This window comes from Phalangium opilio, unplaced genomic scaffold, assembly GCF_054372755.1.
Source record: "Phalangium opilio isolate 3A_F unplaced genomic scaffold, DU_Popi_V2 ptg000043l_1, whole genome shotgun sequence".
NCBI classification, from domain to species: Eukaryota; Metazoa; Arthropoda; class Arachnida; order Opiliones; family Phalangiidae; genus Phalangium; species Phalangium opilio.
Window position 1 is genome coordinate 6,317,570 of NW_028324167.1, and position 144,179 is coordinate 6,461,748.

Genomic DNA, 144,179 nt, shown 5'->3' on the forward strand with positions numbered 1-144,179 from the left:
ATTAGAGGAAAGATAATAAGTACTTTCGTGATCGATGACACGCGACTTTTGTTGGAACTGGACATGTTCGTTGCTAAGGAACAATTTTTATCTGCATTAGTTTGACGCGTGCTAATAAACACTTACATACCAGTCTAGTTTTGAGATTGAGCTGATAAGAAGGCCACGCGTAGTGTCACGCTGTTTTTTTCACAAAGTAACTAGTAGCAATAGATAAACGATCGAAATGTTCTGTAAAATATAAAAGGGTCAGTATATTTCTTTATGTCGTTGTTTGTTATTCAAGTATGTGGTTGTTCTTACTATTAAAAGACGGTATTTCTAGGACTCTACGCGGGTATACTCTCATTGGATAGAAATCCCTTTCGGCAGAATTACCACTCGACAGAAATCTTACTAGGGCGAAATTTCCCAATGAACAGAAATCCAATAGGGAAAAGGCATATACGCTTATGCATACGTCACAATAATAATTTAGCGCCATCTGTGCCAGAAATTTGAACTTAATAATTGCAGCCGCCATTCTGGTATGCTTTTTCTAATCTGGTAGGTGTTTCATAAGCAATTAAGATGGTTCAAAGATGTTGTGTAAAGGGATGTGGGAGCAAAACCGGAAATTTAAATGAAAGCGGAGAAGCAATTACATTTCATAGAATACCACGAGTGATAGGTAATCAGTGCCAAAGGACTTAAACTTTATCAGAAAGGAGAAGTCTAGAAAGGCTTAAAAGCTAAGGCTTAAGAGGAATGGGATTGGGAAGCATCTCCAAGTATGCTCTAAGCATTTTATTTCAGGTATTTGGTTTTCTTGACATAATATTAAACAAATACATTTTATAAATTAATCTAAATGTTTTCAGGTTGTCCAGCTTATCTTTTAGACGAGTCTCATCCAGAATGGGTTCCTTCTTTTTCTATGTTAAAAGATTCAAAAGAGGAAGCAAAACTATTGTCACGATTTAACTGTTGTAAAAGAAAAATTGGTAGAGCCCAAGTTTCTGGAAGATCGCAAAGTACTGTTGCACAAAACTCTGATTCAAGAATCTTCACTGATGAGTCATTAGTTGATGGGGAATCTTTAATGGCTAATGATAAATCATTAACGAGTACTGAGGAAAGTTCAGTTATGGACTGTTCACTTCTTTCCTCGGAGTCCCTCATTTTAAACAGCACTAGCATAGAAGATTCGGGCGGTTTTTCAACCAAATTACATGAAGAATCTCTGGATTATCCTTCTCACAGTGAACATCTTGATAAGAAATCGAACCCTCGAAAGAAACATCCAGAAATGAAATTAGTGTATGTCCAGACAGATTATTATCTCATCGTACAAATAGGTACACAAACTGACAAACTCAGTGTAGAGCAGCAGAGCCAAACTTTTGGAAGAGTTTTTGACTTAGTTGACTTTGAAAATGCAATGATAGAATTGAAAAAAGCTGAATCACTAATTAGTGAATTAAGAAAAAACTAGAAACAAGTGAAAACCTAGTTTTCAGTTACCAGAATGAAATGAAAGAGAAAATTTCCAACTTAAGTAATATTCGCAATGAGTTGGAAATGAAGACATATTCAGAAAATTCCTTCGCTGGTAACAAAGAGAAAGTAAAATTCTACACAGGGCTAGAAACATTTGATTATCTAATGGAAGTTCTGGACGAAGTAAAACCACACTTGTTTCAAAATAATAATTCCGAACTGTCACCCTTTCAACAGCTTGTTCTAACTCTTATGAAGTTAAGACTGTCTTGCATTAATAGAGATTTAGCTTATCGGTTTAATGTGTCTGAAAGAACAGTTGGACGAATATTTTACAATACTATAGACGCTTTAGCTGCCCGACTCTCTAGATATATTTACTGGCCTGAAAAGCATATTTTGGTAGCGACAATGCCAATGAGTTTTCGTTAGGATTGTTCACGAGCTCGAGCTGGCTCGAGCTCGTGACGAGCGAGCCGAGCCGAGCCGCCACTTTTGCGGCTCGATTAATTAACGAGCGAGCTTTTTTATTGTCGAGCCGAGCCGAGCCGACAGGCGTCGAGCCTCTACGACTCGCGAGCCGCCTCGCGAGCTTAGTCACGGATATAGTGCTTTCCTTTTAGTCTTTATTCTCTCCAATAGCGTTCCGTTGTATTTTTAAATGAAATAAAGCGTGGGAAAAATCTCTCGTCTCGAACCTTGAGCATATTTTAAAGAGCGGGTTTTACTGAACCACTACATTCCTAAACATAGGATGGCATTTATAGTCATTCTGAAGTTTGACGTTGGTAGTAGCAGTTTTTTTAAACATGTATATATTAATCGAGCCAGCTCGGCTCGGCTCGAAAATGATCGAGCCGAGCCGAGCCAAGACCCAGCTCGGCTCGAGTCGAGCCGAGCCGCCGTTTTTTGACTCGAGCCGAGCCGAGCTTTTTAAAAGCTCGCTCAGCTCGACTCGTGAACAGTCCTAGTTTTCGTGAACATTTTGGCACGAAAGTGGCTGTCATAATTGATTCTTTTGAGATATTCACCGAAAAATCATCTAATGTAATGGGGCAGGCAGAAACATGGTCCAACTATAAACATCACAACACAGTAAAATTTCTTATTGGTATAACTCCACAAGGAACTGTCTGTTTTCTGTCGAAAGGGTGGGGCGGTCGCGTTAGCGATAAATATCTTACTGAAAACTGTAAATTTTGGGAAAATTTAGTTCCTGGAGATGTAGTTTTAGCTGATAGAGGGTTTAACATTCAAGATTCTGTTGGTCTATAATATGCTAGTGTTAAACTTCCAGCATTCACTTAAAATAAGAAGCAATTAGACCCTTATGCCGTTGAAGAGACGAGGAAAATTGCTAACGTGAGAATACACGTTGAAAGAGTCATAGGCCATCTTCGTCAAAAATATTCAATTTTGCATAATAAAGTACCAGTTGAGTTATTACATGGTACCACAGAGGATAATAAAGCTAGCATAGATAAAATAGCTTTGGTAGCTTGTGCACTTCTGAACCTATGCCCATCAGTCATCCCATTGGAATTAAATTTGAAAAGTTCGTGGCAATCGTGAAATTAAAAAGATCTTAATAATTGTGTAAATGGCTTTTTACTTTTGTATCTGTAATTAATACTGACTATTAAAAGAGATCAACAACACTTATTTTTTCATCACAAAATTAGAAATTGTAGGAAAATAGCAGGAACTTTCTATCACATTTTACGTTTTATCAGCTGTTGACGAACTTTTACGCAGTCTGGGCAATACCATTTTTGCTTTGCTCCATCTAGCGGATGGGGCAAAGGTTTAGTCCGACTATTTGATTACGGCTGGGCGCTCCTTTTTCCCCCCATTTTCCCTTTTTTTTCCCGTGCTGAATTACGGAAATTTATAAAAAGTACTCAGTATCACACTTAGGTGGCTCAGCAACGTGGAAGAATTTTATTTATTTATGAAATTATTTTCCTCCTCGACCGGGTTTCGATCCCGCACCCTCGCACAGAGCTTTCACTCCACGGATTGACGCCTTTACGCTCTCGGCCGTCTAGTCTTATTAACAAGCGAGAGTTATGTTGCTTAAACCTAGCATCTCTCTCACGTCGGCGGCCTGCGCGTTCCTCTCACGTGTTGCTTAGTTGGGGCAGGGAGGAGGGAAATTTGTTCGAGGCGGCGAGTCTCGCGTTTCCATGGTAGCGCGCCTATACAACTATACATGCAGAGAATTAAAATCTCTTGGCGGGAAATTTGCAAATGGTAGATAGGCAGTTTAAAACGGGTAGCGCTACAATTATAAAATACGTCGCGTTTTTAGAATTAGAAGGTTTACAAAATTATTTTAGGAATTGTACTCGTCGGAAAGTCTGAAATATAATAAAAACTAAACACATTTTTAAAGTAAGAGGTATTTGATTTGTAAACCCAAAGAAATTAATACCGTAGTCTCTGGAGAGTGTATCAGGGAAACCTCTGTAACTAAGCAAGTTTATGATATTACCATCTCTGTAAGTGCTCGAATTAAATAAATATATATTTATATTGTAATTTAATTAAATTATCTTGCAAGTGCTTCTAGACAGACACATTTTTGAGGTTAACTATACCTGTACATTTAATTTGGGAATTTAGGTTTTGGGATTAGATAAGCTAAAGTCTAAAAACTTTCTCTTTAAGCTTTACAATTTTGGATAAACAAAAATGACAATTTGACAAATGACCGGTGACAAAACGGAGTACGTGAGGAAGTGTGATACTTGCCAACAAAGGGCAAGAGCAAACACATCCCTGCCGCTGCATCCGCATCAAATACCACAACGGCCATGGGAAGTCGTTGGAACGGACATCTTCCACGTCGGCAATAAAACCATGATAATCCTAGTCGACTACTTTTCAAAGTTCGTGAAAGCCGCGGAACTGCAGTTCATGCACCCACACTTTGCCCGACATGGAGCCACAACAAAGCTGGTATCGGACAACGGTCCACCTTACAATTCAACAGAGTTCAGGAAATCGAATGGAATGGCTGAGCGCACGATTCAAACGATCAAAAACATGCTAATCAAGGCGCAGGCAGAAGGAGTGGACCTACAACGCGTATTGATGGAATACCGGACAACGCCGATCGGTGAACTACCCTCACCCACGGAGATGCTGATTTGTCGGCGGATTCGAACACCACTAACAAAATCCACAAAGACCCTGAATCCAACTTTCCCGACGCAAGAGATAAAAACCTCGTTACAGAGAAGACAGGAAACGATGACACAAAGTCAGAGACACACCAGGACGATGAAGCAACCGATACTCAAGATCGGTACAGAAGTCTGGCACGAATGGGGCCCCCGACAATGGGAGAGAGCCACGATAATAGCACTTGACCAAACACCACACTCATATCACATAAGGACGGAACAAGGACAAGTGCTATGACGAAACAGGCGACACCTCAGGATAAACTTCAATAAACAATCACGCGCCAAAACTCCGCCGGAACAAATCCACACGGAAAACCTCCCTAGCAACCGACACAAAGGAACCTCGCCGGCAGCTATAACACATCGGCATAAAACCAGAATCTTCAGAGGCAGAGAAGTTAGCGGGAGTCGAAGAGCAGCAGATCGACAAGCAACAGAGTTTTTTTTTGTTTTTTCAAATGGAACGTTTATTAACAAGTGAAGTAAAAAAGATTGTAAAATTTAAACGTTATTTACAAACAACTTTCACACACTAAGGGTGAAAGAAATTTGATAAAAATGATGGATAAGTATGTACAAAATCATCAAACAACGAAAATCAAAAGACAAAAGCGGCATCAAAAATATAAACAATTTCAAAGAAACAACAAAGGTATTAAAAAATATATCCTAGAGAAACAAAAATGGAGTCAAAAAATAAAACTAAAACCATAAATGGTATGAAAAATACAAAACAATTAACTAAAAACAGACAGACTAGAGAAACCATACTGGTTCCCTGCGAATCCCCCAGCGTTGAAAGAACCTTTCAAGGAGTGAGGGGTCCGTGGCTCGAGATCGCTCCACCCTAAAACGGGCAGCAACGCGGGTGACTATTAGTTTTGTGGTGGAAAATACATGGGCTTAACAAACCAGTAGCCATCAGAGACAAAGATTCAACGGATTTGTAAAGGTCTGTAAGGACAACCAAAAATAATGTAAAAGTAAAATTATGGTTCGGGTTTGGGGGCCAACAAGGCTCCAGGAATCGGCGTGGGAATGCGCGTGGCCAACCCACTTCTCAAGACTTTTGGCGAGCTGAAGGAAGACAGCGTCAACGAAAGGGCAATCGTAATAGCAGTGGGCAAAAGTCCCGACTGCCGGGAAAAACGGACAAGCTGGAGTGTTGAGGCTTTGGACGATGTGGAAAAGACGGGCGGGGGCTGGTAAGGAGCTATGGAGGCCGCGCCACCGGATGCAGAGCTCAGCGCGGGTGTTCAAGGGAGAGAGCTTCGAGAAGCACCACCACCAGTTGGAGGGAACTAAGTCTGCGGACGGGGGAACATAGGGAGGTGTTGGTGGGAATCGGCTGTGTATAACTGAATCGTAATAACGACACAAAGGCCACCACCGAAACTAAAGGAGAAAGCGGGATTAAGACCGCCGGCCGTAAAACAAGCAGAGAAAGATTGGATTATGGCATTAATTGTTATACAGAGTTGGGAGACAAGTAGTCGGGAAACAGGGCGATCGCGAAAGAAAGACTCTTGGGGAATTCAACGACCGCGACCATCTAGAAGGTGACTAATAGAGGTTATTCCGAGAGATTGAATTCCGCCGACGGTAATATGGGAAAGGGCAAGTCCTGTGACGGTGTGTAAAATGAGGGAGTTTAAAATCGGAAGGCCGAGGATCGCTTCTTTAGACGAGAAACCGGCCTCGATCTTCATGGGGAGATGGAACCAAGCATTTAACGAGTCGGAGTAGAAGGGTATTGCTTAATGTACACTGGATTTGTCGAGGAGGTGCTGGAGCACCGACGGGAAACGGGGAAGATGGTGTTTGAAAAGAGACTGGACATGGCTGGGCGGAGGTGTTGTCAAAAAACGGGATACGGTGCTAATTCGGAATGAGGCAGTTTTTGAGGATATGTTTGTGAGACCTAGACCTCCGAGGAGGCGATGGGGATACAGGGACGGAGCGGAGACCCAATGAATACCCGCCCACAAAAATTGAAGGAGCTGACTTTGCCAATCCTTGACAAATGAGGAAGGGGGAGTAAGCACTTTAAGCCGGTGCCAAAGGACGGATGCAGCGAGTTGATTAATTAACAGGACTCTGCCTGGTAGCGAGCAAAGGTGACGAAGGCGTAACCAACGCCCCAAGACCTTCGCCATGCGGGAAGACAGTTCCGGCCAGTTCTGTTGTTCAAAAAGGGTATGAAGGTGTTTGTCAAGGATAGAAAACTCAGTGGGGCAACGGATGAGGGCGGTAAGGTCGTCAGCAAAAGCGGCTATGATTGTGGCTTGGTGAGGTAAGCGAACTATACGGGGAACAGAGCGGCGTAAGGTAATGAGCAAGGGGTTCTAGAGCTAAAACAAAAAGTAAACCAGATATGGGACAACCTTGACGTATGCCTTTGGAAAAAGGAATACGACTTGTGAGGGAATTATTAACTTTAACCATAAAGGAAGAATCGGAGTAAATGATTGTTAGAAGATCAAGAAAACCTTTGGGGAATTTAAGAGAGGTGAGGGGTCGGATTAGGTATGAGTGGTCTACGTTATCAAAGGCTTTTCGGAAGTCTATATTAACAAGAGCTAGAGGTTCATTACAGGTATTAGCTAAATTAATGGTGTCTCGGAGGGTGGCTAAGGTGTCATAAATACAACGCCCTGGGATGGAATAGGTTTGAGATTCATGGATTAAGTCCCCTATAACAGTGTTGACGCGATTAGCAAGAATTCTAGCAAAAATTTTATAATCACTATTGGTGAGAGAGACCGGACGCCAGTTCGCTAAGTTGAATAAATTAAGGGGGTAGCTTCCATGGTTTCGTGTTCGACCTTCAAGTTGTAATCTTTTCCACTATTTTACGACCCCGCTCGCACGAGCTGATCGTGAGATAATATATACCCTTACCACGCTTGATTGGTAAAGTTTTTGTTGCGACGAAATGAAGCTTTTTAGCGTCTATTCGTAAAGTGGTAAAACTATGCGGCGGCGGGTTTTAAACGAAGGGTCAATGGGTCATAGCCATCATAAACGGTTGGGGGGTGATAGCCGGTCCGCGACAAAGATGGTGTATTAATCAAACTATCAGGTTTGGCTTAAGATTAATTTCTAAGAAAACTTGCGCTTTGAATATACACATAAGCTGTGTTTGGTCCGCTCGAGGGCATCGATAAATAAAAAATAGATATAGGCCTAGTAGCAAAATCACACTTTGAGCATGATACCATTTATTTACACCAGTAAAAAACGTTTTTAAATATCGCAGGCCTGATATCGAGTCACTAAGTCACTTTATGAAAATAAGTCAGTCATTTCCTGTCTTAAGATGTTACTTCCCTTCTCGACCATAACTTAAAACGCAGTATATTTTAATAACCTACCTAGATGAAGTTTAAAACCCAGTATTAACGATGTGACGTTCAGTATACGTGTACGCAACCGTAACTATACATAAATGTTTCTATAATAAGAAGTTTCGCTTTTCCCCAGTTATGCCGAACCATTTTAAAATCAAGAAACCAAATTTTCTCTTTAAGGGTTCATTTATTAATTTTATTCAAAAACTAATATATATTTTTAAAATCCAAATACTAATATATATTTTTTAAAATCCGAAAACTAATATATATTTTTTAAAATCCAAAAACTAATATTTTTTGGTTTTTTAATCCAAAAACTAATATTTTTTTGGTTTTTTAATTCAAAATTTTTTTCTCCTTAATCCAAAAAATAATTTTTTTTTCTTACTCCAAAAAGTAAGTTTTTTTCTTAATACAAAATTTAATTTTTTTTTCTTAATAAAAAAATTTTTATTTTTTCTTCTTAATATAAAAACAATTTTTTTCTTAATATAAAAAGTAATATTTTTTTAATACAAAAGCTACTAGGCCTACTTTTTTTATTCAAAACAAAATTTTGAAATAATTCATTTTCTACAAAATCGGCCCATTTTTGAGCCCCTTCCTCTTCCCCCTTCCTGTGGGCCGGGTGGTTCATCCACCTCTGTCATCATGTGTTCTCCCTGTGGACAAAAATATTTTAACATTATCTCTTGACGTGTGTCCCGTTCACGTTAGGTATTACACATTGACCCTAGTTATATCTTACACCCCGTAGTCATATCTTACACCCCGTAGTCGTATCTTACACCCCGTAGTCGTATCTTACACCCCGTAGTCATATCTTACACCCCGTAGTCATATCTTACACCCCGTAAATAGACGCCTTTACTAATTTCACTGAAAACACCTTATGCCCGGTAAATTATGAATAAAAAGCGTCCTTAAATAATAATAATAACAATTTTATTTCTTCTTAGTTATTTTTTACATTTATTAATTGTCGGCTAAGCCGTTATCGGCTTTTATGCCTGCGTTTGCTTAGAATGCAGTACCCAATAATTTAGATGGTTACTGCCGTTAGAACAAACTAGTATGAATATTTACATAATAAAAGATAGAACAATAATAAATAATGAAATGAAAAGTTTGTTTATTGTGCATAAAAAAAACTACTTACGTAGTTCACGAGATTACGCACATTGCGATAAGTATAGTACATAAAATCAAAGTAAATTTACAAATGGTTGGGGTCTAAACGATTAAGATTAAACAGATTGACATAGGAATATTCTATAAATTTAACGGAACTTAACGAATTTTTCCAATATGTTCACAAAATATATCAATTGTTGTGCAGTGACGATTATAATTTTGTTGCATTCGTATAATAGGATTTAAGTGTTTTATAGGTACATAAAATGTGGTAGTTTTTCTTATTGCATGTGGCACTAAGAAGTACAGCCTGCTTAATAAATCATTTACAGAAATTTCGTTGTGGATAAGTTTATGCAAAAATCTAATATCTATAATTTCCATTAAATAATGTAGACTACGGATGTTCAAGTGATCCAATAGTATTTCGTATTTGTATTCCACGTGTCTTAGGAAAAAGATATGAGCATAAAAAATGAACTTTCTCTCTATGCCTTCGATCCGTTTCTAAGATGCAGACTAAATTCACTCCAGGCCAGGCAACCATATAGAGCCTTAGAACGAACTAATGTGAGGTATAGTAACCGGAAGTGTTTTAAAGACCCTAAGGGTCGGCAGATTTTTAGAGCAACTCCTAGAGTTCGCCGACAGCGATTAACTGTGTTAGTTATGTGCTCTCGAAATAGAAGGGCACGGTCAAATGTTACACCAAGGTCTGTTACGAGTATTCGTTGGGGAATGGTTGATTGGGCAATGGAGTAGGTGGCGCGAACTTCTCTACAAACTCGTCGCGTAAAAGTCACATGGACCGATTTTGAAGGGTTTATTGGTAGATTATTATCAATGCACCAAGATGCAACGGCATTTAAATCATCCTGTAATTTTGTACAGTCTACCCTAGAGACAATATTTTTACAGATTTTGTGATCGTCGGCAAAAGCTATGAGTTTAGAGTGTTTTATCGAGTATTGCAAATCATAAATATAAATATTAAACAACAACGGCCCCAGAGAGGAGCCTTGCGGCACACCACAATGTACAGAATAAGAAACTGAAGAGACATCGCCATTGATTTTAATTATATTAACTCTATCAGAAAGATAGGAACGAAACCAACCCAGTAAGCTAGTGCTTACTCCTAAGAGTTGCATCTTTTCCAAGAGAAAGGAGTGGGAGACGCGGTCGAAGGCCTTGGCCAGATGAAGGTATACCACGTCGACCTGACCACGGTCTTCAACAACAGGGACCACAAAATCCATAAAGGCAGATAAATTTGTGTCCACACTTCTTCCCGGCAGAAAGCCGTGTTGGCAATCATTAGGGAAGAAACGGAACCATGCCTGCAATTTAGTGTGAACGACCATGTCGAACAATTTGGCCAACGTGCATAGGAGTGAGATGGGGCGATAGTTCTTGACATCGCAGGCAGAGCCAGACTTATAAACTGGAACAACGACCGCTTTCTTCCAGGTTGTTGGAAAATACCGATACTAATGGATAAATTGAAAATATGCTCAAGAGCGGACAGAAGAAGATCAATGCAACCCTTAATAATTAGTGCGGGGATTTTGTCAAACCCCGTGGAGGGCCTATTCGGGAGTTTCATTGTTGCCTGATAAATATCCAACTGATTTACATACATGGAAGAAAACGGGTTGTGCGGTAATTCAATACTGTCAGCTACGCAAGAATATTTAGTAGCAGTCCCGTCAACAAAAATGCGTGAAAAGTGATTTCTGAAAAGAGACGCAAGTTCTTCAGAATCAGAAATCACATTTTTATCAAGTTTTAGGGATATGCTATGAGATTTAGCCTTTATGTTTCCGTTAACGTAACTCCAGAATTTCTTAGGATGGTTTAACGCGTCCTGGCAAACGCGATCACCCTCTGCTAATTTATCACGCTTGATGTATTTTCTGACAAGCGCCCTTTGATGTTTGAAAGAAATAAGACTTGGGTACGCTTGTATTTATTGAAATAGTATTTTTTGCGCTTGATGGCGGTGCGCAATTGAGTGGAGTACCAGTTCGGGAAAGCAAAGGAGTTACCTACAACACGTATTGGAATGGCAGTGCTCATGGCACCTTGAATGTAAGCAGTCAAAGTTTCCACACAATGATTAACATCGCGGGAATCCAGTATTACAGACAAGTCCGAATCACGTAAACGGGCATAAAGAAGATTGTAATCTCCAAGCTTGAACTTATAGGTAGGTTTCGTCCCTTTCCTATGGTCGCTTAAAGAAATTGGGTACGTAACCAAAAATGGCGGATGGAACGTGTCAATAGTAACAAAAGGTTCGTCTAATTTCAAGATTTCTAACTCGTTAATGTTTGCTAAACAGAGGTCAAGTACATTACCACTGCAGTTAGGTAGTGCGTTAAATTGGCGCAGATTATAAAAATAACAAAGTTCAAAAATATGACTAGCTTTGGCCGCGGTCAAAGAGGTGCAACCCATAGTGCCATTAATTTGCCAATTAATTGCGGGTAGACTAAAATCTTTTAGGAGCAATAAATTGGTGTCCTGTTGAGGCAGTTCTTCAAGGAGGCGCAATTTGTACTGATTATAACACTCATCATTTGAGGCAGGAGGGAAATAAACAGAACCAATTAACAGATCCTCATCAGAGCCCAATTTAACTTGTATAAAAACACACTCAGCCACGCCCTCCAGATCGCGACGTCTAGTGCTAAAATAAGAATTTTTAACTGCAATAAGGGCACCACGGCCCCAAACATTTTTATAATCATGATCAGGACGATCACCCCTATAAACCGTGTAATTATCCGGAAAATAATTTTTAGTAAAATGTTCTTGGTTTAGCCAAGTTTCAGTTAGACAAATTATATCCACATCAAGTGAAATAGCATTGTTCAAAAATTCATCCGATTTAGTACGTAAACCACGTACGTTTTGGTAGGCAATACTTAAGGCCGTCATTGCAGTTCATTTGTAGAGTCCGATGTATTTTTCTCCAACTCGGAAGAGTGCTTATGTGCTTCACGTGGTACTCCATTAAAGTCAGCAATGATACTATGGACGGGCCAGATGGCAGGGTCGCGTAATTTGTCAAATTCAGATTGGTCGTCACAAGTAACGTAAAAGGATGAGTGGTCCGCATTCGGGTGTTTTTGGCGTAACCGATTACAAACGGCCGATTTAACACCAACCTCTTCATCTAAGGCCGTCTTCAACTCCGAGGAAGTCAAGTCATGGTCCAATCTGCTGATAAACAGCGCCTTTTTTACGCGAATTCTGCTAGAGGCAGCCTTAATCTTGGTATGCACCGCCGAACCGGACTGTACCGATTTGGGCTCCGTTACCCTCCGGGGAGGTCTATTTTCAGTTGAAATTGGCACGTCAAAGCATATGAAAGCAGAAGCATATGAACCACTAGCCCATGGTCGAGCCGATGGGATGCTAGAATCGTGTGCCGGTAACTGACGAAAAGACGGGCCTGGGTAAAATGACTTAGCTTGGACATTTACGCCACGGGAAGTAGTCGGCAGAGCATCTCTGCAAACAGTGAGTTTGGACGTCAAGGAGGCCTTTTCAGTTTCAATTGATTTGACCCGCTCTTCAAGTTCTTCAATCTTGGTTTGTAAGGTAACTACAATAGTTTCCGTAGATTCTAGTTTTTCGAGAATTTTGTCAAGAATGGAGTCCGGGTCACGAGTCAAGCTGTTGGTACGGAGCAGCTGGTTCAGGGCATCATGCACCTCGTTCATGGTAAGAGCCTGTGTATCGGACTCGACAATCATGCTCGAAGAGGAACCACGTCCTAAGTCGCTAGAACGGCTCGATTGCTTAGAAGCCTCTGCATTAGCCGAATGACACTTAGAGCAGGTTGTGGACGTGGTGCACTTCAGATGTGCGCGATTCTTGCAGGGATCAGAGCAGCAAGTAGATATTTTTTGCTTACCAAAAAAGAGGGCTTGACAAACCCAACAAAGGTCCTTAGCAGGAGCCATCTACTTTAAGCACAGCAAGGGTAGTCGATTTAAGCCTCGGCTTAATTAACACGGTAAAAATAAGTTTGAAAAAAAATAACTGCGCGAGTTTGAAAAAGAAAATTTGCACGAGCAATAAAAAACAAGTCTTATCAGCACGAGAACTGAATAATAATAATGTATATAGTATATAATATAGTATACAATACACTAATTATTAATTAACAATAAATAATAACAATATGTATAGTATATAATATAGTTCATAATACATAATAATATATTAAAAGATAGAACAATAATTAATGGTGTTACAGTATAATAAGTTAATTATTAAGTATCGAGGCTTTCGCTAAGGCTTTAAATTGCGCTAGACTAATAGAATTTGGAGGGTTTAGCATGTTATATAAGTTGGTACCTTTACAGAAGATTGAGTTCAATTTTATGGATGTTCCATACCCAATCAATTTCTTAAATCTTCTCCAATGAGCTTTACGGGGCACCAGGCCCATGAAATTACTTTGGTCAGACAACTAGTACTTACGAATTTCTTCGTCGCCTCTTCCAGGTAATTTAGTGTTTCTTGGAACTGGGCTCCAAAAAGGTATTCTTGATCGGTCCAATTTTCAATAGACTGTAGCGCAATAGTTGTTTTTTCCAAAAATCGTGGCCTAATATTTTCGATTGCATTTCTCCTTCTCAAATTTTGTAATTGAATTACTAGTTTTTTAAGTTCTTGCTCTTCTTCAGTCTTTTTTTCGAACCTTTTAGAATTATAAGTGGGTTGGGCTTAGAGATGCGAGTCGGTAATTTACCGTCCGTAAATTACCGGTAATTTACCATAAACCGCGTAAATTACCGATTTATATCTTACCGTAATTTTAAAACGGTAATTTACCGCTAAATTACGTTAATTAACGCGGTATTAAGCCTGTGAAAGTATAAATACCATAAATTACGGTAATTTTTGTTATTCCGAAATTTTATTCGGTAATTTACCCGGTAAATTACCATTTTTAAAAATTACGATAATTTCACATCTCTAGTTGGGCTTCTTTCATAATACGATATTCGTTATTAATATTTTTTCTAATAAATATCATTTCTTGGAGGTTAATTATATGATAATTAATTACATTTAAGTCGCGGAAACTATTTTAATAAATATTTTCACGACCATAAAAACCCGACCAGTTCCTTCTATGTAGCCACCGAATACCATAAACTATCTAAATATATGACATAACCCAACCTAAGCAAACCAAACCTGACCTAACCAAACCAAACCTGACCTAACCAAACCTGACCTAACCAAATCTGACCTAACCAAACCAAACCTGACCTAACCAAATCTGACCTAACCAAACCTGACCAAACCAAACCAAACCTTTAATATGAAGGGTAAAATATAAAAAAACATGGAAAATATATATTTTTATTAATTTTCGCACCTTAATTTTAACAGATTAACCTTGAATAAATGATATTTATTGAAAAAACTTTTAAATGCGCAAGCTAAAGTAAAGTTTAACCTTAACGTACCTCATTTTTTAATAATTTTATGCTTCTAATGCCGATTTCTTCCGCTTTAAACAAAGCCCGCTCCGTGATTAACCCTTCCGGGCTAAGTAACACTGCGACGAGATTGTCAATTTTTAACGCGTTCATTTTCTTACTGTTGTTGTCGTGTCCAAAGCTAAGCCGTTTGTGACGGCATCGCGCGAATCCCTCCAAATTTGTAGTAAACGACAAAAAAAAACGTTACCACTCTCTAGGGTGCCCCCAAGCGGACCTAAAAGGAAGCTGATGCCGTTTTCCAAGGAGCACTATTTAAGGAGACGTAGCTGTATTTTAATTCACTAATAAGGAAACTTTATTTTTTCAACCAATAATCAAACCGGATCTTTCCGTCGGGTGATTCGAAAAATTCTGTACTTTTTTTGGCCTATTGTAAGAAATTTAATTTAATAAAATTTAAATAACTAATCAGGATTAAAACGAATTATTAATTTTCTAGAATAATTATGAAACGTTTCCAAACACTATAGTAATCCCGACTCTAATGGTCATTAAAGTAATTAATTAAATAGACTATAATTTCTGTTCTCACCATTGAGTCACTTGTGTTTATTAGGGAGGAATACTTGAAAGGGGTTTACAGACATAAAAAGTGAAAGTGTTCTATCGGATGAAAACCTAGATGGCGCGAAGCGTCCACTCCCTTTATTTATTTTCTCTGCTCTACCACTCGCCGAAGAGCGGCAAAATTATTCCGGTCAGAATCTGTTTGGCGTCTGGGACCTCCGCACGTTGCTTTCGTATAGGTTGTCTTACAGCTTTTGAAAAGCATTTTTATCGTGATTCAGCCAAACACGATTCTTAATAGGAGGTCCAAAACACTTTAATTACAAGCGATAAAACCGTTAGCTGTTTTCAACAGTATTTTCGGTTAATTTTCTAATTGAATCAGATAGATTCGTAGAAAAATTGAGCCAAGTACAAATTTTGTACGTTTTTCTTGGCAAAATTATATAAGGAAAGCCAAGTGCCTCTAAACTGAGCCTTTCATTAAAGAGCCAGTTTTCACGGATTTGAATAAAAAATCCTGCCGAGTACAAATTTAGTACTTTCTATCGGTGAAAATAAAAGCTACGTTAAAAATGAGTTCTGAAAATTTTGATCAGAAAGAATTCCTTATGGATTTTTCAGCGTCAGCAAGCGAACTTTTAGAGTCGTTGAACAATGATACTGTCGATTGTGACAACATTTCTTTGCATAAACGTAATGATCAATCTAAAAGATTTGGTGATGGTGATGACTGTTCTGAAACAAGCTTAACTGCAAAGAATTCAGTTCGAGGGGTCGAGGAATTACCTATTGAGACCGATTGCATTAAAACCACGTCCATGGGAAGAGAATGGAACCCCTCTGGAAATGAATTGCATGACAGTAATTTATTAGAAGAAAACCACATTGTGGCTCAATTCCTTGACGGAAATTAAAATCCAAATTGTCCAGCAGAATCTGAGGGCGAAATTAAAAATTTCGCGCGTGATATTTTGGGTACTTCAAAAACCCTTGCTTTTAAAAGTGGTATTTCAAGAAGCCTCAAACCAGAAGAAGCTCGAAATATTTTAATGGATGTAGAGAATAGGGTTATAAAAAATAACGTTTTGAGATTTTTCCCAAAAAAATGAAATTAAAGGGGGCGATATTTTTTTAATTTGTACCGATGACATAATGAAGGAAAGAGATCTATATAATGACGGAATGCGATGGAGAAATTCTCACACTACCAAAACGTCCCAAGACATCATCAAATTGTACTGCGATATTAGACCTGGATTTGAAAAAGCAGGTAGTAGGGAGTTTCAAAGGCATGTTTACACTCTTAAAAATCGTTCGAATGGCCCATGTCCTGTATTAATTCACTACAAAGGTGATGAAACAGTATGGGTTGAAAGACCACATGGAAATTCAAAACAAAACAAAAAAGTTCCCTGGTATCATACTAATCGATCCACGTTAAATAACGTGAAATCTAAAGTTAAAGGTCAAAAGAATGACCCAAAAGAAACTTTTAGGGAAATAACAGCAGAGGTGAAAGTTGACCTAAAAAATCTTGAGAAAGAGGTCCAGCAACCGAAAGTTAGCGACATCGAACCAATGGCACTGCCGAGGAATACAAAACAGGCAGCGAACTTAAAATTTTTGGCACGTAGAGCAAATTCTACAGGGCCGGTAGGCCCTTGTAGATATGACTTGATACTCTTTTGTAACGTTAAAGCAAAATTCACATGCTTTTACCAATTTTCCTATGGAGATTAACATGGGGTTTTTCGTGATATTTAACCACCTCTAACTGAAAAACTAGAGCGAAGTTACTTTTCGGAATACTCTTAATTTAACAATTAAGCATTCAGGGTGTGCGATCGGCTAGTCTAATCAGAAACAATTAAGTCTAAGTATGTTAATTTTAGTAAATTACTGAAGTACGGCTTTTGAGTTAAACGTCAGGTTAACCTGTTAGCGCGCTGATACCCATTTCTTCAATTTTCAAGCATATTGAGAACAAGGGAGGGCCTAGCTTTGTGCCTAATAACAAGTTAAGTTGACATTTTCAGTTTGATTCATTCTGTGGAAGTTGAACCATGGAGCCTGAATCTTAAAAAGATAAAGGCTCCATGGTTGAACTTGTTTTGAGCAGTCGACGCTTGTTTAGTATTTTACCGGCTCAAAATATTTATTTCATTTTATAAATTTTCTGTAACACTCTTGCTAAGAGACACTTTGCTATCAGGTCGAAATTTTGTTTAATAAAGCAATCCAGGTATAAAACTAAAGGTAATTGATTTCATTATATTATAAGATATTGGTTTTTGGATGTTCTTTAAGACCAAGGCTTAGATTCCTTATGTATTGTATTTGTATATATTCTTGATTCTCGGGACTCGGAGAACCCAGTTACACTTACCCAGCTTCCGAGCCTCCAGTGTCGTCTAGTTTGGCTTACACTCTCGTGTTTTTAAGCTGAAGGTTATGTTGCAACGTTTTGGTTTACAGACTTTGATAATTTTAATAATAGTGATGCTTCTTCATCTTTACTCTTTAGGATAGTAACAGTATGTTGTAGAAAAAGAGCTGCTACTTGAATTACTTATCTTTATTTTATTTTAGAAGTATTATTAAAATTTGAGAAGCTCCGCAACCGTTACAATAACTGTTTCTATAGCAGTTAATTCAGCATTCCTTTGAGGTATACAGGGTTTTATTATTTGTTAATCTCACTAAAATGCTACTAATTGTGAAGGTGTGTGGTATAATTCCTGAAACTCAACCAATGTAGAGGACGACATCATTCGTTAAAACAATTTTTTCCTGTTGCAACATTCCGTATATGATATTTCGTTTTATAAATTATTTGTTACCAAGAGTGGTTTGTTTAATTCGGAAATATAAGTAACAGTGGTGCAGGTTAATCCACGAGAACATCGTCTTTACGTAATTTAATTAGTCAAATAAATTACATGTGGAGATTTTTTCAACGTAACCATGTGGGAAACAGAGGGTTACGTTTGCTATTTCCACAGTCCTCATTGCCATTTGTTTATTTGTCGGAATTGCTATGAATTGTTTAGGTATTTGATTTAATTACTGGTATTTAAGCGAAACTATGGAATCGCATCATTCATTAAAATTGTAAACTTTGTAGTGATCCCTTGTAACGGGCTCCCCGTTACAACATATTTTATTGTTAATCTTCACGTTACCGCAAATTTAGCACGGGGCTATGTGTTGGAACTAATTAAAAACTCATCTAAACAAGCTCAATTTATAAGCTAAATCAATATTGCCAAACCATAATCCTTCATTAATTTCAACTCAATTAAGCCTAAAACCTTTAAATTAAACTTAATCGAGATATACCTTTAAATTGAACTTAATCAAGATATACCTTTAAATTGAACTTAATCAAGATATACCTTTAAATTAAACTTAATCGAGATCGAGATATACCTTTAAATTTAACTTAATCGAGATCGAGATATACCTTTAAATTTAACTTAATCGAGATATACCTTTAAATTAAACTTAATCGAGAAATACCTTTAAATTTAACTTAATCGAGATATACCTTTAAATTAAGCTTAATCGAGATATACCTACAAATTAAACTTAATCGAGATATACCTACAAATTAAACTTAATCGAGATATACCTACAAATTAAACTTAATCGAGATATACCTTCAAATTAAACTTAATCGAGATATACCTTCAAATTAAACTTAATCGAGATATACCTTCAAATTAAACTTAATCGAGATATACCTTCAAATTAAACTTAATCGAGATATACCTTCAAATTAAACTTAATCGAGATATACCTTCAAATTAAACTTAATCGAGATATACCTTCAAATTAAACTTAATCGAGATATACCTTCAAATTAAACTTAATCGAGATATACCTTCAAATTAAACTTAATCGAGATAAACCTGTAAATTAAATTAAACTTAATCGAGATAAACCTTTAAACTAAACTTAATCGAGATAAACCTTTAAACTAAACTTAATCGAGATAAACCTTTAAACTAAACTTAATCGAGATAAACCTTTAAACTAAACTTAATCGAGATATACCTTTGAATTAAATTAAACTTTATCGAGATATACCTTTGAATTAAATTAAACTTTATCGAGATATACCTTTAAATTAAATTAAACTTAATCGAGATATACCTTTAAATTAAATTAAACTTAATCGAGATATACCTTTAAATTAAATTAAACTTAATCGAGATAAACCTTTAAACTTAAATAAAATTAAGGTGAAATTAACCCAAAACACGATTTTTTTGGTTCAATTCATGGATACCTTATTTAATTAAAATTAAAACTAAACTTATCTTTCACCCAGTCTCAATTTTCCTTTAATCTTTACAATTAAATGAGGATTCAAGTCGATATTTACACCCATTTCAAATCCATATTTACACCTATTTCAAATCCATATTTACACCCATTTCAAATCCATATTTACACCTATTTCAAATCCATATTTACACCCATTTCAAGTCGATATTTACACCCATTTCAAGTCGATATTTACACCCATTTCAAGTCCATATTTACACCCCATTTCAAGTCCATATTTACACCCCATTTCAAGTCCATATTTACCCCCATTTCAAGTCCATATTTACCCCCATTTCAAGTCCATATTTACCCCCATTTCAAGTCCATATTTACCCCCATTTCAAGTCCATATTTACCCCCATTTCAAGTCCATATTTACCCCCATTTCAAATCCATATTTACCCCCATTTCAAGTCCATATTTACCCCCATTTCAAGTCCATATTTACCCCCATTTCAAGTCCATATTTACCCCCATTTCAAGTCCATATTTACCCCCATTTCAAGTCCATATTTACCCCCATTTCAAGTCCATATTTACCCCCATTTCAAGTCCATATTTACCCCCATTTCAAGTCCATATTTACCCCCATTTCAAGTCCATATTTACCCCCATTTCAAGTCCATATTTACCCCCATTTCAAGTCCATATTTACCCCCATTTCAAGTCCATATTGACCCCCATTTCAAGTCCATATTGACCCCCATTTCAAGTCCATATTGACCCCCATTTCAAGTCCATATTGACCCCCATTTCAAGTCCATATTGACGCCCATTTCAAGTCCATATTGACGCCCATTTCAAGTCCATATTGACGCCCATTTCAAGTCCATATTGACGCCCATTTCAAGTCCATATTGACGCCCATTTCAAGTCCATATTTACCCCCATTTCAAGTCCATATTTACCCCCATTTCAAGTCCATATTTACCCCCATTTCAAGTCCATATTTACCCCCATTTCAAGTCCATATTTACCCCCATTTCAAGTCCATATTTACCCCCCATTTCAAGTCCATATTTACCCCCATTTCAAGTCCATATTTACCCCCATTTCAAGTCCATATTTACCCTATTTCAAGTCCATATTGACCCCCATTTCAAGTCCATATTGACCCCCATTTCAAGTCCATATTGACCCCCATTTCAAGTCCATATTGACACCCATTTCAAGTCCATATTGACGCCCATTTCAAGTCCATATTGACGCCCATTTCAAGTCCATATTGACGCCCATTTCAAGTCCATATTGACGCCCATTTCAAGTCCATATTGACGCCCATTTCAAGTCCATATTGACGCCCATTTCAAGTCGATATTTACACCCATTTCAAGTCCATATTTACACCCCATTTCAAGTCCATATTTACACCCCATTTCAAGTCCATATTTACACCCCATTTCAAGTCCATATTTACCCCCATTTCAAGTCCATATTTACCCCCATTTCAAGTCCATATTTACCCCCATTTCAAGTCCATATTTACCCCCATTTCAAGACCATATTTACCCCCATTTCAAATCCATATTTACCCCCATTTCAAGTCCATATTTACCCCCATTTCAAGTCCATATTTACCCCCATTTCAAGTCCATATTTACCCCCATTTCAAGTCCATATTTACCCCCATTTCAAGTCCATATTTACCCCCATTTCAAGTCCATATTTACCCCCATTTCAAGTCCATATTTACCCCCATTTCAAGTCCATATTTACCCCCATTTCAAGTCCATATTTATCCCCATTTCAAGTCCATATTTACCCCCATTTCAAGTCCATATTTACCCCCATTTCAAGTCCATATTTACCCCCATTTCAAGTCCATATTTACCCCCATTTCAAGTCCATATTTACCCCCATTTCAAGTCCATATTTACCCCCATTTCAAGTCCATATTTACCCCCATTTCAAGTCCACATTTACCCCCATTTCAAGTCCACATTTACCCCCATTTCAAGTCCATATTTACCCCCATTTCAAGTCCATATTTACCCCCATTTCAAGTCCATATTGACCCCCATTTCAAGTCCATATTGACCCCCATTTCAAGTCCATATTGACCCCCATTTCAAGTCCATATTGACGCCCATTTCAAGTCCATATTGACGCCCATTTCAAGTCCATATTGACGCCCATTTCAAGTCCATATTGACGCCCATTTCAAGTCCATATTGACGCCCATTTCAAGTCCATATTGACGCCCATTTCAAGTCCATATTGACGCCCATTTCAAGTCCATATTTACCCCCATTTCAAGTCCATATTTACCCCCATTTCAAGTCCATATTTACCCCCATTTCAAGTCCATATTTACCCCCATTTCAAGTCCATATTTACCCCCATTTCAAGTCCATATTTACCCCCATTTCAAGTCCATGTTTACCCCCCATTTCAAGTCCATATTTACCCCCATTTCAAGTCCATATTTACCCCCATTTCAAGTCCATATTTACCCTATTTCAAGTCCATATTGACCCCCATTTCAAGTCCATATTGACCCCCATTTCAAGTCCATATTGACCCCCATTTCAAGTCCATATTGACCCCCATTTCAAGTCCATATTGGCCCCATTTCAAGTCCATATTGACACCCATTTCAAGTCCATATTGACGCCCATTTCAAGTCCATATTGACGCCCATTTCAAGTCCATATTGACGCCCATTTCAAGTCCATATTGACGCCCATTTCAAGTCGATATTTACGCCCATTTCAAGTCGATATTTACACCCATTTCAAGTCCATATTTACACCCATTTCAAGTCCATATTTACACCCCATTTCAAGTCCATATTTACACCCCATTTCAAGTCCATATTTACCCCCCATTTCAAGTCCATATTTACCCCCATTTCAAGTCCATATTTACCCCCATTTCAAGTCCATATTTACCCCCATTTCAAATCCATATTTACCCCCATTTCAAGTCCATATTTACCCCCATTTCAAGTCCATATTTACCCCCATTTCAAGTCCATATTTACCCCCATTTCAAGTCCATATTTACCCCCATTTCAAGTCCATATTTACCCCCATTTCAAGTCCATATTTACCCCCATTTCAAGTCCATATTTACCCCCATTTCAAGTCCATATTTACCCCCATTTCAAGTCCATATTTACCCCCATTTCAAGTCCATATTTACCCCCATTTCAAGTCCATATTTACCCCCATTTCAAGTCCATATTTACCCCCATTTCAAGTCCATATTTACCCCCATTTCAAGTCCACATTTACCCCCATTTCAAGTCCACATTTACCCCCATTTCAAGTCCATATTTACCCCCATTTCAAGTCCATATTGACCCCCATTTCAAGTCCATATTGACCCCCATTTCAAGTCCATATTGACCCCCATTTCAAGTCCATATTGACCCCCATTTCAAGTCCATATTGACCCCCATTTCAAGTCCATATTGACGCCCATTTCAAGTCCATATTGACGCCCATTTCAAGTCCATATTGACGCCCATTTCAAGTCCATATTGACGCCCATTTCAAGTCCATATTTACCCCCATTTCAAGTCCATATTTACCCCCATTTCAAGTCCATATTTACCCCCATTTCAAGTCCATATTTACCCCCATTTCAAGTCCATATTTACCCCCATTTCAAGTCCATATTTACCCCCATTTCAAGTCCATATTTACCCCCATTTCAAGTCCATATTTACCCCCATTTCAAGTCCATATTTACCCTATTTCAAGTCCATATTGACCCCCATTTCAAGTCCATATTGACCCCCATTTCAAGTCCATATTGACCCCCATTTCAAGTCCATATTGACGCCCATTTCAAGTCCATATTGACGCCCATTTCAAGTCCATATTGACGCCCATTTCAAGTCCATATTGACGCCCATTTCAAGTCCATATTGACGCCCATTTCAAGTCCATATTTACCCCCATTTCAAGTCCATATTTACCCCCATTTCTAGTCCATATTTACCCCCATTTCAAGTCCATATTTACCCCCATTTCTAGTCCATATTTACCCCCATTTCAAGTCCATATTTACCCCCATTTCAAGTCCATATTTACCCCCATTTCAAGTCCATATTTACCCCCATTTCAAGTCCATATTGACCCCCATTTCAAGTCCATATTTACCCCCATTTCAAGTCCATATTTACCCCCATTTCAAGTCCATATTTACCCCCATTTCAAGTCCATATTGACCCCCATTTCAAGTCCATATTTACCCCCATTTCAAGTCCATATTTACCCCCATTTCAAGTCCATATTTACCCCCATTTCAAGTCCATATTTACCCCCATTTCAAGTCCATATTTACCCCCATTTCATGTCCCAAATTAAAACCCCTATTAATCTCATATCAAACCCATTTCAGGACCATACGCCTGATTTACAGGAATATTTATAGTCGTGTTCAGTGGGACTTCACTACCTTTCCTATTGTGTATGTACACGTTGAAGGCTTTCTTACTATATCAATCCTGAATGAACACGATTATAAGTTAATGCCGTTAAAATTATCCAAATGAACTCTTTTGGGCAACAACTAATGGAGTCAGATTGGTTTTAATAATGAGCATGTTTTACTTTTTAAAACATCACTTAAAAACCTTTCTGAGTTTTGTATGCACAATTTTTTAAAAATACATGCTTTCAATTATTGCTTATTGGAAATTATTTCATGGCATAAAAATTTTAATTTTATTATTTAATATTAGGTCATTACTAAACAACGCGGGCCTTTTCCAAAAAAATCGTTTATTTTTCAAGGTCCTTCAACTAAAAACGTTGAAAATATTGCTTGTTTTATAGGTCGGGTTAGGTAAGGCATATGTTAGTTAGGTTACGTTTCATTGAGACACAAATTTCAAGCATTGTGCCTCTTAATAGTAGAAGTATTTATCCTATAAATGCTACAAATTTAATAAAAAAATAGTTCAATAATAACAAACGTTTTATCGTTGACAGCGTTTAAAAATAAAAATATTTGCTTTTAATAATATGTAATAATATGTAATAATATAGGCACTATATTACGTTAGAAAATTATTTTTGGGAACTCATTCTATGTTCAAACTTCGTTTAAGTTCGTTACAGTGTTACGTAATTTGACTTAAAAATTAAAATAAGCGAATCGCTTTATAACGGTCCATTTCTGCGACTTAAAAATATTTCATTCTTCTAAACTATAAATTTTGCTTAATGTTTTACAAAATAGATGGGATTTTTGCTCATTTTATATAACCACTCAATCTTTATAAATTAATCAGACCTAAATGGGTCAATAGGGCCTTAAAACGGGGGAAATAGGGTCTTTAAATGGGTAAACAGGGACTTGAAATGGTGTATTAACGGGTTTGTTTTACACCATAAACGTGGTGCTAAATATGGAAAAAATAAATATTTAACAACTATTTCACAGTTTTTCACTTCACTTGGTTTGATAATGTGACATAGGTAGCGTACTTTTTCCCTACTTTTAACACCATTTAACTAAGTCAGAGATGTGCTAATTAGCTGACTACTAATTGAATTAGAATTAGCAATTAGGTAAATATTTATGAACTAATTAATTAGCCAATTAGCAATTAGACTGAGAAATTAATTAAATTCAATTAGAAATTAGCCATTTATTTATCAAACTAATTAATTAGAATTACTAATTTCTAATTAATTACTTGTCTAATTAAGGAAAAAATGAAACCATAGGTAAACATAAAAGTTTAAAAGTGCCCATGTATCTAGTATTTTGGTAATGCAAAGTTTAATGTTTAAATGGCATTGAAAAACGGGTACGGAAGCCGTGAATTATTCACGAAAAATGAGACAAGCCTCGAGCCTTCCGTCATGTTAAAATTTGTTTCATTTCTTCATTTTCTTGCCACAGTTCCTATAATGGACTCTGAGTAGTAAATCCATGGGCACTGCTATTAATTCGAGAAGGAAAAACAGTCGAAATTTCGAAATAGGACAGTTACGATTTAAGAAATTTCTACTATTATTCTCTCATGTTTTGAGGAGCTGAAATATTTAGAGTAGCACTAAGGTTTCCTCATCGATATAATAAGGCCGTTTTCATATTCAAATACATGAATCAAGAGTAAATTCCTCGATTTTTAGTTTCTACTAAATTAAAAGATTAATTGAGAATCCAATTGGCTAATTAGTTAATCCTAAATCGAATTAAATTTTAATTAGATAATTACCTTTCCTATTCATATTAATTAATCAGAATTACTTCTCCATTAGCACTAAGGTAATTAAAATTCAATTACCATTTTCAATTAGTAAATGTTGCTAATTAATTAGAAATTCAATTAGCTTACTAATTAATTAGCACAGCTCTGAACTAAGTAATATTAGAAGTTCAACAGATTGCCTAAAAAAGATGTTAAAACCACTGTAAATGGTGCATAAATGCCTAATATTTCCTTAATACTTGCAAATAATATTAGAAAATGGCGTCAATTGATCATAAAAATGGGGTTAAAGTACACCATAAATGATGTCTTTTTTGGCACCGGAAAAAACAGCATAAATGGTGTTTGAATGCACCGTTATATTTTAGAGTGCAATGGGATGACGGTAAAGCAAACATAATTATTCAAAATTTAATTACATTAAGACTGAAGTGACAGATATTATAAAAAAACGTCTTGGTTTGGACCAAGGCCGAAAAAACAAACGATATGTGTGAGGTTTATCAATTGACTGAAGTTTCAGATATTGAAATTTTTTTCTAGTTATTTCTATCCACTCAATCCTTAATCAGTATTTAATTCAATCAACTGATTTTACTGTTAATCGATCTAGTCCCTCTAAATTAATTGAAAAATTACATATCTACGCTTTTTCAAGAACAATTACATTTTCCGAAAACCTTTTATCATGAAATTAATTATTTTGAAGGGATTTCGTGTCGATGCTCACTAACTTGTAAGCACCTTGCCCGACATAGTTTTAATTGTTGCTGGCTTGACAAATTTTCAAGTTTGCACCAAAAGAAGTTTAAATCTGTTTTAAGTTGTTGATAACTGTCGTTTACAGTGAATGTCGTCTACTTAAGACAAAGCAACAAAGTTTATCCTGTGTGGTAAAGGGTAAAGATCACATAAACAGAAATACTTCTCAGTACCAATGACTTGTTATATTCATTTCCCGCGGAAATAATATGGTTAAACACATCATTCATTACTAGTTATGCCAAGAAGGTCACATTTAACTCCGACACCCCTTCCCTTCCTCTATTTTCCCAATATATGGCGTTTTATAATAACCAGTGGTTCCAGTGTATGGGTCATCTGAGCCGTCGCAACACACTCAGCCAATAGATCGAAACCTTTTCACATTAGTAAACGGTACATGACACTCCAGACTTGCCCACCAACCTTATTAACCCAACACTATAAAACATTCGTGTACATGAATGATTATGGTTATGGCTTGAAACTCGCTAGCGCCCGAACGACCGATCACTCAGTGTAATCGGTGTACATTTGTAAGTGAGTAGACCATTTTGGAAATTACATACAGAGAAACTAAAACACAGGTGTGATCCCGCCATTGGGGTGTTTTCTCTCATTCTCTCGCTCGCTTAGAAACACCGCTATAGGCAGTGCTAGTTGACTAGCCTCCTGCCCGTAGTGAACTTTGGCACCGTCTGGCGATGACCCTTGGTGCGAGGGAGAATACACCTCGCCCCTGATCTTTGCGCTTGCTAAAATGATTACGCGTAATACGTAACCGGTGTAAAAGTAGCGCCAACAATGTAGAAAGGGGTGGTGACGTTTCAAATGAAGACTGAGTTATGACCAAGAAATTCTAAAGTACGGAAATGGAAGTTCCAGTGCAACTTTACCTTCATAGAGGCGGCAATAGAAATGAAGAATTTCTATATACGAAATTAAATGTATAAATTCGCGCAACACCCTGGTTTGGCATCTATTAAATATTTACATTTTCCATTCGAGTTATACCTCTGGTTATACCAAAGTTCGCTTGCTCTTTTTAGACATCCAGTAGAACATTTCAAATATTCAATACTAATCCCTCAAAACGTACTCCCTTCAAAATAATTAATTTCATGATAAAAGGTTTTCGGAAAATGTAATTGTTCTTGAAAAAGCGTAGATATGTAATTTTTCAATTAATTTAGAGGGACTAGATCGATTAACAGTAAAATCAGTTGATTGAATTAAATACTGATTAAGGATTGAGTGGATAGAAATAACTAGAAAAAAATTTCAATATCTGAAACTTCAGTCAATTGATAAACCTCACACATATCGTTTGTTTTTTCGGCCTTGGTCCAAACCAAGACGTTTTTTTATAATAAGATTTGTCCTGATTCAGTGTACTCGATAATAGCCTTGAAGGAGACCGAATTTAAGGACATTATTAGAGAAATAAACTTGGACAACGACAGTTTGACAATAGTCTTTGGTGAACCGGAAGCGGTGACTTTAGGTAAGCGACTTTTGAGCCAAACTTTAAGAGATGGCACAAATATTGAACAGTGTATAACTTACGATACAACTTTCAATATGGGTAATTTTTACTTAAGTACAGTCGTAATGCGTAATACGGAACTAGTAAATGACCCTATTTTCCCTGTCTTATTCATGATACACCAAAATAAATTCGGAGCTATTCATAAGAGCTTTTTCACGTCTAGTGCTGGAACTGGATTTTGAAACCTTGGGTAAAAATGTTCCCGTGGTTATCGATAGAGAAAAGGGTATCATCAAAGCTGTTAAACAAAGCTGTTCCGTGGCGTCCGATAATTTATAGTTTTGTCACAACCACATGAAAAACGATGTAAAATATTGGTTGCGTAGAAATGGTGGTATTACTTAGACCTTAAAGGATATCGGCTTCATTAGGATGCCTTTTTACAACGTGAAAACGAGGAACAGTTTGAAGAACAGCACGAGAAATATCGTAGCATATGGTCGCAGCCTTTTTTGACATACGCCGATACGTTTTTGAGAGAAGACCTGAAAAATAATGCGATTGCGGCGCAATTCAAACGTTTTCCTGCGTTTCAATCAAAAACTCCACCAAACAATTTAAGCGAATCGTTGTTGAGGAGCTATCTCCAACTGGTGAAATTTCTCAAATAACTACTCACGCAGCAGAGGACGAAGCCACTAGTGAACCAGTTGTAAACATTTGTGCTAGTCAAGATGAAGAATGGTTCGAACAATCTGAATTCATCTTTGAAATCCCATCCGATGACGATTTAATTAAAAATTCCATTGCTTGTAAACAACTGAGGTTTACTAATGAAAACCTTTTCTCACTCTCTGGACAAGAAATGATTAACGAACCACCGCAATCTCTTCTGCGGTTGGGCGGTGGATGTATGAGAGAAATCGTAAACGTTTCTAAGCTTGCCAGGGAAAATAACCACCACCCCTAGATAGAAGAATTAAAGGGCGAAAACTTTACAAACTTGGCCTTGCATTAAGTCTACAGGGAGATGAAAAAGAAACTCTACCGGAAGAATTTAAAGATCGCGATAATGGACATATGTCATTCCCCAAGTTTTGCTTTTTAGAATTTTTGGGTAGGCTAAATAATGAAGCGAGAAAGTATGCCAGTGTTGATGGATTTAAGATGTTTGGAAAGAGCATGCTTAAGGAATGTCATAAAAATATTAATGAAAAATGCCAAAATTATGGTTCCTTTTTACCCAGTGCCTTCCAGTTGAGCATGATCAGAATGATGAAACTGTGATATCTTTCTTTAAACTATGGGTGAGAAAAATTGTTAACGCTAGGATTCAGGAATATATATCTAGTCATATGGATCGCTACTCTAAAGCAGCTCGGAAAATCGGCAAAGGAGGTCATACTTTAAGAGATGGCCTCTATGCTGCAGTTTCTACTAAAAAAATTACTAATAAATGTGAAAATAAAGTCACCAAAGTTAATTGTGATAGCCAAAGTCTTCATCGTGTGAGCGAATCTCTGATCCGGTTATAGATAAAATCATAAACTATGGATCAACTGATACAACTCCCAAAAAAGGCAAGCTCTAAAACAGACCAACCGACCGAAGAGAAAGAACCTCTCAACTATTTTTGAAAAAAGTAATACAACTCCCAAAAAAAGGCAAGCTCTAAAACAGGCCAACCGACCAAAAAGAAAGAACCTCTCAACTATTTTTGAAAAAAGTAATACTTCTAATGAGCAAAAGTTCACCAAGACAGTTAAGAGAAGAAAGCCCAATAAGGTTGTCGTGGAAGAATCAATAGATGCTAACTGTGATAAAACTGTTCAAAACATGCCCCTCAATCTAGTCAGCGGTATATCAAACACAATCCTGCCACCCACAGTGAGAAAAAGTACAAGAAAAACATAGATATAGAAATACACTATTATAGCCTAGATACACTACCTTTGATTCAACGCTCGAGACTCAATGAAGCCAAAAATCGAATTTTGCCCCTCGGCATGTATGATCGGTAGGGTGGGGAATAAAGCGACACTAGCCATCTAATGGCGGACGGGGAAACTAAAAATAAAAAATGTTCTGTTTTTTTTGTGTTTTTCATTTTTTCCCTATACAAATTATTGAAAAAAGGCGGGAAATTCAAGTTGCAACTTTCATATTTTTACCTCTCCGAGTGACGTATGTCACGGAGAGGTATTACACCGGCCGTGTCTGTGTGTCTGTCTGTGTGTCTGTCAGACCCCACGTGACCGCGTTCGCAGTTTGCGTATTGGAGCAAACAAATACCCGATTTCCGGAACGCGTTCGCGGTTCACGGAAATTTGGCCATTCATCTAATAAACACAAGTCTTTAATAACTGGCTTCTAAGGACCACAATCTGCTAGTCTTTGTCCATCCCACATGGACACTAGTCTGTACTTGCTAGCTTCTAAGCACCACCATCTTCTGTTCTTCGTCAATTTCACCTTGACACCAGCTTCTATGCACCACCATCTTCTGTTCTTCGTCAATTCCACATTGACACCAGCTTCAATGCACCAACATCTTCAGGTCTTTTGTCCATTCCGGCTTCTTTTCCTCCGTCATCGTTTGGTTCCAAGATATACGCGGCGATCGGCTAGGGTTACGAGAAACGTCTAGCCTCCCAATGGCAGGGCTTCCACCATCGGTTCACGCAAATGCGTTTTTATCTATTATTTGGTTTTAAGATATACGCGGCGATCGGCTAGGGTTACGAGAAACGTCTAGCCTCCCAATGGCAGGGCTTCCACCAAAGGTTCACGCGAATGCGTTTTTATCTATTATTATAATGGAAACGAAACGTATATATACCCCAAAATTTGAAAAAAGCGGGCAAGAGGGGTACCCTTCACTTTAAACGTCAATATTAGCAAAGTTTCGAAAGATAATAGGAACAACTTTATTTTAAACGATTTAACTATTTTTAAAGTTATTTACTGGCGATTAAAATAATTAAAAATAGTTATATTTATTTAAATATTAAAGATAAACCCAAGTACCGAAGTCGTTAAATCATTGCCTCCTATATCTATCAAGGCCCGTGCATTGCGTTATATTTCGTACATTGTCTCTTATATCTTTTTAGGCCCGTGCATTGCGTTATATTTCCTACATTGCCTCCTGTATCTATCTAGGCCCGTGCATTGCGATATATTTTTGAGAACAACAACCAAAATGGGAAGCTCCTCTCAGAACCATAATAATTTGTTTTCTCTGTTATATGAAATGAAAATATGGATAATATTTTCGGCAATTCGATTTGAATGGCTCTTTCTGATGTATCATTCTCTCAGCACTGTTCATAATGGACAGGAACTTAGAGATTCGAGACACTTGGAATTACGATAGTGTTTCAAATCCTCTGTAATGAGGGCTTAACGACTTGGAGTGACTGGAAAGATAGATACACATCCTATTTTTTAGTTGTACCATGCGTACCACAATGTTGCCAGGCGTTTATTGAAGGATGCTTGGGTACTTGGTACAGACTGTTCCGTCTACCAAGTTTCCTAGCATCCAAGAACAAATAGGATTCATAGAAGCCAGTGTTATGGGCATGTCATGGGTCAAGTCGTTAAATATATCGACGCAGTTAAATAGCTGATGGCATTATTTTATCCACTTTCTCATTGCGTTTCGAGTGGAAGTTCAACTTTGGCACGGACGACAGATGGCGCTCTTAACCTTCTACCCCCAAAAATCGCAGTTGTCTGCTCGTTTTCCCCTTCCGCGTTTTTTCGTTATAAACTTATGATTTAACGAACTGTTAAGATAAAATTTCATATTTCCTTAGACAGATAAGCTTCTACTCCTTTCATCTTACTCCCAGTTAGATTTAACCTTGTTAAAACATAATCAGATGAATTTGAGTTATAATGTCTAGGAGTGATAGAGACATTTTTACCGATGTCTAGAGATGTTAAGCTTAAGCGAAATTGTTTTACGTTTGAATAAAAATACCGCTTCCAGTAGTGGGTTTATAGTACTCCTTGTTTGTGTAAGATTAGTGTAGCTGTAGAGCGTTGTTGCTGTTTAGTTTATACGCCCCCTAGGCCTATTTGTGAAAGACTTTTTTTACGCACTTTTATCATTCTTTATTTGAAAAAGTGTTGGCAATGTATATTTTTTAAATATGACGGAATTGCTGTTGGTATGATAGCGCCCTATTCGCGAAAAAAACCTTTTTTAAACAGTTGATTCATTCTTTGATAGAATTTCGAAGGAAGAAGTTAAGTGTTAAATTTGCTCGATTAATTTTGTTCGGCAAATAATATAATTAAGCCTTACGTATTACTGAAGGAGATTGATTTTGCCAACCTGTGTGAGTATTTAACTGATTAATAAGTAAATGGAGGAAGATAATAATTTAAGTAAAGAGGAAATCAGAAAACAAAAGGCAAGGGAAAGAATGAGGGCAAAAAGGTCAGATCCTGAATTTAGGAAACGAGAAAATGAAAGGAGAAGAGCGTTAGCCGCGGAAAAAAGGCTGTTTCTGGAACAGGTTCTAGCACGCAAAATGTTGGTCCTACCACGAGGCCAGTTGGCCATGATCGTACCAAAGATAATGCATTAAATAAATGTTCTATTGAAAGTACTGTAGGCGTAGGCATATCTATTAATAAGGAACCCAATAATGTACAAAATGTTAATGCTAATATTAGTGAAATCATCGAAAGCGATGAACAAGTACGAGCCTAGCTTATGTGTGATTGGGTTGTGGCTTCCATGTTTTTGGGGACATTTGCTTTTTGTGTGGCGATGTATGATTCAGCTTTGATATGGACAAATGTTACAAATCATACTGGTAGACTAAGAATACGGTTGAGGTATAGCGAGAGAGTAGAGTTTCCCCAGCAATTGAGAGATATTGAAAAGGCTTGAACAATTGACTATTTTAAAATTGAATTCCTGCACTTGCAAAGAATTAAAAAAAGCGATAGATGCATATATTTAGGTTGTTTAAGGGGTAGTGATAGTCATCTCCACTCGGAGAGGTAATATTTTGGCTTTCCCAACTTGTTAAAACTTAAAAGCTTTTGGCGTTGTTAAAAAGGATAATCGGTAAGTGGAAAGTGAATTGAACTAACTAGTAAAACTGTTTAGAATGTCTTTTTGAACATTTTTAATGCAATAAAAACCTGAAATTGATTAAATATCTCATTTAATGAGTAGGCTTAGAAATGGTTAAAGTTTGTGCCGTTCCTGACTGCAAAAGCCTTTCAACAACAAATAAAATATCATTTCACAGGCATGTTGGTTGCACTTTTTCTAAATATGAAATAATTTATACTCGTTGCTTTCATGTAATTAAGATTTCCACAATTAATCAAACGGTTATGTCATAAATGGCTCGTGGCTATAAAACGGTTGGACCATTTTGTATACGGTAATCACTTTCAAGAAAGTGATTTTCGTGTAAGCGAAGACAGAAACCACAAAACTCTGAAATTACTAAAGGACGAGGCAATACCTTCTTTGTTTTGTTTAAGATTTAATGAAGCCGGTTCACAAGTATATATAACAATTGAATAACATATTAAGTTCGGAATGTCAGTACATAGTATGTAACATAATAGCGCACCTATGGCAAATCGGGCATGAGATATTCGCAGAAACCACACATTGACAGTGCATTGCTTAGTACAATACCCACCCAACATCGCGCAACAGAGTCTTCATCATCGATCCCAGATTTTCTGTTCTTTCCCCACGAAGTAGAAGTCTGTACATCAGCCGCCCTACACGTCGAAGTACATATCTTGAAAAGTAATAATATAATTAAAATAATAATAATTAAGACCCAGCTTGGCTAATAATATATTATTTGCAATGGGAAGTCTGCGGAGATTTTTGAGCACAATGCATTAATTGAGGCTGAATCAAGTGAAATGATCGATGATGTGGGAGAAGGTAATCCTACAATAGAGTAATATCGGTAGAGAGGGAGTGTGAACTGTGTATCCCCTTTGTTGAAGGCAACTTTGTATTAGAGAATACTATTTGCCTTCGGAACGGGGGATATCACTAAGGTAAGAGATAGAGGGTTATGACGTTGCCATATATGTGAAAGATATTACTCTATTGATGACCTAGGAAACGCCATGGATGTACAAGAACCTGATGGGTTTCATGATTACCAAGACATAATACAAATACAAAACAAATATGATCATGTAGGTGGCTGAGCTACGAGTAATAATTACGATATCAGTGCATACAGTAGGTTTTTTCCGCGGTTTTTAAGACATATTTCAGGAGGCACAGTACCTGTGATTCGCCATCAGTTCATAAAAAAAAGAAACACGCGAGGTTTGAAAAATCAGTTATCTAAAACATACTTAACAATATTAAATTCTTCGTCGTGAAAATTACTTTCCAATAAACAGAAATTCAGTGAAACATCCATGCATTTGATGGCGCTTCAATATGCACTACAAAAAGAACAAAACAAAAACAAAACTCTTCGAAAAAAGCTCAAGGTCGCTCACCAAACACGACGGCGAAAGAATTTAAAACTTTCTTGCCTCAATGAAGTGAGGAAGCAAAATCTTCTTTTAGAAGAAAATGCGGTGGATATTCAAGAGCGCTTTGCACCAACTGCGAAAGAAATGTTTAAACTTTTACGACATTCAGGAGTGAAAAATCCAACAAAACAAAAACACCCTCAGTTAATTCGAAGCTTTGCCTTGACGGTCCACTTTCATTCGCCCAAAGCGTATGAATATTTGAGGGAAACGCTTTGCTTGCCCCACCCAAACACTTTACGTGAATGGGTAAATAAAATTGATGGCCAACCTGGTTTCACTGTTGAAAGCTTTGCATACAACAAAAATGAGGTGCTAAAATCAAAACACCTGCTATTAATAGCGTTATCTATGGATGAAATGTCCATCAAAAAACATACAGAATGGACAGGGAAAGAGTTATCCGGTTACGTAAACTTGGGGTTAGGCCACAATGACCAAGATTCTGACGAGATTGCAACATCGGCCCTAGTTTTCATGGCTGTAGCAATAATTGGCCATTGGAAAGTGCCAGTCGGCGATTTCCTGCGGTTCACGGAACCCCTAGCTCTATGCTAAAAACTCTCGTAACTGAGTGTCTTTTCAATGTACACATAACAGGTGCCAAATGTAATGCTCTTGTGGGTGATGGACCAAAAAGCAATATCACGATGGCTCAGTTACTTGGGGGTTACCATCACAAAAGACGCCGTACAGAGCAGTTTCCCAAACCCAGGTACAATTGATATGGTCCTATTTTCTTTAGTTTTCGCTTCGGACATAAACTTTGCCCAACTATGTTATTTGTCCCCTTCCAGTGGATCCCAGTGAAAGAGTACACTTTCTTCTCGATGCATGCCACATGCGTAAACTGTTGAGAAATTTATGGGAGCATTATGGTGTTTTAATTGACCAACGCACGGCCGAAGTACACAAAACTAACACTTTCTAAATGGTTTTTCATTTTTGCTAATAATCTGCATAATTACTTAGCGAATTGACTGGGGTACGTAGCCACCCTACATGCCTACCAAGTATACTAGGGTTTAACCTTGGCAAACAAGCTTTGTAAAGCAGCGCAAACCAGAAGTAGCTCCGTAGCAAAGGGAATTGAGTTTCTGAAGGAGGGAGGGGATCCAGTATACCAAGGCAGTGCCCCAACATCAAGATTTATATCATCCATTGATAGGTACTACTTACACTTCATTGTCCAGTCTTGAAAACTTTGAGATGCAACTTCACTTTGTCTTGTATAGATTGTTTGATGTTTTAAATTCAAGAAACCCAATGGCTAAAGGTTTTAAGGCAGCAATCCGACCTTCCAACCTAGATATTACAAAAAGGGATCTATTAAAGACGAAGGAACTGTTGTTAAATTTGACAGATATAGAAGGCAACTTAATTCTAGAAAGTCCAAGAAAAACAGCCATTTTGGGATTCACACTCGTCATTCACAGTGTGTTGGATATTGCGGAGAAATATGTTGCTCCCAATGACGCACCACTGAAGTATAATGTTAAATAAACTAAAGCTCTCATGATCAATGTCAAACTATTTGTTAATTTTAAAAGTACCTTTTGACGTACAAACTGTCACAAGACCATCTAGAGTTGTATTTTAATACAATCCGTCAGAGAGGAGGCTGGAACAACAATCCAAGCTGTCGGCAATTCACCGCAGCGTACAAAAACACACTAGTGACAAAAATTGAAACGTCAAGAAGTGGAAATGTCATTGCTTTAGACAATACTCACGTCCCAAATCTATGCGAGGTCTTGGTTCCAATCACAGAAACCAACATAGCTGAAGCTCAGAAAGACTCTTTTGATTTAGATGACATTGACAACTTTATTACCTTTCTTAATAATGAAACGTCATCATCATCTAACATTTTCAGAGAAAATATAATTTTTTATATGAGTGGTTATGTGGTAAAAAAACTTCAAAAAGAACTAAAATGCCAGAAATGCGTAGCCGCTTTGCTCGAAACTGAAAGACATTCTAATTTTTCAAATGAAAACTATGAGAAAAACCCAAAGCAACTTTTCCTACATTTGAAAGAAAACGGAGGACTTCGCCATCCGTCCGACAGTGTAGTAAAGATTTGTGGTTTAACCGAGAAGGCTAAGATATTGTGGGCCGATAAACACCTCTGCCAAGAACATAGATTTGAGGATTGAGTGTTTGGTTTTAAGGCAGCTTCTCAATACTGATGTATTTCCATCTTTGGCTGAACATATGTTCGATGATGAACTAGGTTCGCAACATCATGTGAATGCTTTGTTTAAACGGATCGTCAAAATTTATTTGAAGATTCGTTTACACAAAATCAGCAAAGATATAAACAATGAACTCAAAAAAGACGCAGGCGTAGAGAGAAAAAATGTTCGCCAGGCTGAACTTTTTACGTCGGTCTCGCCGGCGTTGGTGGCGTACATCCAATCAGTGACGGGCGAATTCGCAAAATATACATTTAACAATATTTGCTTTTCGAAAAAAACATAATTTTAAATATGAGCAAAACAAACATTTCAGAATGTCTTACTTTTATAAAGACAAAACTATTATTATCTTCAGAAGGTTAAATAAATATGTACCCCTTTTGGGAAAGTAGTTTCTTAGTTGAAGATAGAATATTTGGAAAGATAATAACATTTATCTAACGAACCGTTTTAGTTTTTATGAAATTTACTGTTGAACTTCAACGAAACATAGAAAACGTTATGTACTTCATGTTTAGAGTGTGAATGAGGTAAAGTTTTTCGGTACATATCTTTACATTACGGAATCTCATCTGCACTCGCGGCGCGTTTGCTTCGAAGCAAGCGCGAAGCATTAATCTTTTCCTCTAAAATGCTTCGTGTATTTTATGTGAATGTTCAATGACGCAAATATCATATTCTTTTAGAAAAGGAAAGGGAAAACATTTCCATGGATTTTGCGGTTGAGAGATAACAATTTTAATATTCTTGACATTTTACAGAAATTCAATATTTCAAGTAATATTACCTTAAGTTCGTCAAATAAAAACAGAACAAAGGCAATTCGAGTTAATAGTATTTTACTTTAGTACCATATTAATTTAGTTAGACAAAATGTGTAAAATGACCGATTAATTTTAATACGTTAGGACGCTTCTATACTAAACCAACAATTGTCATTGAAATTCTTGACATGTTCATATTTGCAAGTCTGTCATGCATTTTATTTGCTCCGTTCGATATTCCGTATACGTCAAGATGTTTGCAACGTGTTTCAATGACAGATTTGCCCTTCTCGCTCTTTGATAATTTCCCGCCATACTAAATGATCTTTCAACATCAGCAGAACTAATTGGAATGGACAAGTAGCACCTGGCGAGATTGGAAAGGTGAGGAAATCTTTTTGCGTTATCGCGCCAGTAGTCAAGGATGGCCTGCGATTCTGGAATACCGTCGTCATCTTCATCGGCTGATGGATATCTAAGAAGATCTTCCGCGAGATAAATGTCAAGTTCTTTAGCTGGGCCATTGGGAGCCATGGGTGACGGAACACGTGTCAAGTAGCCTAGTTTCCCTGACCGCTTTTTGGAAACCTGCGCATCCACGGCTGTACGCACATTACTTTCCTTTAAAAGTAAGGTTGATACTATATCTTTGGCTTTGCTCTTCATTGGGCATTTTATTCGTTGATAACGCTCACCCCAGGAAGGGTTACTGAAGTATTCTGCAAACAAAGCAATATAGGATCAAGATTGCGTCGTTTTAATAAACTCAACAATTGCAGTTAGCTACGGTAATGTGCAACAGCGAAAATAAAAAGATTGCAATCTGCATTTTTTAGGATAGCTACCATCAAATGGTGCTAGCTTTTGCCTTGGATCTAGCAATGTGCTTGTCACAAAGTCCACGTCCAAAACAGTATTGCTGAACCTTGTTTCCATTTGATTGAGAATTTCGTCACGCATTAAGTTAAAGTGAATTGCTCGGCATTCATAGACCTTGTCGAAGGCCTGAAGTAGTTCCCCGATTATTTCAGGTGCTATTATACCGTTAGATTGGAGTCGATCTGTTGTGTCCTTTAGAGGTTTTAGTAAATGCAGCATCTCTTTAGCCTCTTCAACCATGCCAGTGTGAAGGGTGGGAAAATCAATCGAAAGGTCCTTTTCTTTCTTTGCCTTGATGATAACGGCTTTGACAGCAGCAATCATGTTTGGCTAATTAATTAAACGAGACTTACATGTTGCAACATCATACGTTCATTATATGATCATTAAGCAGCTTGGAAAAACACAATGTGCCATAGTTGCTGAGTTTGTGAGGCTATTCTGTTTTACGAAGCTACTCAAAACAAAAGAAGATAACGTTTCCTATTAAGATATACCTCAGATATGCGCTCAATGGCGTAAAACAGAACGTTCCATCTAGTTCCACCAAGAGGAATTAAGTCCCTACCGTCAGTTCGTTTCTTTAATTCTTCTGTCCAAATAAGTGATTTACGAAAAAAGCCAATAATATCATTAATGGTTTTAATAAAAGCAGTGGCATCAGCGTCCTTTTTAATACTGGCGTTGATTACTAGTTGTAGCGAATGAGCCACACAGCCTTTACGCTTCCAAGAAGGATCAGGTACAACATTTAACTCCTCTGACGTGTCGTCATCTGCAAATTCGGAATCCACGATATGCCCAACAGGCTCTACACCTAATATGGTATTCATGGAGCTCCAAAACTCTGTAAAAGAGGCACAATTATGCACAATGTTACGAATGAGGCATACACAGGGTGTTCCTAAAAGGTCTGGAAGAAATCAAGGAGGTTGATCGTTGGGTCAAACTGAGTGAAAAATGTCTATGGACCTTTAGTCTAACGTGCTTCGTTGCGACGTTATGGGCCCTTGAAAATAGGCCTTAGAACAACGTAAATCGTCCGAATAGTGGAGGTACAATTGCACCATTGACCAAATTGTTGTCCAATTTATGCATAAGCAAATGACCGAGATATAAGAGAAATAATAAGGTTGTTAACTACTAGCAAAGGTGCATAAACGTGTGCAACGGTCTTAAACTATGACCAGCTAAATGGAGAGCATTTCATTAAGAAGCGGTACGTAAACATTTCAAGTAAGACACTAAACTTTGGCCAGAACTACTTGACCTCAATGTATGGCTTTACTACGTTTTCGTTTTAGATGTTCACAGAGAAGATTAAATGTGACAAGAAACCATCAAGTACCATAATGTTAATTTCATAATTAAACGGAATCAGGAAGTAATTACAAAAAGGGTTCGAAATGCTTTCCGTCGGCGTTGATACAAACTTGGACGCGTCGAAAAAATGACTGTCTAACCCGTTCGAAAATCCCTGGAGTGTTGCGTATGGCTTCGCAGGCATCAATAATCCTTCGTAGGTCATCATCTGATGTACCATTGGCTATGCAACGAGACATGTGGTTTGCACCACCGCATTTTTTCCTCCTAGTTAGGGCCATCTTAATGAAACGTTCCCTTTGAGGTGGATAGGCCGTGGTGGAACGGTTGCGTGGCCTGCCAGATCTCCGGACCTAAACCCTTGGGATTTCTTTCTTTGGGGCTACCTTTAGGACTTAGTTTATGAACGTGAAGTGCGAGACGTGGATGACCTACGAAGAAGGATTATTGATGCCTGCGAAGCCATACGCAACACTCCAGGGATTTTCGACGGGTTAGACAGTCATTTATTCGACGCGATCAAGTTTGTATCAACGCCGACGGAAAGCATTTCGAACCCTTTTTGTAATTACTTTCTGATTCCGTTTAATTATGAAATTAACATTATGGTACTTGATGGTTTCTTGTCACATTTAATCCTCTCTGTGAACATCTAAAACGAAAACGTAGTAAAGCCATACTTTGAGGTCAAGTAGTTCTGGCCAAAGTTTAGTGTCTTACTTGAAATGTTTACGTACAGCTTCTTAATGAAAAGCTCAGCATTTAGCTGGTCATAGTTTAAGACCGTTGCACACGTTTATGCACCTTTGCTAGTAGTTAACAACCTTATTATTTCTCTTATATCTCGGTCATTAGCTTATGCATAAATTGGACAACAATTTGGTCAATGGTACAATTCTACCTCCATTATTTGGACGATTTACGTTGTTCTAAGGCCTATTTTCAAGGGCCCATAACGTCGCAAAGGAGCACGTTAGACTAAAAGTCCATAGACATTTTTCACTCAGTTTGACCCATCGAACCACCTCCTTGATTTCTTCCGGACCTTTTAGAAACACCCTGAATACTTTTAACTATATCTTAAGTGAGACACAGTAAGTGTTTATTGAAAAACTGAATCCAGAGAAGAACACTTTGACTTTCGGAGCCTTAACAAGTGTCACAATGTAATTTTATGGACCATATAGTAAGAAGCAATAAAACAATTAAATTCTACTTTAATTAAACAAAACTCTTGGTTCCAAAAAGAAAACGAAACAAAATGTAATTTTTCCAAGCGTGACGACTAGTTTCGTACCTCTACAGAGATATCATCAGGTCATGATGCCTCTGTATCGAGACAAAACTAGTCGTCAAGCGTAATAGAAATAAAACATTTCAAGTTCTGTTTTTGTAATTGAAGTAGTTATTAACTTTTAGTGTTGGATTGCAATTTTGAATATTTTTGGTCATAAAAAGTGCTAATCGTACTTAGAAATTAAGTAACAGCCCAATCTAGCTGCAAAAAGTCTAATAATCTAGTCGATTAAATTGTAAGCCAACATACATTCTATAATTTGAGCATTCCAAACGTTATAAGTTTCAAATAAATACGTTTACACCGTTTGAAAGATTATAACAAATCAATGTCAAGAAAGTAATCGAATTGATTTCCAATAGATCTCTGCAGCCTACTTAACATCTGCATTTGACAATGTCTCACATGAACGTTGTCAACAAAACGATCTTCTCAGTCTATGTGTCTAACTACAGATACTAGATGCTAAAACGTTTTATGAACTGTTAAAGAGTATTGACCGTAATCAAGATGTTCAGGTGTATCACCTTCCTCGTCTTCCTGCGCCTCCAAAGCAAAGATGGCTCCCGACTGAATGTGAAGCAACCATTCGTCTTCAAACAATGAATTGAGGTTGAACGCTTTGATCATGTTTGAGGCATTATCCGCGCATATGCACATGATCTGAGGATTTCCCAAGTGTTACTCAACTGGAATATTTAAACAAAGCTATATTTACCTGTCCGATGTTAATCCCAGCGCCTCTTAAGACACCCTTCACGTTCGCTAAAATACTTTCACCGGTATGTCTGCCTGAAAATCGTTCAAACCCTAACAAGACATTTTGAAAGGCCCACTCGTCGTTTATGAAATGCCCACGTACACACAACACTGATTCACGATTCCGGCTGCTCCACAAGTCTAGGGTCAAGTGTAAGGTCTTCGCTGGAACTGACTTCATTACCTCTTTAATGCGACCATTGATGCCATTCACTGCTTTCTCCAGGTCTCTCACCAGTGTCCTTCTCGACGGTAAATTGATTTGTGGCACATAATACTCAATCATACGGCGCATTGCCCAGCCTTCGGTGATACTAAAAGGAAGTCCATCCACAGTGACCAGATCCACCAGGAACTCTTTAAAATGACGTTGTTGTATCGAGGTTCTAGCTACTTTTGCGACCCTTTTTTTCTTAGCAATGCTGATAGGCAAGTTTAAAAACTCGTCTAGCGGTCTTTTCTTAAGCTTAGATTTTAATTTTTTGGTAGGGTGCATTTTCTTTGAGTGTACAGAAAAATAGCATTAAATGCTAATACTTTAAAACTCAATTCGCCTAATAAAATACTAACGTTGATGTGTCGATCAAAATTGCTCGAGTTATCTCCATATTTTGTGGCCCCACAGTGCTTACATTCGAGCACTACCTTCCTAGAGGGCAAATTTTCCCCGTTCGGAATACTACCCAAGTATGTAAAATGTTCATGTAAAATGCTGGTACCAAACTTCCCAGCCATGAACTTTTCCAGAAACTGTTCATGTCTTATAATGTGAGAAAATCTGGCATCATTAGTGATATTTAACCCACTGTTTCCCACTCGAGATACGTTATGACCGTCATTAGGTAGTCCCGCCGTTTTCTCTGTCCCTTTAAGCTCTTCTTCAGTATTTCCCCCAGAATGAGCCATGCTAGGAGGACAATTGATTTGTTTTACTAACAGAATTATTTTAATTTAAACATGTGATTGTCATTTGGTTCAGTGTATAATTGAATTCATGATAGCAGAAGCCGATTAGGATTTACACATGAAGTACGTAACATGTGCCTGCAAAAGGTGCCTGGGTGAGCTACACGATATTCTCTAATTGAGCTCCTAGGAAAGAGCCTCCCCTTACGCGGAGGAACAAAATTCGGTAACGCGGCTTTTTCGTATCCTTCCGCCTTAAGAACCAATTTACAAGGCACATAAATTAGGGAACTACTATAAAGACTGAGTATGGTGTCTAAAATATTCTTCAGATAAAACTATTTACAATACGAAAGATTATTTGGGAGTAAGGAACAAAGATCTTATCAATCTCGGTAGCTTTTGCTTGGACTATTTAAGACGCCGTGTGTTTCTGTTTTTTTACGCGTAATGTTTTCTATTCCCGCGGCTACGGCGAGCTCAGCCGCCGGCGGCTCGGGAATCGGGATACCGCTGATACCTAGGCAAGGCTTAGTGTAGTTTTCGAGTCTACTATTATTCGCAGAACTATTTTTCTGTTGAAATTAAAAATATCCTATTCTATTTAGTTGGACTTATTAAATGACTCGAAAATTTTCGAAACTTAGCTTTAAAACGTTGAATATAAACAATATATATAACAAAACTAACTCAATGCTCTATACACGAAACACGTTAATTAAGTACATTTGTATTTAAATATATCCTACAAAGCAAAGCGCGGGTCCAGTGGATCCCCTACAAGTTGACTTTCTTTTTGAACTCCGGTTTTAGCTTGGCGATGGCTAGTGGGCGCGATTTCAGCACTTCGAAATCTCGCTTACAAAAGCCTCCGGCTTACGCCAAGTAAAAACTGGAGTTCATAAAGTGACCTTGTAGGGGATCCACTGGCCCGGCGCTTTACTTTGTGCATATGGTGTTCCCATACTCTTTAAGATCGAAAGTGGACGATCATAAATATGTCTTCCAAATCTTAACATTTAACGTAGACATTCAGATATGCCACTTGAGTTTGTATGAATAAACAACACTGGCGCCATATAAATCGTATTACTATCGCAAAGCAGCTTGTCAAAGGCAAAATGGTATTTTGAAAAAGACGTGAGACCAGTCTTTTGACTCAGTGATCTCGATTATATAGCATGAAACGTTCAATTTGTAAAATAAGGCTTGGTTTTAAACGTTAAGTATATTTAAGGTAAAATATTTCAAATCATAAGTACCTGACGACGTCCGTGTAATGCCGTGGATAAGCGTTCACTGATCCCTTGCGGTTCTACTAAGGCGAAACGATATCACAGAACACTCGATACGAAAGTGTTAAAACGGTTCAAAATTTTCGAGAAATTGTCTACATTCTACAATTCAGAGCTTAAAAAATATCTTCATCAAAAGCAACAGGGTGATGTAATCGACTGTGTTGGCTTTATGATACTGAATTCAATAAAAAACAACCGCGTTATTAATTCTGTTTGAATTCCGTTTAAAACACATGGGTTGCTGGCTCAAGTTTTTTAGATTTCAAGTATAATGACGCATATATATTTTAAGGGCTAGCTAGCTTGCCTATTTCTGATTATGAAGTCACTTTAAATTGTTTTTAACAATGACTGTTGGGTAAACGAAAGCGTGGTTTTTTTATATCTATGTGAAACTCAGATTATTATGTTACACCTAGGGAATTGCCTAAGAAGGGCTCTATGCATTTTTGACCGTGAAGCACTGTACGTAGTTTCCAAAATGCTTCGATATTCGCCAGAAAGGACCCTATCACCTATGGCCTTGTGCTTTGGCTACTGAATGCTTCGTGAACCTTAAACCTGTTTTGTTCAAAGCAGCTAAAACTGGCGAAGCGTTGTTTGCTTTTAGTAAAATGTTTAGTGCTATTATGTAGGTTTAGTCTTGTGAAGAAGCTTGCAGCTTCGACGTATTTGTCTTCACACTTCGCATTTTAAAGTATTTTAAATGCTTTATGCTTATATATATATATGAAGTGCTTCGAGATTTGCCCATTACTGCATCCAATTAGCGAGCGTCTCTGGCTCACGTTTCCTGCCTTCGAAACAGTCGAAAAACGATACAGACCACCCTCCAATATGGCGGCTTGAAAGCCGCGAGATTTAAATTTAAAAGGAACGTTTCATGTCCCAAAAGATGGCGCTACATCTTCAATTGTCTACGTCACGTATTTCAACCCCCTTCCAAAAAGAAAGCTCTCTATAGTTGTTATTCCTGAATGATGTGTTATTATAAATTAACAAAGCGTATAATCATTAAGCCTTGGTTCTTTTCCTTTCCCATTGGAAAAGATGAGTAAGGGGATGAATATGGGCTTTTTATATCTCACTTTGAAAGACCTTTATTCCTGCCTAACTGTACGAATAACAATAATAAAACTAAGCTCCATGTTTAAAATAGTAACAAAATTATAACAGCGCTATTTAAAACCACAAAACCTACAGTTAAACTTAAGGAATATCATTTACAAGTCAAGTATTACGTTTACCCAGCTTCACCAGCCTTAACCCTTAACGGCAAATGGGGGAACAATATATTACCCCAAAATCCATAACTAACATATTCCCGAATTACCTCAAAATCTAAAATTGGAGTATTCATCCTATACGTCGTCTGCTAAAATATTCTAAATGACTTCGAGCTTCGGCTTTTCGGGGTAAAATAGTGTCAGAGCGGATAATAGAACCTTTACAGTTCTATGGCGATAACTGACTCACGGGTAGGGCCGGAAATAAGAAACATTTCTTATGGGACAAGTGTACAGTGACCCCCCGTTTGAATGGAAAATTTATAGGATTTTGTCCACTGAAGTATGCAAAAATTGAGTCGCTTCTCCATGGCCAAGATATCAAAACTTTGGAAAATTTATTGGTCAAACTGTCCAGTGACCCCCCCCCCTAAATTAAAAAAAATTATGGCACATATTAAAATTTTATTGGACAATGTCCAGTGTCCTGCGATTATTTCATGCCCTGCTCACGGGTTGTTATGGGGAAATTATTCGTGTGTAGTCGGATACGATATCTTCCCTGGCGTTTTCATATAAATTTATTGTAAAAGAATCAAAGAACTGAGAATTGTATAGAAACTATCATTTTTTTGAAACATGCATCGAAAACCGCCAAAATATGTCAGTAGCAATTTAAACCATAATCCAAAAGGCACGAGAGACGAGAACTGTAATGATTTCTAGGTAATGTGTCTTATCCCTTCTATAGTACCCCTGCTTTGGCAAGCACGCTGACAAATCGCCATTTTCCGATTCTCGCCTCTCTCTCTCTCTCTAGTCTCTACGTTACTCAGCAATAAGTTCTTCGTTTTCACTTCTTCGAGGACCGCGAAGCAAGGTGGTACTCGATAGTCACCGTGCCGTTGAAATTTGGTTATATTGTAATAAAGTGACGTTAAGTTGATTAAATTCAATTGAAGTAAAAGTATATGAAGTTCCGAGAGAAGTGCGGACTTCTCTGAGGAGCCTTAATGCGCTCTCGGAACGTAAATACGGCTTTCTTAGTTAGAACAGAGAAACCTTTGTCTCTCGAAGTTGCCGATGAAAGATTAAATATCTCAAAATTATGTGTAAAAACATTGACTACTGTAGAACGAATAGGAGGCTGTGAAACAAGGAAAGTTTTTTCGTAAGGATTTATGGCATTAATGCTTAATATTTTTTAAATATTTCAATATCGTGGTATGGAAGGTTTGGCTTTGTAAGCCACGTCAGACGAACTTCTCCCTTCCAATTTGATTGAAAAACATAAATTGCGATTTGAAATCTTTGTTTCAATGCAATGTTTTTATGAGTAGACATGTTTCAGATATAAGGATTAGAATAGTTTTTAATATTGCAAATACAGAGATATTTAATCTAGTTTAGATATATCTTGAATTGGAAATAATAGAAAAATCTTCGACTCGAAATCGGTTTTGAAAAAAGGAAATTTATGGGATTTGAAGCAAGTGTTCTGCATCTGGGAATATCTGGGCGTTAAGACCCATTTCTAGGTTGCAAATACCTGGAATTGAAACCTTGAGTTTCGGAAATGGGAATAGCTTTGTTTTTAAAACGTAGTGTTTGAAAACTAGGAACGTCTGGGTTTTTGAAACCTAGTGTTTGCGAACTGAGAATATCTGGGTTTTTGAAATCTAGTGTTTGGGAACTGAGAATATCTGGGTTTTTGAAATCTAGTGTTTGGGAACTGAGAATATCTGGGTTTTTGAAACCTAGTGTTTAGGGACTGAGAATATCTGGGTTTTTGAATCCTAGTGTTTGGGGATTGAGAATATCTGGGGTTTTGAAACCTAGTGTTTGGGGATTGAGAATATCTGGGTTTTTGAAACCTAGTGTTTGGGGACTGAGAATATCTGGGTTTTGAATCCTAGTGTTTGGGGATTGACAATATCTGGGTTTTTGAAACCTAGTGTTTGGGGATTGAGAATATCTGGGTTTTTGAAACCTAGTGTTTGGGGATTGAGAATATCTGGGGTTTTGAAACCTAGTGTTTGGGGATTGAGAATATCTGGGTTTTTGAAACCTAGTGTTTGGGGACTGAGAATATCTGGGTTTTGAATCCTAGTGTTTGGGGATTGACAATATCTGGGTTTTTGAAACCTAGTGTTTGGGGATTGAGAATATCTGGGTTTTTGAAACCTAGTGTTTGGGGACTGAGAATATCTGGGTTTTGAATCCTAGTGTTTGGGGATTGACAATATCTGGGTTTTTGAAACCTAGTGTTTGGGGATTGAGAATATCTGGGTTTTTGAAACCTAGTGTTTGGGGATTGAGAATATCTGGGGTTTTGAAACCTAGTGTTTGGGGATTGAGAATATCTGGGTTTTTGAAACCTAGTGTTTGGGGATTGAGAATATCTGGGTTTTGAATCCTAGTGTTTGGAGATTGAGAATATCTGGGTTTTTGAATCCTAGTGTTTGGGGATTGAGAATATCTGGGTTTTTGAAACCTAGTGTTTGCGAACTGAGAATATCTGGGTTTTTGAAATCTAGTGTTTGGGAACTGAGAATATCTGGGTTTTTGAAATCTAGTGTTTGGGAACTGAGAATATCTGGGTTTATGAAACCTAGTGTTTGGGGACTGAGAATATCTGGGTTTATGAAACCTAGTGTTTGGGAACTGAGAATATCTGGGTTTATGAAACCTAGTGTTTAGGGACTGAGAATATCTGGGTTTATGAAACCTAGTGTTTGGGGATTGAGAATATCTGGGTTTTTAAAGCCTAGTGTTTGGGAACTGAGAATATCTGGGTTTTTGAAACCTAGTGTTTGGGGACTGAGAATATCTGGGTTTTTGAAACCTAGTGTTTGGGGACTGAGAATATCTGGGTTTTTGAAACCTAGTATTTGGGAACTGAGAATATCTGGGTTTATGAAACCTAGTGTTTAGGGACTGAGAATATCTGGGTTTATGAAACCTAGTGTTTGGGGACTGAGAATATCTGGGTTTATGAAACCTAGTGTTTGGGGATTGAGAATATCTGGATTTTTGAAACCTAGTGTTTGGGGATTGAGAATATCTGGGTTTTTAAAGCCTAGTGTTTGGGAACTGAGAATATCTGGGTTTTTGAAACCTAGTGTTTGGGGACTGAGAATATCTGGGTTTTTGAAACCTAGTGTTTGGGGACTGAGAATATCTGGGTTTTTAAAGCCTAGTGTTTGGGAACTGAGAATATCTGGGTTTTTGAAACCTAGTGTTTGGGGATTGAGAATATCTGGGGTTTTGAAACCTAGTGTTTGGGGATTGAGAATATCTGGGTTTTTGAAACCTAGTGTTTGGGGACTGAGAATATCTGGGTTTTGAATCCTAGTGTTTGGGGATTGACAATATCTGGGTTTTTGAAACCTAGTGTTTGGGGATTGAGAATATCTGGGTTTTTGAAACCTAGTGTTTGGGGACTGAGAATATCTGGGTTTTGAATCCTAGTGTTTGGGGATTGACAATATCTGGGTTTTTGAAACCTAGTGTTTGGGGATTGAGAATATCTGGGTTTTTGAAACCTAGTGTTTGGGGATTGAGAATATCTGGGGTTTTGAAACCTAGTGTTTGGGGATTGAGAATATCTGGGTTTTTGAAACCTAGTGTTTGGGGATTGAGAATATCTGGGTTTTGAATCCTAGTGTTTGGAGATTGAGAATATCTGGGTTTTTGAATCCTAGTGTTTGGGGATTGAGAATATCTGGGTTTTTGAAACCTAGTGTTTGCGAACTGAGAATATCTGGGTTTTTGAAATCTAGTGTTTGGGAACTGAGAATATCTGGGTTTTTGAAATCTAGTGTTTGGGAACTGAGAATATCTGGGTTTATGAAACCTAGTGTTTGGGGACTGAGAATATCTGGGTTTATGAAACCTAGTGTTTGGGAACTGAGAATATCTGGGTTTATGAAACCTAGTGTTTAGGGACTGAGAATATCTGGGTTTATGAAACCTAGTGTTTGGGGATTGAGAATATCTGGGTTTTTAAAGCCTAGTGTTTGGGAACTGAGAATATCTGGGTTTTTGAAACCTAGTGTTTGGGGACTGAGAATATCTGGGTTTTTGAAACCTAGTGTTTGGGGACTGAGAATATCTGGGTTTTTGAAACCTAGTATTTGGGAACTGAGAATATCTGGGTTTATGAAACCTAGTGTTTAGGGACTGAGAATATCTGGGTTTATGAAACCTAGTGTTTGGGGACTGAGAATATCTGGGTTTATGAAACCTAGTGTTTGGGGATTGAGAATATCTGGATTTTTGAAACCTAGTGTTTGGGGATTGAGAATATCTGGGTTTTTAAAGCCTAGTGTTTGGGAACTGAGAATATCTGGGTTTTTGAAACCTAGTGTTTGGGGACTGAGAATATCTGGGTTTTTGAAACCTAGTGTTTGGGGACTGAGAATATCTGGGTTTTTAAAGCCTAGTGTTTGGGAACTGAGAATATCTGGGTTTTTGAAACCTAGTGTTTGGGGATTGAGAATATCTGGGTTTTTGAAACCTAGTGTTTGGGGATTGAGAATATCTGGGTTTTTGAAACCTAGTGTTTGGGGATTGAGAATATCTGGGTTTTTAAAGCCTAGTGTTTGGGGACTGAGAATATCTGGGTTTTTGAAACCTAGTGTTTGGGGATTGAGAATATCTGGGTTTTTGAAACCTAGTGTTTGGGGACTGAGAATATCTGGGTTTTTGAAACCTAGTGTTTGGGGACTGAGAATATCTGGGTTTTTGAAACCTAGTGTTTGGGGATTGAGAATATCTGGGTTTTTGAAACCTAGTGTTTGGGGATTGAGAATATCTGGGTTTTTGAAATCTAGTGTTTGGGAACTGAGAATATCTGGGTTTTTGAAATCTAGTGTTTGGGAACTGAGAATATCTGGGTTTATGAAACCTAGTGTTTGGGGACTGAGAATATCTGGGTTTATGAAACCTAGTGTTTGGGAACTGAGAATATCTGGGTTTATGAAACCTAGTGTTTAGGGACTGAGAATATCTGGGTTTATGAAACCTAGTGTTTGGGGATTGAGAATATCTGGATTTTTGAAACCTAGTGTTTGGGGATTGAGAATATCTGGGTTTTTAAAGCCTAGTGTTTGGGAACTGAGAATATCTGGGTTTTTGAAACCTAGTGTTTGGGGACTGAGAATATCTGGGTTTTTGAAACCTAGTGTTTGGGGACTGAGAATATCTGGGTTTTTAAAGCCTAGTGTTTGGGAACTGAGAATATCTGGGTTTTTGAAACCTAGTGTTTGGGGATTGAGAATATCTGGGGTTTTGAAACCTAGTGTTTGGGGATTGAGAATATCTGGGTTTTTGAAACCTAGTGTTTGGGGACTGAGAATATCTGGGTTTTGAATCCTAGTGTTTGGGGATTGACAATATCTGGGTTTTTGAAACCTAGTGTTTGGGGATTGAGAATATCTGGGTTTTTGAAACCTAGTGTTTGGGGACTGAGAATATCTGGGTTTTGAATCCTAGTGTTTGGGGATTGACAATATCTGGGTTTTTGAAACCTAGTGTTTGGGGATTGAGAATATCTGGGTTTTTGAAACCTAGTGTTTGGGGATTGAGAATATCTGGGGTTTTGAAACCTAGTGTTTGGGGATTGAGAATATCTGGGTTTTTGAAACCTAGTGTTTGGGGACTGAGAATATCTGGGTTTTGAATCCTAGTGTTTGGGGATTGACAATATCTGGGTTTTTGAAACCTAGTGTTTGGGGATTGAGAATATCTGGGTTTTTGAAACCTAGTGTTTGGGGATTGAGAATATCTGGGTTTTGAATCCTAGTGTTTGGAGATTGAGAATATCTGGGTTTTTGAATCCTAGTGTTTGGGGATTGAGAATATCTGGGTTTTTGAAACCTAGTGTTTGCGAACTGAGAATATCTGGGTTTTTGAAATCTAGTGTTTGGGAACTGAGAATATCTGGGTTTTTGAAATCTAGTGTTTGGGAACTGAGAATATCTGGGTTTATGAAACCTAGTGTTTGGGGACTGAGAATATCTGGGTTTATGAAACCTAGTGTTTGGGAACTGAGAATATCTGGGTTTATGAAACCTAGTGTTTAGGGACTGAGAATATCTGGGTTTATGAAACCTAGTGTTTGGGGATTGAGAATATCTGGGTTTTTAAAGCCTAGTGTTTGGGAACTGAGAATATCTGGGTTTTTGAAACCTAGTGTTTGGGGACTGAGAATATCTGGGTTTTTGAAACCTAGTGTTTGGGGACTGAGAATATCTGGGTTTTTGAAACCTAGTATTTGGGAACTGAGAATATCTGGGTTTATGAAACCTAGTGTTTAGGGACTGAGAATATCTGGGTTTATGAAACCTAGTGTTTGGGGACTGAGAATATCTGGGTTTATGAAACCTAGTGTTTGGGGATTGAGAATATCTGGATTTTTGAAACCTAGTGTTTGGGGATTGAGAATATCTGGGTTTTTAAAGCCTAGTGTTTGGGAACTGAGAATATCTGGGTTTTTGAAACCTAGTGTTTGGGGACTGAGAATATCTGGGTTTTTGAAACCTAGTGTTTGGGGACTGAGAATATCTGGGTTTTTAAAGCCTAGTGTTTGGGAACTGAGAATATCTGGGTTTTTGAAACCTAGTGTTTGGGGATTGAGAATATCTGGGTTTTTGAAACCTAGTGTTTGGGGATTGAGAATATCTGGGTTTTTGAAACCTAGTGTTTGGGGATTGAGAATATCTGGGTTTTTAAAGCCTAGTGTTTGGGGACTGAGAATATCTGGGTTTTTGAAACCTAGTGTTTGGGGATTGAGAATATCTGGGTTTTTGAAACCTAGTGTTTGGGGACTGAGAATATCTGGGTTTTTGAAACCTAGTGTTTGGGGACTGAGAATATCTGGGTTTTTGAAACCTAGTGTTTGGGGATTGAGAATATCTGGGTTTTTGAAACCTAGTGTTTGGGGATTGAGAATATCTGGGTTTTTGAAATCTAGTGTTTGGGAACTGAGAATATCTGGGTTTTTGAAATCTAGTGTTTGGGAACTGAGAATATCTGGGTTTATGAAACCTAGTGTTTGGGGACTGAGAATATCTGGGTTTATGAAACCTAGTGTTTGGGAACTGAGAATATCTGGGTTTATGAAACCTAGTGTTTAGGGACTGAGAATATCTGGGTTTATGAAACCTAGTGTTTGGGGATTGAGAATATCTGGGTTTTTAAAGCCTAGTGTTTGGGAACTGAGAATATCTGGGTTTTTGAAACCTAGTGTTTGGGGACTGAGAATATCTGGGTTTATGAAACCTAGTGTTTGGGGACTGAGAATATCTGGGTTTATGAAACCTAGTGTTTGGGGATTGAGAATATCTGGATTTTTGAAACCTAGTGTTTGGGGATTGAGAATATCTGGGTTTTTAAAGCCTAGTGTTTGGGAACTGAGAATATCTGGGTTTTTGAAACCTAGTGTTTGGGGACTGAGAATATCTGGGTTTTTGAAACCTAGTGTTTGGGGACTGAGAATATCTGGGTTTTTAAAGCCTAGTGTTTGGGAACTGAGAATATCTGGGTTTTTGAAACCTAGTGTTTGGGGATTGAGAATATCTGGGTTTTTGAAACCTAGTGTTTGGGGATTGAGAATATCTGGGTTTTTGAAACCTAGTGTTTGGGGATTGAGAATATCTGGGTTTTTAAAGCCTAGTGTTTGGGGACTGAGAATATCTGGGTTTTTGAAACCTAGTGTTTGGGGATTGAGAATATCTGGGTTTTTGAAACCTAGTGTTTGGGGACTGAGAATATCTGGGTTTTTGAAACCTAGTGTTTGGGGACTGAGAATATCTGGGTTTTTAAAGCCTAGTGTTTGGGAACTGAGAATATCTGGGTTTTTGAAACCTAGTGTTTGGGGATTGAGAATATCTGGGTTTTTGAAACCTAGTGTTTGGGGATTGAGAATATCTGGGTTTTTGAAACCTAGTGTTTGGGGATTGAGAATATCTGGATTTTTGAAACCTAGTGTTTGGGGATTGAGAATATCTGGGTTTATGAAACCTAGTGTTTGGGGATTGAGAATATCTGGGTTTTTGAAACCTAGTGTTTGGGGATTGAGAATATCTGGGTTTTTGAAACCTAGTGTTTGGGGATTGAGAATATCTGGGTTTTTGAAACCTAGTGTTTGGGGATTGAGAATATCTGGGTTTTTGAAACCTAGTGTTTGGGGATTGAGAATATCTGGGTTTTTGAAACCTAGTGTTTGGGGATTGAGAATATCTGGGTTTTTGAAACCTAGTGTTTGGGGATTGAGAATATCTGGGTTTTTGAAACCTAGTGTTTGGGGATTGAGAATATCTGGGTTTTTGAAACCTAGTGTTTGGGGATTGAGAATATCTGGATTTTTGAAACCTAGTGTTTGGGGATTGAGAATATCTGGGTTTTTGAAACCTAGTGTTTGGGGATTGAGAATATCTGGGTTTTTGAAACCTAGTGTTTGGGGATTGAGAATATCTGGGTTTTTGAAACCTAGTGTTTGGGGATTGAGAATATCTGGGTTTTTGAAACCTAGTGTTTGGGGATTGAGAATATCTGGGTTTTTGAAACCTAGTGTTTGGGGATTGAGAATATCTGGATTTTTGAAACCTAGTGTTTGGGGATTGAGAATATCTGGGTTTTTGAAACCTAGTGTTTGGGGATTGAGAATATCTGGGTTTTTGAAACCTAGTGTTTGGGGATTGAGAATATCTGGGTTTTTGAAACCTAGTGTCTGGGGACTGAGAATATCTGGGTTTTTAAAGCCTAGTGTTTGGGAACTGAGAATATCTGGGTTTTTAAAGCCTAGTGTTTGGGAACTGAGAATATCTGGGTTTTTAAAGCCTAGTGTTTGGGGCTGAGAATATCTGGGTTTTTGAAACCTAGTGTTTGGGGACTGAGAATATCTGGGTTTTTGAAACCTAGTGTTTGGGGACTGAGAATATCTGGGTTTTTGAAACCTAGTGTTTGGGGATTGAGAATATCTGGGTTTTTGAAACCTAGTGTTTGGGGATTGAGAATATCTGGGTTTTTGAAACCTAGTGTTTGGGGACTGAGAATATCTGGGTTTTTGAAACCTAGTGTTTGGGGACTGAGAATATCTGGGTTTTTGAAACCTAGTGTTTGGGGACTGAGAATATCTGGGTTTTTGAAACCTAGTGTTTGGGGACTGAGAATATCTGGGTTTTTGAAACCTAGTGTTTGGGGACTGAGAATATCTGGGTTTTTGAAACCTAGTGTTTGGGGACTGAGAATATCTGGGTTTTTGAAACCTAGTGTTTGGGGACTGAGAATATCTGGGTTTTTGAAACCTAGTGTTTGGGAACTGAGAATATCTGGGTTTTTAAAGCCTAGTGTTTGGGAACTGAGAATATCTGGGTTTTTGGATCCTAGTGTTTGGGGACTGAGAATATCTGGGTTTTTGAATCCTAGTGTTTGGGGACTGAGAATATCTGGGTTTATGAAACCTAGTGTTTGGGGATTGAGAATATCTGGGTTTTTGAAACCTAGTGTTTGGGGATTGAGAATATCTGGGTTTTTGAAACCTAGTGTTTGGGGACTGAGAATATCTGGGTTTTTGAAACCTAGTGTTTGGGGATTGAGAATATCTGGGTTTTTGAAACCTAGTGTTTGGGGATTAAGAATATCTGGGTTTTTGAAACCTAGTGTTTGGGGATTGAGAATATCTGGGTTTTTGAAACCTAGTGTTTGGGGATTAAGAATATCTGGGTTTTTGAAACCTAGTGTTTGGGGATTGAGAATATCTGGGTTTTTGAAACCTAGTGTTTGGGGATTGAGAATATCTGGGTTTTTGAAACCAAGTGTTTGGGGATTGAGAATATCTGGGTTTTTGAAACCTAGTGTTTGGGGACTGAGAATATCTGGGTTTTTGAAACCTAGTGTTTGGGGACTGAGAATATCTGGGTTTTTGAAACCTAGTGTTTGGGGATTGAGAATATCTGGGTTTTTAAAGCCTAGTGTTTGGGGACATAGAATATCTGGGTTTTTGAAACCTAGTGTTTGGGGACTGAGAATATCTGGGCTTTTGAAACCTAGTGTTGGGGGATTGACAATATCTGGGTTTTTGAAACCTAGTGTTTGGGGATTGAGAATATCTGGGTTTTTGAAACCTACTGTTTGGGGACTGAGAATTCTGGGTTTATGAAACCTAGTGTTTGGGGACTGAGAATATCTGGGTTTTTGAAACCTAGTGTTTGGGGCTGAGAATATCTGGGTTTTTGAAACCTAGTGTTTGGGGACTGAGAATATCTGAGTTTTTGAAACCTAGTGTTTGGGGATTGAGAATATCTGGGTTTTTGAAACCTACTGTTTGGGGACTGAGAATATCTGGGTTTTTAAAGCCTAGTGTTTGGGGACTGAGAATTCTGGGTTTATGAAACCTAGTGTTTGGGGACTGAGAATATTTGGGTTTTTGAAACCTAGTGTTTGGGGCTGAGAATATCTGGGTTTTTGAAACCTAGTGTTTGGGGACTGAGAATATCTGAGTTTTTGAAACCTAGTGTTTGGGGACTGAGAATATCTGGGTTTTTGAAAGCTAGTATTTGGGGACTGAGAATATCTGGGTTTTTGAAACCTAGTGTTTGGGGTTGGGCGACAAAGATTCTGGAGGCGCTGGGCGACAGGAATAGGGGGTATCGAATTTACATTTTTATTTTCTCTGCAAATTGTTAAAATTGGGACAACCATAAAACTATTATATTGAAAATCTATTCGAATATAGAACCAGAGACATGATTCAACAACATCCAAAACAGTGTTCATTTCTATAGCTTGCTGAAACAGACCCCATTATGGCTTTAGGTTTAATTTATGTTAATATTACAATCCAATTTCTGGTTCTCCATCATCAGAACATTTATTAGATGTCTTACATGACGTAAGAACTGTTGAACATTTATCTCATCACGAGCTAGCTGTTCAGTTACTATTGCTAGGCGACTATAAAATTCGGATTGATTTAAGTTTATCTTTACAAAGGTATTTACATTGTTTGTGTTATCGCGACTTACTTGTTATTTAGATGGGACGCGTTATGCCCTGTTCGAATGGACCTCCTCTCTTCTGATATTTCAATGTCTCAACGCTCTCTGTCTTCAATTGATCCCAGATTTTTTGTTTAATATACACAACGTTAGCTTAAGAATCGAAATTGAAATGTTTTTAACGTATTTACTTGTAAACAACCATTTGCGTGGAAAGACTCCACATCGTTGTTTGTTCGCCTTGTGGACGGAAATTACAAAAGGTGTCACAGTATCTATTCAATAATCTTGAACGTATGACCCAATGTATTGATACTATTTAGTACTACTAAATTCAATTAAAAAAATGAAACTTTTGTCAAAAAATGGCTATAAAGCTCGACCGAAAACGTTCTGTAAATTTTTAGCGCATGGTCACGAAAGGGTCTACCAATGCCATCCCATATTACGTCCATTCCCTCTTGAATTTGGACAGCTAGCAAAAGAGGCAACACCATCATCATTTTGATTAAATCGCGGATGTTGTTCTGTTCCCGTGGCTAGTCCCTCTCTGTCTTATAATGACGGTGAAGTTCAGGGCTCGCGGCGGCTCTGCGATAAATTGCCTGAAGAAATTTTCACGGGGTTGGCATTTTTCTATTTTTTTGAAATGGAATTTAAAAACGATAACCTGTGTGTAGTGGAACCAACACCCACGTAGCCTCGCCAAAGGGAAATGGTCATGCTAAGTCCTTTGCATTCCCATTTCAAAGTCAGTCATGATGTCAGTAGACTGAAAATCGAGGTATTCTCGGCATAAGAAATCAAGAACCTCATCATACGCCCCCGCTGTTTTTCTGGTCATAAAAGCGTACACAAAAGGGATTACGTATTTAAAAAATAATAAGAATAAAATCTTGCTATCGCGATCAAAGGGAAAAAATCGCTGACGTAATGCTTTAGTGGGCCGCCTTCAAAAAAAACTTCGAAAGTTCCATCTAAGAAGATTGACTTCATATCCGCCATAAAATGCTGCATCATATACCCTGATACGAAAAAGTATTCCACACAGGCAGAATGCCCTGCAAAAAAGATTACGATTAAGAATGTTCTTATCATACCTGTATTGTTCCGCTTTGGGATCCTTGTTTAGCGCTTGAACAAGGCCTTCAAAAGTACTGACACTGTTAGGTTCGTTCCTTTCCATGGCGCGGTGCATTGAACGACAACTTGGGAACGATACACCCATCACATTGTGGCTAAATTTGTATTAACGGGGTATATGGTCAGTAAAATACAGTATCGTTAATTATGAATATAATTAATACAAGAACGAAAAATTGCTAGGCTCCAATGTGCTAAGATAGTAAAGCTGGCTGAAGGTGCTAAGGCCTCTTTCTCTATTCCATATACAGGGTGATTCTAAAATGGTGGTATAACCGAACTACTGCGGGTTCTATGAGCGATTTTAAGTCGAAAATGTTCTATGGCATTTTGTCATCCAGGCCACCGTTTAAAAGTTCTGATAAGGATCATTTACGGATGACCCCTTAAAATGAATTAAATTCGAAAACAAAAGCCCAGCGGGTTGAATTCATTTTTTAAGGGGACTCACGTGTTTAGTAATCGCGCTCGCGATTTACTTCCCCGTGAACTCCATAAAGAAGTCCTCCACCAATGTAAGCTTGAAAATGGGTTCAAATGGGAAGATTCATGCCGAATTGAGAAAAACCTAACCCAATGGGGAAATGGATTGCAAATTAATAAAAAAGGACCAAATGGGAAGATTCTTGCCGGATTGAGAAAAACCTTACCAAAGGTTTAATGTTTTATTTCCACTCTCTTCTGAGAATTGCAAAATGAAGTGAAGCTTTTCAAGCAAAATTACACGTATTTTTGTTTAAAGCGGATCAAAACTTAATTTTAACAATTTGATCGTCAATGGAGTAAGAAGTTACGGAACACATGGGCTCTACTGCAATGTAACGTATAAATTGTAAAGTCAGAAGCCAAATTAAGAAATCAACTAAATGTCAGTTTTTGACGGTGTAGCGTGTTTTGCCTCATGGAATGAGAGTCTGTTCTCACATTCGATTCTCAAAACTTGATGCATCGCTGGCTTTTGTTTGCTTTCGTGGCCGGATTTAAAATACTAACTGTAAAGTCAGTTGGAATTTGGAAGGGTATTAAAGCTGCCAAACGCGCAAGAGTTCAAATTGTAGTGGTTTTCTGACATCTTTGGCGGTAATTTGGAAAGTTTATGAAGAGTGGACGTAATAACCCGCCAATTCTTTTCTGTGGTGAATCCAAGAGTTAAAGTAGCATCGCAACGACCTTGACGACAAGTGGCCATTATCAGTTTAGCTTTTGATTAAGCGCTGTAATTAGTGGAGGGCCATACCAGCGCCCTCGAATCGCTTTTTACTCTCTACCATCGGGCGCAATGTAACCGCAGCAATCAGAAGTAATGCAGGAAGCTAGGAATGAACCAAAGCATTTCCCAGGCGAGGGCGAAGTGAAGTGGTCGAGCATACCTCTCGCGGATTCTTATTATAGGAATTGCTGGAAATGTCCCCCTTCATGGTCTACGCATAGCCGTGACCGTCGGACTATGGAAAAGCATGCCCTCCTTGTCTCACCACTTTGTCTGATGATGTCAAACGCACCAAAGATCCTCGCGGGAAGGGTTTCTTCGTCAGGGACTTCCGTTGCGTAAACTAAATCCTTCACGCGGCCCCAAAGGAAGTAGTCGAGTGGTGTAAGGTCTGGCGATCTGGCAGGCCAAGGCGTGGGTCCCGCTCGGCCAATCCATCTTGGGCCAAACGTCTCGTCTAGATATGCCCGCACTTGACGGCCAATGTGCGGCGGTGCCCCATTGTGCTGAAACCATAGTTGCGCACGATCAGCCAATGGTAGTGTTCGTCCAACACATCTTGAACATCCGTTTGCAAAAACTCCAAATAACGTTCCGCGTTAAGACGAAACGGAAGGATAAATGGACCAATCAGGGTGTCGCCTAGCATACCGGCCCAAATGTTTATACGCCATTTTTCTTGAAAACTTGCGTTGCGAATGAGATGCGGATTTTCGTGAGCCCAATAGTGCAAGTTGTGTAAGTTTAGAATGCCCTTCCTTGTGAACTGTGCCTCATCCGACCAGAGAATACGGCCACGGAAATGGTCGTCCACATCATGATGTTCCAAGAGCCATTGGTAGAACAATTAACGCCTTGGAAAATCGAGGGGTCGCAATTGCTGCACTCTTTGGTAATGGTATGGGTGTTGATTATCATCGTGAATGGTTCGCCAAACGATCGGCTGGGGAATGTTGAGCATCCTACTGACACGTGTAGTGCTGAGAGTGGGGTCGTTTGACACCATATCCAAAACATTTTCCTCGACTGCCACTGCTCTTAATGCTGGACGTCCACGATCCACCGCTTGAATCAAAACGCTTCCAGTTGCCCGCAATCTTTCCTGTGTTCTTGATATCACGCGAGAATCTGGGTGACGCCTATTTGGAAACAATTCCGCGTAACGACGCGATGCGGCTTCGTAGTTTCCTTCACAATAGCCTAAATCTAGTATCATATCGGCGTATTCACCGGTTGGATAAACTGCCATCAGTCGTTCTAGGCTCAAAAAGCGGTTTACTAAAACTTGGTTTTTAAAAAAGCGGGTTGGTTTCGTTCACTGTCTGCGCTGTTTAAAATCTAATTTTAAATAGGCTTAAGAATTGTTGGGAAGATCCTAGTCACGAGACTTTAGCACAGTAAAAGGCTGCACGTGCCATTACAAAATTTTTATATGTTGGCGCGCGACGGCGAATATCAGTTTGAAATTCCAAGAAAACCAAGGCTTAGCTCAAAAACACAAGCAAGGAGCTTTAATACCCTTCCAAATTCCAACTGACTTTACAGTTAGTATTTTAAATCCGACCACGATATTCTATATGATTCTAGTTGGCGGAGGAAGGACACTGAACCAAAAAAATCAATGAAACTGAAATATCAATCAATCATCTACTGAAAGAGGTACCAACCTACTTTTTTAAAAAGAAGGTAAATAAGGATTAGATGGCTTGCTGCTTCAAACAAGATTTTTAATCATGAAGAGAATATTTTGTTAATTTAGGTCAAATTTAGAAATTAGGTAATCGAGTTGATATGAATAAAGAACTTTTTGCCCATGTCTATTTTAAACTTTAATCACAGATTTCGCTTACCATTTCACAAGCATAATAAACACTACTGAAGGGCGCAAATCTATCTGTGATCGGTAACAGTGAACAATATAGCAATTTGCCCAATTAATCAGTTTGAACTTCATTTGCACATTTCTATTCGTTAATTTGAAATGTTGCGAGAAATTTGAATTGAATATAAGTAGATATCTCTTTCAGTAGATAATTTTTGATGTTGATATTAAAGATTTATTGAGTTAAAAAAAATCGGTATTGGTATTTCAATTAAGCTTTGATATCAACATCGGTTAATTTAAGATATGGGCTTATGATGGTAGTCTGTTTATAAGATTAAATCGTTACTTTAAGTGTCACTAGACAGTATCTACCTACAAAATCGAAAGTTAACTTTATAACCATCTCCTCATCACAGGATATCCGAGGGTCAATTTCTTATATCATTGACATTTGATAATCTGACGAAGGCTCACTATAAAATGAAGAAACACAAAGATGGTTCAGTTAAACCAATCAGACTTTTTAAAAAAATTGGAAAACATTTGCTATGGCAGCATATAGTTGATGCTTATGAAATTGATTCAAAGTCCTTGCTAAGGTTAGCGCCTGAGTTGACATACAATCATGTGTATCCTAATGCACACAGTGGTATGAGAGTAAAGCTTTCAACCCAAATCCTGAGCAGTACTACCGCCAACGCTGTCGAGCAATTGGTTGGGAGATAAAGCGGAAGAGGCTGTCAAGTTTTTAAGACTCTTTGACGCTTTTTTGACATCTTGAATATTTCTAACACCTACGCATTCTTCACAAAGAAGAAACCTGAATTAGAACCATTGATGAACTTAACTGACTGGCGTTGTAAGGTATTAAAGTACAAAAACTAACAAAATGTATAATTCCAGAAATTTTAAGAACTTTAAATTATTTCTAGTGGCTAGAGGATGATTTTCTCGGTTACTTAGACGAATGGGAATCTGAAGTAAGCAAATTGAAGTTGAAGAAGATTTCGACAACAATAAAATGCTACTTGGTAGGGAAACTCTTGAAGGCATAAGAATAACAGGTAAAATAAACTAGAATAATCCCAAATTCTAACTCTCTTTAATTCTTTTAGTTTATTCAACTATAGAGATTGTAAAATTTTTGATAGAAAAGGAGCACCCTACATATTAACAGCGAATTTAAATCAGGATTTGGTTGAAAACTATTTTGGACGTCAGAGAGGATCTGGTGGTTCTAGGGAAAATCCCACCGTTAGTCAATATGGGAAAGGGGCTAAAAGACTTAAACTCATGAAATCCTTAATACCTAAAGTTAAAAATGGATATTGCACGCCAACCCAGAAAAAACGGTGTAACCGAAAAACAATTGCTCGTAAGGAACTTCATGAAGAGCCACAAGATGTTGCACAAACCCATAATAAATCAGAAAATTTATTGCAGAAATAAATACATCTATCAATCAATCAAGTTTTCTTTACTCTTAGTGAAAGGCTTATTTAAATTTCTATGGGTTAGAACTTTAAGCTCTTTCCTTATACCGCTGCTAGTTAAACTGTCCTTTTTTGCATTCTGGTATACATTTTTATGCTTCTCGTTAATCCCTTCAAGTGACAGTTAATAAGAATTCTAAAATATTTTCTCCTGGCCGATTTCAAATTTTTCTTCTCATCCCCCCATAGTTTTTCCCAATTTTCCATTATAAATATATCTTCCTCTAAAGTATCAATGATCTTAGCATTTCTATTTTCATTGTCTCTTAAAGGTGCATCACACTGCACAAAAGGAACTATCTTATCACAGATATATTTAAAAATCATATGCTAGTTTTGACAAATATAACAACCCTCCCCTATCTTGAGTTGCAGTCCACCGGTGATATGCTTCGGTTGCATCACTCTTCTTAACTAAGCACTTTCTTGAAAATTTTGGGCTTCCGTAGAGGCAAATTAATTGGTACACTGTGTACCAGCGAATTTTTCTTTTTCCAAATAATTAGAATAAAGTTCATTGAAAAGACGTTGAGCAAAAATTGAAGTCAATACACCCTGGTCCTTTGGTCCAAGCATCCTAATTGGCTCCATATGTAAAAAAGACTTTTTTAACTCCTCGGCAAATTCTCCGTTTGTAAAAATCCCGTGTCTTTTACTGTAAATTTTTCTTTATCTAAAAGCCCCGGTTTGTCATCCATAAAATCTGATAAAAAGTCGAATCCTTCTTCTAAAAGCTCTGTAATTTTACTTTTCTTGATTTCTTCTAAAGCGTCCTAACACGAGAGATGTTATTTTTAATTGGGGGCTAACCTTATAACATGACACTAAGAACTTACAACAATTGGCTTCGGCCTCCCAACAAAAGTCACCTTTTGTAAATCTGAAGAACTACAAAGAATCGCCCCTAGATTTTCTTTTAAGTACTTTTCATCAAGTTTAATGCCTGAAAAAATAAGAAAGTATTATATTAGCACGCGCTTTATACAAGTTTGTCAATAGATAGTTGGGTACTGGCAAGCTGGCTCCCAAGTTTTGTAAATATTCACTTACCTTCTTCAATCTTTTTTCGTTGGGCCTTTGTGGGTTTCTTTGAATTGTATTTTTTGATATAATTATGATCTACCGAAATATCCTTAATTACGCTTTTATTCTTGATTTTATAAAAGAGAAATCGCGTCTACATCTCCACTGGTAAGAAAAATGCACGTGTCACGGTCTCCTTGACAGACCAAGGGCCAAAATCGAACATTTTCCAACCGGTTTTAACATATGTTTTTTGTTATTATTTTTCTGGGGCGAGATGGCGCGAAGCAGTGTATCCAATGAATGACTTCATATTTTTTACCAGGATATTCCCCAGTTTTCGAGCGCCCCATAGCCATTACGGATAGGGAGAGGGAAAGGCTTTACAAAACGACTCCGTACCCAGGGACAGGCTCCAACGATCCCCCTTGGCTTCCAGCAGCCCCTTGTATCGGAATTGTATAATATAATTGTAAATTTTCACCTTTAAGCAATAAATGATTTATACCACGGACTCGTCTTCGTTCTCTTGTAGCAAGCCCGAGTGGCCGTACCGACATCCTCTACCACGGCCGATACCACGGCCTCGGGATGGCATGATATCCCCACGGTCTTGGGGTGGCATGATATCCCCACGGTCTTGGGGTGGCATGATATCCCTACGGTCTTGGGGTGTCATGATATCCCCACGTTCTTGGGGTGGCACGATACCACGGCCTCGAGGCCTTCCAATACCACGACCTCGGGGCCTTCCACATCGCATTCCAGGTGGAGGGTCGGCCCAGGGCCTTGGAGCCTTCCAGATCGTCGACCGATCGCCGCCCCACGGCCTCGGGCGGGTCGCCCTATGGCCCTATTATCACCTCGGCGGCTTCTTACGTGATTAGCTTCATCCCCATTAAAGAGTTGAACTCTTACCGTGCAATTTTCGGAAATTTAAAATAGGCGATCCATATTGTTAACTAGTTGATGGATTTGACTTATGGACCTTCGGCGACGCAGTTTGATTTTTTTTCGGCGCATGAGCAGCCGGTGTGTTCGTCCAACAGCCATTCACTGGCTTTCAATTTAAAGGACGATTTTCGACAAACTGTCGTCAGCAATTTGCGAATGCTTTTTTCCGCATGCGAATGAGATTTTAGTTCCTAATCGGGATAATTTACATTTAATAAATTATTATAAGATAGGCATGTTAGAAGGCACATTATAATTCAATTATCCGTTTTTAACAACTGCTCTTTGTTAAGATTATGGCCAAATGAATATTAATATAAAAGAAGTGTGATTTATTCCGTGTACACACCGTTAAGCGACTGATTTGCTCCTCGCATAAACATTTAAAGATAATTATTAAATCTTACTTCTTGGGCAGCTTGATTACCGAACCCAAATTCCATTACCTAAGCGTTACCCTCAACGCACATTTCACCAATTATCCTTAGAAGATGTTTTTCAATCTCGGTTAATTCTACGGGGCTTTTCTTCCCACCACCGGTCCCACAGGCTGAATTCTTAATTGCAGCTGCCTTCCCTTTGGTGTCCGATTTCCAATCAGCCCATGACTGAAGCAATAAACAATAGTCAAATGACTGTACTTAACACAAAACCACGTCAAAGGTGTACCAACCTTCTTCCATTTTTTCACGTCTTTCACTGCACAAAGTGCATCCGTATTTAACATCTCTGCCAATTGAGCCCACGATCTATCTTGCGCGAATTTTGTGTATTCCGCAGATAACCTCGCAGAAACTAATTCAAGGTGAGCCTCAAAATGGTCTAGTATCACTAGACGTTGTTTTTCCGATACTTTTATCGCACGTGGAGCCATTCTCAGCTTTAAATGTAGAAGAAAGTATACCATGAATTTATAAGATATATTCAAAATTCATGAAAATTTTATTTTCATGTAGCATTGTATTTTCGACTTCTTTGTCAGCCTATTTGAATTAGATAAGAAACAACTTGATTAATTACAAATGCAGACTATGTGGATAAACTAGGAATTGGATAGTTAACTACTATTTAATGTAATGTCATTTAGTAATATAACCAAAAAGCCTATTATATGTGAGAGTGGAAAATGCCATCACGTGAGATTATTTAACTTAGGTTTACCGTAAAAATAGCAACTTCTTCACCATTAACTCGGTAAAGTAATAATACTATTAACACAACATAACATATAAACACAATTTAAACATATTTTCATAGTTACCAATAAAATATTCAATTGTTACTTATAATTTTTGTTGATTTAATGGCCTAAGATGGGCGTCTTGAGGACGTTGGTTGCGATTCACTCGTCCTTTATTTCTTGGCAAATTTTGCCGACCACCTCTAGGTCGGCCAACAGGCCGCCGTATTCGCGGCTGTGCGGCGGGTTGTTTCCTAAAATTCTCTTGGTCCATTTCTTCTGGTTCTAGAGGCGGATCTTGGTCCTCTTCAACCTGGTCTTGTGGACGGTTGATATTATCATGGTGGTCTCGAACAATTGGGTGTCGCCCTTCATGACGTCTTTCTCCGCGGCCCATTTCAGGTCCTTCGTAAGCTCCTTCGTAATATACGTTCACAGTAATATTACAATTATCCGAGATAGATATCAGTCTATCCATGTTGTTGACTAGATTTTGAAATAAAGACATTTATTATTTTGGTATTAACCTTTGTTTTACTTAAAGGTAAGACTATGGTAAATTTCATCCTGTATTGCTTACAGACTAAGAGGATTCATACCATTTACAGAAGGAGGCCTGGTTTTAGACTCATTCAGTGAGTCAGACCTCCTTGCGTAACACCTTAAGCCTGGCGTACTGTGTAAATGGTAAGAATCGTCCTAGTCTGTAAACTATGTATAAACTGAGGCTGAACTATCCCTTTAAATTTTAGGCGGTGGAAAAATTGGAAAAATTAGGGTGCCATAGCCGAGGGAAGAGAATGGAATAGTCTAGACCGAGCATGGATAACTCATAAGTTCATAAGAAATGTTCAACATTAGTTTGTAACTGGAGCTTGTCATGAAGTGGCCAAAACTGGACAATAACAGTAAACACTGATTTAAATAGAGATTGAACTTACATGGTAGCAGCAACAGTAAAATGCAAAGAATTCTTTTACACCATAAAACTAGCTAAGCCTAATCCTTCCGTAAAGAATGCGCGTGCTGAAATACAATATCAGTTGTCAGCACGCGCAAAGCTATAGAGCTATTTCAGAGGGGGTAATGGCTACGTCACCAATGCTATTTGCCCATTGTAACAGATCCATAGAAATATCTGGGAACTGAACCCTTGGCCATTCTGATGCTTCACTGGTATAATTATCAAGTTTCTCCTCGTAAGGATCGAAACCAACAAACTTTAGGAACTTTTTTTCATAAATTAGTTTGTCTTCATCAAGAAGCGAATCGAAATAGCCTTTCAAAAATTGTTTTGGCGTTTTAGAACTCATTTTTAAACTAATGTTCCGTCATTCTATAGAAAGAATCAACGGTATACTGAAAAATCGTCTGCTAGGTTTGGCTCACAGAAAATCTGGCAGCCCGACACCGGGTAGAGAACGGTGGATGAATTCAGGGGTAAAAGGCGGTCTCCCCCTTTTATGAAAACTATGAAATTCATTGAATCTCCCCCAAACGAGTGAATGGGCTTCTGAAGCAATAGATATTCTCGGTGAAGACCAAGCTGTGTCAGAAGAAATATTAACTAATAGAGTTTCTGTAGAAGTGCAATACCTATTTCAAGGTCAATTGAGGTACAGACCGTTGGTAACTTGTGGGATGATGCCGAGAAAGTTAGCATTGGGACAGATACTTGTACGGAAGAAAGTATCCAAACAGAATTGGATGACTTCTATAAAAAATAGTCACTTTGGCTATGAAAGACCACACTTATGCCGAGAAAGTTAGCATTGGGACAGATACTGGTACGGAAGAAAGTATCCAAACAGAATTGGATGACTTCTATAAAAAATAGTCACTTTGGCTATGAAAGACCACCCTTATGCAGCTTCATCACTACAATCATTGAGCCCAATACGTAATGAACCAAGAACAGCGGCTTTAACTTCTACACCCAAGGCAAATTTGAAAGGGCCATAAACACTTTTATCACCTTGTTTGAGCCTGATTTCTGAGGAGTCTGACAATTTGGAGCAAGATACTTTTGTGTCAGCTAATGCCCCATTGTACGAGCCCAGTTACGACAGTACTTCCACTTCCCTCTTAGAATCAGAAATAACTGCGAAAGAGAGCTTAGTTCAAGAAAAAAATACATAATTTTCGAGAGTCAACTTGATCAACTGCTATGTCGAGTACGTTGCCATGAAAATAATTGTACCATCCCAATAGACGTTTCTGAATCGTTAATGAGTGTAAATGAAGGAACTCAATTAACAATTAAATTAATTTGTACAAATGGACATGAGGGTATTTGGAAATCACAGCCCTTGTTGGGTAAAGTGCCTGCCGGAAACTTGCTTTTAGTTTCTAGTATATTACTCTCTGGGGCTACTTTTCACCTAGTTGATTCAATTTTTAAATTTATGGGATTGGTGGGTATTGGAAAAACCACCTATTATGATATCCAGCGTAATTTTGTAGTTCCAGAAATAAAGAGAGCTTGGAGAAAAGAACAAACTGAAGTAATAGAGGAGTTAAAACAGTGTCCAGAAATAAAAGTCTCTACTGATGGCCGTTATGATTCACCAGGCCATAATTCAGAATATTGCACTGTAACCTTAATGGAGCAAAACACAAACAAATGCATTCATTTCGAAATAGTCAATAAGGCAGAAACCAATTATAAATCAACCAACATGGAACTGGAAGGCCTGAAAAGGTGTTTGAGAAAAATGTATGACTGTGGGGTGAAAATTGCTAACCAGTGATCGGCATATACAAATTGGAAAATTTCTTAGAGAAAATTACGAAGAAATAAATCATCAGTTTGACGTATGGCATCTGTCTAAGAATCTTCGAAGCAAAATTAAATTAGCTGCTCGTAAGAAAAAAACGAAGACTTAGATCCATGGGTTAAATCTTTGAGCCGGCACTTGTGGTATTGTTCGGAAATGTGCAACGGCGATGTTGATGTTTTAATAGACATGTGGAAATCTGTTTGCTTTCATGTGACAAATATACACACCTTTCCCAGCCTCCCACATTTTCAATCCTGTATCCACGAAAAGTTATCCCATGATGCTGAAAGAAGGAAAAAGTGGCTTGAAGCGGACACAGATCCTCACGATGCGCTTGTGAATATAGTCCACAATAAAAATCTTTTGAAAGATTTAAAGCAAGTAAATGCATTCTCGCACACTTCATCTTTGGAATCGTATCACAGTTTAATGCTGAAGTATTGCACTAAACAGCAAGAATTTGACAGTGAGGTAATGGAAGCTAGAACGATGCTGACTGCGCTGGATCTTAACTTCAACGTCACCAATACGTAGTTTTGGTGAGCCAATAAGATAATTTAATTTTTTGGTTACGTGTTGAAGGAAGGGACTATATATACTCGTCTATGAGTCGGACTGAAGTAAGGGCCAAACATTGTTTATTCCGTCTTAAAAAAAAGTATGTCTATCCCTGGTCATATTTTCCTCATTTATTACTATTTTGTTCTTATAATCCTTAGTTTTAAAATAATAATTTAGAAAATGTTTGGATCTAGTGTTCATTTTACGTAGGCCTTAAATTGTTTTAAGTTAATTTAATTTTCACTTTGAGTTCCCGGCATTTTTTTTTATTTAAATTCCACCAGGAAAACCCAAAGTGCGAGTTTTTCGGGGAAAGACTCGTAAATCCGCCAAAGTGCGGGTTTTTTAGGTCGAATGGGATTGAGTACGACATTTGGTACGGCAAAACATTGACTCACAACGGGTATTTTCCGAAACGCTGGAAGCGCTACGGGACAGTTTGAAAGGCTTAGAAGATCGGAAATATTCCCCATCTTCATCGAAAAGTTCCAGCGAACATTCAGATAATGAAAACTCCCCTTATCGTTTGAAACGTCAATAGGGTAGCAATCGGCAACAGTGACGCCTTTCAATAAGTTTTTTGTTACTCTATCCACCATCTGCGGTACACACAATTCAGCAACTACTTTACTGGCGTGGAGGACGTCTTTGTCGTTTGTGTCTAATTTTTGAAATTTTGTCTTGGTTTTAGCTTTGAATTTTTCGAAATCATGCTGATTTTCAATAAAATGATACAGGAGTTTGAGATCGATGTAGAACTCGTCTAGGGGTGCGTTTCTACGGCATACGCTTTGAATTTTATGATTAAGCGATTCCAGGCGGTTATTTGTAGTATCTCCTAAATTAAAGTGTTGTCTTCGGTAGCACAACACCCACATTTCCTTTATAGACAACCAGTTGTCTTGAAGATATTTGACGAACGCTGGTGCAGATACTAACCGTTCATCAAGGAGCATGCACTCAACGTTTTCTTTGTAAATACCTTCCGTCAAAAACGGATTTATGTAAGAAGAACGTTGAACGTAGCAAATCCACTACTCATCCTCGTATACTTTGAGAAACTTCGTCTGCTTATATTTTGACTCCACCCACAAATTCTGTGTATAGCGACTTCTAGAGATCGAAATGTCATTCTTATCTCTATTTTCATGGTTAAAAATTTTTTCCGAAATTGCGCCAGTGGTAAAAAAGCAAAGTGGACAACAATGCGATATAACTCCCGATTTAGTGGAATTAAATTTTAAAGTTAAGATAATAAATAATTGATATTTCTTTTTTAAGTATCAAGTTTTCTTTCTTTGTACTAATATTATTATTGTAGTACAACTATAAGTTATTATTATTTACCTGCTTATGAAGTATCCATTCTTTTGAGATTATAAGCCACTCACATCAAAACATGCAAAGTTGTCGAGGATGGGTAGTGAATTTGCTACAATAGTACAAAGAAAGAAAAGCTAGATACTTAAAAAAAGAAACATCAATTATTTATATTCTTAACTTTAAAACTTAATTCCATTAAATCGGGAGTTATATCGCATTGTTGTCCACTTTGCTTTTTAACACTGGCGCAATTTCGGAAAAATATTTAACCACGAAAATTGAGATAAGAATGACATTTTCGATCTCTAGAAGTCGCTATATACAGAATTTGTGGGTGGAGTCAAAATGTAAGCAGACGAAGTTGCTCAATAAAGTATGCGAGGATGGTACTAGAGGCTAAAGCTACGATCCGACGTTCTTAGTACATAAATCGGTTTTTTCTTCCGTGAGTGAATAGGCAATTTTTTGTGCATATTCCTTAGTTGCTAGTTCCACTACCTTTGGCAATTTTAACAAATTAATCTTGGCTTTAATTGCCTTTAAGACATGTAACAAACAAATTTCAACCAAGGCTCCAGGAAAGCAGTCCTTCAAAGCGTTAATTTCTGATAGGTCTTTATCAACCATAACACTTTTTATCTTTGACCAATTTTGATTATGGGTTTTGAACGTCTCGAAAACAGTTTTCACAGATTGTGACGTTTCCCTATACGATAGCCAGAGCCACAATTTCGTTCATTAGATTGCCATCCACAATCATGATTATGTACAAAGGCATTTTACAATAGTTCAGAGAATATGAGTAGTAGAAACTACTTAGATATGCAGGCATCCAAGTTGGCCGCCACCCCAAGATGGCGGCTATGACATCATCCACCCAAATATTGTGCCATTTTACTAAAAAAATCACGTGTTTCTTAAGATTGTCAATGGCTCGATGGGTAAAGGCAGGGTTTACTGTTGCGGTAACCAAAAGGAGACAAGTTCTAATCCTGAAAAAAGCCATCGAACCATTGACAATATTTTTAAATATAAAATAATGTAAGTCTAAGAAAGTAGTGTTAGTTTACCAACAAGCGTTAGTTATGAATGGCGACTTTTTTAACTTTAGCCTCTAATACATGTTTAGATATATATCCAAAAATACTTAGTCGAGTTTTAAAAATTATTTGCATCAACCGTTGAACTTGAGTGGTGAGTATGAAGTCGGCTTAGCGGAAATAATTTTTCCAAATCACTGGGTGAATATAAGCGAAGATTTTAACAAATTTGAAATTCAGGTGACACGTGATGCAAGTCGTGACAATCATGTGGCTGTTCGAGAGCCTCTTGAATATCATAAATTGGAGTTACCAGTCAATCGCTATTTTAAGGCTTATGAGTACGAACTTCATAAAAATATTGTCGATATGTTAAATGATGATATTAACAGCCATCCGTATTTAAAAAAATTACTTTTTAAATTAGTTAATAAAATATATTTTTATTAGTCTACTTATTATTGTTATTATTTATTAATTGCAAACCAAATACTGCGTTGTTCAGTAGTTTGAAGAGATCCTTCTCGATGTCGTCTGTAGCCAATTTCCTTTTTTCAGTGTTAAAATCGATGTACTCCTTTAGCCAAGCACCTTGCACAAACTTTAAGATGGATTTTGGTGATTTTTAACCCTTTCGATACGTAATACTTCGAATTACGATAATGCACCACGTATCTCTCCTTGTTGAATAGATTTGGGACTAATTTTGGCAAAGATTCCTTAATTTTTATATTCAAGGATGTCATCTGGTTCTTGGAATATTCTGAGAGCATCTGAGGTTTTATCGTCATCGATTCCGGAGCCAATGGATAGCAGTTATGTTCATTGTGGAGTGATTCGGGGTATTCTAAATCCACTTCTACTATATATCCCTCTGGTGCTGTATCCGTACACTCTAAAACGTCACGTTCGGAATCCTCCGTGGGATGAACCCATCGGAATTTTTTCATTGGTAATGCGTCTCACATGACCGTCCCGTAGAGGTTATTGCAATTTGCTGATATGGTACGTTAGTCGCTATCTCCAATATTAGTTTGATTAAAATACATACCCAGATAACATATGTATCCTTCTGGTTTCGATTTATCATATCCATCTAGATATGTATTATTGGCTTCTGCAAGTCGGTGACTTATCATTGAAACTCCCCCTCGAATTCCCTTTTCAATAAAGAGGTGCATATCTTCGTCCAAAAGTAGATCTAACCGCACTTTTGTCATGTGTAGAGCCGCTTGCCAAGCGTAACCGGGACCGGTATAGGAGTGAGCTGGATCAAGGTGGTAGTACGTCAAGCACATTTTCCTGAAGTTCTGGAAGACATCGGCCAAAAGTAGGGTGTCAGACAAGACGTACAAGTTGTGGTACTCCCCTGTAAAGATATGGTTTAGTTATTTTATGTAATCTTCTCTAACAAAATATATATCTACCTAAATTTTGAATATTGAATGCTCGCCACACGTTTTGTGCGTGAGTGTAGTCGTCTTGGCTCAGGGGTTCGTCTGTTAAATCGTTGTGGAAACAGTCTATTGTGGGTAGTTGTTTCTCAAGGAAGCGCTCCTCTGAATCCATGTACGAGTATGGATACACCCCCTTTCGAACCAGAAATGACTCCTCCGTTGGGTTGAAAACGGAGTTCAACAAGGGGAATTTAGTTTGCCCCCTTTCGCTACGTTGGAAACTAAGGTTTCGAGGGATGCGGGAAGGAAACGAATGCTGTCGATGAATCGAAGACTACCGAGGGAGAATGAAATATAGGTCTCGCTATTGGATGCGATACAGTCAATCTTCGTTTCTTTAATAATGGCGATATGTTGCATTATAAGATGCGCGTCATATCTATGGATGGAAATTGTTGTATATAGAGAAACCAATCACACAAATAACAACAGAGAATTAAAAAAAAATACCTGCTAAGATTGTGCATGACGACTGGGATAAATTTAGGCGCTTTTAACTTGAGGTTACATGCTTGACATGCGCTCCCCCTATATGCGCCTGTATAGTGGTCGTGATCACGTGTTTTCACAGATCGTTCTGTGAATGGTTCTTCGCAAACGTAGCAACAAGTGGATGCTTGAAACGCCGCCTCCTCATCTGGTGTTAGTTGCATCGGGATGTTCACTTTCAATTTTTCACCTATAACGTCTGATTCGTCCAAGAGCATTTTTAGAAATTTGATGGCTCCATCATCACCTCTATTTGTCTCATGTTTACGTGATTTCCTGAAAATAAATTATGTATTAGATAAACCGAAGTATGTTTATCGAATTTTCATCTAACCTGTTGGACCGATGATAACATATGAAAATCCCCATGTTTTATGCAAAGCCAAGGTCGTTGTCGATGATAGTGACGTGTCAGGCAAACATGTTGAGACTTTTGAAAGTAAGGACTCAAAGTACGCAACGATAATATATGGAACCTGTAAAGGAATAATAGTTGTACACACACACCATTAATTATATAAATAGCTAAACAAAGAAAAATAAATACCATTTGATTCCATCCGAAGTTTTTGAATCTTAAAATAGGTTCGTCGTGTGGCATAATCACACGTTGTGGATCATGAACATTACACTCACGCACGTGTTCTTCGTGGGTACGAATTGATGCGCTTCGTTTTAAACACCGACGACAGTAAAATGCCTGATGCGCGTGTTTGGTGAAACCACTGAGAAGGCGACTTAGGTTGCGAACCTATCTTTGGGAACTTGTCTTTAACTCACGTAACGTGGGAAGTACCCCTTTTCATTTGCGAAAATATTTATAGACAAATTGTTCGCCTCCTCAAAACGTTTAAGTTAAAACGAATCGAGTTCAAATGGGAATGTAATTCCACACAAGTTTAGTTCATTCTCGTACTGTTGATAATGGGCGATACGAGATGGGTTGCCTACAACTGGGTGGATTTTGGCAATAATCGACCATAAAAAACACTTATTGTCACGCATATCTTCCGGTTTAACGTTCACGGTAGCCCTTTTGTTTTCAATTACAGACGGTAATTGGAAATACGTTCCACCTACTAGCGGTAGGTATTGGATAATGTTAATTTGAATGTATAAAATACGGTCAATCTCCCAACCACTCCCCTTAGACTCGAATGCATTCAAAGTTTCGACTATTTTATCCCGACTGGCGTTGACCTGTCGCGGAATAACGTCTGGTGATATAGTGGCGTGTGTAAACCCACGAAAGTACGGACTAATTTCAGTCACAGCGCCCGTGTTCCGTAACTCACGCGTGTATCTCGCGTGTACAACAAGGTACCATTTAATACCTTTCTTCTCACTCAGTTTGTTTCTTACGTAACCCTATAGCTTTCCTCTATGTTCGTTTATGAACAAAATAGGGTCCGTTACGCTATATAAAAATTCTATGGGGTTTGCTTCTCCATTAAATTTGCTTGTAAAGGGAGGAATGGGTAAGGCTCTATGTCTAGAAGGTGGACTTTGATTGGGTCTAAAATGAGGGGTTCTGGTAAGATTTGTAAGATCTAGAGAGGGAAAGTTATTTATCTCTTGTTCTCTTTGGGTAAGGGGAAACAAAGGGATCTCAATTTTTCTTGAAAGGAAGTTTCTTGTTCATCGTTTTGTCGAAATGGAGGGAAAAGAGCGTCTTTCTCAAGTCTCGTTGTCCTCTCAATAGCGGGAGTGTGTAATTCTTTCGCTATAGTATTAGAAGGTTCTTGCGAAAGAGGGTCATCGTTTATTGGGGGAGGTAGAGTGACTTTCTTCATTCTTTCATGATTAATTGGGTCATAAGGGGTTGACGTTAATATAGGTCTTGGGGTAATTCTTTCCGTTGGGCAATTATAATATTCTTTTCTCTTGGAATGACGTTTCAAACGATAAGGGGAGTTTTCATTATCTGAATGTTCGCTGGAACTTTTCGATGAAGATGGGGAATATTTCCGATCTTCTAAGCCTTTCAAACTGTCCCGTAGCGCTTCCAGCGTTTCGGAAAATACCCGTTGTGAGTCAATGTTTTGCCGTACCAAATGTCGTACTTCATCGTCCTGGGTTTTGTCGGTAGGGGAACGTTGGGCGGAAACCACTAAGTTTTTAACACCATTTATCAAAATATTTAAAATCGTATCTCTGAATATTCATATCGATACCACACTTACGATAATGGATATATACAGGAATAGATCTGACGAGTCTAGGGTTATTTGCGTCATTGTGATTGCTCAAATTTCTTTTTATATATATTTTTTTTCAGTTGACCTATCTTAACACATTTAACATAATCAGACTTTGCTCTTTAACGATTAGAAATCCTTAAACTTGATAAGATTTCTCAGTTTCGAATCCTGCCGACTGCGCCAATTTATAAGCCTTTTTGTTCGAAGGTAATAAAGTTTAGATCTTTGGTAGGGGGAAAATCATAAAGATCCAACCTTCGTTACTTCACACCCTTGGTCCAACCTCGAGTATACTCATTAAGGGAATCATTGCAGTTAGTAGTGGCGAGTGAGTTATAAATATAAACGGGGTGGCTCATAAAATTTTTGGACCAAAAGCGTATCCGCGTTTTGTATGTCAAAAGAGTCAAATAAGATCAGTTGCAAAGAATCAATATTTATTAAGATAGAAAAAGATAACTTTGGACCTAAAAACTTATGTTTAAACCTATTCTGGTAGGGGATATTAATTTCATTAGTTTTACTTACATCTTAAATTTCTCTCGAATTTATAACCTTGATTAGCAATGACTGGAGTTCCCGGGGTCTTAATTTCTTTTAGGGTAATACCTCCTTCTGCCATTTACTTGAAAATATTTAAGTTAGGACCAAATGTAAATTTAGCGCATGCATTAAAATTAAATTTTCTTTAAAAAAATCTTTTGTAAGGGGTTATTAAGGGGATTATTTCTTAATTATTCATCAATGTCGAAATAATAAAATTGACAATTCTCAATTGCAAACAATTTTCCGTTAAAGTTTCTATTCAAAAAATTGATCTTAGATTGTTTCTTACGGTTTTTTGGAGTCCGATGAAGATATATAATATTTCTCTTTTTTTTTCTTTCGCGCACTTTCACGCACTAGGAATGTCCGTACTCCGGTAGGGGTAAAGAATTACGGTATGATAAAATTTAGTGTGATCCGAGGTTTAACCGCACAGGGCTTCGCCGTGATATTTTTATCTCGAATGTCGTGAAGAGCCCCCGGAATGGGCTTTTATCCTTTTTACCAATGGGTTCTGAGGCAGTAGATTCTGGACGAATCACGAGGCATCTTGATGACGTTATGAGTTTAAAACTAGAACTTTCTGGAAAACCCATGCACGTAGTTTACGTAGGCCAATGCTTGATTTGAAAATACTGCTCTGGTTTTGCACGTGTTAATGCTGTAGCCTGGTACGGGGATTTTGCAACTTTCTGGAGTTTACTGTCAATCGTGATATGTGACTTCTACTCTATTTAGTTTGGAAACTTGGAATTTCACGGGCTAGTGTAATAATTCAAGGTATAGTGTTAGGGATGTTATATTAATTATTACAAATTAAGCACAGGAGTAATTAATGTAATTTAAATATTATTGAGTCATGTAAAGGGAAAGCGATCCGTGTAATTTAGGTAGGTGGTATTAAATCAATGTTTATTTAGGATATTAAGGTTAGGTTTATTTAATTCTTCAATTTATTATGTGGAAGGAAACTCTTATCCAAATTTTAATATGAAAATCATAAACGAGAAAAACAATATTTAAACAATTAAATTTAATTAAATGAAAGATATTTCGTCTCAGATAGAGTCAAAGAATATTGGTTATTAATTAGGAGAAGGACTTTATTTATAACATAATTGTTCAATTGGCGATTGAATGAGAACAGAAATACAGACGTGGCTCTACATGGGATCTCAGAACTTTTAACGGCGGAGAGGGCACGAGGCGAGGCTAGGCCCATTTTTGTACATGTTAATATTTTTCATAGGATTTCTTTAAAAGTTGAAACGTTTTTTCGGTAAGCAATTTAAAACGGAAAAATGAGATAAAACCGCTAATTTTTCTAAACAAAAAAAAAGAAACACAGCTAGCCACTATGTTAAGCCTAGATGTATATTTCGCGTCTTTTGAAACTTCCCAAGTATTCCTCCGCGCATGCTCAATTTCTCATATGCTCGTTGGAATTTCGGAAATCCGAATGCTGCGAATTACGTGTGTGCAGTTGAAAAAAATTATCCGATGCGTAAGATCCGTGCGGTCCGTCCGATGATGTTAGATGTGCGCTTGCCTTTATAGTTACATCGAAATGGTCAATACAAATATTTTAGGTCGAAGCCAAAAGCTGATGATGCCTGTGATAAGTTTTTTATGCATTCAATATAATGAAGGTTAGTATCCACATGGTATTAAAAGTATTTTTTGAAGCTCCAAAATATTTCTGCAGTGAGTACTCAGGTTGAAATAGCGAGACGCATTAGCCGCAAAAAATGATCCACTGACAACTTTGACAGTCAAAGGTGATATTTCCTCGGGAGGTCGTCTCCATTGTGACATCTCATAAATAATTTGCTTGGCCCTTGGGTATTGATTTATACTGCGTAATCTTGTGCTCCATGATATTCAAGATTCTATGAATAATATAGAAATTCAATCCATATTTTTGGCTTTTAAAATAGACCTTATTCAAAAAGAAGGAGGCCACCTTATCGTCTGCTTGATATATGTTAAGACGGAAACTCCGGAATTTATGTGGATCCAAAGACGTTAGATAGAGCTTCAAAGTTACCAGTCCACCAAAGCCCATTGTTTGAAGCCATATTCAACGTCTTTTGATCCTTACGACATAGTCTTAAATGGGTAATGAAATGATCTAACAACCATTATTTTCGATTTAAAATGATAAAACAAAACGTAAACGAAACTTACCTAACACACCATGGATTAACTAACGCTAACTAGCCTTAACATCCTTTTGTTTAGTGGAGTCTAAATTTACGTTTACACTATATAACGTGGAAATTAGGGTGGCGAAGCGGTTAGCTCTTTCGCCTCGCATCAGGAGGATCCCGGGTTCGGTCCCGGATTGTGACACCGGGGAAAATCATGGAACAAATCCTTCTGCGTTGAGTTTTTAAGTTCTCTCCCCACTTGTTAAAAGGAGTTTTCCTTCGCGGTCTAACCCGATTTCTCCTTTCCATCAAAACTTGCAGAGGTTAACGGTAATAGTTAGTATAGGGCGCTGTGGGTTAGCTGTGGCATAGGGGCTAGACACCACCCTCCTATGCATTGTAAAAGGACCCACCTCTAAATAAGCCACACGCGTAGTGTGGAAATCCATTCAAAGACAAAAGCTTTGATTATTATTATATAAATGTAGTAAAGCTGAATTAAAAAGTAAACACCCAATTTGAAATAATAATATCAAAAGAGGTTTCTGGAATATTGAGATGAGACAGAGCTTTATAGCTACACAACTACAAAAAGAATCGTAATGCCGAAACATATTTAAAATATTTTCATTTAGAATTCTGCAAAAAGAAATTGTTATCATTATGTAAGAGATCTTTTCATCGTACTCAATTTAGATTAACTTTGATACGCTTATGGTGTTTGGATTCAGATGCAATGTTCATTACTCGTTCTATATTAACTTCGATATGCGTATAGTGTTTCAATTCAGATGAAATCTTCATTACTCGTTCTACATAAACTCCTACTTGTGTCACTTCAAAGAAAGAAGTTTATCTTAAATAATTAAATAAATATAATTGATAATAATTATTTTATTCGTCAGTATTTCACATTAACTATAGATAAATACTGCGTTGTTCAGTAGTTTGAAGAGATCCTTCTCGATGTCGTCTGTAGCCAATTTCCTTTTTTCAGTGTTAAAATCGATGTACTCCTTTAGCCAAGCACCTTGCACAAACTTTAAGATGGATTTTGGTGATTTTTAACCCTATCGATACGTAATACTTCGAATTACGATAATGCACCACGTATCTCTCCTTGTTGAATAGATTTGGGACTAATTTTGGCAAAGATTCCTTAATTTTTATATTCAAGGATGTCATCTGGTTCTTGGAATATTCCGAGAGCATCTGAGGTTTTATCGTCATCGATTCCGGAGCCAATGGATAGCAGTTATGTTCATTGTGGAGTGATTCGGGGTATTCTAAATCCACTTCTACTATATATCCCTCTGGTGCTGTATCCGTACACTCTAAAACGTCACGTTCGGAATCCTCCGTGGGATGAACCCATCGGAATTTTTTCATTGGTAATGCGTCTCACATGACCGTCCCGTAGAGGTTATTGCAATTTGCTGATATGGTACGTTAGTCGCTATCTCCAATATTAGTTTGATTAAAATACATACCCAGATAACATATGTATCCTTCTGGTTTCGATTTATCATATCCATCTAGATATGTATTATTGGCTTCTGCAAGTCGGTGACTTATCATTGAAACTCCCCCTCGAATTCCCTTTTCAATAAAGAGGTGCATATCTTCGTCCAAAAGTAGATCTAACCGCACTTTTGTCATGTGTAGAGCCGCTTGCCAAGCGTAACCGGGACCGGTATAGGAGTGAGCTGGATCAAGGTGGTAGTACGTCAAGCACATTTTCCTGAAGTTCTGGAAGACATCGGCCAAAAGTAGGGTGTCAGACAAGACGTACAAGTTGTGGTACTCCCCTGTAAAGATATGGTTTAGTTATTTTATGTAATCTTCTCTAACAAAATATATATCTACCTAAATTTTGAATATTGAATGCTCGCCACACGTTTTGTGCGTGAGTGTAGTCGTCTTGGCTCAGGGGTTCGTCTGTTAAATCGTTGTGGAAACAGTCTATTGTGGGTAGTTGTTTCTCAAGGAAGCGCTCCTCTGAATCCATGTACGAGTATGGATACACCCCCTTTCGAACCAGAAATGACTCCTCCGTTGGGTTGAAAACGGAGTTCAACAAGGAGAATTTAGTTTGCCCCCTTTCGCTACGTTGGAAACTAAGGTTTCGAGGGATGCGGGAAGGAAACGAATGCTGTCGATGAATCGAAGACTACCGAGGGAGAATGAAATATAGGTCTCGCTATTGGATGCGATACAGTCAATCTTCGTTTCTTTAATAATGGCGATATGTTGCATTATAAGATGCGCGTCATATCTATGGATGGAAATTGTTGTATATAGAGAAACCAATCACACAAATAACAACAGAGAATTAAAAAAAAATACCTGCTAAGATTGTGCATGACGACTGGGATAAATTTAGGCGCTTTTAACTTGAGGTTACATGCTTGACATGCGCTCCCCCTATATGCGCCTGTATAGTGGTCGTGATCACGTGTTTTCACAGATCGTTCTGTGAATGGTTCTTCGCAAACGTAGCAACAAGTGGATGCTTGAAACGCCGCCTCCTCATCTGGTGTTAGTTGCATCGGGATGTTCACTTTCAATTTTTCACCTATAACGTCTGATTCGTCCAAGAGCATTTTTAGAAATTTGATGGCTCCATCATCACCTCTATTTGTCTCATGTTTACGTGATTCCCTGAAAATAAATTATGTATTAGATAAACCGAAGTATGTTTATCGAATTTTCATCTAACCTGTTGGACCGATGATAACATATGAAAATCCCCATGTTTTATGCAAAGCCAAGGTCGTTGTCGATGATAGTGACGTGTCAGGCAAACATGTTGAGACTTTTGAAAGTAAGGACTCAAAGTACGCAACGATAATATATGGAACCTGTAAAGGAATAATAGTTACACACACACACCATTAATTATATAAATAGCTAAACAAAGAAAAATAAATACCATTTGATTCCATCCGAAGTTTTTGAATCTTAAAATAGGTTCGTCGTGTGGCATAATCACACGTTGTGGATCATGAACATTACACTCACGCACGTGTTCTTCGTGGGTACGAATTGATGCGCTTCGTTTTAAACACCGACGACAGTAAAATGCCTGATGCGCGTGTTTGGTGAAACCACTGAGAAGGCGACTTAGGTTGCGAACCTATCTTTGGGAACTTGTCTTTAACTCACGTAACGTGGGAAGTACCCCTTTTCATTTGCGAAAATATTTATAGACAAATTGTTCGCCTCCTCAAAACGTTTAAGTTTAAACGAATCGAGTTCAAATGGGAATGTAATTCCACACAAGTTTAGTTCATTCTCGTACTGTTGATAATGGGCGATACGAGATGGGTTGCCTACAACTGGGTGGATTTTGGCAATAATCGACCATAAAAAACACTTATTGTCACGCATATCTTCCGGTTTAACGTTCACGGTAGCCCTTTTGTTTTCAATTACAGACGGTAATTGGAAATACGTTCCACCTACTAGCGGTAGGTATTGGATAATGTTAATTTGAATGTATAAAATACGGTCAATCTCCCAACCACTCCCCTTAGACTCGAATGCATTCAAAGTTTCGACTATTTTATCCCGACTGGCGTTGACCTGTCGCGGAATAACGTCTGGTGATATAGTGGCGTGTGTAAACCCACGAAAGTACGGACTAATTCCAGTCACAGCGCCCGTGTTCCGTAACTCACGCGTGTATCTCGCGTGTACAACAAGGTACCATTTAATACCTTTCTTCTCACTCAGTTTGTTTCTTACGTAACCCTATAGCTTTCCTCTATGTTCGTTTATGAACAAAATAGGGTCCGTTACGCTATATAAAAATTCTATGGGGTTTGCTTCTCCATTAAATTTGCTTGTAAAGGGAGGAATGGGTAAGGCTCTATGTCTAGAAGGTGGACTTTGATTGGGTCTAAAATGAGGGGTTCTGGTAAGATTTGTAAGATCTAGAGAGGGAAAGTTATTTATCTCTTGTTCTCTTTGGGTAAGGGGAAACAAAGGGATCTCAATTTTTCTTGAAAGGAAGTTTCTTGTTCATCGTTTTGTCGAAATGGAGGGAAAAGAGCGTCTTTCTCAAGTCTCGTTGTCCTCTCAATAGCGGGAGTGTGTAATTCTTTCGCTATAGTATTAGAAGGTTCTTGCGAAAGAGGGTCATCGTTTATTGGGGGAGGTAGAGTGACTTTCTTCATTCTTTCATGATTAATTGGGTCATAAGGGGTTGACGTTAATATAGGTCTTGGGGTAATTCTTTCCGTTGGGCAATTATAATATTCTTTTCTCTTGGAATGACGTTTCAAACGATAAGGGGAGTTTTCATTATCTGAATGTTCGCTGGAACTTTTCGATGAAGATGGGGAATATTTCCGATCTTCTAAGCCTTTCAAACTGTCCCGTAGCGCTTCCAGCGTTTCGGAAAATACCCGTTGTGAGTCAATGTTTTGCCGTACCAAATGTCGTACTTCATCGTCCTGGGTTTTGTCGGTAGGGGAACGTTGGGCGGAAACCACTAAGTTTTTAACGCCATTTATCAAAATATTTAAAATCGTATCTCTGAATATTCATATCGATACCACACTTACGATAATGGATATATACAGGAATAGATCTGACGAGTCTAGGGTTATTTGCGTCATTGTGATTGCTCAAATTTCTTTTTATTTATATTTTTTTTCAGTTGACCTATCTTAACACATTTAACATAATCAGACTTTGCTCTTTAACGATTAGAAATCCTTAAACTTGATAAGATTTCTCAGTTTCGAATCCTGCCGACTGCGCCAATTTATAAGCCTTTTTGTTCGAAGGTAATAAAGTTTAGATCTTTGGTAGGGGGAAAATCATAAAGATCCAACCTTCGTTACTTCACACCCTTGGTCCAACCTCGAGTATACTCATTAAGGGAATCATTGCAGTTAGTAGTGGCGAGTGAGTTATAAATATAAACGGGGTGGCTCATAAAATTTTTGGACCAAAAGCGTATCCGCGTTTTGTATGTCAAAAGAGTCAAATAAGATCAGTTGCAAAGAATCAATATTTATTAAGATAGAAAAAGATAACTTTGGACCTAAAAACTTATGTTTAAACCTATTCTGGTAGGGGATATTAATTTCATTAGTTTTACTTACATCTTAAATTTCTCTCGAATTTATAACCTTGATTAGCAATGACTGGAGTTCCCGGGGTCTTAATTTCTTTTAGGGTAATACCTCCTTCTGCCATTTACTTGAAAATATTTAAGTTAGTACCAAATGTAAATTTAGCGCATGCATTAAAATTAAATTTTCTTTAAAAAAATCTTTTGTAAGGGGTTATTAAGGGGATTATTTCTTAATTATTCATCAATGTCGAAATAATAAAATTGACAATTCTCAATTGCAAACAATTTTCCGTTAAAGTTTCTATTCAAAAAATTGATCTTAGATTGTTTCTTACGGTTTTTTGGAGTCCGATGAAGATATATAATATTTCTCTTTTTTTTTCTTTCGCGCACTTTCACGCACTAGGAATGTCCGTACTCCGGTAGGGGTAAAGAATTACGGTATGATAAAATTTAGTGTGATCCGAGGTTTAACCGCACAGGGCTTCGCCGTGATATTTTTATCTCGAATGTCGTGAAGAGCCCCCGGAATGGGCTTTTATCCTTTTTACCAATGGGTTCTGAGGCAGTAGATTCTGGACGAATCACGAGGCATCTTGATGACGTTATGAGTTTAAAACTAGAACTTTCTGGAAAACCCATGCACGTAGTTTACGTAGGCCAATGCTTGATTTGAAAATACTGCTCTGGTTTTGCACGTGTTAATGCTGTAGCCTGGTACGGGGATTTTGCAACTTTCTGGAGTTTACTGTCAATCGTGGTATATGACTTCTACTCTATTTAGTTTGGAAACTTGGAATTTCACGGGCTAGTGTAATAATTCAAGGTATAGTGTTAGGGATGTTATATTAATTATTACAAATTAAGCACAGGAGTAATTAATGTAATTTAAATATTATTGAGTCATGTAAAGGGAAAGCGATCCGTGTAATTTAGGTAGGAGGTATTAAATCAATGTTTATTTAGGATATTAAGGTTAGGTTTATTTAATTCTTCAATTTATTATGTGGAAGGAAACTCTTATCCAAATTTTAATATGAAAATCATAAACGAGAAAAACAATATTTAAACAATTAAATTTAATTAAATGAAAGATATTTCGTCTCAGATAGAGTCAAAGAATATTGGTTATTAATTAGGAGAAGGACTTTATTTATAACATAATTGTTCAATTGGCGATTGAATGAGAACAGAAATACAGACGTGGCTCTACATGGGATCTCAGAACTTTTAACGGCGGAGAGGGCACGAGGCGAGGCTAGGCCCATTTTTGTACATGTTAATATTTTTCATAGGATTTCTTTAAAAGTTGAAACGTTTTTTCGGTAAGCAATTTAAAACGGAAAAATGAGATAAAACCGCTAATTTTTCTAAACAAAAAAAAAAGAAACACAGCTAGCCACTATGTTAAGCCTAGATGTATATTTCGCGTCTTTTGAAACTTCCCAAGTATTCCTCCGCGCATGCTCAATTGCTCATATGCTCGTTGGAATTTCGGAAATCCGAATGCTGCGAATTACGTGTGTGCAGTTGAAAAAAATTATCCGATGCGTAAGATCCGTGCGGTCCGTCCGATGATGTTAGATGTGCGCTTGCCTTTATAGTTACATCGAAATGGTCAATACAAATATTTTAGGTCGAAGCCAAAAGCTGATGATGCCTGTGATAAGTTTTTTATGCATTCAATATAATGAAGGTTAGTATCCACATGGTATTAAAAGTATTTTTTGAAGCTCCAAAATATTTCTGCAGTGAGTACGCAGGTTGAAATAGCGAGACGCATTAGCCGCAAAAAATGATCCACTGACAACTTTGACAGTCAAAGGTGATATTTCCTCGGGAGGTCGTCTCCATTGTGACATCTCATAAATAATTTGCTTGGCCCTTGGGTATTGATTTATACTGCGTAATCTTGTGCTCCATGATATTCAAGATTCTATGAATAATATAGAAATTCAATCCATATTTTTGGCTTTTAAAATAGACCTTATTCAAAAAGAAGGAGGCCACCTTATCGTCTGCTTGATATATGTTAAGACGGAAACTCCGGAATTTATGTGGATCCAAAGACGTTAGATAGAGCTTCAAAGTTACCAGTCCACCAAAGCCCATTGTTTGAAGCCATATTCAACGTCTTTCGATCCTTACGACATAGTCTTAAATGGGTAATGAAATGATCTAACAACCATTATTTTCGATTTAAAATGATAAAACAAAACGTAAACGAAACTTACCTAACACACCATGGATTAACTAACGCTAACTAGCCTTAACATCCTTTTGTTTAGTGGAGTCTAAATTTACGTTTACACTATATAACGTGGAAATTAGGGTGGCGAAGCGGTTAGCTCTTTCGCCTCGCATCAGGAGGATCCCGGGTTCGGTCCCGGATTGTGACACCGGGGAAAATCATGGAACAAATCCTTCTGCGTTGAGTTTTTAAGTTCTCTCCCCACTTGTTAAAAGGAGTTTTCCTTCGCGGTCTAACCCGATTTCTCCTTTCCATCAAAACTTGCAGAGGTTAACGGTAATAGTTAGTATAGGGCGCTGTGGGTTAGCTGTGGCATAGGGGCTAGCCACCACCCTCCTATGCATTGTAAAAGGACCCACCTCTAAATAAGCCACACGCGTAGTGTGGAAATCCATTCAAAGACAAAAGCTTTGATTATTACTATATAAATGTAGTAAAGCTGAATTAAAAAGTAAACACCCAATTTGAAATAATAATATCAAAAGATGTTTCTGGAATATTGAGATGAGACAGAGCTTTATAGCTACACAACTACAAAAAGAATCGTAATGCCGAAACATATTTAAAATATTTTCATTTAGAATTCTGCAAAAAGAAATTGTTATCATTATGTAAGAGATCTTTTCATCGTACTCAATTAAGATTAACTTTGATACGCTTATGGTGTTTGGATTCAGATGCAATGTTCATTACTCGTTCTATATTAACTTCGATATGCGTATAGTGTTTCAATTCAGATGAAATCTTCATTACTCGTTCTACATAAACTCCTACTTGTGTCACTTCAAAGAAAGAAGTTTATCTTAAATAATTAAATAAATATAATTGATAATAATTATTTTATTCGTCAGTATTTTACATTAACTATAGATAAATACTGCGTTGTTCAGTAGTTTGAAGAGATCCTTCTCGATGTCGTCTGTAGCCAATTTCCTTTTTTCAGTGTTAAAATCGATGTACTCCTTTAGCCAAGCACCTTGCACAAACTTTAAGATGGATTTTGGTGATTTTTAACCCTTTCGATACGTAATACTTCGAATTACGATAATGCACCACGTATCTCTCCTTGTTGAATAGATTTGGGACTAATTTTGGCAAAGATTCCTTAATTTTTATATTCAAGGATGTCATCTGGTTCTTGGAATATTCCGAGAGCATCTGAGGTTTTATCGTCATCGATTCCGGAGCCAATGGATAGCAGTTATGTTCATTGTGGAGTGATTCGGGGTATTCTAAATCCACTTCTACTATATATCCCTCTGGTGCTGTATCCGTACACTCTAAAACGTCACGTTCGGAATCCTCCGTGGGATGAACCCATCGGAATTTTTTCATTGGTAATGCGTCTCACATGACCGTCCCGTAGAGGTTATTGCAATTTGCTGATATGGTACGTTAGTCGCTATCTCCAATATTAGTTTGATTAAAATACATACCCAGATAACATATGTATCCTTCTGGTTTCGATTTATCATATCCATCTAGATATGTATTATTGGCTTCTGCAAGTCGGTGACTTATCATTGAAACTCCCCCTCGAATTCCCTTTTCAATAAAGAGGTGCATATCTTCGTCCAAAAGTAGATCTAACCGCACTTTTGTCATGTGTAGAGCCGCTTGCCAAGCGTAACCGGGACCGGTATAGGAGTGAGCTGGATCAAGGTGGTAGTACGTCAAGCACATTTTCCTGAAGTTCTGGAAGACATCGGCCAAAAGTAGGGTGTCAGACAAGACGTACAAGTTGTTGTACTCCCCTGTAAAGATATGGTTTAGTTATTTTATGTAATCTTCTCTAACAAAATATATATCTACCTAAATTTTGAATATTGAATGCTCGCCACACGTTTTGTGCGTGAGTGTAGTCGTCTTGGCTCAGGGGTTCGTCTGTTAAATCGTTGTGGAAACAGTCTATTGTGGGTAGTTGTTTCTCAAGGAAGCGCTCCTCTGAATCCATGTACGAGTATGGATACACCCCCTTTCGAACCAGAAATGACTCCTCCGTTGGGTTGAAAACGGAGTTCAACAAGGGGAATTTAGTTTGCCCCCCTTTCGCTACGTTGGAAACTAAGGTTTCGAGGGATGCGGGAAGGAAACGAATGCTGTCGATGAATCGAAGACTACCGAGGGAGAATGAAATATAGGTCTCGCTATTGGATGCGATACAGTCAATCTTCGTTTCTTTAATAATGGCGATATGTTGCATTATAAGATGCGCGTCATATCTATGGATGGAAATTGTTGTATATAGAGAAACCAATCACACAAATAACAACAGAGAATTAAAAAAAATACCTGCTAAGATTGTGCATGACGACTGGGATAAATTTAGGCGCTTTTAACTTTAGGTTACATGCTTGACATGCGCTCCCCCTATATGCGCCTGTATAGTGGTCGTGATCACGTGTTTTCACAGATCGTTCTGTGAATGGTTCTTCGCAAACGTAGCAACAAGTGGATGCTTGAAACGCCGCCTCCTCATCTGGTGTTAGTTGCATCGGGATGTTCACTTTCAATTTTTCACCTATAACGTCTGATTCGTCCAAGAGCATTTTTAGAAATTTGATGGCTCCATCATCACCTCTATTTGTCTCATGTTTACGTGATTCCCTGAAAATAAATTATGTATTAGATAAACCGAAGTATGTTTATCGAATTTTCATCTAACCTGTTGGACCGATGATAACATATGAAAATCCCCATGTTTTATGCAAAGCCAAGGTCGTTGTCGATGATAGTGACGTGTCAGGCAAACATGTTGAGACTTTTGAAAGTAAGGACTCAAAGTACGCAACGATAATATATGGAACCTGTAAAGGAATAATAGTTGTACACACACACCATTAATTATATAAATAGCTAAACAAAGAAAAATAAATACCATTTGATTCCATCCGAAGTTTTTGAATCTTAAAATAGGTTCGTCGTGTGGCATAATCACACGTTGTGGATCATGAACATTACACTCACGCACGTGTTCTTCGTGGGTACGAATTGATGCGCTTCGTTTTAAACACCGACGACAGTAAAATGCCTGATGCGCGTGTTTGGTGAAACCACTGAGAAGGCGACTTAGGTTGCGAACCTATCTTTGGGAACTTGTCTTTAACTCACGTAACGTGGGAAGTACCCCTTTTCATTTGCGAAAATATTTATAGACAAATTGTTCGCCTCCTCAAAACGTTTAAGTTTAAACGAATCGAGTTCAAATGGGAATGTAATTCCACACAAGTTTAGTTCATTCTCGTACTGTTGATAATGGGCGATACGAGATGGGTTGCCTACAACTGGGTGGATTTTGGCAATAATCGACCATAAAAAACACTTATTGTCACGCATATCTTCCGGTTTAACGTTCACGGTAGCCCTTTTGTTTTCAATTACAGACGGTAATTGGAAATACGTTCCACCTACTAGCGGTAGGTATTGGATAATGTTAATTTGAATGTATAAAATACGGTCAATCTCCCAACCACTCCCCTTAGACTCGAATGCATTCAAAGTTTCGACTATTTTATCCCGACTGGCGTTGACCTGTCGCGGAATAACGTCTGGTGATATAGTGGCGTGTGTAAACCCACGAAAGTACGGACTAATTTCAGTCACAGCGCCCGTGTTCCGTAACTCACGCGTGTATCTCGCGTGTACAACAAGGTACCATTTAATACCTTTCTTCTCACTCAGTTTGTTTCTTACGTAACCCTATAGCTTTCCTCTATGTTCGTTTATGAACAAAATAGGGTCCGTTACGCTATATAAAAATTCTATGGGGTTTGCTTCTCTATTAAATTTGCTTGTAAAGGGAGGAATGGGTAAGGCTCTATGTCTAGAAGGTGGACTTTGATTGGGTCTAAAATGAGGGGTTCTGGTAAGATTTGTAAGATCTAGAGAGGGAAAGTTATTTATCTCTTGTTCTCTTTGGGTAAGGGGAAACAAAGGGATCTCAATATGACTTGATACCCGTTTGTAATGCTAAACGAAAAAATCACCTTTTTAGGGTTAGCGTCCCATAGAAAAACCATTACATTTTACCCGGTTTTTTGGGGAAATTGTCATAGGCGATACGGAAAAACTACAGCGAAGTTAGTTTTCGGAATACTTTCAAATTAACAAGCATTTACTAAATGAGAAACTTACCTGCTTAGTTTTTAAATAAATGAAGTGTAATTTTTTGTAATTTAACTAATTAATTATGCCTCGAATTCCCTATTTCATAGCAGACGACAGTAAGAAAGTTTATTTCATAGCAGCATAGCCCACTCGATCCGCGCTCCCGGACGCAGCGCTGCTCGAGCGCGAGTAGCTTGCGTCGTGACACGCGTGATCGAGTGGGCTATGATAGCAGACGACAGTAAGGCAACGCTAATTATTTTTTTGATATTTCATACGAGCATTGCCTTCTCTAATACTAGGCCTTGCGATAGGAATAAAAGGGGGGTGGCAGTTAGGATTTCACAAATGGCGCTAGATGTCGCTTCTCTGAGGTTTTAATCTGGCGGCAAATTCAAAACTATGGGAAATTGTTAGTAACGACGAAGTGTAATCTGCTAAGTTCGGCAAAGAAAGAAAAAAAACCGGTCAATAAACTGGTTCATGATGCTGAACGGTTTCCGAGTTCGAAAAATACTAGTTTAAATTTGGTGTACGTTTTGACACGTGTCAATGGTGTCTGTATGGAAATTTCAAACTATCACAGCCCTTAAGTTTTTCCCTTAAACTGCCACTGCCAATGAAATGCCTTAAGTTTGATTTAAATTGGCCAATGAGCGAGCTTAGGAGAGGTAGGAGGAGATTTCTTTGGCAGCTGAATTCGGACACAGACATTATCTCCAATATTTTAATTATCCACTTCTCTATGCCATTGACTAGGTTATTTAGTCCAGTTTAAAAAATCCTTATTTCCCTTCCTGGTCCGCCAAAAGCGAAAGACGTGACGTCATACGAGACTGCGCAGTACAAATTTACTTTCGTCATCGCGAAAATTTGCCTCAGAAAAGAGCCATCTAACGGTTGCTAAGCGCAAATTCAAAATGTCACATAAAAAATGCTTCTGTCGTACATTTCAAGGCCTAGTATTAGAGTTGGCAGTGATCCGAGCTTTAACACCTTTATTTGGATTTTCTAATGAACTATATCGCCCTTAAAAACCAAAATTGTTTTTATCAGGTCCAATTTTCGTCTAAAAAAGTAATTCAGGTAAATAATTACAGTTAATAGAGGTTTTAATATCGTTTGAAGTAGTTTTTCGACGTTCGTTTTGGCCAAGGCTTAAGTTGAATTTTGGTAAGTCTGTAATATACTCTTTTTAGCGTCTTTCGTCCTTTAAGATTATAAAAAAAGCTGATTTCCAGCTCTGCTTTCGAATTTGATATAGTCTGCTTCGTTTCATGCTAGAAACATATCCCAAGTTCCTAACCCTAGGTTTTACACTTTAAAATACTACTGGAAAGATGACAAAAAGTGTTTTCGCTTGGCAGTTAAGACAGTGGTGTTTACGTAAGCGCAATTAAATCAACACTTCCATATGAGGTATACAGGGTTTCATAATTTTTTAATTATATATTAATTTTATTTTGGCTATTCTCAGTGAGCATTCATATGTTAGAACGCAATTTCGGATTTTTGTGGTCTCCCTAGTCTCCAAAACTGTAAGTTTAACATTTTAGGGCAAATTATTATAATAATCAAGAATATGTATAAATCATCAAGGGTATAAATAGGCAACCTAAGACCCATTCGATTTATGATGTAATAGATCATGTTAGGTTTAGATACAGGGTTAAGCTTATGTTAGGCTAGGTTGTTATGAGCGGCTAAATGTTCACCTGTTTTTGGAATTATCAAGTTTTATCAAATGAATATATTTCCCCTTTTCCAAAATTTTACTAAATTGGATTCGTTTTTACCCCTGATTGTTGCAAATTATCTTGTTTATTGCCACAAATTTTCTTAAAAAATGGTATTTTAGCTTCTTTCTACCCTAAAAAGAGGCGCGCTTTTAGCCATAACCAATGCACTTATTTAAAAAGTAAACAGTTCTACGAAATTAACTTTACGATTTTGAAAAGGCTATTAATTTTATTTAATACTCACTAATATCTCGTGCCATCATTATGATTAATGTATGACAAACCAAAGATGATTTCGATTTATATTTTATTCAAAACTGCTAATAGCATTTTCGGTTCCTTAGATAATAGGGACGGGAAATGACATTTTCAGCCTGTTAAGAGTTGACTACTGCCTTAAGACTGAAGTGACAGATATTATACAAAAACGTCTTTGTTTGGACCAAGACCGAAAAAACCAACGATATGAGTGAGGTTTATCAATTGACTGAAGTTCAGATATTGAAATTTTACTTTAAGTATTTTTAGTAGTTTAATCCTTAATCACTATTTAATTCAATCAACTGATTTTACTCTTAATCGATCTATTCCCTCTAAATTTATTCAAAAAATTGCATATCTCCGCTTTTTCAAGAACAATTCCATTTTCAGAAAACATTTTATCATAAAATTAATTATTTTGAAGGGATTTCATATCGATGTTCCTTAACTTGTAAGCACCTTGAGGGACATTGGTTTAAATGTTAGTGGCTTGAGAAATTTTCAAGTTTGCACCAAAAAATGTTTTTTCAACGGTTACAATTTGTTGAGAAGACTGATATTCGATAAAATATGATTAAGAGTAGTTTATTTTGCTCGGACTAATAAAATAATGTCGTTTATCAAAGGAAAAGGAACAACATTTGTCCATGTGGTACCTTTTAGTAGGTAGCTCTCCTTTCATGGACGGGAAAAATATTTTATAAGCATAAAAATAACCAAAAGTTAGTGTAAAGATTCCATAAAAAGAAAAATTTCTCATACTGTACAATGTCATTTTATATTCTTTTCAGCGGAATTAATACATAAATCACTTCACTCTAAACGAGTTATGATATAAAATTTTGCAGTCATCCGTGCTTGCAGTGTATGGGTGCTCTTCTTAGAAATGCAGTAGAATATTTCAAATATTAATTATTGAGCCCTCTAAACGTACTCCCTTCAAAATAATTAATTTCATGATAAAATGTTTTCGGAAAATGGAATTGTTCTTGAAAAAGCGGAGATATGCAATTTTTTGAATAAATTTAAAGGGAATGGATCGATTAAGAGTATAATAAGTTGATTGAATTAAATAGTGATTAAGGATTAAACTACTAAAAATACTTAAAGAAAAATTTCAATATCTGAACTTTAGTCAATTGATAAACCTCACTCATATCGTTGGTTTTTTCGGTCTTGGTCCAAACAAAGACGTTTATGTATAATATAACCTCTGATTTAAGAAGCATTCTCTCATAACCGGTTAGAGATGAATCAAGTACACTACCTATCGGAGAAGCAAAATAGAGAGCTGCAACTCCGTGGAAGAACTCCGAAACCCGCTGTGTTCCGCGTTTAAGCGATGGGAACTCCAGGAGTTGGAAATGCTTTTCTGAGATAAAATTGGAGTTGGGTGGCAGTGGAAGTTTTCGTGTGCGGAGTTGGGAGGCAATGGGAATAATTATAATTATAATTGCGGAGTTGGGAGGCAATGGAAAATTATCTTAAAACATGGAAATCTACGGAGTTGGAAAACTTGAGTCTGGTAAGTGGTAGGGCTCCAAATTAAAAGCGGACTTTGGCGAGTTTGTCTTCTGAAGCTTCGTACAAAATTCTTTTTCACCCGTAACCCCACGTGACGCGTCCCCTCAGTGAGTCTCTCACACAATGGGGCCGAGGGCGCTTTCCTTTTCTCTTAAACCCATTGACAAAAGTCTCCTTTCTAGCTTTGATGCATATTAAAGTTAGGCAGTAGGCATATTGGCAGGCACAACTAATAACAGAATGGACTGTAGTATTAGTATTTCTTGATTCGTGAAGTTCGTGGCCTTGTCCTTCAAAATAGCAGTTGCGAAGCGAATCAGTCCGATTTTAATTAAATAGCTAATTTAAGAAACTAAGCGTAAAATATGACCCAACGACAACGCGTAGCGCCTTTCCTCCCCAAATCTTAAGTTTTAATGTCCAGAATTATTTTATGAGTAAATATTATTTCTTATTTGAAAATGGTAATTTATAAGCACTCGTGATATCAATCTCAGGTCAAATTTGAAAGAAAACTAATGATCTACACGTTTTACTTGAACTTTCAATTTTTCCAATTCTAAAGAGTAAAGAAATCTTCCAAAGACTAGAAACTAGAAAGGTTTTAATGGACGAAGTTAGAAGGAGTTTAAGAAATTTTAATTTTCAGGGAAGGAGTTGGGAGAAGTTTAAGAAATTTTAATTTTCATGCAAGGAATTGGAAGGAGTTTAAGAAATTTTATTTTTCATGGAAGGAGTTGGGAGGAGTTTAAGAAATTTTATTTTTCATGGAAGGAGTTGGGAGGAGTTATACATTTCGCTTGGTGGAGTTCTGCGGAGTTGAAACTTTTGATTATGGCATTGGGAGGAATTGGAGTCATTGTTGTGTATTGCCTTGGAGTTGGAAGGAGTTGGAGGTTAATATTTTTATTTTGCGGCTCTCTAAAGCAAAACATTTACGTTGGAAGCGGAATTCTTCCCGTCTTCAATGTCAAACGAGTCGATACTAAAACCGAAGCGTCTTTCGACAGTTGTATTTGGAATAGTATATGGACTTTTGAAGCGGATATTGACGCTTTCTTAAACGGAATAACGGGACGATGTCTGACTTGGTTAGTTGACGGTACTTAGAGAGTTAAACTAGAATGCTTCGTATGTCAGAGAGGAAAAATAGTTGATATTCGTCAATATATTAGAGGGTCGAATAATAGATATAATATTCTATTCTCAACATCGAAAGGATTTTCATTAAATAAGGACAGTTGGTTAAGGTTAATTAGACCTATTCGCGACACTCCCTTTGAACGCTAACATTATAACTAGTAGCGACGAAAGTTATCAACCTTTAAGCTCCGTAACTGATAGTGGACCTTTGGAATTTTTTGTCCCTGGCAGTAGCGAACATTATATCGACCTTTCTAAAACTAGGTTAAGGCTGAAGGTCAGGGAGCTTCATTTGGACGGCACCGACGTACCAGCGGCTGAAAAAAAAGTAGCTCCGGTTAATCTTTTACACGCCGCCCTCTTTTCCCAAATAGACGTCTTTTTAGGAAACACGAGCGTTCAGTCCCCTAACCAAGGAGCCCCTTATATCGCTTATCTCGAGAATTTATTAAAATACGGTATAGATGCTAAAGAAAGCCAACTAAATCTAGGCTTATATTATAAGGATAATCCGATCGATCCCGATTCCGCCTGGGTGGCAGCCAATAATAATCTTACTACCAATGGGATATTAAGAAGAGCCGAGAGAGCCAAGATATCGAGTACGATAAATTTATACGCCCCGTTACACGTTGATATTTCTCGCTTAAATCGTTTCCTATTGAATAATGTAGACGTTAGATTTAGGCTTATTCGATCTAAACCAGAGTTTTGCGTAATATCGAAAGAAGCCGCTGATAAGAAATATAAAGTGGTTATCGATAATGCCTCATTGTACGTTAAAAGACTAAAAATAAATCCCGAAATAATGTTAGCCCACGCTACGGTATTATTTGGAATAGTATATGGACTTTTGAAGCGGATATTGACGCTTTCTTTAACGGAATAACGGGACGATTTCTGACTTGGTTATTTGACGGTACTCAGAGAGTTAAACTAGAATGCATCGTATGTCAGAGAGGAAAAATAGTTGATATTCGTCAATATATTAGAGATTGTATACCATAATCCCCCCAGCCAAAATCCCCCCGGCCAAAATCCCCCCATTTAACCCAATGCGACAAAATCTCCCCAATCTAGGACAAAATTCCCCCAAATCATTATAACAAGACAAAATCCCCCCAAGTCATTATAACAAGACAAAATCCCCCCAAATCATTATAACAAGACAAAATCCCCCAAATCATTATAACAAGACAAAATCCCCCAACGAAAATCCTCTGAGAAATATATGACCAGACATACTGTGTGGTTTTGCATTAAATATATTTTGAATTAATAGGAAAATCTTTTGGAAAAGGTGGCAGCTAATTAATAGGAGAATATTTTAGAAAAGATGGTAGCTAATTAAAAGGAGAATATTTTGGAAAAGGTGGCAGCTAATTAGTAGGAGAATGTTTTGGAAAAGGTTGCAGCTAATTAATAGGAGAATATTTTGGAAAAGGTGGCAGCTAATTAGTAGGAGAATGTTTTGGAAAAGGTTGCAGCTAATTAATAGGAGAATATTTTGGAAAAGGTGGCAGCTAATTAAAAGGAGAATGTTTTGGAAAAGGTTGGAGCTAATTAATAGGAGAATATTTTGGAAAATGTGGCAGCTAATTAGTAGGAGAATATTTTGGAAATGGTTGCAGCTAATTAATAGGAGAATATTTTGGAAAAGGTGGCAGCTAATTAATAGGAGAATGTTTTGGAAAAGGTGGTAGCTAATTAAATGGAGAATATTTTGGAAAAAGTGGTAGCTATTTAAAAGGAGAATATCTTGGAAAATGTGGCAGCTAATTAGTAGGAGAATGTTTTGGAAAAGGTTGCAGCTAATTAATAGGAGAATATTTTGGAAAAGGTGGCAGCTAATTAATAGGAGAATACTTTGGAAAAAGTTGCAGCTAATTAATAGGAGAATATTTTGGAAAAGGTTGCAGCTAATTAATAGGAGAATATTTTGGAAAAGGTGGCTGCTAATTAATAGGAGAATGTTTTGGAAAAGGTGGTAACTAATTAAAAGGAGAATATTCTGGAAAAGGTGGTAGCTATTTAAAAGGAGATTATTTTGGAAAATGTGGCAGCTAATTAGTAGGAGAATGTTTTGGAAAAGGTTGCAGCTAATTAATAGGAGAATATTTTGGAAACGGTGGCAGCTAATTAATAGGAAAATCTTTTGGAAAAGGTGGCAGCTAATTAATAGGAAAATCTTTTGGAAAAGGTGGCAGCTAATTAATAGGAGAATATTTTGGAAAAGGTTGCAGCTAATTAATAGGAAAATCTTTTGGAAAAGGTGGCAGCTAATTAATAGGAGAATATTTTGGAAAAGGTTGCAGCTAATTAATAGGAAAATCTTTTGGAAAAGGTGGCAGCTAATTAATAGGAGAATATTTTGGAAAAAGTGGCAGCTAATTAATAGGAGAATATTTTGGAAAAGGTGGCAGCAAATTAATAGGAGAATGTTTTGGAAAAGGTGGTAGCTAATTAAAAGGAGCATATTTGGAAAAGCTGTCAACGAATTATTGGAACCAAACCAAACCTGACCTAACCTAACCAAACCTGACCTAACCTAACCTAGCCAAACCTTACCGTTAAATATAATTTGGAGGGATTTTGTCGATTAAATATGATTTGGGGGGATTTTGTCCATTAAATATGATTTTGGGGGGATTTTGTCCATCAAGTAGGAATTTTGGGGGGATTTTGTCCATCAAGTAGGAGTTTTGGGGGGATTTTGTCTGGGGGGATTTTGGGTCACACCCATATTGATTGGTCGAATAATAGATATAATATTCTATTCTCAACATCGAAAGGATTTTCATTAAATAAAGACAGTTGGTTAAGGTTAAAGAACTTGAAAAATGTCATTGGTAGCGAATTAAAGCGAAAAGAAGAGGCCAGAGAAATAATGAAGAAGATTATCTTGGACAGTTTGACCAATATTTTATTTAATTTCACTGATTCGTGCGAAAATATCAGCTATCATAACAAAATCGCCCACGATATCACTTGTTTACCCACGGACACTAATTGGAGCGAGAGATTGGAGAAAAACCTAATTAGAGCTATTCCGTTGCTTAACTACGAAAGAATTCTAGAATCCTTTGTCGAGGAATACGGAGATTACGAAGACGACGTCTCAATTTTATTTAACGATATTCTCGGAAACTTTGTCGGTCTAAAAACTGAACTAATATACGGTTAAAAAATATATGTCACTCTTATCTCGCGTGTATTGGGTCATGGATTACTCTAAGACGTCTGAAAATATTCCGAGAGGATTTGAAATCGTTGGAATGCGTTACCTCGGAGAAGAGCAAAATGAATTTAATATCGAAATTACTCGATAAACGGTGCCAAGGGACCAGGAGATATTCGCCAGAGAACAACCACTACCGAAGCTAATGTCCTAAATGATCCAGTGTTTAATGACGTATCTCTTTAAAATATATTCTTGGAAATTTTGTCGGTCTAAAAACAATGTATTGTTAATTTTTAAGTAACCGAATAAAATATAAATTACTCTTATTGTTGCGTTTCCTATACCTACGTTATATATCAATTTTTTTCCTTATTTAGAAAATATTCCAGAAAATTGTATCTCTCCCTCTTATATAATACCCTACAACTACGTTATATTATCAGATATCATTTTCGATCTTGTTTAGAAAAAATGTCTCTCTCAAACGCGTACTACGACCCCGAAAATCCCTCCTCTTTTTCCGGATTGGATAAATTAATGAAAGGAGTTCCTCAGTCTTCGAGGAAAGAAGTTGAGAGTTTTCTATTAAAACAACCCACCTATACTATTCATCGTTATAGTCGATTAAAGTTTCCTCGCAACAAAATTACAGTGACATCTATGGATGAGACTCATCAGGCTGATTTAATAGTTTTAGATAAACTTTCCAGATACAACAAGGGTATGAAATATTTGTTAAGTAATGTAGATGTTTTGAGTAAATACGCCTACGTTATACCTATTAAAAACAAGACTTCCGCGGAAGTTATAAGAGCTTTCAAAATAATACATAGAGATGTTGTACCCACGAATATAAATACGGACGCAGGCTCTGAATTTTTAGCTAAACCAGTTCAGCAATATTTTAAAGAGAAAGGTATTCATCACTACGTAGCTTACGGGAATAAAAAAATTGCGATCTGCGAGAGATTTAACAGAACGGTTCAAGAGAAAATACACAAATTCATGACTAGCGCGGATACTCGTAGCTATCTGAGTGCGTTACCAAAAATAGTTAAGGCTTACAATTACTCGATACACCGCTCAACGGGTATCGCGCCAGTCAATGTTAACCTACAAAATGAGCATAAGGTGTGGTACCGTCTTTTCGGTACCATTAAACCTGGGACAAAACCAAAGCTAAAAGAAGGTGATTTAGTAAGGTTGAGTAAATTTGGAAAAACCTTTTCAAAGGGATATAAAGGCTACTTTACTAAAGAGATCTTTATTATTGATAAGGTTTTATACCGTAATCCTCCAGTATACGTCGTTAAAGACAAAAATAACGAGATAAGTAAAGGAACGTTTTACGAATACGAACTATCTAAAGTGTTATGAATACGTTACAAATAAATCAAATATTATCATGCGACCAGAGGACAAAACCATACTATCTAGGTACTTTTCCTAGAGACATGCTACCCAGGAAACCTAAAAAGAAGAAATTTTGTTTTGTTCTGAACACGGAGAGAGCCGAGGATCCTGGGCTTCATTGGGTAGGCATTTACGTTGAAAACGATGAAGGTAATTTTTTCTGCAGCTACGGGCAGAGCCCGGATACGTATAAAATTAACCTGGCCAAATACGCGTCCAGATGGATCTATAACGATAAATTAATTCAAGATATGTTCTCCCTTTGTTGCGGACCTCATTGTATATTCTTCCTTATTCAAAGATGTCTGGGAAATTCGTTTCAAAGAGTTCTGAAAATGTATGAAAATAAAACGGAAATTAACGACGCCATATCTTTATGGAATATCTGCCTTCACTTGTTAAGACATAGATATGAAAAATGTAATCAATAAAATATTAAAGTTGTAATGTTTAATAATCAGATACATTTGTACTGAATGCGAGAATAAATATATTTATTATTCGGATATACTTTTTATATAAATTGTAATTATCATGCTTTTATATAATCAGATACATGCTTTTATATAATCAGATACATGCTTTTATATAATCAGATACATGCTTTTATATAATCAGATACATGCTTTTATATAATCAGATACGTGCTTTTCAATATAATGAGTTATATGCTTTTATATAAAATGTAATAATCATTATTAAGGTTATTTTTTTTCCTTTCTATAAGTTACCCACTGGATCTTAGATTCGGGCTTTTGAAGCTCTTTCAAACTAGCTTCGCGATCTTTTTTTATTTTGGCTTGTGTAGGGTACGGTTTTGATTTCGTAGATGGAATTTTCGCGAGTCTTTTTTTCGGCGAAGTCTCATCGTTAGGGTTAAGTTTCCGGAACTTTGAACCAGAAGCGCCCTTCGTTGATAAGGCCTGTTGAATTTGAGACGCCACGGGCTGATTCGGTACCATGGGTGTTAAAACTGGCATACTAGGCGTTTGAGACGTCCCGGACTGTTTCGGTACCAAGGCTCCCATGGGTGTTAAAATTGGCATACTGGTCGTTCGAGAGAGTGACGCTGGCGTAGTAAATGATATCGCCGGTGTTTGACCCAATGCTGTACTACTCATTAAAGGCTGTGGGGTAGTCAGACTCGGGGAGATATTAAAAGGGATACTTTCGGGAGGGGTAGCGACATTAGTAGGGACATTTTGGGAGGGGGTAGAGATATTAATAGGTATATTCTGGATAGGGGTAGGCCACGATGGAGGAATCCAAGACGATGATGGAGGACTTAGAGGCTGTATTTTACTCGACACTCCGGGTGCTGGAAAAGACGAATTCGTTGTAGGTGGCAAGATAGTAACGCTTGGTGGCTCCGCTAAACTCTTTAAAGATAAATATTTTTGAAGAGTTAAAAGGTACTCCTTCAATTTTTCCTCGGCAGAACCAGGTTTTCTCAGTACCTCTTTAATGGCGTTGTCTAAACTGTTAACTTCCTTTTGATTGTCCGTCAGTAAAGCCGCTGGTACTAAAACGCACTTTTTCATTATCTAGTAAAGACCGAAGCTATTGTCGGTATTAACATTGAAAGCAACGCCGGCCAGAATCCTCCTACCTGTTTAATTAACACCTGTCGCCTCTTTTTGTCGCTTAAACCTCTCTTGGATAAATACCTTATAACGTTTTTGTAACGTTGAAGTCTTTTCTTTTTATGGCGATTCAATGGAATACCTCCGTTCTTCAAATTATAACAAATACTGCTTATACAATCCAATTGGGGTCGCGTACACTTTGATATTAAAAGTTTTCTTTGTTTCACACCGCTTTTACGCAAGAGATTTAAAAAGAGTAATTGATTCCTAACCGACACGGGTAAAGGCATGTCTCGAAATGAGGTTAAATAAATTGAGATTTATATTTTATGGATTATTATTTTCTAACGTAGATTACCATCGGTCCTTCATTGGGGAATATATTGGACCTAAGTCGTAAACTATTATCGGTACTTTGTTTTAGATCTATTAATACATAAGAATACGCTTTTTCGGTACACTCCTCGTACGCTTCTGTTAGGCGTTTGGTGTCTGTAGGAAAAAGCTGACGACTTAAATAGCGAACCTGGTTATTATCCCTAGGATTTTTAAACATAACGATATAAGAACAGTTCAATGATATATTTCTAGAATATTTACCTTTGTTAAAGACATTTTGAGACAGCAGCACGATGCTTAAAGATAAATGATGACTCCCGACACAAAAAAGATTACTTATAAACTCCTGTTTGGTACAGGTGTTAGCTAGATCGTCTAGGATTAAAAGATTATTTATTCTCTTATCAAAAAAATCAGGATCGTTAGGAATTAGTCCTTCGTGGAATTCAATAGGCAAAAAGAGTTTCAGTTCATCAAAAATGTCCTGATAAACACTATAGCAATAGACTATTCTATCAGGAGGTTTGTCCATGATAATGTCTTTATATTTGAGTAAATTTATTACCCACGTTGTTTTCCCCGAGCTGCTTGGGCCAGCCAGTAAAATGGTCATCGGTGTTTCTAAGCGGAGACGATATTCTAACCCGTTCTCCATTTTTAAAACGTTCTCTAATATCGTCTATGAACTCGTAGTTGACTCGATCTTCGTACGGTATCACTCTCACTTTAACAAGGTGGAAAAACATTTAAGCCCAAAAACTAGATAAGGAAGGTACCTGCCATTGGAACTTTACATTTTAGAAGAATAACATCAATTTTTAGGGTACCCTCAAGTATAAGATTACGCTTAGACTGCGCCACCTTTTCAATACTAGCTAGTAACCGATCAGAAGGTAATTCATTTATAGCCATGAATCTTAAATTGATAGGGTTCTCTAAAGCGTCAGAGCTCAGGGCGAATCTTATTAAATTATATTCTTCAGCATTTCGCGTAACATGAGTTATGAGAGAATTCAAAATTTGGGAAAGTTGATCGTGAATATTTATTAATTTAAGTTCTTCTAAGTTGCGGAATTTAACGTTATGTTCGGTTGTAACGCATCTATATTTCCTAGATACACGGTTTGATGTTTTATCTATCGTACAATATAGCTCTGGTCGAAATTTAGTAGATAAATCGACTGGTTTAACCTCATCGTCTGACCATGACGTGTCCGACGATGAAGTGTCCGACATTTTTTAGCGGGAAAGCACTTCAAATCTAACTATATTTCTTTCCGAAAGCAAATGAATACCAATTTTCCCAGAAATTTAATGATCCAATGATAAATATCTAGTACTCACCAATCTTAAAAACTATAGTTGATAGTTTCGTTATTTCGACACGAATGAATTTCATCCGTTAATGCCGCGCTTTTATATATTTTAACCGTTAGAACTCACCTTCTATTTAGATCTTGGAACACTGTTACGATTAATATCTTCCCCGATAAAACCGTTTTCGAAGAGATGATTATAGAACCATATGGGAGAAAGAGAAGGCGTGGGCGTTACTAACAATAATAAAACCCAGGCCTTTTCCTTCTCCTCAATGGAACCTTTTCTGGTTACGAGGCTCGAACCGTAAAAAAGAATCCATTGTTAAGATATTTAAATAGCACCATGTTGGAGCGGAGCCTGATTTTGATTAACTGTTAGAACGCATCTTCTATAGTTGTTAGTAAAGTATTTTTTCGGTACGAATGAATCTCGTCCTTTAAGTCTGATCTTTTATACTAAATGGGTGTTGTCTTTTCTAGCTTTAAGTCAAAGAGATCTATTCTTTAATGTAAGGGGTGTGAATAGCTCGTTACACTTAAACGGAGTCATTTTACTTATTATCGTTACTGTGGTATGGATTTATTAATTTTCATTCGTATATCTTTTATTTTTAAACCTTCAACCATATCTGCTTCTCTTTAGTTTTATCCAACTAGTTCGAGTGAAACCTTGGGTCAAGATTAAACTTAGTTATAAACAATTTATAAAATTTTCCCATCGCCGATGAACGCCTTTATTTTTCATCATTATATCTATACATATACAGTGATATTAAATTTCATCTTTTATTTTTCCAAGTCTTCAACCATATCTCTTTATTTTATCCAGTTACTCGTTCATTTATAACCATAGGGCTAAATTATGTTATCGACCATTTATAACTAACTTGTCCTATCGCCGATGAACGCCTTTATTTGCGTCATTAAGTCTGTATAGATACAATAATATTGAATTTCATCTTTCATTTTCTAAACCTTATTTGATATCTGTTTCTCTTAATTTTTTATCCAACTCGTTGTAAAGCTTAGGGATAAAATTAGTTATCGACAAGTTTATAACTAACTTGTCCTATCGCCGACAAAGGCCATTATTTACGTTATTTTATATATGAAAAATAGGGATTCTCTTCAACAAAGCGCTGTCAATACCATTAAACGTATTCGCGACATCTTGTTTGGTCAATTTTCTGATAGTAATATCTTTCTAGCGCAATGACCGAGTAACGGATAACATGTAAAGAAAATTGTCTCGAGTGAAATTCGAGACGTTAACAGATAATAAATAAGTTAACATACGTTACATAAGCGAACACTCTCTTATATAAGTCTGGCGATTACGTCACGACTAAAGACAAGTACAGACACGTCCTAAAAAACCCTAAACAATTAACAAAGCCCTAATCAATTGGCGTTTATAGAGAAGATTACATTAACGACTACCGGGAAATAAAAAGGATAAATATTCCTCGTAGATACTATCGAGAGTCCCTAATTTCCTCAATTCTTCCCGTAAACATTTTATAAAGTCATTTCCGTAAAATTCGGCTTTTTCTTCTAAACACAATGGCGCCGGTGAATCCGTTTCCGGGGCTTTAACTCTTGTTTGATTTATACCGTGACCCAGTCGGGTAAATAAAAAGTCCGTCATGTAAATCCTCCAAAATAATGTCACTATTTTCAAATATTAATCGCTTCAAAATTTCCACCTGATTCTGGTACTCGATATCTTGATGTTCAGGAGGTTTATCTTCATATATCGTGCATTTCTTAGTAACACGAGCGATTTTCCCACTTTCAGATACTCGGTGTTCGAAACATATTGTATACATAGTGCATTGATTTAAAAGATACGCGACCATATATTGGAAATCCTCGCGCCCTTTGAATCGTTGATACGTCACTATATAACGCATAGTGTGTAAGAAGATATCCATTAGAAGTCACTGCTCTCTTCAAGGCGAATAACCGAGATAAAGGGAGCACTCTCTTATCAGACAAACTCTATCTGGCGATTACGTCACGACTAAAGAAGTTCACGCCCTTAACCATTTAACAAAGACCTAATCAATTGGCGACCCCCACTCTTGACCAATAAACGAACTCAGAGAAACCCCCCCCCCCACCGGATAAAAAACCAGTGTTCCCCCGCGCTAGACTCACGCGAGTATACACGCGAGTATACACGCGCGAGTCTAGCGCGCTAGAAGGCTGGCGACCCAATTAAATGACCTAATTTCCACTCCATATTTTAGGTGGTTCACTACTAATGTATTAGTGGGAAATTAAATAATTACTAAAGGTTTTTGTGGGAAAATAAATAATTACTAAATGTATTTGTGGGAAAATAAATAATTACTTATTGTATATTCGTGGGAAATTAAATAATTACTAAATGCACTTGTGGGAAAGTAAACGATTGCACTATCCATGGAATTACATGCACTGCCTTTTATCGTGCATCTACTAAAGAATAAAGCGTGGATTTTACATGGCGTAAACCACGACCTTTCGCCAGACGTCAAGCGACAACCGAAAAAGAACATAGCTAAGTTGGACAGAAATTACGTTGAGTGTGGCGATATTTGCTTTCAATTTTTTTGGCCGAGTTGAACGTCAACGCTCTGCGCGAGCCAATCAGCAATAAGCTTGAGTCGTGAAGTCATTTTCGACCACCCATGTTCGGAAAAGAACATCCGCCATGTTTTTATTTAATCAGTTTTTAATCGAGTCAGTTAGTAGTAGTAGTACAAATCCCTGAGAATGCCGAAGTTCGATGCTGAAAGTATTTCATTGAAGAGTCTCGGAACCAACCATATACTTATGATATTAGACAACAAGATTACAAAATCCTAAATAAGAAGGACAATAGATGGACCACAATTGGTGAAATGTTCAGTTTATCTGTTAAACCTTGGTACCATTATTTGCTTAAAGCAAAGAGCGGCTTCAGTGGATCCCCTACAAGTTGACCTACCTTACGAACTCCAATTTTGGCTTGGCGAAGCTAGAGGCATTTGTGGGCGGGATTTATACGTGTAGAGAGCTGCAAAATGAAAATATTAACCTCCAACTCCTTCCAACTCCAAGGCAACAACAATGACTCCAATTCCTCCCAATGCCATAATCAAAAGTTTCAACTCCGCAGAACTCCACCAAGTGAAATGTAAAACTCCTCCCAACTCCTTCCATGAAAATTAAAATTTCTTAAACTCCTCCCAACTCCTTCCATGAAAATTAAAATTTCTTAAACTTCTTCCAATTCCTTCCATAAAAATCAAAATTTCTTAAACTCCTTCTAACTTCGTCCATTAAAACCTTTCTAGTTTCTAGTCTTTGGAAGATTTCTTTACTCTTTAGAATTGGAAAAATAGAAAGTTTAAAACCTTTCTAGTTTCTAGTCTTTGGAAGATTTCTTTACTCTTTAGAATTGGAAAAATAGAAAGTTCAAGTAAAACGTGTAGCTCATTAGTTTTCTTTCAAATTTGACCTGAGATTGATATCACGAGTGCTTATAAATTATCATTTTCAAATAAGAAATAATATATACTCATAAAATTCTCATAGACATTAAAACTTAAGATTTGGAGGGAAAAACTCGTTGTCGTTGGGTCTTATTTTACGCTTAGTTTCTTAAATTGGCTATTTAATTAAAATCGGACTGATTCGCTTCGCAACTGCTATTTTGAAGGACAAGGCCACGAACTTCACGAATCAAGAAATACTAACACTAGAGTCCATTCTGTTATTAGTTGTGCCTGGCAATATGCCTACTGTCTTACTTTAATATGCCTCAAAGCTAGAAAGGAGACTCTTGTCAATGGGTTTAAGAGAAAAGGAAAGCGCCCGCGGCCCCATTGTGTGAGAGATTCACTGAGGGGGCGTGTCACGTGGGGTTAAGGGTGAAAAAAGAATTTCATACGAAGCTTCAAAAGACAAACAACGCTAAAGTCCGCTTTTAAATTGGAGCCCTACCACTTACCAGACTCAAGTTTTCCAGCTCCGTAGATTTCCATGTTTTAAGATAATTTTCCAACTCCGTAGATTTCCATGTTTTAAGATAATTTTCCAACTCCGCAATTATAATTATCATTATTCCCATTGCCTCCCAACTCCGCAATTATAAATATCATTATTCCCAGTGCCTCCCAACTCCGCACACGAAAACTTCCACTGCCACCCAACTCCAATTTTATCTCAGAAAAGCATTTCCAACTCCTGGAGATCCCATCGCTTAAACGCGGAACCCAGCGGGTTTCGGAGTACTTTCACGGAGTTGCAGCTCTCTATATACGTGCATGTATAAATCCCGCCCACTAGCCTTTGCCAAGCCAAACCCGGAGCTCAGGAGGAATCGAACCCTTAATTACCGGTATGATAGCTATTTTATAATATTGATCCATCATTACCAAAGCCATTATTGCAGCTTTTCGCCTGTAAAATGAGATATTATTCCCGACTTTAAATTAAGGGTCATTTTCAATCAACGTTTTCCAAGAAAATGGCTTTCTTATTTTTATTATTATTATTATTATTATTCGAACTTTTGTCGCGCTTCCTAAGACAGAAAGAATATCCATAGCCGCAACTCGGGCCGTTTTCGAACAAGCATCAAATGAATAAAATTGACTATAGAAGGCGTATTAACACAATTGCTCTTACTTTGAGCCGCTAAAATTTAAAGAAAATGAGAAACAAATATCAAACTGTCGAAAGTTTAAAGCCTGAGAAGACGAAAAGTTGCATTTGAAACTTATTAGAAAACCATCCACGATTTGCGTTTCCGCCTTCGACTGAATAATACATTTTACGCAAAGGCTTATATTTTGTTCCAAAAAATCTTGATTGAAAATAGTCCCTTGGAAATGAAACATTTTACGGTTTTGATATCGCAAATGTGCGTGCAAAACTAAGTGGACTTTTAAATGACTTATGTAACACTCCGTGATTGCTTCTCGTATATGCCATCATTTCAAAAAGTAGTTATTCCAACTTGCCTTCGAGGGACCAGCCACTCAGCGTAATCAGTGAACAAGTCTGCGCCCTTGTTTGTTTTTACAAAAATGATTAAGCCTATTCTTATACACCCTACTCTTGACAGCGCTAGAAATATAACGCGCAATCCTACTTAGGTGGACCAGGAATCTGAGAGTGATGAGCTCCTCGTTTGGCGCTCTTAATTCAAGTCTGTTTTTTTCGTGATAAAAATGAACGTTTAACTAACTGGTGTCGAAGCACTATTAAGGATAATGATAACTGTAAAATGAGCAGTTTTAACTGGACTTTTCGGTCAATTCCGGCGGTAAAACTCGTTCTGACTACTAGTGTTGAGGACACGCTATAGTTTCGATCATTTTGTGACTCTAAATGGAACATAAATCTGCTGTTGGACAAGCGGCTTGTATTTGTTTAACATGGAAGAAGATGTCTATAACGTAAGCGTATTTAGTGGCTTTGAAAAGGTTAGTTATCAACATATGAAAACGTTTTAGTTGTTGTTTAATGTTCGTTGTGACGTTATTTTGACAATGTAAGATTGTCGAAATCGAGAGGTCGAATGTTTTTGAAAAGTGTACGGGATTTCGAAATCCAATTTGATTTCGACGGATTTCGTTTGATTTTGACGGATTACAAAATTTGATAAAATCCAATGGATTTTGTAGTATTTTTCGATTTTTCCCGTGATTTCGTGGGAATTCTCGATTTTTTTCCCTTGATTTCGACGGATTTTGAGATATTATCTTGATTTCGTTGGATTTTGAGATATTATCTTGATTTCGTTGGATTTTGAGATATTATCTTGATTTCGTTGGATTTTGAAATATTATCTTGATTTCGTTGGATTTTGAGATATTATCTTGATTTCGATGGATTTTGAGATATTATCTTGATTTCGTTTGATTTTGATGTTTTTCCCGTGATTTTCTCGGATTTTGAGACTTTTCTCGTGATTTCGTCGGATTTTGTCATTTCTTTTGATTTTGGATTTCGTGAGTTTTGTAACTTATTTCGCGATTTCTTCACTGATTTTATGATTTCGCTTCTGATTCTATGATTTCATTACTGATTTCGTGATTTCTTTACTGATTTTATGATTTCTATACTGATTTTATGATTTCTTTACTGATTTTGTGATTTAGTTGCTGATTTCGGATTTTTTATTTGATTTCGAAATCAGCCTTGATTTCGGATTTCTGAAGTTTGATTTTACGGGTAGCGTACGGGATTTCACGAATGACAGTGACCCCTCGGTCGAAATAGAGCTTTGGTCCCATTGAACCGAATTCCCATTCGACAGAAGGGGGTTTTTTGGGGTCCCATTCGACCGAACGTAGCCAAAGGTGCGGTTTTTGTTATAGTCCCATTGGACCGAAATTCTATTGAACTGGAAGAAGACATACTGTGTGGTTTTGCATTAAATATATTTTTAATTTCACAACTTATTATTGTTAAAATAAATGTGAGTTGAAAATGTATTACTGCACTTATTTTAACTACGTTTTAATTACGGCGAACCTCACCTTCCCTAGCCTAACCTAACCTAACCTAACCCAACCCAACCTTGTTTGGAGGTAAAAAGATTATTTATATGAGTATAAAAAGCCCGCCTCTTACCACGAACAATTTATTAGCAATAATAGAAATATTTTGGAAAAGATGTCAGATAATTGGAGAATATTTGGAAAAGGTGGCAGCTAATTAATAGGAGAATATTTTGGAAAAGGTGGCAGCTAATTAATAGGAAAATCTTTTGGGAAAGGTGGCAGCTAATTAATAGGAGAATATTTTAGAAAAGGTGGTAGCTAATTAAAAGGAGAATAATTTGGAAAATGTGGCAGCTAATTAGTAGGAGAATGTTTTGGAAAAGGTTGCAGCTAATTAATAGGAGAATATTTTGGAAAAGATGGCAGCTAATTAATAGGAAAATGTTTTGGAAAAGGTGGTAGCTAATTAAAAGGAGAATATTTTGGAAAAGGTGGTAGCTAGTTAAAAGGAGAATATTTTGGAAAATGTGGTAGCTAATTAGTAAGAGAATGTTTAGGAAAAGGTTGCAGCTAATTAATAGGAGAATATTTTGAAAAAGGTGGCAGCTAATTAATAGGAACATCTTTTGGAAAAGGTGGCAGCTAATTAATAGGAGAATGTTTTGGAAAAGGTGGTAGCTATTTAAAGGGATAATATTTTGGAAAAGGTGGCAGCAAATTAATAGGAGAATATTTTGGAAAAGGTGGCAGCTAATTAATAGGAAAATCTTTTGGAAAAGGTGGCACCTAATTAATAGGAGAATATTTTAGAAAAGGTGGTAGCTAATTAAAAGGAGAATATTTTGGAAAATGTGGCAGCTAATTAGTAGGAAAATGTTTTGGAAAAGGTTGCAGCTAATTAATAGGAGAATATTTTGGAAAAGGTGGCAGCTAATTAATAGGAAAATCTTTTGGAAAAGGTGGCAGCTAATTAATAGGGGAATGTTTTGGAAAAGGTGGTAGCTATTTGAAGGGATAATATTTTGGAAAAGGTGGCAGCTAATTAATAGGAGAATATTTTGGAAAAGGTGGCAGCTAATTAATAGGAAAATCTTTTGGAAAAGGTGGCAGCTAATTAATAGGAGAATATTTTAGAAAAGGTGGTAGCTAAGTAATAGGAGAATATTTTGGAAAAGGTGGCAGCTAATTAATAGGAAAATCTTTTGGAAAAGGTGGCAGCTAATTAATAGGAGAATGTTTTGGAAAAAGTGGTAGCTAGTTAAAAGGAGAATATTTTGGAAAATGTGGTAGCTAATTAGTAAGAGAATGTTTAGGAAAAGGTTGCAGCTAATTAATAGGAGAATATTTTGAAAAAGGTGGCAGCTAATTAATAGGAAAATCTTTTGGAAAAGGTGGCAGCTAGTTAATAGGAGAATGTTTTGGAAAAGGTGGTAGCTATTTAAAGGGATAATATTTTGGAAAAGGTGGCAGCTAATTAATAGGAGAATATTTTGGAAAAGGTGGCAGCTAATTAATAGGAAAATATTTTGGAAAAGGTGGCAGCTAATTAATAGGAAAATCTTTTGGAAAAGGTGGCACCTAATTAATAGGAGAATATTTTAGAAAAGGTGGTAGCTAATTAAAAGGAGAATATTTTGGAAAATGTGGCAGCTAATAAGTAGGAAAATGTTTTGGAAAAGGTTGCAGCTAATTAATAGGAGAATATTTTGGAAAAGGTGGCAGCTAATTAATAGGAAAATCTTTAGGAAAAGGTGGCAGCTAATTAATAGGGGAATGTTTTGGAAAAGGTGGTAGCTATTTGAAGGGATAATATTTTGGAAAAGGTGGCAGCTAATTAATAGGAGAATATTTTGGAAAAGGTGGCAGCTAATTAATAGGAAAATCTTTTGGAAAAGGTGGCAGCTAATTAATAGGAGAATATTTTAGAAAAGGTGGTAGCTAATTAAAAGGAGAATATTTTGGAAAATATGGCAGCTAATTAGTAGGAAAATGTTTTGGAAAAGGTTGCAGCTAAGTAATAGGAGAATATTTTGGAAAAGGTGGCAGCTAATTAATAGGAAAATCTTTTGGAAAAGGTGGCAGCTAATTAATAGGAGAATGTTTTGGAAAAAGTGGTAGCTATTTAAAGGGATAATATTTTGGAAAAGGAGGTAGCTAATTAAAAGGAGCATATTTTGGAAAAGGTGTCAACGAATTATTGGAACCAAACCAAACCTAAACTAACCTAAGCTAACCTAACCTAACCTAACCTATGCTAACCTAACTTAACCTAACCTAACCTAACCTAACCTAACCTAACCCAACCCACCCGAAACCAAAATATTAAAATTTTAATTTAAAATTTAAAGACTTTGAAGGAACTACCATTAAGACTGTACTTTCTTTTTAAGCACAATTTGTTTATTAATTATATATATCTCTTGCCTTGAAAGGAATGAAAGTGAGCGTTTTAATTAGTATCACGAAACATTTACTTTCAATATTATTAACATACCTTTCGGAGATTCGAACCAACAACCTATCGCTTCGCAGTCCAACATCGTATCCACTACACCACCGAATCGCTGACGGCTGCAGTGTTTCAAGTTATATTCATGTATTTTTTAGATGCATATTCGGACGATTGGGATTTCGGTCCATCGGGAATATAGCCATTGGGCTGGAAATCTAAAATCATTGCGGGATATTCGGTCGAATGGGATTTCGGTCCATTGGGAATTCGGTTGAAAGGAACGATACCGAAATAGAGCATCGGAGTTTTTTGAGTTTGAAGAAATTGCGCATTGAGATTCCGTGTTCCAGACTATAGTTGTGAACTTTATGATAAACATATTAAATTTAATCCTTTTAATTGAATGAAATTTAAATTTGTAAAATAAAATTTAATTGCGTAATAAATTTTACTTTCCTAGCCGCTTTGGGATTTATCTAAATACTCTATCCACAGAATGATTTATTACGTTTTTGAAAATAATAAACGTCTCTGGTAAAGTATGCTAGGTAACCCCTACCCAAGAGCAAATTTAGGAGGAGTACAATTCTCAGCTGTTAAAAATTCCCCTGATTACGCGTCTAAGCAAATACAAATTTAAGATTGTCCCTACACTTCTTAAACCACCCTTAGCAAACTTAAATTTCGATTAAATTTGTTTTAGGTTCATAGTTTGGTACTCCCGCTTGGTTTTGCTCTTGGTTTTGTAAAAGGCGCTTTCTTAATTGAGCTTATATTTTAAGGTACATACACGTGAATGATAGAAATCAAGATTCCATGAAGGTTTGTCACTATAAATAAAACATTTTAGCCCTAAGTTTGAAATAAATGCCCCACCCTCGGTTTCATTGTGTACCATTCAAGTTGCCAAGCAGATCTAATCCACACACGAGGGGAAAATTTGAAAATTGGCGCAACTCGTTCTGCGCAGTCTGTCTTTAACTTCTGGAAAATCTCGCTACGATAAAATGTAACCAGAGCGCGCTATTGATGTCGAGATTGCAACAAGCAACGCCTTGACTAAAAAACTTAGGGCTCAAATATTGCACTTACGCGTGAATTGCATAATTATATTCTCAATTCGCTGATCGATTAAGCTTTAAAAAGAGCTTGAAGGGTTGAAGAGTGAACTTAAAAGCAAGGTCCACCGACTGCACTAGAGAACTCTAAGTGCTTTCTGGGCGAGTTTTCGTCCGTCACTGGGAACAGGAGTGCAACACTCGGCCCAAAACACTGGCCCTAAAAACTGCCAGAGAATTGATCTTTTTGCCCTGAAAAACTCGACCGAGCGATTGTGCTCGAGTGTTTTAACGTTTTTATATACTTGTTAGGTTTCTTTGACTCTTAACTAGTTATAATGGCTAGCTCTGTTGAGAGTTCATTAAGAATGAGAAACAACAACCACGATGTTCGGGTGCCATATTGGTTCTAAGGTTTATTGTAGCCTGCTTTGACTAGTTCGTTAGCGACCCCTAGCGATGAGTAATACAAAACAATTTGACTTGCAAAGTTTCAATAAGTCAAATACATAACAAGTGTGACGTGGTAGCGTTTTAGATTGTGTTCCACTGACGAAACGGTGTCCGCCAAAACTCTAGTAGGTGAAATCTTCTCAACCTGAGAGCACTCTAGTTTTCATGACAATACCCTATTTAAAATGGATGGTCCAGCTTTGCTTTGAAATTTAGAGTAAAAAAGGTCGAGAATACATTTCAGGCAACATAAAAATCGGCTAAAAGCAAGGCGTTATTTTTCATTAATCTTTTTTCATTTCACTGTATAATTTTAAAGCGAATGAGTTCATCTTGCTTTAAGCCTTCAAGCTCCCATTAAGGGCCAACTACAAATAGTTTTTCTCATACGAATTTCCAGAAAGAGGACCTGACAGCATTGCCAATGAGTTACGAATTTGCAATGCTAGATAGTAAGTTGTCAACATTCACAGTGCCATTCATGTACGCCCATCAAAGACTACTGTCTGCAAAAAATCTGACGTTCAACGCGGCTCCAGTCGGAGCCTTCGACGATTTAAAAACTATTTCCATTGGTGTAAGTATAGAGTACCACGTAAATAACCGTAATTTTACAAAAATTACCGGTAATTTACCATGTTAATAAGCCTGTTATACCATAAATTACGGTTATTTTTGTTATTCCATAATATTAATCGCTAACTTACAGGTGATTTTGCTAAGTGTGGTTTTGTAAACGGACCTTGCTTTGCACTCATGATCTGTACGTGTGTGTTTGTTTGTGTGTGTGTGTCTGTCACACCCCACGTGACCGCGTTCGTAGTTTGCGTATCGGAGCAAACGTGTTCCCAATTTCCGGACTACATTGACAGTTCACGGAAATTTGGGTTTGTCTCTTCTGGCTATTCTTCTTTAGTTCCAATACCACCAGCTTTGGTTTTCGTCCACTCCACATGGACACTAATCTGTACTTGCTAGCTTCCAAGCACCATTATCTGCAGTTCTTCGTTTTTCGTCTATACCACATAGACACCAATCTGCAACATTGGCTTCTAACACCACCATCTACTGGACTTTCGTCTATACAACATAGACACCAATCTGCAACATTGGCTTCAACACCACCATCTACTGGTCTTTCGTCTATACAACATAGACACCAATCTGCAACATTGGCTTCAACACCACCATCTACTGGTCTTTCGTCTATACCACATAGACACCATTCTGTAACATTGGCTTCTACTCCATCATCGTCTTTAGGCTTAAGATGTACGCGGCGAGCGGCTAGGGTTACGAGAAACGTCTAGCCTCCCAATGGCAGGGCTTCCACCATCGGTTCACGTGAATGCGTTTTTATCTATTATTGGTTTCAAGATATACGAGGCGATCGGCTAGGGTTACGAGAAACGTCTAGCGTCCCAATGGCAGGGCTTCCACCATCGGTTCACGCGAATGCGTTTTTATCTATTATTATAATGGAAACGAATCGTATATATATCCCAAAATTTGAAAAAAGCGGGCAAGAGGGGTACCCTTCACTTTAAACGTCAATATTAGCAAAGTTTCGAAAGATAATAGGAACAACTTTATTTTAAACGATTTAACTATTTTTAAAGTTATTTACTGGCGATTAAAATAATTAAAAATAATTATATTTATTTAAATATTAAAGATAAACCCAAGTACCGAAGTCGTTAAATCAATGCCTCCTATATCTATCAAGGCCCGTGCATTGCGTTATATTTCCTACATTGTCTCTTATATCTATTTAGGCCCGTGCATTGCGTTATATTTCCTACATTGCCTCCTGTATCTATCAAGGCCCACGCATTGTGATATATTTCCTTCATTGTCTCCTATATCCAACAAGGCCAGTGCATTGCGATATATTTTTGAGAACAACAACCAAAATGGGAAGCTCCTCTCAGAACCATAATAATTTGTTTTCTCTGTTATATGAAATGAAAATATGGATAATATTTTCAATGTCGAAAATCCTGTGCATACAGTTACCTAGGAGTGATAGAGACATTTTTAACGATGCCAAGAGATGATTAACTTAAGCGAAATTGTTTTACGTTTGAATAAAAATACCGCTTCCAGTAGTGGGTTTATAGTACTCCTTGTTTGTGTAAGATTAGTGTAGCTGTAGAGCGTAATCATGGTAAACGCTTAAAAATATATATTTTCAATAAAAACACCGCTTCCTCTAGTGGATTTATACTCCTTGTTTGTGTAAGATTAGTGTAGGTGTAGAGAGTAATAATTATAAACGCTTAAAAATATATTTTCAAAAATGAAGAATATAGAACATTTATTTTGTATCAAAAAATATTTTGGTGCTAAGACTGCTTTAGTAAAATCAAAACGGCTAGGTATTGGTAAAAAAGACATGTGTAAGCTATTTGTAGATGAGATAATGTTTTACATGTTTTAAATGAGGCTAAAACTTCCACTATTGTGTCTAAAAAAGTGTTGGCAATGTATATTTTTTAAATATGACGGAATTGCGGTTGATATGATAGCGCCCTATTAGCGAATAAAACCTTTTTTTAAACAGTTGAATCACTCTTTGATGATAGAATTTCAAAGGCAGAAGTTAAACGTTAAATTTGCTCGATTAATTTTGTTCGGAAAATAATATATTTAAGCGCTACGTATTACTGAAGGAGATTGATTTTGCCAATCTTTGTGAGTATTTAACTGTTAAATAATTATTTTGGTTAAGTGGGAGCCTAGCTTATGTGTGATTGGGTTGTGGCTTCCATGTTTTGGGGACATTTGCTTTTTGTGTGGCGAGGTATGATTCAGCTTTGATATGGACAAATGTTACAAATCATACTGGTAGACTAAGAATACGGTTGAGGTATAGCGAGAGAGTAGAGTTTCCACAGCAATTGAGATGTATTGAAAAGGCGTGAACAATTGACTATTTTAAAATTGAATTCCAGCACTTGCAAAGAATTAAAAAAAGCGATAGATGCATATATTTAGGTTGTTTAAGGGGTAGTGATAGTCATCTCCACTCGGAGAGGTAATATTTTGGCTTTCCCAACTTGTATACCTGTACATATATTTTAAAGGGCACTGTGTGTCAACTGCTTAAAGCTTCAAAAATTGGCGCGCTTTCAGTTCATTACGGTTAAACATGGTAAATTAAATGCACTCTAACGGTATTTCGAATGAAATAATTACCAAGTTAGATCAAAGTAACCTACACTGTTATGTTTTTGTGGCGTAATTGTGTCGAATCTACATTTTAATTCAAGTGAGTCATGATACGGTGTTTGGAAGTATAGCTAAACCCAATATCACTCGGCCACATGCTAAATCAGCTAAAATTGGCATCACGTTTATGACTAAATCTGGGTACTGGGCTAATAATTCCCGTATCTTTATCTACGCTTACGGGACCAAAATTATTGGACAGGAAATGAATCAACGCTTCTTGTAAGGCCTTTTTTGTTGTCCATTAGTGAGTAAAACATTAGTTATGGATGTATAAAGATTGAGTAAATTTCCGTGTTTCGGGGTGTTCCATTTTAGGCAAATGATGACATATTTTCTATTAGAGTTTTCTCAATAATGTTTGAGCCTAACCTGGCGTTTAAAGGTTTTAATTTGAAGAGAAAGATCCGAGGTTTTCAATGAAATCGTTTTCGTAAGCCTCTGTTTTTCCCATTTGCCGTGAAAGCTTATTTCCCGAGACCCATGGGAGAACTTTCCCTTCATTTTGGAAAAAATAAATTATGCAAAATATGAGGTTGTCTAATTTCGCTCGTATCCTCTCTGGTATTTATGATAGAGACTTGCGGCCGTGTTTTATGGATAGAGAGATGTTCATTCTTCCAAATGAGCCTTTAAAATATCCATTTGAAGCTCTCAAACCTAAGTTATGACGATTTTAAGAAAAGTGTTCCAAATTAGGGCAGCTGACCCTAAAACATAATATTTCTGGAAACATCTTGGAACTGGTTCTAACCCCCTGCACGGAAACAGAGGTTCTAAAAGATAAAACACTACTCGTTGAAGTAGATTGCTTTCACCCACCATTGACGATTAACATTTTACTGAACAACGACCAACACACAAAACCAAATGAGAAGACGAAAAAACAGTTAAAACTTCAAAAAGGGTACCTACACTCTAAGAAATATTTGTTCTTATTTGAACAAATAATTGTGCAGAGCCTCAACACACTGGGGGGACACTTTTGCGTTCAGTTTTGACCAGTTATTACAGGGACCAAAATTGATCACTTAAACAGTGTGCTAGGTTGCGCACTTTCATGCTCATCAATGAACACTGTGTGTGGTAAGATTTCTTCTTAGAGATGCAAAATTGAACAGTATAGTTAATAATTTGACAAAGATAATGTGTCAATTTTGAATGGTGTAAATGACAATTTGGAAAGCTTACAGTGGTGGTTTTGACAGCCTTCAATGACAAATTCTCATAGTTTTGAATAGTTTAGTGGACCATTATATCTCCAATAATGCCGACCCTCGATATTTGTGTTGATTTCTTTCCAATGCACCGTATTCCCATTCGACCGTAACCTAAATGCTGAGATTCCATTTCTTTGACTTATAATAAAAAAATGGTCAAAGAAATTGAGCACCATACGCGAACATTCAGTAAAATATTAAACTCCAATTTTAGTTTAGAAGTACCAAATACTTTCAGATCCCCGAAAATTTATTTTTTAAAGGGAATTGTTGGTTTTTTACCTCTCCGAGTGACGATGGCCTCACGGAGAGGTATTACACTGGACGTGTCTGTCTGTCTGTGTGTCTGTCACACCCCACGTGACCGCGTTCGCAGTTTACAAATCGGAGCAAACAAAAACCCGATTTCCGGAAAGGGTTCGCGGTTCACGGAAATTTGGCCATTCATCTACCAACACCAGTCTTTACTAACTGGCTTCTAAGGACCACAATCTGCTAGTCTTTGTCCATCCCACATGGACACTAGCCTGTACTTGCTGGCTCGTAAGCACCACTTTCTTCGTCAATGCCCCATTGACACCAGCTTCTATGCACCACCATCTTCAGGTATTTGTCCATTCCGGCTTTTTCTCCATCGTTATCGTTTGGTTTTAAGATATACGCGGCGATCGGCTAGGGTTATGAGAAACGTCTAGCCTCCCAATGGCAGGGCTTCCACCATCGGTTCACGCGAATGCGTTTTTATCTATTATAATAATGGAAACGAATCGTATATATACCCCAAAATTTGAAGAAAGCGGGCAAGAGGGGTACCCTTTACTTTAAACGTCAATATTAGCAAAGTTTCGAAAGATAATAGGAACAACTTTATTTTAAACGATTTAACTATTTTTAAAGTTATTTACTGGCGATAAACTTATTTCTATGTAATGACTCAAGTGAGAGTTTATATAGAACGAGTAATGAAGATTGCATCCGAATCGAAACACTACACGCACATCAAAGTTAAAATAAAGCGAGTAGGACGATAAGATCTCTTACAAAGCGATAACATTTCCTTTTTGCAGAATATTAAATGGAAATATTCAAAATATGTTTCGGAAATACGATTCATTAAGTAGTTGTGTAGCTATAAAGCCTTGTTTCATCTTAATATTCCAAGAACATCTTTTGATATTACCGTTTCAAATTTGGTGTTTACTTTTTAATTCAGCTTTACTACATTTATATACCTATAGTGTTAACGCATTTTTTATATTCATTAGATAATATGGATGTTAATTCTTCATCTATTCACAAGTGTTGAAACGATTCGGTCTGTGAAATAAGATACTCTAGATTTAACCTAGAAATGACCTTGTTTCGCCTCCTTCTTATAGGAGGTGTTAACGTTTCAGAGTGTGCCGAAAGTTAAATACGCCCTTCAGTGATACATTTTAGGTCCTCATTAGAATTATTGAGGATACAAAGGAAATTGTTAAACGCTTAAGCCTTTGCTAAAGACCTTGTCAAAATTTCGCCAATTTGAACTATGTATTTCCGGTTTTTCTCATCGGCTGGTGGACCTGTGTTTAGAAAGTAAATTCGTCTCGGCTCGGAGAGGTTTATTTTGGTTTCCCAACTTGTATACTTTTTACTAGAGTCAAGACGTGTTCGAGAACAGACAAGTGAATTCGAGGTATTTAACATGTACGAGGGTAGAAAATTTTCGCGGGCAAAATTATCAGAAACCTTGCCATTGGACTATAGTTTCTCAGGTGACTTTTCTTTTTTTGGGGACATTTAGAGAAACCCCTTCAGCGTTTCTTGGATTGACCGTACGAGGGTCTTTGGTTTAACCGTATTTACCATCTCAAATAGTGACAGTACATGTTAAAAGCTTATAGAGGCTACTATAGTGAAAGGCAGCATGATGGCCTTACTTTTCAAAATTATTTCTACGTGTTCACGGTGGCCTACCCGCGTCAGCCGCTCTTCCCCCCTCCACCCGCGCGTGTCGTTTGGGCCCCTACCCCCACCCGTTTGGGGTTCGCGACCCGGGGTGCACGCGCGCGTTCGCGTATAAATTGAATACGTTTAAGTACGAATGATAGTTACAAATAAATTTCATTCGAGCATTAGCTATGATACCGTTCACTACACCTGGAAATTTGATTATTTTTGGTCTTTGGGATCTGGTAAAACAGTTTTATGTAAACTAATAATTGAAAATAAGGATAAAATGTATGAACCTAAAGTCGATTTAGTTGTTTGGCATCATAGTATATATCAGCCTTGCTACGATAAATTGAAAAAAATGGGCGTAATTATGCGTCAAGGTTTACCCGACGTCACTAACGAGAACAGCCTCCTTTAACGCGCATTACATGATTCTTATGAAAACTGTGAGAGATCTTATGCAATTAGTGGGTCCCTCTAAACAATTGGCACCCAACAACTCTAAATTTATTGTAGAATGTTATCTGGATGCGACTGAAAAACCACACGGGTATTTACTTTGCGATTTAACCCAGAAGTGTCATTCCGATTTAAGGTTTAGAACAAATATTTTACCTTGAGAACAAATAGTCATCTATACTCCCAAGAAGAATACGATATAATTAAACGACATAACTAAAGTTTAATCATTCTTTACGATGTCACCACCGTGAAAGGTCAAGAAAACATCGGGTAATAAAAAGAAAAGTTTAGCCTCTAAAAACATCAGTTTGATAGCAGCATTTTGGAAATTAATAAACCTAGATTAGCTATTCTTAAAAATTCTAATCGAGAAATTATTGATTCAATCAGCGAGTGCTGTCATAACGCCTTACAAGGAGCTGTAAATCTGAAACCAGACGTATATAATAAATTGTGTAAGCATAAGAAAAATATTCGCAAAATTTCTTGCAAAAACACTCATTGGAAAGCCAAATGAACCATATTATCTAAACAAACAGGAAGCGGTTTCTTTAGTGTCCTCTTTCCCGTAATATCAAGCCTTTTAGGTGGCTTATTCTCAAAATGAATAAAACACTAATTTACGCTAATAAAATGACATTAGTACCCTTGGGGCAACAACAACAACCTGAACAAAGTCATAGCCCATCAAATCAATTAATAACATCAAATAATAAGATTTCAAAAAACAATACAGTGTTATCGGAGTTGGATAAGGAGATGAGCACGATTATCTCAAATCAATCTTTAGATGAAAGAACTAAATGGGTTTTTTATGAAGGGGCGATGAAGCGCTACCAAAACATCTCGAAACCCCGCCCATCGAATAAACAAGGCAGCTGGATTAATATGTTTCCCCTGAAATATAGAGGAGCGGCGAAGAAAATATTCGACCACTTAGCAAGTAACGCTCCTAGTATACGTTGGGATGACTCGGGGGTTCTCTTCGTGAACGACCTTAAGATCCCAGATTCAGATATAGTTCAGCTATTTTATTTTATTATATAACCTACCTTCTTCAATAAGTACGGAGTAGCCTGTTCACTCGTAGGTAATCCACCGAGGGGTGGACAGAATTTCAACCCTTTGTGCAAAACTTTCTAGCGCCAAAAAGCAAATCAACGTCTCCATTAGCACCGCCCCCCTCAACCAAGGCATCGCCCAGTTCTGTACCGCTGAAGAATCGGCTTCGACCCCGAACGTATATAAGAGCGAAGAAGAGATTAACTTTTGAAAATAAAACGAGCCCTTTAATTTCGAAGAAACAACCTTTTAAAGCCAAGAATACATTATGGGAGGTTTATCGAAGCTGCAAAAAGTAGAAACTTTAAAGAATACTTATCTCAACAGCAAACACCGGTCAGGGTTCACTGGTTTAAACCCATTGTACAAGGCTGTCAAATCTCAAGGTATTTCGAGAAACCAAGTCAAAACCTTTATAGAAACCACTGACGTTTACACACTGCATAAAACAGCTATACATAAATTGAAAAGGCGTAAAATCCCCGTCTTTAAAATCTCGGATAGAGTCGAAGTAGATCTGGCTGATCTGGGGTCAATCGCTAAATACAATGACGACTACAGATATCTTATGGTGGGTATCGACTGCTTCTCCCGAAAAGCTTTTGTAGTACCCATGAAAAGAAAATACGCGACCGAGGCTACGAAAGCTCTCGAGGTTATCACCGAACAAAGCAAACCTAAAGCCATCTGGTCTGATTTAGGTAAAGAATTTATTAATTCACAGACGCAAAACCTTCTTAAGAAAAATAAAATCAAATACGGCTCTATGACGTCAGAAAAATTCCACCGTCCATTTGTAGAACGTTTAATTAAAACTTTGAAACATCTAATATTCAAAATGTTGACTCATTTCAATTCTCATAGATATATAGATCATTTGACAGACATAGTTAAAGGCTACAATGCCTCTTATCATTCCGTAATAAAAATGACACCCGACAGTGTTTCCCCCTCTAACGTTCTGGAAGTGTACAAAAACATTTACAAACCGGAAATGAGTAATAAGCCTACTAAAAAAGACGTCAAATTTCGTGTCGGAGATTACGTAAGAATAAACAATCTTAAACCAGCATTTTCTAAAGGTTATGAGCCAAATTTTTCAACGGAAATATTTGTCTTTCCTCTCTTTTGAACTTCAGAAAACCCGTATTATATCGTTTGAAAGATTTGGACAGGAAGCATATAACCGGGTTGTTTTACTCTGATCAGCTCATTCGAACAGTGGAGCCCAAACTGTTAAGATAGATACTATACACAAGAAACGTAAAGAGAAATTAGAATATTTTGTATCGTTTATCGGTCTACCTAAATCGCAGAACTCGTGGGTAACCGCCAAAAATGTCGAGAAAATCTGAATTCTATTTATTTCTACCTAGCGACGCTAGTATGGATATCTACCCTAATAACACTATGGGTAGTTACCTCACTAAACTACCCGATCTTATTAATTGACAAGGACAATGGGAAATTTCTTTAGTAGAAATAATATTTGCAAACAGTTTCTACAATGCTGTATACAAAACGAGTAAGAGGAAGGTGAGCAAGAGAAAAACACTTGAAGATTTAATCGAAGAAGGTAGCTCTAAAAAATTTAAAAACCCCAAGGAATGTGACGTTACCTACCAGGTTGAACGAAAAGAAGATGGCGATCATAGTAGAGTCGAAAGCTATCATCTACATAATATACCGGCCGGCCATTACAAATCACTTAACCACATTGTGGAAACTATCAATACTTCCAAAGTATGCGAAAAAACCACTTCTTTATTTCATTTTATTGAGACAACGGGGCATGTAAAACTAAAAACCGATGCCACTGGAGATACCAAAATTATCTTCAAAACACATGAATCATTAGCTGCGATTTTGGGGTACAGAAACCCTCTCAATATACAAGGATTGAGCAATAGACCAGCCAGGTTAAACTACCACGTACCATCTCAATTATATATTTGTTGCGATCTGGTCGAAGGACAAATTGTCGGTAACACCCACGCCCCTTTCTTACGTATTATACCCATCGAAGACAAGAAACACGGGTATACTTGTGCCTTACGTTTGTCTCCCCCATTACGTCCCTCTGTCAAAACATTATATTGGCGAGGTTGGCATCCATATAAAGGACCACATGGGTGAACCAGCTTTATTTCAGTTTGGACTGTTGCACTGTAAAGCTCATTTAAGATGCGCAAGTCCAACGCGTTAGATAACAAAAGATGTGTTTACACGGATTATTATACCCAACAAGCGCAGTCAGGATCAGGTCTGACTTTTTACGTCGGGAAACAAGGACAACAAGGTCATGGCCAAAACGGGGAAGGCATTGCCTCATTCTTGAAATCTTTCGGAAGATACGTATCACCTTTCTTAATTAAATGGGCAAAGTTCCTGGGTAAACAGTTTCTGGGTACAACTTCAAATATCATAAGCGACGTCGCCTCTGGAAAGGATCTGAAAACTTCGGCTAAAAGAAGGTTCACCGAAACTTTGGATGATGTGCAACAACAATACGGTAGAGGGGTTGCCAAACAAATGAAAAGACTAGCTAAAAAGAAAAAAAATCACCAAAGAGAAAGAAATCTATAAAACAAAACAACACAAACAAATTAAAATCAGATAAACGTAATATTTCATTCAAAACCGTTCGTGATATTTTCTCTCCCTAAAAATGACTGAGGCTTGCAGCACGGGTTTCGATATTTTCGCTCCCCCTCCCCTTCAAACATCCATGGAAAATTCCAAATGGGTTCCTTATCAACCTTTGACCTCATTGAAAGGCGACCAACCTATTGAATTAGAAGTAATGTCTAGCGGTAGCGAATACGTGGATACAGCCTTAACAATGCTGTACACCAGAACTAAAATTGTAAATGATTAATGGAACTGCTTTAACAGCTACTGACGAAGTTGGACCCGTAAATAATTTTCAGCATAGTCAATTTGAGCGTGTCGATTTGGAGTTGGGCGATTGCGCAACAACACCCGCTGCTAGTAACTACGCGTACACTGCTTTGCTTTCGGCCCTGACGTCATACGGTCCGGCAGCTAAAGAATCCCATTTGGGTGCCTCCTTGTTTTACAAGGATACAGGCGGAAGCATGGATTCGCTTACAGAAAATATGGGTTTTGTTAAACGCCAGAAACTCGCAGCATTATCCGAGGAAATTGAAATGTATTCCAGCCTTTACGTAGATATGTTCAATATCCCCCGATTACTGATAAACGGCGTTTCTATGAAATTAAAATAACATAGAAGCAAAGCTAGGTTTTGTCTTATGAGTAAACTTAACGCGTCAGGCAATGGTTATAAACCCGTAATCGTTGAAGCCGTATTATACGTCTTAAAGCTTCAATTAGCTTCTAAAATTCTATTTGCTCACGAACAAGCTTTAAGCATTAAAGTCGTCCAATATAGTTACACTAGAACGGAAACTAAAATATTCACAATTGCGCTAAATATCTTAAACACATCAATCGGAAACATCTACCTAGGTACCCAGCCTTCACGGGTTACAATCGCTATTGTAAAACACACCTCTTACAATGGAACCTTAGATAGTAACCCCTTTGACTTTGGGCATCATAATGTCAATCATCTAGCTCAGCGCTTCTCAAACTGTGGTACGTGGACCGGCACCGGTCCGCGAGACATGCGGCTGCTATGGTCCGTCATACATAGTTGAAAAAAACTGGTCCGCAAGGCTAAAAAGTTTGAGAAGCGCTGATCTAGCAGCATTCATCAATTCCGAACAATACCCATCCAAAGCCTTAAAACCCCACTACAGTAAAAAGCAATTTGTCCGAAGCTATTACACTTTATTTTCGGGGTCAAACAGTCACTACAACGACAAGGGAAACAATATCTCTATGTATGACTTTGCCTCGGGCTACGCCATATACAAATCATTCATGCGACAGTTTGGAAAAACCCACGCCCACTACACTAGTTTGGACGAGATTGCTTGAAAAATGACGTATTTTTACAAAAATGTTGAAATGCGCCCGTAAAGATTAACTTAATCCTTTTGTTAACAAATACTCATAGTAATCTCTTTTGTATTTTTGAAAACATAAATGTGTCACCTTTTTTTTAATACTGTTTTCTTTTATTTCGTATATTAAGGAAGGGGGAAAGTAAAAAGGGGGATAGTAAATTTAGTGGGGATATAACTCAGATAATCCTATCTTCATATTCATTCAGCATCATTAACTCTGAGCTGCAAAGATATCACTCTTTTTACTCCTGGCCTCAAGATGAAAACTATAAAAAAGCTTTAAGCAGAGCGGGGTTTTATTCGTTACATACCGATGATCTAGTACAATGTTTCAAATGCAACGGGATTTTGCTAGCCTGGAAACCGACCGATAAGCCTTACGAAGAACATTTAAAACATTTCCCTAAATGTAATTTTATCAGAGGTGGGCCTACTAAAAACATACCCTTTACCATTGATGAAACAGAAACGTACACCAAAAATATAAAAGTCAAGACTGAAGAAAAAATGCTTGAAAAACCTCAAGAAAACACGGAAGAAACTTATCATACCTTTAAAGTCAAAACTAAAGATCTCGAAAGATTAGTTTTGGAACTCTACATTAGAAAACAACTTAACGCGTTGTATATCAAAGAAAAACTAAATGACTTACGTAAGATTTAAAAATAATATTAAAATTTATCTTCTTCCTTACGAAGATAGAAGGAATTATTTTAGAATAAATCAAAAGCATTTTAAAATGAAAATTGAAAAAAAGTCTTTTTTATTAGAACCTATACTTTTAAAGAAAATAGTTTTTTACTTTATATTATGGTCTTTAATCCTACAAAACCTCCTTTTGTTATAAGCATATACAATCAATCAATCAAATATTGACAGGTAAAGTGACGAGATCGGGAAAACCCGACTCCTCCCCCTTGAGTGGCCGCCATCTTGAATTACCGTATACTGGCGCTCTATTCTGTTGCTCATCACCCTTGCTCAGATTCTTTAGTCCATCTCCATCACCTGTCCCAAAGGTTAAGCGTATCAATTCAATAGTAGGTCAGGCACGGCCATTGCAGGTATTGCCAATAATGCTCAATCCATAGCTATTCAACCAGCAGAAAAACATGTAAATATTTAAAGGAAAAGTTATTAGTCTTTTCAGTAGCTGTTACATGGATTTCTAAGTACCGATTTATTTAAGCTGTCCTTTACAATTGATAAAAGTCCCGTTACAAAAGATCAAGTGTGTTCGACAACGCAACAGTTAACTCCTGAAAATCGCGAATTTATCGAAGCTAAACATACTGCTTTGATAAAATTGTCAAAAGCCGATGACGAAATTTATAGGCTTATGGAACAACTTAAAGATTTCGAAAAATTGAAAGAAAAATTTGTGGTTTACGAAAAAGAAATGTTTGAAAAGTAACAAAAAACCAGGAGTTAAGAACTGAACTCCAGGAAAATCAGGCGTTTTTCAGTACGCTGAAAGAAAATTTCCAGGAACAAAATAATATCTTCGAGATTAGAGATTCCAAGTTGGATATTATTGTTAGTTAGCTAAGTGAAGAAATATGTACTCTGAACAAAATAAATATCGTTAAATATGAAAAGATTGAACAGTACAAAATGCAATTGGAACAGGAATTTCAAGAAAAAACGTCTTGGTTCAATACTTATCATTCGTTGAAAAAAATTCAGATTGCCTTACTGAAAGCGTTCAGAATGAAGAAGCCAAATTTAGGGAGGAAATTCATTCTTTAAGACCAATTGTTGCCGAAAATGTCGAAAATATTGCGCAGTTAAAAGCGCAAGCCATCGAGACTGAGGTGCAGCTTCGAACAAAGCAGTCTTCGCTTCGTGACTTTGATCGGCAAAATACCTCGCTCAAGGCACTAATTGTCAAACTGTATGAAGAAAATCATTCATTAAAAGAGGAACTTGATCTCGATAATGAAAAATTGAACAGTTGAAAACTAAGGTCGTCAAACATGATTTAGAACTTCGTGAAAAGCAGTCATCATTCGACGCGTTGAAAGAATCCTCGGATTGTCAAATTACTAAACTCCAGGAAGAAGTTTGCAAAATTATCGATGAAAAACATTTACTAAAACAATCCGTTGAGTTCAAGGACAAAAAAATTGAGCAATTGAAAAGTCGTGTCATCAATAATGAGATTGAACTTCGAGAAAAGCTGTCTTCCTTCGATACATTGAAACAATCTTTGGAATGCCAAATTTTAACGCTCGAGAACGAAGTTTCCCAAATCAATGATGAAAGACATTTACTAGAACAAACCGTTGAGCTCAAGGACAAAGAAATTGCGCAATTGAAAACTCGTGTCTTCGACAATGAGATTGAACTTCGGGAAAAGCTGTCTTCCTTCGATACGTTGAAACAATCTTTGGATTGCCAAATTTTAACCCTTGAAGAAGAAGTTACCAAAATTAACGATGAAAGAAATTTACTAAAACAAAGCGTTGAAATAAAGGACGAAAAAATTGAGCAGTTAAAAACTTGGACCATCAATACTGAAATTGATCTTCGAGAAAAGCAATCGTCTTTCGATGTGTTGAAAGAATCGATTAAAGAACAAATCGTCAAACTTAATGACACTGCATCTAGCCTGCATAACGAAATTCTTACTTTAAAGAGTAATATGTCGCAAAAGAATGAAAGTGAAGAACAATTGATGAGATAATATGTTGCGCTGAAAGAATCAATTGCCAAATGAAGATAGAACAAGAAGATAATGCTCAAAAAGCCAATTATGAAATTTAACTTTTTACAACCGAAATGGAAGAATATCGTAACCAACTTCGAGAAAAGATTGATTTAGAAGAGGAGTTGAAGCGTCAAATTTGGGAAGTGAAGAAACAGCTCGACGATGAGATGAACGTGATGAAATAAAATGAAACATTGGCTGAGGAAAAATACGCAATTTTGAAAGAGAAATTTGAAAACTCTTTGAATGATCGAAACCAAATTGAGGAGAAACTAAATCAAGAAGTTCATGTTTTGAACTGCCAATTATTGGAGCTCGAAAGACGCTGTTTAAATCTAAAGCTACAGGCTGAAACAACTCAACTGATTGAATACGAAAAACATTCATTAGAAGAACAATTTTCGATGGTGATCGATGAAGTCAATAAATTACAAGAAATTAAGGAACAATTATGCTTTGGTCTCATTGAACCGAATTCCCATTCGACAGAACGGCTTTTTTTGTGGTGTCCCATTCGACCGAACGTAGCCAAAAGGTGCGTTTTTATTATAGTCCCATTGGACCGAAATTCTACTGAACTTTGCATTAAATATATTTTTAATTAATAGGAAAATCTTTTGGAAAATGTGGCAGCTAATTAATAGGAGAATATTTTAGAAAATGTGGAAGCTAATTAGTAGGATAATGTTTTGGAAAAGGTTGCAGCTAATTAATAGGAGAATATTTTGGAAAAGGTGGCAGCTAATTAATAGGAGAATGTTTTGAAAAAGGTGGTAGCTAATTTAAAAGAGATTATTTTGGAAAAGGTGGTAGCTAATTAAAAGGAGAATATTTTGGAAAAGATTGCAGCTAATTAATAGGAGAATGTTTTGGAAAAGGTAGTAGCTAATTAAAAGGAGAATATTTTGGAAATGGCGGTAGCTAATTAAAAGGAGAATATTTTGGAAAATGTGGCAGCTAATTAGTAGGAGAATGTTTTGGAAAAGGTTGCAGCAAAATTAATAGTAGAAGATTTTTTAAAAGGTGGCAGCTAATTAATAGGAAAATCTTTTGGAAAAGGTGGCAGCTAATTAATAGAAGAATGTTTTGGAAAAGGTGGTAGCTATTTAAAGGGAGAATATTTTGGAAAAGGTGGTAGCTAATTAAAAGGAGCATATTTTGGAAAAGGTATCAACGAATTATTGAAACCAAACCTAACCTAACCTAACCTGACCTGACCTAACCTAACCTAAACTAACATAACCTAACCTGACCTGACCTGACCTGACCTGACCTGACCTAACCTAACCCAACCCAACCCACCCGAAACCAAAATATTAAAATTTTAATTTAAAACTTAAAGACATTGATGGAACTACCATTAAGACTGTACTTCATTTTAAGCACAATTTGTTTATTAATTATATATATCTCTTGCCTTGAAAGGAATGAAAGTGAGCGTTTTAGTTAGTATCACGAAACATATACTTTTAATACTATTAACATACCTTTCGGAGATTCGAACCAACAACCTATCGCTTCGCAGTCCAACATCGTATCCACTACACCACCGAATAGCTGACGGCTTCATTGTTTCAAGTTATATTCATGTATTTTTAGGGGCATATTCGGACGATTGGGATTTCGGTCCATCGGGAATATAGCCATTGGGCTGGAAATCTAAAATCATTGCGGGATATTCGGTCGAATTGGATTTAGGTCCATTGGGAATTCTGTTGAAAGGAACGATACCACAATTATCATGTGAAAACTACGAATTACAAAACGAAACAACAACTAAACATAACGATAATATAACATTGAAAACTGAGTTGGATAAACAAGGGGATGTTATTAAATAACAAGACGATTGTTTGACGAATTTAAAATTATCCCTAGAGGAGAAAGACCGTGAAATTGAAAGACTAGAAGGTGAAATTCAAGTTTCGGTTCATAAATATGATGAAGCCTTGAAACACTCCTCGAATTTGCAATCGACGATTGAAACCCTGCAAGAATCCCAGATTTGCCTGGCAACTGAAATTATCAACCTCCGTTTTGATCTACAAATATTAAGAGATGAAAACTCTGACCTTATTTTAGAGATAAGCAATCTTTAAGATGTAATATCTTGTGATTTCTTTGTGAAAAAACTAAAATTATAACAACATTGTAAAAACAGACTTCAAAATTAACTTTTTTTTGTAGTTTTTCTTCATATTAAATTAAAAACAGACTTGTAGTTTTTCTTCATATTAAAAAAGGCACTAGGAGTATTCTCATTTAGAGATACATTCGTCTTTTTGGCTTTGGATTTGGCAGTAGCAGTAGCACTAGATTTAGAGGGCTTATATTTTTGAATAATTAAGCTCTGTTTATAGTTCATGTCCTTCAATTTTACATTTTCCTGCAAAAAACCACGCCATGTTAAATTAATTATAGTTAAGAATTTTAGCTTAAAAATGGTAATATAATATAGCTCATAAAACTTTCAAAGATTCACTTTTGAAAGAAGTAGGTAGAAATGCATTAAACTTACGGTTCGTAGGTCTCGAATTTCGCTTTGCAATTGGCGAAGATATTTAATTTTCTGCTTATGATTACTATGTCCCATAGATTCTGAATATTTCTTTTGGAGTTCGTTCAATTTTTTAAGAGCCTGGTCTGTTTCATTGACTAACAAACTTCTTTCGTGAGTGTAAGCATCCAGCTGGTCCTGTAATCAAAAAGTATAGTAGTATAATATCCAATTATCAATTATACGGGTGACATTTTAAGTCCAATATTTGGCATTTCCCGTTATTTCCGTAATAACCAAGCCAGAAGTTACCTTAAATGGTTCCACTTTAACCAAGAGCTCTTCGTAAAGATTCTTCCACCTAAAAACAAATAACGAAATTTTAAGATCTAAAATATAATAACTTATAACACTATCTATTGACTTTCGTGTACATAAAAGTATCACTTATTTTTCAAAGTCACCGGTCTTTTCCTGGGCATTCTTCAACTCATCTTTCAACAATTCAATTTCGACACTCTTGTGTTTCACTTCAATATTTTTCTCAATTTGTCTCCTCCACGTATCATTAACCTTTTCCTCGTATTCATTCATTTGTTTTGCAAACTTATCAGTTTGCTTTTCAAGTTCATCTTCCAACACTTGATTTTCCACCATGAATCTTTAAAGGTCTTTCTCGTTTTGTCTTAAGGCGTCAATCTCTTCTGGTAAGCAATTCCCTAAGATATCTTTCTGCGATATAACATCTTAAAGATTGCTTATTTCTAAAATAAGGTCAGAGTTTTCATCTCTTAATATTTGTAGATCAAAACGGAGGATGATAATTTCAGTTGCCAGGCAAATCTCGGATTCTTGCAGGGTTTCATTCGTCGATTGCAAATTCGAGGAGTGTTTCAAGGCTTCATCATATTTATGAACCGAAATTTGAATTTCACCTTCTAGTCTTTCAATTTCACGGTCTTCCTCCTCTAGGGATAATTTTAAATTCGTCAAACAATCGTCTTGTTATTTAATATCATCCCCTTGTTTATCCAACTCAGTTTTTAATGTTATATTATCGTTATGTTTAGATGTTATTTCGTTTTGTAATTCGTAGTTTTCACGTGATAATTGTTCCTTAATTTCTTGTAATTTATTGACTTCATCGTTCACCATTGAAAATTGTTCTTCTAATGAATGTTTTTCGTATTCAATCTGTTGAGTTGTTTCAGCCTGTAGCTTCAGATTTAAACAGCGTCTTTCGAGATCCAATAATTGGCAGTTCAAAACATGAATTTCTTGATTTAGTTTCTCCTCAATTTGGTTTCGATCATTCAAAGAGTTTTAAAATTTCTCTTTCAAATTTGCGTATTTTTCCTCAGCCAATGTTTCATTTTGTTTCATCTCGTTTATCTCGTCGTCGAGCTGTTTCTTCACTTCCCAAATTTGACGCTTCAACTCCTCTTCTAAATCAATCTTTTCTCGAAGTTGGTTACGATATTCGTCCATTTCGGCTGTAAAAAGTTCAATTTCATAATTGGCTTTTTGAGCATTATCTTCTTGTTCTATCTTCATTTTGGCAATAGATTCTTTCAGCGCAACATATTTTATCATCAATTGTTCTTCACTTTCATTCTTTTGCGACATATTACTCTTTAAAGTAAGAATTTCGTTATGCAGGCTAGATGCAGTGTCATTGTGTTTGACGATTTGTTATTTAATCGATTCTTTCAAAACATAGAAAGAAGATTGCTTTTCTCGAAGATCAATTTCAGTGTTGATGATCCGAGTTTTTAACTGCTCAATTTTTTCGTCCTTTATTTCAACGCTTTGTTTTAGTAAATTTCTTTCATCGTTAATTTTGGTAACTTCTTCTTCAAGGGTTAAAATTTGGCAATCCAAAGATTGTTTCAACGTATCGAAGGAAGACAGCTTTTCCCGAAGTTCAATCTCATTGTCGAAGACACGAGTTTTCAATTGCGCAATTTCTTTGTCCTTGAGCTCAACGCTTTGTTCTAGTAAATGTCTTTCATCATTGATTTGGGAAACTTCGTTCTCGAGCGTTAAAATTTGGCATTCCAAAGATTGTTTCAATGTATCGAAGGAAGACAGCTTTTCTCGAAGTTCAATCTCATTATTGATGACACGACTTTTCAATTGCTCAATTTCTTTGTCCTTGAACTCAACGGATTGTTTTAGTAAATGTCTTTCATCGATAATTTGGCAAACTTCTTCCTGGAGTTTAGTAATTTGACAATCCGAGGATTCTTTCAACGCGACGAATGATGACTGCTTTTCACGAAGTTCTAAATAATGTTTGACGACCTTAGTTTTAAACTGTTCAAATTTTCATTATCGAGATCAAGTTCCTCTTTTAATGAATGATTTTCTTCATACAGTTTGACAATTAATGCCTTGAGCGAGGTATTTTGCCGATCAAAGTCACGAAGCGAAGACCGCTTTGTTCGAAGCTGCACCTCAGTCTCGATGGCTTGCGCTTTTAACTGCGCAATATTTTCGACATTTTCGGCAACAATTGGTCTTAAAGAATGAATTTCGTCCCTAAATTTGGCTTCTTCATTCTGAACGCTTTCAGTAAGGCAATCTGAAGTTTTTTTTCAACGAATGATAAGTATTGAACCAAGACGTTTTTTCTTGAACTTCCTGTTCCAATTGCATTTTGTACTGTTCAATCTTTTCATCTTTAACGATATTTATTTTGTTCAGAGTACATATTTCTTCACTTAGCTAACTAACAATTTTATCCAACTTGGAATCTTTAATCTCGAAGATATTATTTTGATCCTGGAAATATTCTTTCAGCGTACTGAAAAACGCCTGATTTTCCTGGAGTTCAGTTCTTAACTCCTGGTTTTTTTGTTCCTTTTCAAACATTTCTTTTTCGTAAACCACAAATTTTTCTTTCAATTGTTCGAAATCTTTAAGTTGTTCCATAAGCCTAAAATTTCGTCATCGGCTTTTGACAATTTTATCAAAGCAGTATGTTTAGCTTCGATAAATTCGCGATTTTCAGGAGTTAACTGTTGCGTTGTCGAACACACTTGATCTTTTGTAACGGGAATTTTATCAATTGTAAAGGACACCTTAAATAAATCGGTACTTAGAAATCCATGTAACAGCTACTGAAAAGACTAATAACTTTTCCTTTAAATATTTACATGTTTTTCTGCTGGTTGAATAGCTATGGATTGAGCATTATTGGCAATACCTGCAATGGCCGTGCCTGACCTACTATTGAATTGATACGCTTGACCTTTGGGACAGGTGATGGAGATGGACTAAAGAATCTGAGCAAGGGTGATGAGCAACAGAATAGAGCGCCAGTATACGGTAATTCAAGATGGCGGCCACTCAAGGGGGAGGAGTCGGGTTTTCCCGATCTCCTCACTTTACCTGTCAATATTTGATTGATTGATTGTATATGCTTATAACTAAAGGAGATTTTGTATGAATAAAGACCATAATATAAAGTAAAAAACTATTTTTTTTCTTTAAAAGTATAGGTTCTAATAAAAAAGACTTTTTTCAATTTTCATTTTAAAATGCATTTGATTTATTCTAAAATAATTCTTTCTATCTTCGTAAGGAAGAAGATAAATTTTAATATTATTTTTAAATCTTACGTAAGTCAAAGTTTTTCTTTGATATACAAAGCGTTAAGTTGTTTTCTAATGTAGAGTTCCAAAACTAATCTTTCGAGATCTTTAGTTTTGACTTTAAAGGTATGATAAGTTTCTTCCGTGGTTTCTTGAGGTTTTTCAAGCATTTTTTCTTCAGTCTTGACTTTTATATTTTTGGTGTACGTTTCTGTTTCATCAATGGTAAAGGGTATGTTTATAGTAGGCCCACCTCTGATAAAATTACATTTAGGGAAATGTTTAAATGTTCTTCGTAAGGATTATCGGTCGGTTTCCAGGCTAGCAAAATCCCGTTGCATTTGAAACATTGTACTAGATCATCGGTATGTAACGAATAAAACCCCGCTCTGCTTAAAGCTTTTTTATAGTTTTCATCTTGAGGCCAGGAGTAAAAAGAGTGATATCTTTGCAGCTCAGAGTTCATGATGCTGAATGAATATGAAGATAGGATTATCTGAGTTATATCCCCACTAAATTTACTATCCCCCCTTTTTACTTTCCCCCTTCCTTAATATACGAAATAAAAGAAAACAGTATTAAAAAAATGGTGACATTTATTTTTTCAAAAATACAAAAGAGATTACAATGAGTATTTGTTAACAAAAGGATTAAGTTAATCTTTACGGGCGCATTTCAACATGTTTGTAACAATGACGTCATTTTTCAAGCAATCTCGTCCAAACTGTCGCATGAATGATTTGTGGCTCTTTCTTTTTGTTCTTTGTATTATATACATAATACAATATAGTCCGCATGTCGAACTTGACAAGTTTTGAAGTCTTCTTTTGTTAAAGGACCATTTTCTTGAATTTCTTTTAACAAATTATTTAATCGAGGGGAGAAAGTTCCCCAAAAGCCAAGGAGTCAAAGTAATAACCCCTTCTGTTACCATCAAAGTAAACGGATACCCAGTGGGATCCGTCTTTATAGTGATTGTCTAAATTTATTATAATGGTTAAAGGAAACTTGTCAATTTTTTCGGGTAATAAATGACTTGGGTAAACACCTAGGAAATGTGGAGTGAATCGTAGAAATCGTGTTATCTGATCGGCGTTCATTATATCTCTTAATAAACGATTGACACGTTTCTATTTTTATCTATTTGTAACAAAGCCTGGAATTCGGATAGTACGATGCAGCTTAGTGTAGTGGGCGTGGGTTTTTCAAAACCCAATTCTAATCTTAACTGTCCCTGCTTCGTAGGACTCCAATGATCGGAATGACTAGCGCTACCGTCAGGTGTCAAGTCTAAACAGTATATGGCGTAGCCCGAGGCAAAGTCATACATAGAGATATTGTTCCCCTTGTCGTTGTAGTGACTGTTTGACCCCGAAAATAAAGTGTAATAGCTTCGGACAAATTGCTTTTTACTGTAGTGGTGTTTTAAGGCTTTGGATGGGTATTGTTCGGAATTGATGAATGCTGCTAGATGATTGACATTATGATGCCCAAAAACAAAGGGGTTACTATCTAAGTTTCCATTGTAAGAGGTGTGTTTTACAATAGCGGTTGTAATCCGTGAAGGCTGGGTACCTAGGTAGATGTTTCCGCTTGATGTGTTTAAGATATTTGGCGCAATTGTGAATATTTTAGTTTCCGTTCTAGTGTAACTATATTGGGCGGCTTTAATGCTTAAAGCTTGTTCGTGAGCAAATAGAATTTTAGGAGCTAATTGAAGCTTTAAGACGTATAATACGGCTTTAACGATTACGGGTTTATAACCATTGCCTGACGCGTTAAGTTTACCCATAAGACAAAAACTAGCTTTGCTTCTATGTAATTTTAATTTCATAGAAACGCCGTTTATCAGGTATCGGGGGATATTGAACATATCTACGTAAAGGCTGGAATACATTTCAATTTCCTCGGATAATGCTTCGAGTTTCTGGCGTTTAACAAAACCCATATTTTCTGTAAGCGAATCCATGCTTCCGCCTGTATCCTTGTAAAACAAGGAGGCACCCAAATGGGATTCTTTAGCTGCCGGACCGTATGACGTCAGGGCCGAAAGCAAAGCAGTGTACGCGTAGTTACTAGCAGCGGGTGATGTTGCGCAATCGCCCAACTCCAAATCGACACGCTCAAATTGACTATGCTGAAAATTATTTACGGGTCCAACTTCGTCAGTAGCTGTTAAAGCAGTTCCATCTTCCTTTACAATTTTAGTTCTGGTGTACAGCATTGTTAAGGCTGTATCCACGTATTCGCTACCGCTAGACATTACTTCTAATTCAATAGGTTGGTCGCCTTTCAATGACGTCAAAGGTTGATAAGGAACCCATTTGGAATTTTCGCTTGTTGGGTATTATAATCCGTGTAAACACATCTTTTGTTATCTAACGCGTTGGACTTGCGCATCTTAAATGAACTTTACAGTGCAACAGTCCAAACTGAAATAAAGCCGGTTCACCCATGTGGTCCTTTATATGGATGCCAACCTCGCCAATATAATGTTTGGTTTTTTCGCATTCTTTGGAAGTATTGATAGTTTCCACAATGTGGTTAAGTGATTTGTAATGGCCGGTCGGTATATTATGTAGATGATAGCTTTCGACTCTACTAAGATCGCCATCTTCTTTTCGTTCAACCTGGTAGGTAACGTCACATTCCTTGGGGTTTTTAAATTTTTTAGATCTACTTTCTTCGATTAAATCTTCAAGTGTTTTTCTCTTGCTCACCTTCCTCTTACTCGTTTTGTATATAGCATTGCAGAATCTGCTTGCATATATTATTTCTACTAAAGAAATTTCCCATTGTCCTTGTAAATTAATAGAATCGGGTAGTTTAGTGATGTAACTACCCATAGTGTTATTAGGGTAGACATCCATACTAGCGTCGCTAGGTACAAATAAATAGAATTCAGATTTTCTCGACATTTTTGGCGGTTACCCACGAGTTCTGCGATTTAGGTAGACCGATAAACGATACAAAATATTCTAATTTCCCTTTACGTTTACGTTTCTTGAGTATAGTATCTATCTTAAACAGTTTGGGCTCCACTGTTCGAATGAGCTGATCAGAGTAAAACAACCCGGTTATATGCTTGCTGTCCAAATCTTTCAAACGATATAATACGGGTTTTCTGAAGTTCAAAATAGAGGAAATGACAAATACTTCCGTTGAAAAATTTGGCTCATAACCTTTAGAAAATGCTGGTTTAAGTTTGCTTATTCTTACGTAATCTCCGACACGAAATTTTACGTCTTTTTTAGTAGGCTTATTACTCATTTCCGGTTTGTAAATGTTTTTGTACACTTCCAGAACGTTAGAGGGGGAAACATTGCCGGGTGTCATTTTTATTACGGAATGATAAGAGGCATTGTAGCCTTTAACTATGTGTGTCAAATGATCTATATATCTATGAGAATTGAAATGAGTCAACATTTTGAATATTCGATGTTTCAAAGTTTTAATTAAACGTTCTACAAATGGACAGTGGAATTTTTCTGACGTCATAAAGCCGTATTTGATTTTATTTTTTTTTAAGAAGGTTTTGCGTCTGTGAATTAATAAATTCTTTACCTAAATCAGACCAGATGGCTTTAGGTTTGCTTTGTTCGATGATAACCTCGAGAGCTTTCGTAGCCTCTGTCGCGTATTTTCTTTTCCTGGGTACTACAAAAGCTTTTCGGGAGAAGCAGTCGATACCCACCATAAGATATCTGTAGTCGTCATTGTATTTAGCGATTGACCCCAGATCAGCCAGATCTACTTCGACTCTATCCGAGATGTTAAAGACGGGGATTTTACGCCTTTTCAATTTATGTATAGCTGTTTTATGCAGTGTGTAAACGTCAGTGGTTTCTAGAAAGGTTTTGACTTTGTTTCTCGAAATACCTTGAGATTTGACAGCCTTGTACAATGGGTTTAAACCAGTGAACCCTGACCGGTGTTTGTTGTTGAGATAAGTATTCTTTAAAGTTTCTACTTTTTGCAGCTTCGATAAACCTCCCATAATGTATTCTTGGCTTTAAAAGGTTGTTTCTTCGAAATTAAAGGGCTCGTTTTATTTTGAAAAGTTAATCTCTTCTTCGCTCTTATATACGTTCGGGGTCGAAGCCGATTCTTCAGCGGTACAGAAATGGGCGATGCCTTGGTTGAGGGGGGCGGTGCTAATGGAGACGTTGATTTGCTTTTTGGCGCTAGAAAGTTTTGCACAAAGGGTTGAAATTCTGTCCAACCCTCGGTGGATTACCTACGAGTGAACATGCTACTCCGTACTTATTGAAGAAGGTAGGTTATATAGTAAAATAAAATAGCTGAACTATATCTGAATCTGGTATCTTAAGGTCGTTCACGAAGAGAACCCCCGAGTCATCCCAACGTATACTAGGAGCGTTACTTGCTAAGTGGTCGAATATTTTTTTCGCCGCCGCTCTATATTTCAGGGGAAACATATTAATCCAGCTGTCTTGTTTATTCGATGGGAGGGGTTTCGAGATGTTTTGGTAGCGCTTCATCGCCTCTTCATAAAAAATCCATTTAGTTCTTTCATCTAAAGATTGATTTGAGATAATCGTGCTCATCTCCTTATCCAACTCCGATAACACTGTATTGTTTCTTGAAATCTTATTATTTGATTTTATTAATTGATTTGATGGGCTATGACTTTGTTCAGGTTGTTGTTGCTCCAAGGGTACCAATGTCATTTTATTAGCGTAAACTAGTGTTTTATTCATTTTGAGAATAAGCCACCTAAAAGGCTTGAAATTACGGGAAAGAGGACTCTAAAGAAACCGCTTCCTGTTTGTTTAGATAATATGGTTCTTTTGGCTTTCCAATGAGTGTTTTAAAATTTTAGTAATGTCGTTTAATTATATCGTTTTCTTCTTGGGAGTATAGATGTCTATTTGTTCTCCCGGTAAGATATTTGTTCTAAACCTTAAATCGGAATGACACTTCTGGGTTAAATCGCAAAGTAAATACCCGTGTGGTTTTTCAGTCGCATCCAGATAACATTCTACAATAAATTTAGAGTTGTTGGGTGCCAATTGTTTAGAGGGAGCCACTAATTGCATAAGATCTCTCACAGTTTCATAAGAATCATGTAATGCGCGTTTAAGGAGGCTGTTCTCAGGTTTTTTTCAAATATATTTTGTAAAAGGGTGATGACGAATAATTTCCTATGGTGCGATTGCTTAGTAAATATTTCTGATAAAATATTATTTTTATTTTCTAACATGAGATCGTCTAAGACGATTAATATTGTTTTATAGCCATCGTATATAGTGACGTCGGGTAAACCTTGACGCATAATTACGCCCATTTTTTAAATTTATCGTAGCAAGGCTGATATATACTATAATGCCAAACAACTAAATCGACTTTAGGTTAAAACATTTTATCCTTATTTTCAATTATTAGTTTACATAAAACTGTTTTACCAGATCCCAAAGACCAAAAATAAACAAATTTCCAGGTGTAGTGAACGGTATCATAGCTAATGCTCGAATGAAAATTATTTGTAACTATCATTCGTACTTAAACGTATTCAATTAATACGCGAACGCGCGCGTGCACCCCGGGTCGCGAACCCAAAACGCGTGGGGGGGGGTAGGGGGCCCACCGTGAACACGTTGAAATAATTTTGAAAGGTAAGGACATCATGCTGCCTTTCACTATAGTAGCCTCTATAAGCTTTTAACATGTACTGTCACTATTTGAGATGGTAAATACGTTTAAACCAAAGACCCTCGTACGGTCAATCCAAGAAACGCTGAAGGGGTTTCTCTTAATGTCCCCAAAAAAAGAAAAGTTACCTGAGAAACTATAGTCCAATTTCAAGGTTTCTGATAATTTTGCCCGCGAAAATTTTCTACCCTCGTACATGTTAAATACCTCGAATTCACTTGTCTGTTCTCGAACACGCCTTGACTCTAGTAAAAAGTATACTAGTTGGGAAACCAAAATAAACCTCTCCGAGCCGAGACAAATTTACTTTCTAAACACATGTCCACCAGCCAATGAGAAAAACCGGAAATACATAGTTCAAATTGGCGAAATATTGCCAAGGTCTTTAGCAAAGGCTTAAGCGTTTAACAATTTCCTTTGTATCCTCAATAATTCTAATGAGGACCTAAAATGTATCACTGAAGGGCGTATTTAACTTTCGGCTCACTCTGAAACGTTAACACCTCCTATAAGAGGAGGCGAAACAAGGTCATTTCTAGTTTAAATCTAGAGTATCTTATTTCACAGACCCAATCGTTTCAACACTTGTGAAAAGAAAAGAATTAACATCCATATTATCGAATGAATATAAAAAATGCGTTTACACTATATGTATATAAATGTAGTAAAGCTGAATTAAAAAGTAAACACCAAATTTGAAATGGTAATATCAAAAGATGTTCTTGGAATATGAAGATGAAACAGGGCTTTATAGCTACACAACTACTTAAAGAATCGTATTTCCGAAACATATTTTGAATATTTCCATTTAATATTCTGCAAAAAGGAAATGTTATCGTTTTGTAAGAGATCTTATCATCCTACTCGCTTTATTTTAACTTTGATGTGCCTGTAGTGTTTCGATTCGTATGGAATCTTCATTACTCGTTCTATATAAACCCTCACTTGAGTCATTACATAGAAATAAGTTTATAGCCAGTAAATAACTGTAAAAATAGTTAAATCGTTTAAAATAAAGTTGTCCCTATTATCTTTCGAAACTTTGCTAATATTGACGTTTAAAGTAAAGGGTACCCCTCTTGCCCGCTTTCTTCAAATTTTGGGGTATATATACGTTTCGTTTCCATTATTATAATAGATAAAAACGCATTCGCGTGAACCGATGGTGGATGCCCTGCCATTGGGAGGCTAGACGTTTCTCATAACCCTAGCCGATCGCCGCGTATATCTTAAAACCAAACGATAACGATGGAGAAAAAGCCGGAATGGACAAAGACCTGAAGATGGTGGTGCAGAGAAGCTGGTGTCAATGTGGCATTGACGAAGATGGTGGTGCTTACGAGCCAGCAAGTACAGGCTAGTGTCCATGTGGGATGGACAAAGACTAGCAGATTGTGGTGCTTAGAAGCCAGTTAGTAAAGACTGGTGTTGGTAGATGAATGGCCTAATTTCCATGAACCGCGAACGCGTTCCGGAAATCGGGTTTTTGTTTGCTCCAATTTGTAAACTGCGAACGCGGTCACGTGGGGTGTGACAGACAGACACGTCCAGTGTAATACCTCTCCGTGACGTCATCGTCACTCGGAGAGGTAAAAAACCTACAATTCCCTTTAAAAAGTAAATTTTCGGGGATCTGAAAGTATTTGGTACTTCTAAACTAAAATAGGCGTTTAATATTTTACAGAATGTTCGCGTATGGTGCTCAATTTCTTTGACCATTATTTTATTATAAGTCAAAGAAATTCTTTGCTTGCAAAGATGCAATCTTAGCGCTCCCGGGAATTAAATTCATTTTAGTTCCATCGGGTGTATATGCGCATGCATTCTTGTCCCAATGGATCGAATTCAAAACCCGGAGAAGTGCGGGTTTTCGCTCCAATGGGACTGTCCCATTGGACCGAATCCGCCAAAAGTGCGGGTTTTCGGTTGATTGGGACTGGTTTCGGCCGAATGCGATTCGGTCCAATGGGGCAGAGCCAATGTCTCAACCATTTACTGTAACATGCTTATTTACCCTAAATAAAATCTAAATTGGTCTTTACAATCATCATTTTACAATAATATCAAATGAATTGCGTATTTCACCTTTCCCTTATATTTACATAAGACTTCAAATCGTTGCTACGCAATTATTATCGGAAAAACATGAATATGGTCACATTCGTCAAGTCCCTGGTGGCTATATACCACTTATTGTAAACCGCCCAAGGCGCGGGAGTTTGATCTAATGGAATCTCAGCATTTAGGTTACGGTCGAATGGGGATACGGTGCATTGGAAAGAAATCAACACAAATATCGAGGGTCGGAATTATTGGAGATATAATGGTCCACTAAACTATTCAAAACTATGAGAATTTGTCATTTAAGGCTGTCAAAACTACCACTGTAAGCTTTCCAAATTGTCATTTACACCATTCAAAATTGACACATTATCTTTGTCAAATTATTAAATATACTGTTCAATTTTGCATCTCTAAGAAGAAATCTTACCACACACACAGTGTTCATTAATGAGCATGAATGTGCGCAACCTAGCACACTGTTTAAGTGTTCAATTTTGGTCCCCGTAATAACTGGTCAAAACTGAACGCAAAAGTGTCCCCCCAGTGTGTTGAGGCTCTGCACAATTATTTGTTCAAATTAGAACAAATATTTCTTAGAGTGTAGGTACCCTTTTTGTAGTTTTAACTGTTTTTTCGTCTTCTCATTAGGTTTTGTGTGTTGGTCGTTGTTCAGTAAAATGTTAATCGTCAATGGTGGGTGAGAGCAATCTACTTCAACGAGTAGTGTTTATCTTTTAGAACCTCTGTTTCCGTGCAGGGGGTTAGAACCAGATCCAAGATGTTTCCCGAAATATTATGTATTTGGGTCAGCTGCCCTAATTTGGAACACCTTTCTTAAAATCGTCATAACTTACGTTTGAGAGATTCAACTGAATATTTTAAGGGCTCATTTGGAAGAATGAACATCTTTCTACCCATAAAACACGGCCTCAAGACTCTATAATAAATTTCAGAGACGATACGAGCGAAATTAGGCAACCTCATATTTTCCATAATTTATTTTTTCCAAAATGAAGGGAAAGTTCTACCATGGGTCTCGGGAAATAAGCTTTCACGGCCAATGGGAAAAACATAGGCTTACGAAAACGATTCCATTGAAAACCTCGGATCTTTCTCTTCAAAAAAAAACCTTAAAACGCCAGGTTAGGCCCAAAAAATATTGAGAAAACTCCAATAGAAAATATGTCATCATTTGCCTAAAATGGAACACCCCGAAACACGGAAATTTACTCAATCTTTTTACATCCATAACTAATGTTTTACTCAATAATGGACAACAAAAAAGACCTAACAAGAAGCGTTGATTCATTACCTGTCCAATAATTTTGGTCCCGTAAGCGTAGATGTAGATACGGGAATTATTAGCCCAGTACCCAGATTTAGTCATAAACGTGATGCCAATTTTAGCTGATTTAGCATGTGGCCGAGTGATATTGGGTTTAGCTTTACTTCCAAACACCGTAGTAAACACTTGAAGTAAAATGTAGATTCGACACAATTACGCCACAAAAACATAACAGTGTAGGTTACTTTGATCTAACTAAGTAATTATTTCATTCGAAATACCGTTATTGTGCATTTAATTTACAATGTTTAACCGTAATGAACTTAAAGCGCGCCAATTTTTGAAGCTTTAAGCAGATGACACTCAGTGCCCTTTAAAATAAATGTACAGGTATAAAATGGCTAGCGTTGGTCGCTAGAAGGTCGTAGCATCGCTAACAAATTATATTTGCTTATTATTAGTTACAAAAACTCAGATATTTTCGTATTTAAATTATGGTGTTCCAAATTAGGACGGGGTGTTCCATTTAGGACGGGGGCATTCCAATTTAGGACGGACCGTTCCAAGTTAGGGCTGAAATCGACCTTTCTTAAAACCCATTTTGCAGGAAAAGTACGCGTCTTAGCAATCTGAAAATGGGTGCAATCGATCGGCAATAGTTCATACTTATTTTATTGGTCTGCTTTTTAACTTCACTAACTTATTTGGTACTGAAAAATCTGACTTTCCAAAGAGCTTGACAAAGAGTTCCAAGATAGGGCTACTGACCATACATTACGTTGATTGAGGTTTAAACAAAATGAAGGACAGTTTCTGCCTTTGGTTTAACCCAGGAATTACATGCTGTCGTCAACCCTAGTTCCCAGTTGACTCAAGGAATATTTAAATCTCCAACGATTATATTGGACATGAAATTCATCGAAATATTGGATATATATTGTTCCTTTGCTATCTGAGGTGCGAGGTAGTGATTTCGGATCAAGGTGTTCGATCCATTTCGCCCGTCTATTTGAACCAATACGCACTCGAGTCTGTACTCTAGATCAGTTCTTCTCTTAACGGAAAGATACTACTTTGCCATAATCAAGATGCTTCCCCTCTTTTGTCCTTGATATAAGTTTGTACCCGATCGGCTCTAAAAACATTCATATCCGGCGGAAAAAAGTCATTGTCAAAATGTGTGTGGTTTAAGCAAAGAATTGTTTCGGTCAGGCATACTACGTCGTCATCGTTGTTAAATAGGTTGGCCTTTACGATATCTAGTTTAGGCCTCTGATATTTTTATAAGCGACTCGCAGCTGTCGATTAAAGCAAGGCAATATATTTCTAGTGCTTCCTCTCTTCATAATTTCGCTACTCGGTCCTGTCACTGCACAATAATTTGTCCGGATATTGTAGTCCTCATTAATTTGTTATTTCAATGTCAGGACGGGTGTCAGTGTCTTTATCAAGGCTCTCAGCTGAAGACTTGTCATTTTTGTCTAGTAACTCATCATTGTTCGTGCCGAATGATTTGTTCCTTGGTCTAGCTTCTTGGCCTTCGGGTTAATTTGGTTGTTGTATAAACTCGCGAAATTGTTTGACATGTACGTTCTTTGGCCAAATATTGGGGTCCTATAGTCTTTCATATTAATCCTGTAAGGCGGATATGTAGAATGTGGAGAATTTAAGGTGTGTTATTTAAATTTTAGACATTTGATTGTTGTAAAGCCATGTCTATCCAAAAGCCAATCTCTCAAGTCGACGGTAGTCAGTCCAAATTCAAAACGTGTTGCAAATACGGCCTTTTTTCGCAGCACAGTTGTATGCTCTTTTTCTGCAGCTTTGAATAGGGCCCCTGATAAGCTTCCGACTACGATTTCCTTTCGCTTATTCAACCCTAGAACACTTGCCATTTTTCGTTGTGTTTGACTTTGGTTTGTTTGATTTTCTTCTCGTCACTCTAACCGATGCTTGACCAGTAGTATTGTTGGGCACGTTCTGGTCCTCAGTCATGTTCTTGTCCTCAGTTCCATCAGGTATACGGGTCATGAGCGAAGTGTCATCTTTTTTGTTTAATTCAGAGACCTCTCTCGAAGGGTGTCCATTGATCCTCGATTGTTCAAGTTTCAGGGTTTGAATTTCAGAGGTCAGGTTTTCCAGCTTAATAGTGCCCTCCGATCGTGCGGAGAGGTTGTCTGCCAATAGAATTGTCCACGTTTTATTTTCGCATTTTAAGTACTGTATTTCCACTAGCAGATTGTCCAGCTTAGAAGTGTCCATCATAATTGTCGATAATCTGATGTTTTCAGCACTCACAGCCTGCAGCTGTTTTCTCAAAGCGTTCACCATTACCCCTAGCGACTAGATTTCCCTCGCTTGCGTTTCAGTTACTGATTTTTTAAGTACTGTATTTCCACTAGCAGATTGTCCAGCTTTGAAATGTCCATCATGATTGTCGATAATCTGATGTTTTCAGCACTCACAGCCTGCAGCTGTTTTCTCAAAGCGTTCAACATTACCCCTAGCGACTA

At 37.2% G+C, this 144,179-nt stretch overlaps 8 protein-coding genes and 3 long non-coding RNA genes across 13 annotated transcripts; 1 reads left to right on the forward strand and 10 right to left on the reverse strand.

Moving 5' to 3' along the window:
* Positions 1-9,645: 9,645 nt before the first annotated feature.
* Positions 9,646-12,100, reverse strand: LOC149677947 (uncharacterized). Its single transcript, XM_089837422.1, has 3 exons — positions 11,181-12,100; positions 10,770-11,085; positions 9,646-10,647 (listed from the first exon to the last, which is right to left on the reverse strand). Exons 1-3 carry the CDS (start codon positions 12,098-12,100, stop codon positions 9,646-9,648), a joined length of 2,238 nt encoding a protein of 745 aa, XP_089693548.1.
* Positions 12,101-17,259: 5,159 nt separating this feature from the next.
* On the forward strand, positions 17,260-19,500 carry LOC149677948 (uncharacterized). 2 transcript variants are annotated; one of them, XR_016366449.1, is made up of 3 exons: positions 17,260-17,454; positions 17,568-17,866; positions 17,921-19,500. It is a non-coding gene; the product is annotated as an uncharacterized LOC149677948 (long non-coding RNA). The 2 variants fall into 2 exon arrangements; XR_016366450.1 differs by lacking the exon at positions 17,260-17,454 and having other exon boundaries at positions 17,464-17,732; positions 17,788-17,866.
* A 13,925-nt stretch (positions 19,501-33,425) lies between these two features.
* Positions 33,426-33,901, reverse strand: LOC149677949 (uncharacterized). Its single transcript, XR_016366451.1, has 2 exons — positions 33,638-33,901; positions 33,426-33,565 (listed from the first exon to the last, which is right to left on the reverse strand). It is a non-coding gene; the product is annotated as an uncharacterized LOC149677949 (long non-coding RNA).
* A 1,288-nt stretch (positions 33,902-35,189) lies between these two features.
* On the reverse strand, positions 35,190-36,189 carry LOC149677950 (uncharacterized). Its single transcript, XR_016366452.1, has 3 exons — positions 36,062-36,189; positions 35,688-35,990; positions 35,190-35,358 (listed from the first exon to the last, which is right to left on the reverse strand). It is a non-coding gene; the product is annotated as an uncharacterized LOC149677950 (long non-coding RNA).
* Positions 36,190-37,423: 1,234 nt separating this feature from the next.
* On the reverse strand, positions 37,424-44,681 carry LOC149677951 (uncharacterized). Of its 2 annotated transcripts, XM_089837332.1 has the most exons (8): positions 43,900-44,681; positions 42,302-42,638; positions 41,691-42,230; positions 41,473-41,635; positions 38,850-39,199; positions 38,319-38,682; positions 38,169-38,192; positions 37,962-38,094 (listed from the first exon to the last, which is right to left on the reverse strand). In XM_089837332.1, the coding sequence occupies exons 2-8, from the start codon at positions 42,635-42,637 to the stop codon at positions 38,087-38,089; spliced, it is 1,785 nt and encodes a 594-aa protein (XP_089693458.1). In that variant the 5' UTR covers position 42,638; positions 43,900-44,681; the 3' UTR covers positions 37,962-38,086. The 2 variants fall into 2 exon arrangements, with proteins under 2 accessions (XP_089693457.1, XP_089693458.1); XM_089837331.1 differs by having other exon boundaries at positions 37,424-38,192.
* Positions 44,682-63,564: 18,883 nt separating this feature from the next.
* Positions 63,565-64,777, reverse strand: LOC149677952 (uncharacterized). Its single transcript, XM_089837465.1, has 2 exons — positions 64,486-64,777; positions 63,565-64,420 (listed from the first exon to the last, which is right to left on the reverse strand). Exons 1-2 carry the CDS (start codon positions 64,717-64,719, stop codon positions 64,259-64,261), a joined length of 396 nt encoding a protein of 131 aa, XP_089693591.1. The 5' UTR covers positions 64,720-64,777; the 3' UTR covers positions 63,565-64,258.
* A 198-nt stretch (positions 64,778-64,975) lies between these two features.
* On the reverse strand, positions 64,976-75,717 carry LOC149677953 (uncharacterized). Its single transcript, XM_089837466.1, has 2 exons — positions 75,372-75,717; positions 64,976-65,478 (listed from the first exon to the last, which is right to left on the reverse strand). The coding sequence occupies exons 1-2, from the start codon at positions 75,463-75,465 to the stop codon at positions 65,096-65,098; spliced, it is 477 nt and encodes a 158-aa protein (XP_089693592.1). The 5' UTR covers positions 75,466-75,717; the 3' UTR covers positions 64,976-65,095.
* On the reverse strand, positions 71,707-72,265 carry LOC149677954 (uncharacterized). Its single transcript, XM_089837251.1, has 2 exons — positions 72,124-72,265; positions 71,707-72,065 (listed from the first exon to the last, which is right to left on the reverse strand). Exons 1-2 carry the CDS (start codon positions 72,263-72,265, stop codon positions 71,707-71,709), a joined length of 501 nt encoding a protein of 166 aa, XP_089693377.1.
* A 3,271-nt stretch (positions 75,718-78,988) lies between the features above and the next one.
* On the reverse strand, positions 78,989-80,142 carry LOC149677955 (uncharacterized). Its single transcript, XM_089837423.1, has 3 exons — positions 80,005-80,142; positions 79,406-79,709; positions 78,989-79,347 (listed from the first exon to the last, which is right to left on the reverse strand). The coding sequence occupies exons 1-3, from the start codon at positions 80,140-80,142 to the stop codon at positions 78,989-78,991; spliced, it is 801 nt and encodes a 266-aa protein (XP_089693549.1).
* Positions 80,143-128,672: 48,530 nt separating this feature from the next.
* Positions 128,673-129,450, reverse strand: LOC149677956 (hyaluronan-mediated motility receptor-like; the record flags this gene model as incomplete). Its single annotated transcript, XM_089837468.1, has 2 exons — positions 128,673-129,246; positions 129,361-129,450. Coding segments are annotated over 2 exons (315 nt in total), but the record flags the coding sequence as incomplete, so codon positions are not given.
* On the reverse strand, positions 129,367-129,777 carry LOC149677957 (uncharacterized). The gene has a single exon (XM_089837467.1). The coding sequence runs from the start codon at positions 129,703-129,705 to the stop codon at positions 129,496-129,498; it is 210 nt and encodes a 69-aa protein (XP_089693593.1). The 5' UTR covers positions 129,706-129,777; the 3' UTR covers positions 129,367-129,495.
* Positions 129,778-144,179: the final 14,402 nt, after the last annotated feature.

What these genes read in the sequence shown, in the direction of transcription:
- LOC149677951 (XM_089837331.1), bottom strand. Translation starts at nt 42,637, where the DNA reads ATGGCTCATTCTGGGGGAAATACTGAAGAAGAGCTTAAAGGGACAGAG. An exon ending in CTGGGATTAACATCGGACAG is followed by an intron (nt 41,636 to 41,690) that starts GTAAATATAGCT and finishes GGAAATCCTCAG; the next exon opens with ATCATGTGCATATGCGCGGA. An exon ending in ACCTGAACATCTTGATTACG is followed by an intron (nt 39,200 to 41,472) that starts GTCAATACTCTT and finishes CCTCTTTTACAG; the next exon opens with AGTTTTGGAGCTCCATGAAT.
- LOC149677947 (XM_089837422.1), bottom strand. Translation starts at nt 12,100, where the DNA reads ATGACGGCCTTAAGTATTGCCTACCAAAACGTACGTGGTTTACGTACT. An exon ending in TCCTTTGCTTTCCCGAACTG is followed by an intron (nt 11,086 to 11,180) that starts GTACTCCACTCA and finishes CAAACATCAAAG; the next exon opens with GGCGCTTGTCAGAAAATACA. An exon ending in ATCAGTTGGATATTTATCAG is followed by an intron (nt 10,648 to 10,769) that starts GCAACAATGAAA and finishes TTTATCCATTAG; the next exon opens with TATCGGTATTTTCCAACAAC.
- LOC149677955 (XM_089837423.1), bottom strand. Translation starts at nt 80,142, where the DNA reads ATGCTCTTGGACGAATCAGACGTTATAGGTGAAAAATTGAAAGTGAAC. An exon ending in AACCATTCACAGAACGATCT is followed by an intron (nt 79,710 to 80,004) that starts GTGAAAACACGT and finishes CTCCCTCGGTAG; the next exon opens with TCTTCGATTCATCGACAGCA. An exon ending in ATTCAATATTCAAAATTTAG is followed by an intron (nt 79,348 to 79,405) that starts GTAGATATATAT and finishes ATATCTTTACAG; the next exon opens with GGGAGTACCACAACTTGTAC.
- LOC149677954 (XM_089837251.1), bottom strand. Translation starts at nt 72,265, where the DNA reads ATGGATTCAGAGGAGCGCTTCCTTGAGAAACAACTACCCACAATAGAC. An exon ending in ATTCAATATTCAAAATTTAG is followed by an intron (nt 72,066 to 72,123) that starts GTAGATATATAT and finishes ATATCTTTACAG; the next exon opens with GGGAGTACCACAACTTGTAC.
- LOC149677957 (XM_089837467.1), bottom strand. Translation starts at nt 129,705, where the DNA reads ATGGTGGAAAATCAAGTGTTGGAAGATGAACTTGAAAAGCAAACTGAT.
- LOC149677953 (XM_089837466.1), bottom strand. Translation starts at nt 75,465, where the DNA reads ATGGCAGAAGGAGGTATTACCCTAAAAGAAATTAAGACCCCGGGAACT. An exon ending in ATTCGAGAGAAATTTAAGAT is followed by an intron (nt 65,479 to 75,371) that starts GTAAGTAAAACT and finishes TTCAAAATCTAG; the next exon opens with TCAACAACATGGATAGACTG.
- LOC149677952 (XM_089837465.1), bottom strand. Translation starts at nt 64,719, where the DNA reads ATGGTATACTTTCTTCTACATTTAAAGCTGAGAATGGCTCCACGTGCG. An exon ending in ACGTGAAAAAATGGAAGAAG is followed by an intron (nt 64,421 to 64,485) that starts GTTGGTACACCT and finishes TTATTGCTTCAG; the next exon opens with TCATGGGCTGATTGGAAATC.